Source organism: Daucus carota, chromosome 7 (genome assembly GCF_001625215.2).
Source record: "Daucus carota subsp. sativus chromosome 7, DH1 v3.0, whole genome shotgun sequence".
Taxonomy (NCBI): Eukaryota; Viridiplantae; Streptophyta; class Magnoliopsida; order Apiales; family Apiaceae; genus Daucus; species Daucus carota.
In genome coordinates, this window is record NC_030387.2 from 4,093,638 (window position 1) to 4,237,816 (window position 144,179).

At 34.9% G+C, this 144,179-nt stretch overlaps 8 protein-coding genes, 1 long non-coding RNA gene, 1 other non-coding gene and 1 pseudogene across 14 annotated transcripts; 6 read left to right on the forward strand and 5 right to left on the reverse strand.

Annotated features, from left to right (window-relative positions):
• Positions 1-5,918: 5,918 nt before the first annotated feature.
• On the reverse strand, positions 5,919-11,116 carry LOC108193269 (SUPPRESSOR OF GAMMA RESPONSE 1). The gene is made up of 6 exons (XM_017359858.2): positions 10,981-11,116; positions 9,276-9,417; positions 8,141-8,327; positions 7,564-8,066; positions 6,342-6,929; positions 5,919-6,239 (listed from the first exon to the last, which is right to left on the reverse strand). Exons 1-6 carry the CDS (start codon positions 10,986-10,988, stop codon positions 6,207-6,209), a joined length of 1,461 nt encoding a protein of 486 aa, XP_017215347.1. The 5' UTR covers positions 10,989-11,116; the 3' UTR covers positions 5,919-6,206.
• LOC135147797 (ribulose bisphosphate carboxylase large chain-like) lies at positions 10,987-12,642 on the forward strand (annotated as a pseudogene).
• Positions 12,643-34,525: 21,883 nt separating this feature from the next.
• Positions 34,526-35,936, forward strand: LOC108194453 (transcription factor TCP12). The gene has a single exon (XM_017361393.2). It carries the CDS (start codon positions 34,579-34,581, stop codon positions 35,740-35,742), a length of 1,164 nt encoding a protein of 387 aa, XP_017216882.1. The 5' UTR covers positions 34,526-34,578; the 3' UTR covers positions 35,743-35,936.
• A 15,766-nt stretch (positions 35,937-51,702) lies between these two features.
• LOC108196111 (protein CHUP1, chloroplastic) lies at positions 51,703-58,725 on the reverse strand. Its single transcript, XM_017363223.2, has 10 exons — positions 58,227-58,725; positions 57,954-58,006; positions 57,089-57,853; positions 55,502-56,854; positions 55,274-55,405; positions 54,817-54,998; positions 54,605-54,716; positions 54,146-54,289; positions 53,879-53,982; positions 51,703-52,225 (listed from the first exon to the last, which is right to left on the reverse strand). Exons 1-9 carry the CDS (start codon positions 58,333-58,335, stop codon positions 53,884-53,886), a joined length of 2,949 nt encoding a protein of 982 aa, XP_017218712.1. The 5' UTR covers positions 58,336-58,725; the 3' UTR covers positions 51,703-52,225; positions 53,879-53,883.
• Positions 58,726-61,327: 2,602 nt separating this feature from the next.
• Positions 61,328-68,823, reverse strand: LOC108196541 (uncharacterized). Its single transcript, XM_017363862.2, has 11 exons — positions 68,422-68,823; positions 68,266-68,337; positions 67,911-68,075; positions 64,354-64,460; positions 63,594-63,682; positions 63,396-63,499; positions 63,232-63,316; positions 63,053-63,128; positions 62,844-62,958; positions 62,157-62,688; positions 61,328-61,631 (listed from the first exon to the last, which is right to left on the reverse strand). Exons 1-11 carry the CDS (start codon positions 68,672-68,674, stop codon positions 61,538-61,540), a joined length of 1,692 nt encoding a protein of 563 aa, XP_017219351.1. The 5' UTR covers positions 68,675-68,823; the 3' UTR covers positions 61,328-61,537.
• LOC108196542 (uncharacterized) lies at positions 66,068-67,705 on the forward strand. Of its 2 annotated transcripts, XM_064081619.1 has the most exons (3): positions 66,068-66,746; positions 66,834-66,952; positions 67,078-67,705. In XM_064081619.1, the coding sequence occupies exons 1-3, from the start codon at positions 66,098-66,100 to the stop codon at positions 67,543-67,545; spliced, it is 1,236 nt and encodes a 411-aa protein (XP_063937689.1). In that variant the 5' UTR covers positions 66,068-66,097; the 3' UTR covers positions 67,546-67,705. The 2 variants fall into 2 exon arrangements, with proteins under 2 accessions (XP_063937689.1, XP_063937688.1); XM_064081618.1 differs by having other exon boundaries at positions 66,068-66,952.
• Positions 68,824-72,464: 3,641 nt separating the features above from the next.
• On the forward strand, positions 72,465-73,968 carry LOC108195681 (clavaminate synthase-like protein At3g21360). The gene is made up of 3 exons (XM_017362659.2): positions 72,465-72,899; positions 72,985-73,238; positions 73,322-73,968. Exons 1-3 carry the CDS (start codon positions 72,534-72,536, stop codon positions 73,665-73,667), a joined length of 966 nt encoding a protein of 321 aa, XP_017218148.1. The 5' UTR covers positions 72,465-72,533; the 3' UTR covers positions 73,668-73,968.
• A 33-nt stretch (positions 73,969-74,001) lies between these two features.
• Positions 74,002-81,566, reverse strand: LOC108196578 (protein decapping 5). Of its 3 annotated transcripts, none has more exons than XM_017363918.2 (8): positions 81,091-81,566; positions 79,829-79,929; positions 78,352-78,435; positions 77,296-78,249; positions 75,685-75,753; positions 74,853-75,053; positions 74,559-74,669; positions 74,002-74,488 (listed from the first exon to the last, which is right to left on the reverse strand). In XM_017363918.2, exons 1-8 carry the CDS (start codon positions 81,233-81,235, stop codon positions 74,345-74,347), a joined length of 1,809 nt encoding a protein of 602 aa, XP_017219407.1. In that variant the 5' UTR covers positions 81,236-81,566; the 3' UTR covers positions 74,002-74,344. The 3 variants fall into 3 exon arrangements, with proteins under 3 accessions (XP_017219407.1, XP_063937387.1, XP_063937388.1); XM_064081317.1 differs by having other exon boundaries at positions 74,077-74,488; positions 75,685-75,723; positions 81,091-81,510; XM_064081318.1 differs by lacking the exon at positions 75,685-75,753 and having other exon boundaries at positions 74,077-74,488; positions 81,091-81,510.
• A 10,866-nt stretch (positions 81,567-92,432) lies between these two features.
• Positions 92,433-106,479, forward strand: LOC108193806 (uncharacterized). 2 transcript variants are annotated; one of them, XR_001801271.2, is made up of 4 exons: positions 92,433-92,743; positions 94,520-94,611; positions 102,582-102,926; positions 106,186-106,479. It is a non-coding gene; the product is annotated as an uncharacterized LOC108193806 (long non-coding RNA). The 2 variants fall into 2 exon arrangements; XR_001801269.2 differs by lacking the exon at positions 102,582-102,926 and having other exon boundaries at positions 92,448-92,743.
• An 18,992-nt stretch (positions 106,480-125,471) lies between these two features.
• Positions 125,472-126,569, reverse strand: LOC135147798 (uncharacterized). Its single transcript, XM_064081385.1, has 2 exons — positions 126,334-126,569; positions 125,472-126,084 (listed from the first exon to the last, which is right to left on the reverse strand). Exons 1-2 carry the CDS (start codon positions 126,567-126,569, stop codon positions 125,472-125,474), a joined length of 849 nt encoding a protein of 282 aa, XP_063937455.1.
• Positions 126,570-126,819: 250 nt separating this feature from the next.
• LOC135148165 (small nucleolar RNA R71) lies at positions 126,820-126,926 on the forward strand. Its single transcript, XR_010286057.1, has one exon. It is a non-coding gene; the product is annotated as a small nucleolar RNA R71 (small nucleolar RNA).
• The last annotated feature ends 17,253 nt before the right edge of the window (positions 126,927-144,179 follow it).

The following is a 144,179-nucleotide window of genomic DNA, read 5'->3' on the forward strand; positions in this document are numbered from 1 at the left end:
TGTTCCAGCTCCAGTCATCATTCTCCATGAAGCTTACATTTTTTCTTATAATAATCTTTTTAGTATCGGGCTGAAAAACTCTATAAGATTTGGATATCAAGCTATATCCAATAAATACACCAGCCTCGGCTTTCTTGTCCAACTTGTCTCTTTTGATTTGTGGCACATGAGTAAAACACAAACATCAAAACACCTTAAGATTTTTAATTAATGGCTTATAACTATATCATGCCTCATAAGGAGTCTTCCCATTTACGGCTTTTGTCGGGAGTCTATTTAGCAAAAACACAGATGTGTTGGTAGCCACCGCCGAATATTCCTTAGGCAAATTCTTCTCATGAAGCATGCACCTGGACATCTCCATTATTGTTCTGGTCTCCCTCTCGCTGACTCCATTTTGTTGTGGACTGTATGAAGCCGTAATATGGTGCTCAATGCCTGAATCCTCACAAAATTTGTTGAATTCACTAGAGGTATACTCTTTGCCATTATCAGGCCTTAAAACTTGAATCTTGCAGCCACTTCGATTCTCGATCCATTGCTTGAATTTGAAGAACACGCTTGCAACTTCTGACTTGAACCTGAGAAAACAGATCCAACACATTCTCGTGAAATCATCAATAAAAATGATGTAGTGTCTACTGCCATTAAGAGAAGGAGTTCTTTGAGGTCCGCACAAATCTGTATGAATCAACTGCAACTTTGAGGTGGCTCTCCATGTTGCTTGTTGGAAAGGAATTCTGGCATGTTTACCATATTGACGTGGTAATTCAGTCTCTATATGCGGCAAACCGATAGCCAAATCTTTTCGTTGCATATTTAGTAATGCGGCATGATGAAAATGACCCATATTTTTGTGCCATAATTCTGCAGTAGTTGTGTTAGCTGAATATACAGCTTGTTCCTTCTCCATTGGATTAAATGAAATAGGTTTTTCCTTTCATCTTGATTCTAAAAACATCAAGGTTATTGGCATCCTTGATCAAACATTGTTCATTCTCAAATGTAACCTTAAATCCCTTTCTAGTCAGTTGTCGAACAATTAAGAGATTTTGATCAATTTCAGGTACAAACAACACATCAGAAATTAGTTTTGTACCTCTATAACTTTCAATGACGATTGTTCCCTTTCCTTTTACAGAAATATATGCACCGTTGCCAATTCTGACCGTCAAAACTTATGATCTGTCCAGCTTTCTAAAAAGTTCTTCATCTCCAGTCATGTGGTTGGTATATCCACTATCAATTAGCCAACAATCACTAGAGATGCTGCTTGTAAAACAAGATGCAACGAACAACTGCTCCTCCTCTTGCTCGTTTGCCATTTGAGCATTTTCTTTTCGATAATACTCGCTTCTGCATATCTATTCATCATGCCCCATCTTGTTGCACTTTCCACATTTTACATCAGGTCTTTTCCAACACTTGAAAGGAAGATGACCTTTTTTTCCGCAATGTTTACATGGAGGAAATTCTTTGTATCTTTCTCCTTTAGTGGTTGTTGCATTTTTAAAAGAATCTCGCGGATGAAAATGCCATTTTTGGAATTTCTTTTTTCTTATCTTTGTCACCGTGATTGATTTGTAACTTGGCTTTAAGAGCTCCTTCCACAGAACCTTCTTCCCTCGTCAATCTTCTATGTTCTTGAGCCTGCAAAGCATTATTTAGCTCTGCCAATGTGATTTTTGACAGATCTTTGGTACTTTCCAAAGATGAAATAGTAGCATCAAATTTTTCTGGAAGCGTAACAAGAATTTTCTGTACTATTCTAGAATCTGAAAAATCGGAGCCAAGTATCCTTATTTTATTTGCTATGTTAACAAGTTTACCTGTGTACTCCTTTATTGTTTCTGACCCATTCATTTTCTACATCTCGAATTCTTTGATCAAATTCAAGACTTGCATTCCTTTAACTCTTTCGTCTCCTTCATATTCAGTTTTGAGGAAATTCCAGATCTCAAATTTTGATTTTTTTTGTCAGAACCCTTGTAAAAATTTCTGCAGATACCGCGGGAAGTAACGTACCCCTAGCCCTTGACTTCTTTGCTTTTCTCTCTCGTACATACCTAGCCTGAGACATGGTGGAAGCATCTGTTACTTGAGGAACTTCATAGTCTTCTTCAACAAATTCCCAGAGATCATTCGCCTCTAGATGTGCCTCCATTCTCGCTGCCCAGAGTTGATAATTCTCACCATTGAACACTGGTGGTGCTAGAGATGTAAATGGTTTTTCGAGATCCATAGAAAAAATTAGAAGTAAGGTGTGTGAGCCTTTTCTAATTTAGTCAGAGGTCCCTCAAGAAGAGGTGCTCTGATACCAATTTGTTGGTTAAAGTTTTATAAAACACTGCTTATACTTGAAACATAGAGAAGTAGAGAAGATAGGCTAAAGATTGATATATCTTATTGATCCAGACTTAGGCATTTAAATAGGCTACAAATCAAAAACTGAAATACAAACTTAAATAAAAAATAATAATGCTCAGCATGAAATCAGTGCTGAACTTATTCCTAGAGTGATTTAGGCCACAAGATCAGCCTTTGCAACATATATAGACGTGGAACACTTGTTACATGTATTTTTTTATTACAATTTTGCGTCTCAATATTGGCTTTTGGCAGTTTTGGTGTTCAACATGTGGGAAGTTGAGTAATCTCCAAAGTGGCTTTTAGAGAGGATATCAGTCGAAGATCATGATCGTGCATCCAAGATAACAATGCTTTTATAGGTATCTGGCTCTTTCGTAATAAGGTGGTCTGGTAGAATAAAGTACTTAACCCCCAGTTTGCGGTGGAATGGAGTGTGAAATAACTTCAGGACTGGAAAACAATATTGTCTAAGCTAAGCCAGACTAATCCATTTGTTGCTAATCTGTAAGGTGATGCTCAAAGGTGGGTTTTGCCAGTGTTTGCAAATAAAAAATACTCTTAATTAGGGATCGACAAACTTTGCTGTAGGCATGGTATTGAGAGACCATGAAGGTGCAATTGTAGGGGGGAGAACGAAAAAATTCAATACATCAATGAATGTGCTGAAACCGTTAGTCATGGGCATACATTGAAGAAGCGTTGTCTTGGATTATAGAAAGAGGTGATAGAGAGGTGTGCATCGAATCAAATTCACTCCTAGCAGTGCGAGCTATCAATGATGATATAGACTCTAGACTGAAAGTTGGTCATGTAATTGATTCTTGCATGTCAATGCTAGTCTCCAGGAATGATATTTGTGTTCGATATGTTTAGAGATTAGCTAATAGGTCGGTCCATTCGCTGGCTCGAATCTCTTATCAGCTAAATTGCTATGTAAATTTTATGATTCCTCAACATTCTATGTTGAATTCAGTGATGAATGATGTGAGTTTTTAATGAAAGCGTTCATTTTTCTTAAGAAAATGACTTGTCCAACTTGTCAAACTTACGAATTAAATTGTTTGACAGACTCATCTCATCTCGTCTCGTCTTGCAAACTATAGACGAGCTGTTTACCGTTAAGCCAGTAGCGAGCTCGATTCGTCTATAAGACCTTCTCCGACGCTGAGCCCATCTCCAACTTTATTAGGTCCCATTAACGTGCCACCTAGACAAAATCTCAGTTTTATATATAAAGAGGATGAGTTGCTCCAGTGCAAATGAAAAACTAGTAACTAGCCCGGCCCCACTTTTTAATTACAATATATTTTTACTGCTGATCAGTACTGGACATATCAGGTTATACAACAAAAATAATAATAAAACTGAGAGAGTTGGCTGAGCCCGCCAACTTGGGATCTAGCCTAGCCACTTTTTTCATCCAACGCAATTATCATACTCCCTCTGTCCCAGTCAATTGTATACGTTTCTTTTTCACTGCTCGACACGCTTTTTAAGGTTCTTATAAAACATAGTTCCACAACTTATTTTTAATATTTTCTTTTTTTGTATAAAAATATAAATGTTATACTTTTATAAAAAAAAGAAAATCTTAAAAATAATTTACAAAACTATACTATATTGAAGCATTAAAGTCCGTGCCGCGCCCCCGTCCCCCAATGTATACTATTAACTGGGACGGAGGGAGTATCACGGATCCGTTTCACAGTCTCCTATGAAACATTCAGGCCTGCACCGGAGATGGTCTAACTCACCTATTTTATCCCGGAGGTTTGGCCACCTCTACCTGCCACATGAGAAAGGTCGTGCACGAACAAGAAATTGAAAGTACTGTTGGCAGCAGTAAAGGAGGTGGGCCAATATGTCAGGGTGTGAAGAAGCTGAAAGCCCATAAAAATCCATAATCTTATATTCTGTTGTCGGCCATAAACATCTTAATTATTGTTCGTGTATTTGGACTATCCCAAGCACATAGCGTGATAGATCGGTCAATATAGTGAAAATCGATGCTTTCTGGGCCAGCCCATTTCAATCTTCCACACTCATATCATTATTACCCTCTCACCCCCACGTGCACCTTCTAATCTTCAACCCCACCTTCAAATCCATTGGGCCCGCTTTCATTATTCTTTCAAACAACTCCTCTCAGCGACACAACTATCCTTAGGAACTCGGCAACTCTTATAATTATATTTTAATTTATTTATTTTTGGTTTTTTGAATTTTAAAATTTTAAAAATAGACTTAAAAACAATTAATAAAACCTACTCCCTATGTCCTTTCCATTTCTTTACACTTTCCTTTTTGAGTGTCCAATCCAATTCTTTATATTTCAAAACTTACCAAAAATAATCAATAGATCCTACCACTCCACCCGCTTTTCTTTCTCTTTTCCACTACTTTATACCTATTTCTTAACCTCCGTGTCCAACCCATTTGATAAGAAATACCTCCGTGCCCAACCCATTGGGAGGGACGGAGGGAATAATATTTTATTATAATCACATATTTATTTCATTCGATTTCAGATGAACGAATCGAGTACACCAAAAATGGACTCATTTTATAGTAGCTTTCAATAAAACTGATATTTAAAGTCCGAAGATGGTGTGGAAAATTGGTAGACAAATTTTCACCCTAAGAGCATCTCCAAGGGTTGAGAACTGTTAGCTAAAAATCTGATGTGTCATCCTATGTGTCATCTAGTTGGCCCTTTTAGATAACATGTAAAAAAAGTTGCACTCCAACCATCACCCTTTAGCAAAAAAATTATAGATAACAAAGTATCATTCAATAAATTTGTTGATCCAAAAATGCTATTAGGTATAATTTTAGCTTATAGTAATTATAGATAACACCATTGGAGTGAAAACCTTTACTGTTAGCAAAAAATTTGTATAATCCATTTAGATAAGCATTATAGCTAATGAGTTTAGATATTACCCTTGGAGATGCTCTAAACATATAAATATCTGCATTACTTTCCAAGAAGACATCATGGCCCAGATAGATGGACTGCTTGGCCTAGCTAACCACATTAGTAGGGTTTTAATACAGCTCCCCTACAACTATCATGCTTCCGGTCCATGACCTTGTTCCTAAAAAACAAGGAACCAACCCAGTGTCCTGACCAGCCATTTTCAAGACAACCTAAATGACCTGTGAGGCTGCTAAGATTCAAGAATTTCCACTTGTCTCAGATATTTCTGCAGCACTACAAGGGCCTCAGTGGCATAAGCCAACAAAAGTCTAGGACACCTTGAGGACCTCATTCCACAAGCCAACAAATGTTTAATGTTAACCATCTAGAAACACCCTATTGAAGTATACTCACATAAAGAAAACTGGGGGGAGCCTCTCATCCTAGACATGTTTCACCCCATGAAGCAGAATGGGTCAAGAGTCTGGAGAATCTGAAAGCATGTATCATCAACTTCCACACAAGTGAAATAAAGAACACAAAATTTGCTCTCGCAAATACGCAAACTTGAGTGTGCTTTGCTGAGTTCTACATTAAGTTTATCATAAAACCAAATCTAGAAACAAGCTCACAAAATAAGAACATAATTACATGAAATGCAGTTGATCAACAAAACACATAATATGTTTTTACATTGAAAGTCACATTTGGTCCTTGCCAAGACGTCAAAATAACAGCCCTTGTCTGAACATATCCAGATAACATGGATGGGAACTGCACCATCAGATTTGTTGTTTTTATACAATTACCCAAAAATTACATCACCGGACAATGTGCCAAAAGCTGGTAGTGATCAATAGCAGTCATTTTAAGGTTAGGTTATGTTCGGTCACGCCCGGTCGCACGTCCTTGTACTTCAAAGAACAAAACTGTCCTGCGATCCAAACTCCTGGAGGCATTTTATGCAATAAATGTTCAATTTCTGAAAATAAAGGCAGCAAATTAATCTGGCAAGTAGAAAACAAAAGCGAAATGAGATTGCATAACTTACAAGCTGGCTCAATCGAAAATCAGGAGCTGAGTCCACATCTATATTTGCTGGATCAAGGGCTAAAGCTTGGCAATCCTCTAAATCCCTCTTCAAAGTTTCTGATCCTAGGTAAGCATAATCAGACAGACTAGGTTTACCATCAAATTTCCGAATACCAGACCCATTCCTATCTGGAGACTGGCTCTGAAGAAGTTCATCACACAAAGTCATTGCTTCCACCATTTGTTGGGAATCTAACAGATATTGTGACTCGCTATCCCCCCAACCAATCATGTCTTCTCCAGCATGATTCTCGTCATCTGTATGAGATGATTTGCTCTTACCATTAATTTCTTCTTTTATATTTACATTCTTATTGGAAGTCTGGCTCTGAAGAAGTTCATCACGTAAAGTCATTGCTTCAGCTAGTTCTTCGGAATCTAACAGATACTGAGAACCATTGTCACACCCATTCATGGTATCACCATCTTTCTTCTCATCGTCAACTCCCATTTGATGATCATTACTCTCAGCCACAAAGTGATCTTGATCATTATGCTTTTCAGATACAGTGATCACTACATCTTCATGACACTCCAACTCAATATGCTGAGAAGTTAAACATATATATAAATATGTGCAGGGAGCGTGAAGTGACACATTCAAAGAGTTTTGTGCTGTAGGTAAAGACATAAACGTCTAATGGAACAACAGGTAGAAGACGTGTTCTATTTCTCTTATGAGAATGGTTATCTACAGATTATTAATTTACCCTTAAAATATATTACCACTGTTTAAAACATGGTAAAAATGACTCGGTAAGTGGCACATCCAGGAAACCGAAACCCAAGCCTGTGGCTTCAGCTTTTCATTACAAAAAAAAAAAAAAAAAAAGTTCCTATCCAGTTGGCATCCTTACCCCCATGCTATTACTGACAATGATTTACGCACACTACTTTGATATTTTAGAATTTTCAGGTAGAAGTAGAACAGTAGATGATCGTCATCAAACTTTAATGAGTTGGGAGAAGCCACTAAATAAATAGTATAACATAAAAAATTGCTCATATTAATACACCCTGGAGCATATAAATATGTGGCAAGTAATACAAATACAAGCAGCACCACTTAATTTGTCAAAGACTGGAGATCTCAAGCCAGAGATATAATGTTCTCCATAATAAGATTCTACTTTGAATAAAAATGAAATGCATGGTGACGATAAGAGCGAAGATTGGTGCACCTTAGCAGGGATAACAACTGAAGTAGGAGCCAAGTCTTTTTCCTCGTCATAATCAGGAAAACACCTTTCAGGACGTGATGTTTCAGGAGTGACAGACTTGGGGGATATCTGATGTATATCTGTAACTAGTGCATCATCAATTCCGTCAGATAAAGGGGCTTCACCTTTCTCACTCTGCTTGACTTGCTGTTGCTGATAGAACACTTTGGAAATAACATAATCTCCTTCCATTTCATCTTCCCCCGTACCTAGGTGATATTGATGCATGACCCAATTAGTTTTCTCTGCTTTACCACCCTTGAGCACATTCACATAAAGAACCATGATCTTCTTGCACCCTTTTTGCACCCCATCCAAGATAACAGGTTTGGTCCTTCCAGTCTTGTGCCAACGAACATCTCCCAGATCATCACCATGTATCTTTCGACGTTTCCGAGTGCCAGTGTTATAGGCTTTTATTGCTCTATGGAAGAAGTGAGATACACTGCCATCTTGCTTAACACCTAAGAACTATTGCAATTAGAGCTAGAATCATCTGAATGTTAATAGAAGAAAGTGTGAGATTTGTGGCAAGTACCAGGCAAATTCTGAGGATGCGTATAGCAGATACCGTCATCTTTATCAACAGTTGTAATAAACTCGTCTATAAAAGGATGAGGTTTCAAATTCTCACAACCAGCTTTGGCAAGTAGATGGCCTAAAATTTCTTGATCAGTTGGGTCAAATTTCACCCCTCTTGGTAATCCTGGCCACTGCTCTGTAACCTGAATATATGTGTACATAAATATACATAAATACATATATATCACTTAAATATGCTTCAAACCTGTACAAAGCGTACTAAGAACTAGAAAAGCCAAACCAGCACCTTAAGACTCACCATTAACTGATCAATCTTTTATTATGATTCATATTTTATTATGGCTATACTTCAAATTTACCAGAGTCAATCAATGAAGAGATTCAGTCCTACCATAGCCACCCTTCAGGTTTTACATTATAATACATATATGAAATAAAGGGCATTATTGAACTATTGACATGTGATTAAGAGCTGTCAAATTCTTGAGCTGCATGTTACTAAACTAGGAATCTAGGATAGTTAATTTGGAACAGAAGGTGCATAATTTAATACACACTTTAACACTCCAGGTCTTTCTGTTTGTCTGATACAAAAATAAAGGCAACACAAGCAACCACAAGTTTTAATAACACCAATAAGAAATGCTAAAAGGCTTATCACTTAATAAAAGCTTTGCGGATTACATAAGATAGCCATAACTATCATTCACAGGCTGACAATTTGAATAAAGGAAATTTAAGATGATTAACAAAAACCAGCCAAATGACTACTCATGCTATTTTTATTGGAGATTAATGTCAAGGACCAAGAGAGGATAACAATTATCTTGTAATATAACTCAAACACTCAACAAGGATTGGTATCTGTTTTAGGAATGACAAAATATAAATGATCACAAAGTGTCAACAGTAAATCCAAAAAATAAATAACCTCGATATTTATAACAAGGTTCAAGTAGTTTGACCACAAGACCCTGTAATCTCGGAATGGTTGTGATGTACTAAATATAGACTATATAGTTAAACATGTAAATACACGAACTGTGTCATAGAAAAGGTATATATACATGGATGTCTATTCTACTTTTCATACTAAATTAGATTAAGGGAAAAGGCATGAGTATACATACATCACTATTGTCGACAATATGATTGCAATTTGGGCATGCCTTAGTAGGGTTGCTCTTCCAGCTGACTCTCTCAAGATCATATGCACCAGAAGCACTTTTGATTTTTGTAGCAATTCTATGACCATCCACCAACCACGAAGATCTGCAGAGTGTAAAGAATATTACATTATTACTTATACTGCATTACAACAGAAATATAATATGAATAAAACTGAATGTGCGCATTTTTCAAAACCAAGACAAATTTATGCTATTAAGCAGTTGTTGCTTAGTATATTCATCTGCCTTGGTGGGAATTGTCAAGGGAGTACAGGGTCTTTGTAAGTTACAGGACATCTAGTCTGTTAGACTGACCACCTACAGATAGTTATCTTGCTTTAAACGCGAATTAAGTCTATAACATCTCTTTCATTGCCTCAGTATGTGTCTTTTGCGAGAGGGCATTTAGGATAAATCAATTAATGGATCTAAATCTGCAAGAAATAGATTATGTTTTATTTTCACTCTGAAAATATAGGTCGACTATTTGCTCCAATCCAGAAGCATTCTTGCATCTCAAGGGACAAATATGTTTGTAGAGTGTTACTGGTGTGTTACAATATCAGATTGTAAACTCCAATGCATCTGGAAAATCAATATTTAAGCACAACATTAAGGCCAGGGTACTGGTACATGTCTAATATACCGCAAGAGCGAATCTACATAAACCAGAAAATGGCAACTGGATATAAGTGGTTCATTTAAAATCCAGCTTCTTAAGCTTAAAGTACCAAAAATGAAAAATCTATGCATAATCAAGATCTTTAAGCACGCCAAAAAAACCACAAGACCATGTTGCAAGTCTACAATAGCACAACTACAATTCAGAGGCACCAATGCAGCAATGAGATATAAACTAGACAGTGGCAAATGGATAAAAGCGTGTCATCAAGATCCCAGCTTCTCAAGCAATGCAACAAAGAATCTGTTTTAAATTTATTCGCAGCATTCATCTCAACAAATTTAACAAGACAAATAATATTTCAACTCGAACAAACAAGAGGAATTATATTTTAACCCAAATTTGCAAGTGACTAGCCACAGAATTTTTTGAATCAGTTCATCATAGAGCAACCTTTTATAACACCAATACTTAGGATCAGTCCAAGGGTTAAATAACATTACTTGTTTAAGCTCTTAACATCAATTAGGGCTTAAACAGTCAACCAAATAACTCACGATATTAATTCAGACATGTAAAATCAACTGTATGTCAGCAAGATCGGATCTTTACCATCGATATATCTACAATCAAAATATTCGAGCACAAAATCATCAAAACACATACAATGACACCGAATTAAACGCGCATCACCAAAATCTCATCTTTTTAAGCTCGACGCAAGAAAGATTCTTTATCGAACATCACCGTAACATTTATCTCAACAAAATTTCACTTAGGCACTACAAAACCATCAAGATTAATACTAACCACTTAAAATCAGCCCAACAATCAAATAATACAACTAGAGTAAGTATCAAACAACGAAAAGGCATTGAACACTTGATCAAACAACTCAACATAGTAATCCAAACATGTATAATCAAAAGTGTCATAAAGATCTAATCTTTATCATAAAAAACTGATCTTTACCATCTATACATACATTACACACAGTGTACATAAACTTGCAATATTAACATTGTGTGTGAAAAAAGAGATTACCCAGCCATGGATGATCAAGATTGTGAAGTGGGTGCTGCTTAAGTTGTTTGAGTTCTTCCCCAAATCAGTGTTCAAGTCTTTGAGTAGTCTCCTTTGTACTGAGTTGAACTTTGCAACTCCAAACACTACTTAATTGTTTTATTTGTTAAGGAATAATTAATTATTTAATTCTTTTGATAATGATACTTCCTATTCTCAACACATAAATAGATCTTTATTCAATTAATTAATCAAGATTTTTTTTTTTTTCCAGAATCAAGATTTCTTATGTTATGCAATATTTGGAGGTATTTACATACTTTTATACACTTGGGTGATGTACCCTAAATTATAGGGGGAATACTTTTCGTTCCGGTTCAAAGACTTGGTTTGATTCAACGTTGACTTAATTATTTATTGTTGCCTTCTTTACTTTTTTTTTCCATACATATCAGAATCAATTTAAAATTTTCATTTTTGTTGTAGTGTGGTAAATTATTCCATCAGACGAGGAACTAGTTTTGTTGTAGTGTAGTATCTAATAATTATCGATGAACTTAATAGTTTCGATAAGTTCATAATTTTTAAATTTAAATATGATAAATATCATGAAATTTTATAAATTTACTTGAAGTTTTGATTCCAAAACTATTACTTATTAGTTAGTTTTGTATAAATGCTATAATATTTGGTTTGATAATATTAACAAGTCTAAAGCTAAAAAAAATCAGCATTGTAAACATATAAAACCTTCGAAAGTAAATTATATAAATCACAGAAATGCCATGTAAAAAAAAAGACCGAACAAAAAATGTCATTACATTTATATAGGCTGTAAGCGCTGGCCCATTCTCTAAGTTGGGCCAACCAGATCCTTAGTTTGAGAAATTAAGAACGGGCCAATTACTTGAATCTCATCATCTAACCGGGCCTTAAGTATGCAAATTGTTTTTGTGTTGCCTAGTTTTTTTTATTTTCTTTGGCTTATTGGTTTTTCTAAAGTATATAAATAAAAATGTTAGTTTATATTTGCGAGAGAATTGCGAGTTACTATCGTAATGCATGATCACAAGAGGTTCATTGCAAATACTAGCTTAGCCCATTATTGCCGAGATGATGGTCTACTTCTTCACATCCACCGCGCAATGCATGCAGTTATTGATAGACAGGAAAATCATGGTATACCATTTCGTGTACTAGCCAAAGCGCTACGTATGTCTGGTGGAGATCATATTCACCATTGTACCGTATTAGGTAAACTTGAAGGGGAAAGAGACATCACTCTGGGCCATGTCGATCAACTGCCTGATGATTTCATTAAAAGAGATCGAAGTCGCGGATCTTATTTCACCCAAGATTGGGTCTCTCTACTGGGTGTCCTACCCGGGGCTTCGGGGGTATTCACGTTCGGCATATGCCTGCTCTGACCGAGAACTTTGGGGATGATTCCGTACTACCGTTCGGTGGAGGAACTTTAGGACACCCTTGGAGAAATGTACCCGGTGTCGTAGCTAATCGAGTAGCTCTAGAAGCATGCGTACAAGCTCGTAACGAGGGGCGTGATCTTGCTCGTCAAGGGAATGAAATTATCCGTGAGGCTTCAAAATGGAGCCCTGAACCAGCTGCTGCTTGTGAAGTATGGAAGGAGATCAATATGAAGTTGAAGCAATGGATACTTTGTAATGCACTAATTTTGATTACTTTGAATTGCAATTAAACTCGGCCCAACCTTATACTAAAAGGATTGAGCCGAAAACAAATAAATTATTATATCTATTTTGATTTTAGATAATATAGAATAATATATAAAATATAAGACTAAACAAATTAAATGTTTTTATTGGTGTGTTGGATCCACAATTTATTCTGACAGGAAAAAGATATTAAAATACAAAATTTTTAATCGAATGACTATTCATCTATTGTATTTTCATGCAAAGCAAATAGGGGGCAATAAAACTCTATGAAAAGATGGTGGTTCGATTCAATACTGTTTAAGAAAAAGTTCAAACACAGGTGTGGTCTAAGTAAATCATTGGGCTGTCTTATTTATATTGAAAATACCAGTGAAAGTGAAGATCCGAATAGAAATGATATGAAAAAAATAGTCATAGCTGGGGCAATCGTGACAATTCTAGTTACAGCAATGTTGATTATTTATTCGGCGTCAAGGACATTTGGAATTTCATCTCTGATGAAACTTTTTTAGTTATGGATAGGAATGAGAACAATTATTCTATATATTTGGATATTTTAAAGCATATTTTCAGGATTGATAGTGGTCATTTTCTTCAGAGTGGACTAGAAAGTTCTTTTTATAGTTATTGGAATTTGAGTTATCTAAATAATGGATCTAAGAGCAACTCCAATAACTTCCCTATTTGGAGTCTTAAACCAAAATATGAGGAATATAGGAAAATAATCCACTCCAACAGTATCCTAGTGATTCCCTAAATCACTAAGATCCATTAGCCATGCCTTATCTTTAGCTAACCTCTCTCCTCTCCTAGATCTTATTTTATCATAAATTTTGAAAACAAACATGTTCTCTCTCTTCACCTATTGTAATAATAGTAACTTTTAATAATAAAATAGTATATAAGGAATGAATATAAGGAATATTGTTGGAGGTGAGAATATCTATTATTATCTTAAGTCACTAGGATCCAATATTTTATAATATATTTAAGGAATGTGCTAAGATGCTGTTGGAGATGCTTAAAGACTGACGATCCTCACGATGATCATTACATGGATGATACTCAATATAGTTCAAATAATCACATTTGTATTGACATTTATCTTGGGAATCAAATCTTTATTGATACTTACATTGTAAGTGGTAGTGATAATTACAATAACAGTTACATTTCTCGTTCCGTTTGTGGTGAAAGTGAAAGTAAGGGGTCCAATATAAGTACCAGCACGAATGGTAGCACTATAATAGAAAGTTCCAATGATCTGGATATAACTCAAAAATACAGACATGTGTGGGTTCAATGTGAAAATTGTTATGGATTAAATTATAAGAAAATTTTAAAATAAAAAATGAATCTTTGTGAACAATGTGGATATCATTTGAAAATGAGTAGTTCAAATAGAATCGAACTTTCGAAGGATCCGGATACTTGGGATGCTATATATGGATGAAGACATGGTTTCTTTAGATCCCATTGAATTTCATTCGGAAGAGGAGCCTTATAAAGATCATATCGATTCTTATCAACGGAAGAAAGGATTAATGGAAGCCGTTCAAACAGGCATAGGTCAATTAAATGGTATTCCCATAGCACTTCGGGTTATGGATTTTCAGTTTATGGGGGTAGTATGGTATCCGTGGTTGGAGAGAAAATAATCCGTTTGATTGAGTATGCTACTAACCAATTGCTCCCTCTTATTATAATATGTGCTTCTGGGGGGCGCGTATGAGAGAAGGAAGTTTGAGTTCAATGCAAATGGCTAAAATATCTTTTGCTCTATATGATTACCAATCAAATAAAAAGTATTCTATGTACCAATTCTTACATCTCCTAATACAGGGGGGTGACTGTGACATCCTTCAAATCCGGGGGTCTGGATTTGGTGTCACTATCATAAAAATCTTTTAAAAACCTATATTTGCGAAAAAGGTAAAACAGATATCTTAAAATCTGTACATTTTAAAAGAGATTTAAATCAAAATCACTTTGACCCCCTAAAAACAGGATCGCTAATAGGTTACAGCACTGAAATCAGAAACCAAAACTATAAAATTTTATTACAACTCAAACTACGTTATCAGCTAAACTTCGGTAAGAAGGATAACTGATAACCAATAAATAAAAACTATCTACAACTGAATTGAAATAATTCAACTCTGGCCATAACCAGTCTCGCAGCCACCTCCCTGGCAGTCTCGCCTAGCATTACTCTTACGCGCAGCTTATCCAAGTGACCATCCTAATCCTTAGCTGAAAGGGTTAGAAATAATAGCAAGAGTGAGCAATAATGCTCAGCAAGTATAACATTATATTTGTAACAGTGCAATATTATATGAATTAAACCAAATATTTGTAACAGAGATTCAGTTCTAGGTTCCCCTCAAAATAATCGAAGTTCAATTACATACTGCCACCCATTTTATAAAAATTTCGATTCCAATGGGTCCAAACTATTCTTTTATCAGAATATAGTCCATTTATAAGAATATTTAATTATTAACTTCCTTTCAACTCATTTGACAATACAGGTGATCAGCCACATAAAGTCCTCCGTCCCGAGCACTGAACATAAGTCCCATCGGCAACGGATCGTCCCAAGCACCGGATATAAGTCCCATTGGTGACGAATATTGTGGTACCCATTAGGCATCTAATTGGCCTTCGACTGGGCTAGGTTCGCTAGCCTCTTACGCCACACTATTATGGAACTTTCAACTCCATCTCCTTAAATTGTCCATTTATTTAGACGCTATTTTCATAATAATGTTTATTTAGAAAGGAAATGAACTTCCACAGTTCCCAAGACAATATATTCATGTCCCGGGCCACGGACGTAAAGTCCTCCCGGTGACAACATCGGTGCCCCGGGCCCCGGACGTATAGTCCTCCCGGTGACAACATAGGTGCCCCGGGCCCCGGACATAAAGTCCTCCCGGTGACAATAATTGGTGTCCCGAGCCCCGGACATAAAGTCCTCCCGGTGACAATAATTTGTGTACACAATAGGCATCTTGCTGGCCTTTCTGGTTGGCTATTCACTAGCCCCCGGCTATTCACTAGCCCCTCACAATATATATAATATATCCTAAAACTCTTCTTTTCTTATTTCAAATCACCACCATGTAACTCAATGTAACCAAGTAGCTATCTCAGCTATCAAGAACAAGATATATTTCTAGCAATGTTGTCAACTGTAGATATAACAATCGAGATATTTAACTTATTTTTAATCACACGAGAAAGATAACAATGCTTGCCCTTTCAATATAAATGCAGAATAGAATTACTAGCAGTAATTACAAGTTAAGAATAGAAATACTTGCTAACTGCAAGAGAAAGATAGATAGAAGTACTTGCCTTAAATCCTGCTTCTCGGATTTCTATTAATACTATCTACTGACAATTGTTCCCTTCTGCTTAGTTTCTGACAGATTTTAGTAGAATATCCATAGCACAGCTTCACTTTATGGGTGTATGTAAGCCTCGCACTGCAACACTATTCAACTACTCCTAAACCTCTCGGTCGACTCTGTACAGCAGTAAGACAATACTTCAATCGTCGGATCAGACGAAACTAAGTACTTCCAAATACTATTTAAATCCGCAACTAACTACCCTTCGCATATCCACATATAACAAACGTGAATATATATAGATATCGATATAACAATATATACAAGTTGGATCAGTCTGACAATTAACAACATTAGCATGAAACAATTAATATATATTCCACTCCTACTATAATATAATGTTGTTAATCGTCAAATATTCATTAATAAATAAACTATTTAATTTCTAACAAAAATTCGACAGCATCTACTCTGTTTATTGGACTATCCACCTGTTTTAAATTAATACCAACAACCAACTAACCAACTCCTAAATCAAATACATTTACAATTACTGACTAGCTCCAACTAATACACAATTATAATCCAACAATTCACATATCTCAATTTAAACATTTATTGAAATCTAATTCTAGATGCAAATCCTTAAAACAATGCATATAATAAACTCGTAATGTCACACCATATCATTTATTGACAATAAATCCAATTTAATAAATTAATAAACAAAACACAATCTCATTTGATTATTATATATTAGATAGTTTATTGAATACGTATATTAACGCAACAAACATATGCCTACTCCCGACACATAAACTAACTATTGAAATTAAGAATCAGATTAGACCAGTTAGAAAGAGGGACATATTGTGATATAAAGATAAATTCAAATGAAAAAGTGTAAAGCATAAAAATTGTGGGAAATTCCAAGACCTTTCCAGAATGGTAAGGCTCATTAAAAATGAGAAAGTAATGAATTCAGAAACTTTAAAACAAGCAGCTGCATAAGCAATCTCAGCCGTGTTTTCACAAGTAACTTGACAATTGAGACTCTAAAATCATAGAATTGGTGTTTGGAAAGTAAACAACAATTGTAGAGCTCGAAAATAGCTTTTCAAATCACTAAACCTCATGAGCATATCATAAAAATTGAATTTACTATGATTTTTCAAATAACAGGGCAGTGCTTTTGAAAATCAGTACGTGCTTGATAAAACTCACATAAAACTTGAATTTCAAATTCAAATTAAACAAAACACAGTGAATAAACATTGTGGAAAATTTCAAGACCGTTCTAACAGAAGTGGAATCACTAGTTTTAGATAATCGAAGAATTATCTATGATTTTTACAAAATCACAGACCTGCATGACAAAACTGGATTTCAAACCCATTACACACAACATACAAAAATGAGCAAATCTCTTAGCTCACTAATCGAAAGTCTATGATTCCTTTTCGTACTTAAACTAGACACTAAGTTAAATCTTTTCATAGCAAAAATCATTACTTAATATGCCTTTGAATTATTCTAAACCGTGCTCAAAACAAAGGCAACATAGCAGAAATTAATCAACCAAAATCAAGCAAGACCCGACATACGCAAGACTCGAAACTAACAAAATCAGCTAAAACAATCACAGCCAACAGTGGTATAAACACATATATACACACAAAAAGTACACATACTCAGCCACCACAAAATAGCTCCACCACTACTAGCCTCCATCATCTCTCTCCCGGCCATATTTCTCTCTCTATCCCTCTCTCTCTTCTCGTAGTTGCTGCTGCGGTTTCCTTCGGCCAAACACGGTGCTACCACATCGCAGGCCACCACCGAGCCGCCCAAACACAGCCCCCTTCCTTATCCCTCCGTTCCAGTACGCGGCGTCACCGCTGCCTTAAGGCCACCCGCTGCAACAATTCCGACCCACCGCCACCAAGAACCACAGCAACCCCAAGCATATACACACATAGGTCTTAACATATATTCAATCAAAAACACATAAATCTCACCTTCAGATATGATTTGTGCGGTAATTGAATTGATCCCCCAAGATGAACCCTAATCCCCCAAAACAAAAGAAGACCCGATGCTGCGTGTCTGCTTGTTTTTTTTTTAAAACAAATTTTTAAAAATCTATTTATATTAACTAGAAATCACACCCCCATTTTAAATAAAAAGCTTTTTGACAATTTGGGGGTCCAAATATATTCCCCAAATTTAAAAGTAAAATTGTACAAAAATTCTAAATACCCCGAATACACAATAGTTGCAAATATAATATTTTTTTTTTTACAACCTTTCCCTACTTTTACAAATAATGCTCAAAATCATTGTTAATTAACAAATAATTAAAACAAACATTGTCAACTTTCAAATATTTCTGAATCCGACACAAATATAGAAATACTAGTGTTTGAATATTTTAGTAATTTAAATCGGATAAAATCATTAGGCTCAAATAAAACAAACTTTGATTTCGACATCAAAAGATAAATTTGATTTATTAAAAAGTTTATAATAAATCAAAATTCTAAACAAACTGCTCACACAAATAAAATAACCAAATAAGAAACACATTTAACATGACCACAGTTAAATCACATAACTGCAATAGCTTTTCAAACTACACCTGAAAATATTATCCACATAATATTTTAAATAATAAAATTCTCGATATTTCACTGGACTGAGAATAAAATATAAACTTTTTATTCCTCTACTTCGAGAAAATCATAAATAAACTATTTTGAAAAAAACCAGATTATCACAATCTACCCCCCTTAAAGGGATTCCGTCCTCGGAATCAACGAAGAGAAGACTAAAACGTAATGTTCTTTTACTCTTTAATACCGTTACCTTCTGATATAAAAATCTATCGATCATGTTCATATACCAGCCTCGTCATCCGCTTTGGTTTATAGCATTTTGAAATACAAAGTCGTCATTCATATTGGCTCCTCTTCCAAATTATTATGAATGACAAGAATTTAGGAATATTAAGATTGGGCGTTGGGAGATCAGTAGGATCCAAAGAACTTAATGTTGCGTATCTAAATGAAGATAATACTAAAGATAATTAGCCTTCTTGTAATGCACAACACACAAGTCATGGCGTCCCATCCAACTCCTATCACCCAAACAGGGAGTCCTTGTGTCCCCTATAATTAGGGTTGTTCATCTCAGTTAGAGTAGAAAAATATAAAAGGGTTCATAATTAACTTAACAGTGGTTGCCATTTAAGGAATAAATGCCTGATGCGCACCTTGGGTTCAAAAAAAGGAATAGATTCCAAGGGTGCTGAATTCGACAAAAAGAATGATCAGAAATGATACCACAAGCACTGGCATCATTCTATAATTTCACGAGTGAAAAATATACTCTTAAAGAGAAATATACTCTTTAATGAACGTCTCGATAAAATATATGTTACAATCACTGATAAAGAAATAATCAATATAATCAATCAATTGTGGAAGATATTGCCAAGATTCCCACAAGTATCTTATTACTTGATTCCTCTGATGGCTCATTTCAATTTTAAGAATTCTTCCCAACATTCTTGGTGATCGCTTGCATATATTATCGTTGACTTATAATAGTCTCTGTAGATTCCGTCATTGATATCCATGTTAGTAGGTCCTATCGAGCTTGGTATTGTCAGAAGTCATGTCCAGCTTTATACAATCGGCCTTGTAGAGCGTTGACGCTCAAACCTACTTATAGGTACTATATCAAATAATCTAACATGGATTCTACATAGATTCTCAAATTGAGAACTACACTCCTGACTTCTCGTCACCAAATCTCATACTCATCTACCCAAATCCATATATGTCTCTATAAGCAACAATAGATAACTCTCTATCCAATACTCTAGAAATGGTAGAGATGATAAGGAGCATTCTAGGTTAAACAGGTCAATCCACGAGTCTAGCTGGCACTGATTACTCCGAAAGTCAACCTCAAGCTCTGGAAGATCAGAAACTAAAGGTACGCTACCATGTCTCTCCTGAGATCCAACTCATTAGTTCTAGAATTAGGAACTATGATATACCGATGATTACTCAGAATCAATAGTTTAACTCCATCTCAGTTCTATAGACAAAGACTATATCCAATAGTCTCAACAAACCTCTATATGAGGTTCCACTAAACAAAACTCTATAATATCTACATTCTGATTTCAATAACTTATAACCTACAGCTCTGATACCAACTGTGACATCCTTCAAATCCGGGGGTCTGGATTTGGTGTCACTATCATAAAAATCTTTTAAAAACCTATATTTGCGAAAAAGGTAAAACAGATATCTTAAAATCTGTACATTTTAAAAGAGATTTAAATCAAAATCACTTTGACCCCCTAAAAACAGGATCGCTAATAGGTTACAGCACTGAAATCAGAAACCAAAACTATAAAATTTTATTACAACTCAAACTACGTTATCAGCTAAACTTCGGTAAGAAGGATAACTGATAACCAATAAATAAAAACTATCTACAACTGAATTGAAATAATTCAACTCTGGCCATAACCAGTCTCGCAGCCACCTCCCTGGCAGTCTCGCCTAGCATTACTCTTACGCGCAGCTTATCCAAGTGACCATCCTAATCCTTAGCTGAAAGGGTTAGAAATAATAGCAAGAGTGAGCAATAATGCTCAGCAAGTATAACATTATATTTTTAACAGTGCAATATTATATGAATTAAACCAAATATTTGTAACAGAGATTCAGTTCTAGGTTCCCCTCAAAATAATCGAAGTTCAATTACATACTGCCACCCATTTTATAAAAATTTCGATTCCAATGGGTCCAAACTATTCTTTTATCAGAATATAGTCCATTTATAAGAATATTTAATTATTAACTTCCTTTCAACTCATTTGACAATACAGGTGATCAGCCACATAAAGTCCTCCGTCCCGAGCACTGAACATAAGTCCCATCGGCAACGGATCGTCCCAAGCACCGGATATAAGTCCCATTGGTGACGAATATTGTGGTACCCATTAGGCATCTAATTGGCCTTCGACTGGGCTAGGTTCGCTAGCCTCTTACGCCACACTATTATGGAACTTTCAACTCCATCTCCTTAAATTGTCCATTTATTTAGACGCTATTTTCATAATAATGTTTATTTAGAAAGGAAATGAACTTCCACAGTTCCCAAGACAATATATTCATGTCCCGGGCCACGGACGTAAAGTCCTCCCGGTGACAACATCGGTGCCCCGGGCCCCGGACGTATAGTCCTCCCGGTGACAACATAGGTGCCCCGGGCCCCGGACATAAAGTCCTCCCGGTGACAATAATTGGTGTCCCGAGCCCCGGACATAAAGTCCTCCCGGTGACAATAATTTGTGTACACAATAGGCATCTTGCTGGCCTTTCTGGTTGGCTATTCACTAGCCCCCGGCTATTCACTAGCCCCTCACAATATATATAATATATCCTAAAACTCTTCTTTTCTTATTTCAAATCACCACCATGTAACTCAATGTAACCAAGTAGCTATCTCAGCTATCAAGAACAAGATATATTTCTAGCAATGTTGTCAACTGTAGATATAACAATCGAGATATTTAACTTATCTTTAATCACACGAGAAAGATAACAATGCTTGCCCTTTCAATATAAATGCAGAATAGAATTACTAGCAGTAATTACAAGTTAAGAATAGAAATACTTGCTAACTGCAAGAGAAAGATAGATAGAAGTACTTGCCTTAAATCCTGCTTCTCGGATTTCTATTAATACTATCTACTGACAATTGTTCCCTTCTGCTTAGTTTCTGACAGATTTTAGTAGAATATCCATAGCACAGCTTCACTTTATGGGTGTATGTAAGCCTCGCACTGCAACACTATTCAACTACTCCTAAACCTCTCGGTCGACTCTGTACAGCAGTAAGACAATACTTCAATCGTCGGATCAGACGAAACTAAGTACTTCCAAATACTATTTAAATCCGCAACTAACTACCCTTCGCATATCCACATATAACAAACGTGAATATATATAGATATCGATATAACAATATATACAAGTTGGATCAGTCTGACAATTAACAACATTAGCATGAAACAATTAATATATATTCCACTCCTACTATAATATAATGTTGTTAATCGTCAAATATTCATTAATAAATAAACTATTTAATTTCTAACAAAAATTCGACAGCATCTACTCTGTTTATTGGACTATCCACCTGTTTTAAATTAATACCAACAACCAACTAACCAACTCCTAAATCAAATACATTTACAATTACTGACTAGCTCCAACTAATACACAATTATAATCCAACAATTCACATATCTCAATTTAAACATTTATTGAAATCTAATTCTAGATGCAAATCCTTAAAACAATGCATATAATAAACTCGTAATGTCACACCATATCATTTATTGACAATAAATCCAATTTAATAAATTAATAAACAAAACACAATCTCATTTGATTATTATATATTAGATAGTTTATTGAATACGTATATTAACGCAACAAACATATGCCTACTCCCGACACATAAACTAACTATTGAAATTAAGAATCAGATTAGACCAGTTAGAAAGAGGGACATATTGTGATATAAAGATAAATTCAAATGAAAAAGTGTAAAGCATAAAAATTGTGGGAAATTCCAAGACCTTTCCAGAATGGTAAGGCTCATTAAAAATGAGAAAGTAATGAATTCAGAAACTTTAAAACAAGCAGCTGCATAAGCAATCTCAGCCGTGTTTTCACAAGTAACTTGACAATTGAGACTCTAAAATCATAGAATTGGTGTTTGGAAAGTAAACAACAATTGTAGAGCTCGAAAATAGCTTTTCAAATCACTAAACCTCATGAGCATATCATAAAAATTGAATTTACTATGATTTCTCAAATAACAGGGCAGTGCTTTTGAAAATCAGTACGTGCTTGATAAAACTCACATAAAACTTGAATTTCAAATTCAAATTAAACAAAACACAGTGAATAAACATTGTGGAAAATTTCAAGACCGTTCTAACAGAAGTGGAATCACTAGTTTTAGATAATCGAAGAATTATCTATGATTTTTACAAAATCACAGACCTGCATGACAAAACTGGATTTCAAACCCATTACACACAACATACAAAAATGAGCAAATCTCTTAGCTCACTAATCGAAAGTCTATGATTCCTTTTCGTACTTAAACTAGACACTAAGCTAAATCTTTTCATAGCAAAAATCATTACTTAATATGCCTTTGAATTATTCTAAACCGTGCTCAAAACAAAGGCAACATAGCAGAAATTAATCAACCAAAATCAAGCAAGACCCGACATACGCAAGACTCGAAACTAACAAAATCAGCTAAAACAATCACAGCCAACAGTGGTATAAACACATATATACACACAAAAAGTACACATACTCAGCCACCACAAAATAGCTCCACCACTACTAGCCTCCATCATCTCTCTCCCGGCCATATTTCTCTCTCTATCCCTCTCTCTCTTCTCGTAGTTGCTGCTGCGGTTTCCTTCGGCCAAACACGGTGCTACCACATCGCAGGCCACCACCGAGCCGCCCAAACACAGCCCCCTTCCTTATCCCTCCGTTCCAGTACGCGGCGTCACCGCTGCCTTAAGGCCACCCGCTGCAACAATTCCGACCCACCGCCACCAAGAACCACAGCAACCCCAAGCATATACACACATAGGTCTTATACATATATTCAATCAAAAACACATAAATCTCACCTTCAGATATGATTTGTGCGGTAATTGAATTGATCCCCCAAGATGAACCCTAATCCCCCAAAACAAAAGAAGACCCGATGCTGCGTGTCTGCTTGTTTTTTTTTTTTAAAACAAATTTTTAAAAATCTATTTATATTAACTAGAAATCACACCCCCATTTTAAATAAAAAGCTTTTTGACAATTTGGGGGTCCAAATATATTCCCCAAATTTAAAAGTAAAATTGTACAAAAATTCTAAATACCCCGAATACACAATAGTTGCAAATATAATATTTTTTTTTTACAACCTTTCCCTACTTTTACAAATAATGCTCAAAATCATTGTTAATTAACAAATAATTAAAACAAACATTGTCAACTTTCAAATATTTCTGAATCCGACACAAATATAGAAATACTAGTGTTTGAATATTTTAGTAATTTAAATCGGATAAAATCATTAGGCTCAAATAAAACAAACTTTGATTTCGACATCAAAAGATAAATTTGATTTATTAAAAAGGTTATAATAAATCAAAATTCTAAACAAACTGCTCACACAAATAAAATAACCAAATAAGAAACACATTTAACATGACCACAGTTAAATCACATAACTGCAATAGCTTTTCAAACTACACCTGAAAATATTATCCACATAATATTTTAAATAATAAAATTCTCGATATTTCACTGGACTGAGAATAAAATATAAACTTTTTATTCCTCTACTTCGAGAAAATCATAAATAAACTATTTTGAAAAAAACCAGATTATCACAGTGACTGCTAGTTTTGGTATGTTGGGAGATATCATTATTGCCGAACCCAACGCTTAATATTACATTCGCAGGTAAAAGAGTAACTGAACAAACATTGAATAAAACAGTACCTGAAGGTTCACGCGCGACTGATTATTTATTCCTCTTGGGATCCACGCCTTCTTTCCTTTAAATATAAATTCAATAGAGCATTTGTACGTACGAAGATTCATCTATGCATCTGGAGATCATCATAATGAAGCGACAAGGAACAATACAGTGCACATAAACTGATGGCCGCATCACAAATTGATGGAACCTCATCCGTATGCGGATACTTGATCAGTATCTGGAGTTTGAGTTTGACAAGGAAAGAAAGAAAATTGATACAAAACAGCCTAAGGTAGCTGTGTAGTATATAAATACAGAACATTAGGTCTTACAAAAATACAAGTAAGGAGCACAACACGAGTAATATTTTGTATAACCTAGAAGCTCTTGAGAACGTTGTTTTTCTTGAGAGAGTTTTGTAACAGTTCTTAAGTAATCAATAAGAGCTGAATTGATATATATCCTGATTGGCTGTTAATCTTAGATAATTCGACATTCAATTTAACAATAGATAAATTCTGATTAAGTATATTGAATTAAATTGTGACCTAACAGCATTAAGTTCCATTTTATTTGTAGCAAACAAGAAATTCGTTTATCAGAATCCATAGTTCACAAGATTGAGATGCGTAAATTTCGAGATTTATGTTAAAATGAGGGGGAGACATGATATTAAATTATGAACAACACATTTTTTTTTATTTTTATCTTCTTTTTTTTTTCTTCCAGCATATTATTATTATTATTATTATTATTATTATTATTATTATTATTATTATTATTATTATTATTAGTATTGTTATATTATAATAGACATATATATTAAAAAAAGATATTCATTGAGGAGAATGAACCACTTAAGTGTGGGAAGGGATTTTCACCATAATATATATATATATATATATATATATATATATATATATATATATATATATATATATATATATATATATATATAGGGCTATTCCACTACAAACCACACTACCATACAAACCTAAAAACCACTATTTCCACTCCCATTTTTGCTATGAGCACTCCAATTTATTTATTTTTTATTTTTTTTAATTTTCTGGGGGGGCCCACGCTGACGTGGCAGCAGCCCTGCTGCTGGAGTGGCAGGCCTGATGCCACGTCACCATGCCATGTCAGCACCTGTTGACGTGGCACCGCCATGTCATCTGCCACATCAGCACAGGTGCCCCACTGCTGATGTGGGAGATGATGTGGCAGTGCCACGTCAGCGGGAGCTGGCGTGGCGGGTTGACGTGACAGTGTCACGTCAGTAGTGGGGGCCCCAGTGCTAACGTGGTAGGGTGACGTGGCAGTGTGAGGTGGACCCCAGTGCTGACGTGGCAGGGGTAGAATGTGTAAGTTTTTGGAAGTTGATGGCAAAGCTAGGGGGGTGATATTGTTAGTTTTTAAAAGTTTGAGGGGATATTTGTTTAATTTTGAAACTAGTTTTTAGGTTTGTATGATAAGGTTGGTTTGTATTTGAACAAATGCCTATATATATATATATAGGGTAGCACTCCATAGCATACCATCTTATATGGAGTTACGTAGCACACCATTATAAATATATACATAATATATATTCTATTATATTTTTTATGGAATATAATTGCAAATTTTGATTATTAAACCAAAAACGAAGTTATACAATTTTTTTATTCCAAAGATCATCTAAACTTATGCAATATCTCAACATGATTCTCTAACAGAATAATAATCATCCAGAATTATTCTGTTGTAGAATCAGTTTCGAAAATATACTTTTTTTCAATAAATTTTAAGTGTTAAATTACTTAAAATAGATATATTTTATAGGGATCTTTTTAAAAATACCCATCTGTAAAATTATTTTTTTAAAAATACTACCATCTTTTTCATTGTTTTTAAAAATACCTTTTCATAAATTTTTTTTTCAAAAATACGATTTGCAACTTTTGCAACCTCATTTGCAACCTTGGGCGGCGCAGCCGTAAAAGTTGCAAATGAGGTTGCAAAAGTTGCAAATGAGTTTGCAAAAGTTGCAAATGAGGTTGCAAAAGTTGCAAATAAAAATGGAAAGTTGCAACTGTTGCAACTGCAATTGCAACTAGTTCAACTGAAAACTGTAAGTTGCAAAAGTTGCAAATGAGGTTGCAAATGAAGTTGCAACTGCAGTTGCAACTTTTGCAACCGCAGTTGCAACTTCATTTGCAACCTCAGTTGCAACTAAATGCAACTGAAAACTATATATAGTTGTAAATGAGGTTGCAAAAGTTGCAACTGCAGTTGCAACTTTTGCAACTTCATTTGCAACCTCAGTTGCAACTAAATGCAACTGAAAACTGTAAGTAACAACAGATGTATGGTGTGCCCCTGGCGGGGCCATTAGATTACAATATAATCAACTGAATACAACCATATGCAACTGAATACAACCGTATGCTATATATATATATATATATATATATATATATATATATATATATATATATATATATATATATATATATATCGATTCCGAAAATGAGGTCGAAAATGACATTTGAAAACTGGAACTTGAAATCAGGAATTCAGCTGCATATGAAGTTGCAAAAGAGGTTGCAACACGGCTGGCGCCGCCTGTAGTTGCAAATGAGGTTGCAAAAGTTGCAAACAGTATTTTTGAAATTTTTTTTTTATGAAAAGGTATTTTTAAAAATAATTCTGGAAGGTAGTATTTTTGAAAACAATAAAAGAAAAGGTAGGTAGTTTTGTAGATTTCCCTATTTTATAATATTCTATTTTAGAATCACGTTTTATATGTATTCGATAATAGATTTTTTAATAAAATTGATGATTTATAATGGGGGAGTAACTCTATGGAATGTTGGCCTATATATATATATATTGGGTTGCACTCCACATAGAACATTTTAAAAAAAGAACAACACAGAACACTATCATAACACTTTATTTTTCACGAAAAAATGATTTGTTAAGACTATAATTACATAGCTAGACACCATTTAAACTTAATATATGAAATCTAACATCCAAATTCATCCACATTATTAATATGAAATATTATAGAATCCTGGACAGAATCCATAATAGAATCCGGAATAGAATCCGGAATATGAAATATTTTTAAACATGACGGATTCTATTATTATTCATAATAAATAGTTAATCAACTTAAAATTTGAAAGTAATTCAAGTTTTAGATGAGATTCTATATTTTATTCTGAAGTGTTCTGTGTTGTTTTTTGATAAATGAGTTAATTCAATAATAAAAAGCCATACGGCATCTACATAAACAGTCGCGTCGAACAAACAAAATACAGAAACAATCACTGATTAATCCATTCATCTTGGAGATAAAATCACGTGATTTGTTGAAGATGATATCTACACAAACTTCGCCACTTTCGCTTCCGTCACAAACAGTTTGAGCTATCGACTGAGAATGCAATCCCTTGACAATTTCTATTACTAAATCAAACATCATACTCACACAAACGGTGAGAAAATAACAAAACTCACACAAACGGTGAGACAACAAAAAACCAAACCAAACGTGATAACCTAACAACCAAATGCGTAAATGAAATATTGGCTAAACCAAGTCAATCTTAGATCTGGGGAACAAAACTCACGGAAACATGATAACTCGGGCCACTTTCAAGGATAAAAGCACCGGGAAGAACGAGAAATCCGTAGTTCCGTGGAATTGAGATCTAAGAAAAGAAGGCCAAATCGGAAAAGGTTTTGAATCCTTAGATCCGGAAAAACAAATGCCAAAGAAGTTTTATTGGAAGAAAAAAGCAAACACAAAAGAAGAGAAATAAAAAATTTTGGGGCTTTCCACCGGTAGAGATCCGGTGGAAGCCCCCGCTGCTATTAAGCAAAGAAAGGGACAGAGGAGGGGAAATTAGGGTTTGCGCCCGCACCTAACTGACTTGCTGAGATTTATAACTCCAAAACCAATCTTAGTGTTTATAGGCCATTGCTCAAAAAAGAACACTCTTAAAAGAAGAACAACACAGAACACTTCAGAATAAAATATAGAATCTCATCTAAAACTTGAATTACTTTCAAATTTTAAGTTGATTAACTATTTATTATGAATAATAATAGAATCCGTCATGTTTAACAATAAATTTGGGTTAACATAATATAATTCTATGTAAAATTTATCGTGCAAAAAACATATACATATGATTCTATTCCGGATTCTATTATGGATTCTGTTCAGGATTCTATAATATTTCATATTAATAATGTGGATGAATTTGGATGTTAGATTTCATATATTAAGTTTAAATGGTGTTTAACTATATAAATATAATCTTAGCAAATCATTCTTTGTGAAAATCAAAGTGTTATGATAGTGTTCTGTGTTGTTCTTTTTTTAAAGTGTTCTGTGTGGAGTGCAACCCTATATATATATATAGGGGTGGGTTCTGGTACAAACTTACAAACTTACAAATTTATACGTTCAACACATATATAATTCGAGTTCAACATTTTTTTAACATATTTTGTTGAACATCGACTAAAATTGTGTTGGAGAAGTACATAAACTAATTTTTCAACGTAAAAACTAAGTTAAACGTATTATATAACTAATATTTATGTTTCTAGACCCTACCCAAACTCTAGAGGTATAGTTTAAGCATCTTTATGCATATATTAAACACAATGATAATTAGTGTTCAACACCCGATGTCGAACCCCAGTTACAAATTTGTTGAATGCACGATTTATTTATGCGTTTTTTTAAAAAATTGTGATGTTTTTTCAAGAATTTTCAACATGGTAGTTTTGATAACTAAGGATAAACAGGATGGGAGAATAAAAAAAAGTTTGTAAGTTTGTAACTTAAAAAAAAATTTATTTGATCCTATCCCTATATATATATTAGTTACATATTTCTTTTTTGAATATTAATTTTTATTGCTATTAATAAAAAAAATTATATATTGCTTTGTCTCATCATTAGAAAATTCATATTAACTGCATAATTATGTAGATATGTAATTTGTATGCATGTTTTATTTAGTAGAACATTTTTTTTTCATTTTATTTAGGTGCGTTTTCATAATTCCATAAATGTTTGTTATAACATGTCGACATCCCATGATAATTTATTTTGCATAATGTCTTAGTTAGTAATCTTGATTATATGTGATGTTTTGCATGATTAGAAGTTGTGCGGAAATTCTAAAGATACTATATAATGCTCTAGAGATAAGATTTTAGATCAACTTAATTCTTGAGTTTTAGTTATGAGTCGGTGCAGAATTTTTGACCATTCCATTTTGAATTTAGAGTCTGTAATTCTTAAGTGAGGGGGAGCTTTGGGGTATACATGTCTTACTAAAAAAAAGAGATAACAAAGACAAAAAGGAAAAATATATATAAAAAAATATATGTGGTAGCAGTAAAGTTCACGAAAAAAATAGTGATAAATTGACTACGTTGGGCTCATTAATACTCGAGTAATTAAGTCTGAGGGGACTTTGTGCCTAGTAACCTAAAACCTTTTATGGTTTGGGACTCGCTAAATGGGTATTAGTGCATAAATCTTTAGGGATGTCAACCATTGCACGGTTAAATACGCCACCTAAATCGCACGTGTGAACAATTTCGTTGGTAAAGTCTTATGGTGGTCGTGACTCACTTATCTTGAGAAGCGTCCCGACCTTAGACCGAACATGTATAAACCAAATAATGGGTATTGAAAAGAAAATATAAGAGAGGCATGAAAGTTTTTTGGTGACCCTAAGCAAGAGTTGACTCTAATGTAACGGAATGTTTAAGCATTATCTGATTAACGACTTGTGATTAAGATTATGTTGAAGTTTGTTGGTCGCTATTTATTTCACTAAAGAGCTTTTTGAACACACACAATGCATTCCGTACTTGCAATGAAAGAGTAGCATGAATAACATGTGAGATAGATGAAATCTTTGACTATTACATTTTTTGAGGATTGTGTGTTAACAAGGTTGATACTCACATGATTGAAATTGTGACATGTTCATTTATCTTGCATTCATGTATGTTACATATTTGGGACTTGGGAGAAAAAATTGGATTTTGTGGGGTTATTCACTATAAACTTCACGATACCTTACTCGCCCACTAGAACTGTCAGTTTAAAGGGTTTGTTGCATATGCCAAATGCAATCGTGATCACATACGGAAGTGGTACTAGTTAGTTTAGACATAGTTTTTTTTTGTTTTTCTCTGCCCGAGGACGTGCAAAATGCGAATTATGGGGATGTGATAAACATGCATTTTTTCTTGATATTGTCCCTGTATTTAGTTACTTTGTACTTAATTGGATTTTAATTTTAATATATGTTAATGTTTTATTGTAGGATTCAAGGAATTCTAGTTTAATATGGATTGAAGTTTAAATAGCAAGGATTGGAGATTAATTTGAATAAAACTCGGATTCTTAGGCTAGTTGCGCAATATTCACTGTTTGGGTCATATATGGAGTTTTAGAAGTCCAAATCAGGTGATTCAAGAGTCCACACAAAGCTTAGGAGAAAAGCTTTAATTCAGAAGTTATCTTACAGTTATAATATAGTCACATCAGCCCATAAACATAGTCCAAAATACAGCTACGAATTTTCTCAATTTGGAATTCTATTCTGATTTGGAAATATCCTTGTATTAGCAATCATCCATAAACAAATACTTCTATTAGAGATTAGTATTCAGACCTAATCAACATTAAAAGAGATTTAAAGACAGAGATGCGAAGCAAGAGACAAGAAGCCGCACAAGGGAGGAGGAGAAACCATCTACGAAGAAGAATTCAGCCATTGAAGACATTCAATTGTCTTTGTTTTGCCTTATCTTTTATTTATCTCTTCTTATGAACATGTGTTGGTTATCTTGGGATTGTTTGATTCTTTGATTATGAACTAACTTTTATGAGTTAGGATTTTTATGGAACCCTAATTTGGGGTTGTTGGTATTTAGATAAGAAGTATTATATGCAGTTTGTAGTTTATTCATCAAGTGGATTCATGTTTAATATATGCTATTGGTTTGCCAACTCCTAGTGAGTTTTTGAGTTAATTATAATACGGAGAGGGTTATAGTTAATTGACACAGTATACTAGAATAGTACATGATTAAATCAGTTATATTAATTTTGTAACAGTATAGACATATATTGTTATCTTGTATAGCCGTGTGAAATTGTGGCTTTTATTTGTATTCTGAAATTTAAATTTGGCATAGATATATGTTAGTTTAAATACATATTCTAAATTATGGTGATTTCGAGAGAAACCTATGACCATTAAATTTCATGTTAGTAAACTGTGATTGTTATAATATTATACTACTTTGTTGCCAGAATGAACGTATTAGGGGAAGTAATTATCCTGATTTAACTTTTAGTATCTAAATTTCTCCAGATCTCTTTGCTAGTAGATTTTTAGTTAGTTAATTTACTTGCTAAATAATTAGTTTAATTAGAAATATTAAAACTCAATTGTGTTCTCTAACTAAATTGTTTATAGTCCTTAAGGAACGATATCTGGTATTCACTACTATATTACGTGCTTGTGATTGTATATACTTGCACATCTATATTTTACGCAACAATTTAATATATTCACTTAAAATGTGTGTCAAAAAAATTATAAATAAATAAAGGTTGGAGATTAGTTAATTAAAAACACTAAACACTATAACGTATATTACACAAAAATTTATGATTATTTATTTATATTTTTTATTCTAAAAGAAATTATATATACCCATGTCTAGCTGGCCATCATCCTACTGCTACTCACAAAGGTGCCATGACTCATGATAGATTTTAAACACATATAATAAGCAGATATCAGCCATGGTTCAAGTTTAGAGATCAGCCGGTATTTTCTTACTATCTAAATTGTGTTTCGTCGAGGAGAACATAATGAAATGGAAAGATGACTAAAAATAAATGAAAGTAGTAGAGACAGGAGGAAAATTTTATAAAAATATTGAGTTAGTGCAAAATTGTTATGATGAGATTTAAGAAGAAAATGATTATAGCTAGGAAGGAATGGAGGATTCTTTCTCAAATTGGGATGGTGATCTCTAATATATGGCGTAAGAAATGGAATGGAACGGAGGAAGGAATGAAATTTGTATACATTTGCTCATAACATAGCCTAAATTTCATTCCATTCCTCTCATATTCATCCACTCCAACCAAACACAATATAAATATTGCAGACAATGGTTTAAAATAACAAGTGTGCTTATTCGTTTATTCGTTTAACCATTATGCATTAATATTTATTTAACATTTATTATACCCCTGGACGGCTTATTTTAAACCCAAATGAATTAATATTGGCCAATTTATAAAATAGAACATATTTTTTTTTTGTTTAATTAGTTAAATAATCGGTTCGGTCGGATTTTTTCGGTTCAATTTTAACTAATAACCGGAACCAAACCCATAACATCGGTTTTTTTTCAATTTTTCGATTTTGATTTGGGTTCGATTATTTTCGGGTCGGGTTTTATCGATTTTTACCGATATTTTTCTATGTTTTTTTCAGCGTAACAGACGTCACATTGGCTTCTAGAACACCAGCTGTTTTCTGTTAAAACTTCTAGAATAGTATTGTTTACTAAAACAAAGTGTATATAATATGAGAAAAAAGGCATCTTAGTTCAAAGACGTGACTAAGCTCTTCAAGATCGATATGAACTAGGGGTGTGCACATAAGTGTATGATAGCTCCAGATATAAATGTAATTACTTCGTTGAAAATACTTTTGGAGGTGAACGAGACATGGAAAGCTAGGTCACGATCTCATCTGGGTCAAGGTGAAAAAGAGATCGAGGAAGATAAAAGAAAATAAGGTGAAAGATACATGTGGGTTGAAAAGCCCAGAAATAAATAATTAAATCTGGTATATATATTCATCGCTGTCCTCTTAAGTCTTATCTTGGTCTTCTAGGGTTGTAGATCGACTTGGCACATTTACTAGACTTCTGCTACGACAAACCAAATGATCTTGTTTCAACTCTCCACCTCTTTCTTATCCTTCGTCTTTCTCGTCAAATGCTTCACATGCTTCCGCAGCTCCCACGTGAAATGTGTCATATATCATTTACATGTATCTTCCTCGTTCTTTCTTTAATTATGATCGATATATGTCTCTCTCAGCGTTGCCCTAACGAATAATAGAAAATTAAACATTTCATAATTCTGCAGTTAGAAGAAGAAAATGTATGTATTGTTTAAAAACAGGTCCCGGGTTCGAGCCCTTTGATCACTCCATCTATATAATTCAATTATTTGCTTGTTTGTCTATGCAATTGTACGATTGATTTGAAGTAATGTTTGTCTATTCACACAGTCGTACGGGTTATGATTGAGGAAAGTGTTGAATAATTTCTTTGGACGTCTTAAATTTTTTGATGGACGGGTTTAACATGTACTTGGATATATATGAGAAGTATATATTTTACTATTATTTCCAAAGTTAGTAACAAGATCAGGTACATATCTCTTGAGCTAGTTCGCATTATTGTTTGTAAAGCTAACACCGTTTTGTATAGTACTTGTACAGATTGTATTTGTGTAGTTGGAAGCTAGCTAAATTGTGGGGTCGTTTGGATAACCTTAAAAAAAGTGCTTCTTCCGTAAAGTAAAGAAGTAGACTAAAAGTGAGAAGTAAATTAAGACTTATAAGTGATTAAACTATTTGGGAAAGAAGTAGAAGTCCCGAAACAAAAGTTAGCATTCTTAGTTTTTTATAAATGCTTCTTGTTTTTTACACAAACGGTTAAAGAAAAAGCAGAAGCCTACTTTTTAGAAAAAGAAGCTGGAAGTAGTACGTGGTAGCCAAACATGAACCGTATAAGTCTCTTCAAATTTTATAGAAACATCTAACTTGAGAACCCTTTCTACACAAATTAGTAAAAGTCTTCTAGGCAAATTGTTCAAAAACTAAAACCGAAATATGTCAGGTATAAGCTATTCACATGATGTTGATTTAGAACTCCACAATCAAAACCCTAATTCTACGAATTCGCAAGAAGTAGAAGAGCTTCCACCTTTTCCCCAAACTTTCCCCTCTCCCATTTTTTATGAAAACCAACTATTTTTCGATACCATGGCAGCTGAGTATACTCAACGAACAAATTTGGAGCCGATCTGGAACGAGCCTTTGCCTAGAGTTAACATGAATACAGCACATTGGATTTCTACAAACAGTTCTACTGGAGGGATTCATCTTCACTCAGAGCCTAGTGACCATTCTTCGAAAATGAAGAAAAGTACTACTTCCAGCAAAGGCTCAACGGCAAGGAAAAGTGGGAAGAAAGATAGGCACAGCAAGATTAACACTGCACAAGGTGTTAGAGACAGGAGAATGAGATTATCCCTACAGATTGCTCGCCAGTTCTTCGATCTTCAAGATGCACTGGGCTTCGATAAAGCTAGCAAAACTATAGATTGGCTTTTTTCCGCGTCCAAGAAAGCCATCAAACAGCTTGATTGTAGCTCTAGCCTCGTTTCAGAAATGAACAATAACAATACCTATCAAAAATCAGAACAGAAAAGGAAGGTCGACGTAGCAACGTCTGAAGGTGAGGATATTATTGGCCTAAAAACAGCTGAGAAACCGGTTGCAAGTGGAAATACTAAAAGCACTGCCAAGGAACTGAGAAACAAGGCAAGAGAAAGAGCAAGGGAGAGGACAAGGGAAAAATTGATGATCAGAAGCCTTGAAAAATCAAATTCTAACATCTGCGGCGAATCTTACAACTTGGCTCAATTAGGGCCTGCTGAATACCCTAATTTCACAGGTCAAGAATTGATGAGCAATCCCAGGAGTCAAGACACTACATGGACTTCTCAGTCATCACTTCATAGTCAATTGGCAAACATGGCCCTTTTGGGCGCTACTGCTAGTTCATCTGGATCAGTATCTTCATCCATGTTCAATTACGATGAGAAAAAAGATTTATTCACTGGTACTGGATTAGATTCCATTAGCAACAACCTCTGTTATACTGGAAACTGGGACTTCTCTTCTGAATATTTAAACCCTAACTCGATTAGCTTCCAAGAGAACCGCGGCTACCATTTCCAGTATTATTCTGATCAAAATCAAGCTGAGTAGTCAGTACTCTGCTGCAAGTATCAGCTAGATCGTCGAATATTAGAAAGGTTAGTTCTTCAGATCTCTTAACATAAATCAAGTCTAGTTTACATCTTATTGTAAAGAAATAAATTATGCATTTTCGTTTGTCTGTGTATATAATGTTCATAATAGGGGATTCGGTGGTTTGTGGTTGCTCAGTTTAATTTCTTCAATTAAACATGCACTTTCTCTGAATATGTTTTATCAACAGAGATATTTTACCATTCTAAATTACTTAGTGCTAAGCCTAAACATTCTAAACTTACAAATTAAAAAAAAAAAGAAGAGAAAATCTAACTCTAATATTATACCATTTTTGCTAGTGAGGACATATGATTCATCGTTGTGCAATGCACTAATATGATGCCATTATTTTTGTGAGAGCATTGTTATATAAAGCCTAGAGTTTTTGCTCAAACAGGGGGTGATTGATTAATTAGATTACATGGTTTAGTATGTTGGATGTGTTTTATTTCGTCCACATCTATCTGATTGATCAGTAGGGTTATCACACATAAGTAGGATTTATCATGTCAAATTGTTGAAAATACCAGAGCTTGTACCTGAGGTACAACAGCTTCATAACTCTTTGTTGGGCCAACTAAGCGAGCCTAACTCCACAATGGTACGATATTGTCCGTTTTGGCCAGAACCCGCACGGTTTTGTTTTCGTTTTTGGGCATCTCCCATAAGGTCTCCTGCTATATATATATATTCTACTATTGTCCGTTTCAGCCAGAACCCGCACTAGTTATGAATATTAAAGTATATATGTGTGTGTGTATGGGGTTGAGACTATTTAAAGAATTGAGCGAACCCTGACAAAAGAAAAAAGGAAGGAATTGAGCGAACAACTAGGTAGCAACTGGCGACAAACCCTTGTGCATTTGAGAATTGTTTGGTTAATGTCACTAGCCCTAAAGCATAAATGATACATATGCTGTTTCGGATAACAATGTACAGGACACTTACGCATGACCCACACAATTCTTAAATCAGAATTTCAACATTTAATTACTATTTATATCGAGTTCAAACTTCTATAAGAGGTTCATAGTATTTGTATCTTCTAAAAAATGCTACTACTTTTTTACACAAACGGATAAAGAAAAATAGAAGTCAACTTTTTTGGAAGTACTTCTCCTACCTTGCCAAACAGGTACTTAAACTCTCTTATCTTTCTTTCTTTCTGGATCATAAATTATTAAGACACTTCTGCAGACTGATATAATTAACCTATATAATATCGATCACTATGGTTTGGTTTGGGACAGTTTTTAAGTTTCTAGGTCAAGGCAAGATCTTATCTGGCAGAAGGACAGCTAGAAGAATTACACCAAAGATCTCAACTTTTTTCTTAACAGTACCTGCAGATCACGAAAGCATCTGAAAGAAAACCCAACCATGTGATACATGATCATTTCAACAGGAAATCTGAACGTTCACATTTAATATATAAAGCTCAATCTCGTATAACTATCTCTCCACTGCAAAAAAAAAAAAAAACAGCCAAACTACTCATAGCCACCAATGTATATTGTGACATGGAACCTCTTCCTAAATTGAGTTCTGAAATTATATATAATAAATAATAAGTACATCTAAGATGTTGTTACAGAAATGTCCTACCGTTATCTTATGACATGATCTAATTATGAACAATTTGGAAACTTGGACTTCATTTAAAATCCCCAGATTTGAGCAAATGATCATGTTTGGATATATAAAAAAATTGAATTTCATTTGAAATTCAAGACATTAAATACCAGTATAAAGTTTGGAATTCGAAATAAGATCTCAAATCATGTCATTTGAAATAAAAAAATTGAAATGAAATACATATACCAAACAAAATCTTATATTATTTCAAATCACAATATTTCATTTACATTTAACCACCTTGTAAAAGAGTCTTGTCCAAGACCTAGACCAACCCTCTTTATTCTACCTCCATCTTTAATTAATTTTTGAATTTGATAATTTATTTAAGTCAAATTGGAACCCAAGTCTCAAAAACTGTGGAATACATCGTTTCTTTTTCCTCTTTCCTCCTTAAGGAAAATAATTAGTCAAAAATATTGAATTTTATCTCTGATTTTCATTATTTAGTATTGTATCAATAATTACAATAATAAAAGAAAATAATAATTATTATTTAGTAATTATTTTTTTATTTTTTATTTTTTATTTTTTTTCCTTTCAAAAAAATATAAAAAAAGAAAATGTTAACGCATGAGGGAAAAATAATTACTCTCTATACTCTCAATATTAATATGCATATGCTAAAAATCTATGATTGAATCATAGAGTATTTTTTTTTTTTTTTTTGACAAAAATCATAGAGTATTTAATATCGTTATCACCACAAGAAATGTGTTTAGATATCTTATTAAAAAATCTCCTTTTTTAATTGTAATCTAAAATAAAAATACATACATCAGAGGCATATTCAGTGAAGAATCTTGAACACGAAATCCCTTGTTCAAATTCAAATATACACAACTTTCGTTTTTACTTTGTCGACACCAAGGAAAGAATTGAAATTTTTGGTAGAACACATGCCTGCAAAATCCTTGAAACTACTTTGTTTTCGTTTACATGTTTTCAACAAGAACAGGCGCAACCCTAAGGCAGTCAAAAGGAAACGCGGGCAATAAGAGCAAAAACGACAAAAGAGATATGAAAAAGATCCTGGCACTGCAGTAGATAAGGGTACCAGCATTTCAACGGGACCACAAGAAGAGATAGACTTGACGTGCTTTACCCTATCTAAACACAGTGTGAACCAACTACAACTACAAATACATATTTCCTTGTTTAGTAATACGTAGGGTTACACTAAATGATCAAGCTTTTTTTTTTTTTTTTTTTTGACGGATAATGATCAAGCTACACTATATAGACAAAATGATAAATCATACTCATTGGTCTCGCTCAGTTATTTATAGTGAGAACGGTACTCGACACGCATTTTAATATTTTTATAAAATATAAAATATAGATTAATAAATTATTTTTGAACTCTTCGTCTAAATAAAAATTTGATATATAAATTCTTATAGAAAAAAATATAAAAAATAAGTTGTGAAACTATGTTTTATATACGTCTTAAAATGCATGTCAATAAATGCAAAAAGATTATAAATAATGAGAGTGACAAAGGAAGTAAAACAAACTAAAATTTTACGATTCTCTTTATTAGTAGTCGTAATTGTTCACGGAAATATCAAATAGACCGGTAATGTAATAAAGTAAAAAGACATTATATTTTTAATAAATAATGAATTACATTTTTATTTAAATTTTGTGTTTGGAAAGGTTCATAAGCTAAGTATATACTAAAATTTACACGCAGAAATACAATATTTCGCTTAAATACAATATTTCGCTTCGGATTATAACACTCTGGTCTCACATCGATAAAAATGAAAGACGAGTTAAGTTTATAAACATAAACACTATCAATTGCACTTAAAAAATTTTTTGATTTCTCTGAACAAGTGTTGAGCTTGTAAATTATTCGATTGTTGTATTTGAATCAATGCATTTCAACTCATTTTGAGATTCAGAACTTGGGACACGTGATTTTTAAAAAGATTTAGAATTTAACCGAGGCATATGACATATGATATTAATCTATCTTTCAATTTTTTTTGTCAAAAATAGAGACATGAAGAATATATGATGATCCATATTATATATCTTATTATAGGGACACGAAGTCAGCGGATATTATTTTATGATGATCAGAGAGTTATGATATGAACATCTGTGAGCTAGAATTTAAATTGAAGTGTTTATCTTCACTCCGACCTCAAAGAGTGTGAATACTTTATTTTATAGAAATTACGTCCGGGTAACAGTTGCACGAACAAATCGTTAGTTTAAAATTGTGACTTATGAATTACCGTGATTTAATGTGATAAATTAAAATTTTAAAATGTTTTTTCAAATAATTTTGACTTGTTAATGACTTAATTATGAGTTATTTACAAATAATTTATGTCATATGGATAATTTTTATTAAAAATATTTAGAAAAATTAAGTTACTAAAAATTATTTCAAGATAATTTTTGATGTTAAGTCAGTTTCACATTTATTTTTAACTTAAACCTGTATTACACAAATAGAATTGTTCGAAAACCCAGCTTTATGCTAAGCAATCATGTAGTTTGCAGGCTATTGCGTGAGCTCGTGGGTTTAGCCAGTGCGCACCGAAGGTAGCGGCTGCGGGTTCCTACGTTAAAAAAAAAAAAAAAAAGCCTCTTAGGGCATCTCCAACTGTAATCCAAAAATCTAAATTTGGGGCAGTTCTGCTCCAAACCACTCTAACCGTGGACTAAAAAGACAAAAGTGATCCAATAACATTAAAATATTATTACTTTTATTATTTGATGATTTTGTTAATGTAATTAAAAATAGGTTACTTAATATTAGAATATAATTAAAATAACGATTAATTATAAATTAAATTTTCAAAATAAATAAAATTTTAAAATACATAAAATTCCACCAATTTATCAATTGCTACAAAAAATTCAAAGATAAATATTGCTCATCTTGAACTTCGAAATGCACGAATTGAGGATTTGTGGGAAAAATATACTAATTCTGAGAATTAGTATTTTCATGTACTATTTTAATGCATATAATTTATTTTTATGTACTATTTTAACTTTTTTGAATTATTCTGTAATATTTTATCTTTGTTTAGTCGTTAATTGTATTATTATAATCAATGATGAAATTATTTAATCATTTTTTAAAATATTTAAAATCAAAGTATATGAATATTATAATAACGAGTGAATTTGAATCTATATTTGGATCAAATGGTTCGAATATGATTTGGATCCCGCCCTAAATTTGGATCACTGTGATCCAAATTGGATCCATAGTTGGAGTAGACTTGAAAGTTGGTCGATTTGAAACAATAGAATAATTAGCGCATGTTTTATAATGGCGAGAAAAATGTTCTTTTAAAAATAGTTGGCCCCTGCGACGCTGCGTCCAGAATCCAGATTACATCGATCGTCACCTTTTTCCAAGAAAAACTGGGTGTAATTAACAGTGTACTGTTTGATTCAATGAGCAGCCAGAGGCAGAGAGACAAAGAAAAGCCGGACACACATTAATTCTCCATCGACCCTCATGATCACATCAATCAGTTTAAACTAATGTTAACAATCCCTGAAAATAAGAAAAAGAAACTACGATCTTATCTCCATGCAGTACAGATAAATTGTTAAAGAACGAATCTCATTAATGTTTTACGATAGATAAGTTGCGTGCCGAGATATGCGAAAGACTAGTACACAACTGCAAGAAGATCTCGTTGTATTTGTATATGAATAAACGAGTCTGCAACATGATGATAACGCTTTGAATTAATTAAAGGGTGTCCCTAGAACTAGGAAACCTGGCCGGGATTTAAGCTTCTTTTGCTTTGATATTTACCTGCTCCAGGTCGGTCCCTAGTCTATGTGCTACGACAACTTCTCTGCTCATGGTGAAGCAGATCAACACGGTGAATATTTCAGTGTCAGGTGGCTTTGGATAGTAGACATGTAGTAAGTTTTTTACGGAGTATAATGTAGTAGGAGATTTTATTCTCGAATGTCATGGCGCTTTACTGTTGAGATTATTGGGGCATGGAGGACAGGAATGGAAATGAGAGATATGGAAATCAGTCATGAACTCGTGGGAATAAGTATCCTTTAGAAAATGAAAAGTTTGAGTTTATTCCTATCTCCGTCATTACGGCATCTGATTATTTTGTATACGACCTTCGTGTTTGTTATATTAATTTGGTTTCGTTGGCATGTTCTTATTTATAGAATATAAATGCTCTGTACATTATTTCTGTGATTTTCACACTGTTTTTCGAGTGTCCAACATATCCCATCGGACAGATAAAGAATTTATCTATCAAGTGATGAGATCCTCATTCCATATAAAAAATTTATTAATCCAATCCCTGACCCATGAATTTGAGATTCCAATTTTTATTAAATGACTGCCTTAATTAACCATAATTCAAATATCTCGTGTATAAAATTTGAAATCCTCAATATTTAAACGTAGAGAAATATACATGTATATGTGTTTTGTTTCAGCTCGACTGGAATGATGATCTATGTGCAGTGACCGGGTTTCATTTTCTACCAATTTCATGGATAGGTTTATAACCGATGAATTTTAGTTGTTTTTCTTGTAACGGGTGCAATATTGTATTAAGCAAGACATTGCTAGCTTAACTGTACATTTCGTACTAACAAGTAACAACACACTGATCTTTCAGCAAGTGAAGCTGTTTCTTGTACTGAACTTTGGGCCACCATATAATCAAACGAAAAGAAAGGTTAATAGAAAAGCATATATAGTATGGGCTTTAACTCAAGCTTCTATTGGTCCGATCCACTTGTTATTTCTAGACAAATACTATATCATGGACCAAGAGAAAGATATATAACGCAATCTAACCATTTGTTTTTCAACTGTTACGTTTACTCGTAGTTTTTCAATAAAAGTTTTGTTCAGACATGAGAAGACGTGAGCTTCCAATTATTTATAATAAGATAGTATAACGTATTAATAATAAAATATTCTAAGAATTAAGTTTAAATAAGAGCTCACTGATCATTGGTAATCAGATATAACATAATAATAAAAAGAATATAAGAGTTTAGGTTAACACTGTGAACTTGAGTTTGAACTCGCAAAATAATCTGAACACAAATTTGAGATTAAATAATTGAACACAAATTTCATTGAATTTTAATTACAAATTAAAAAATTGGTTCAAAATTCAAATCGATGTTATTAAATATTGGAAATTTCGAATATGATTAAGCTCTACTTTTGTTTAGCTCGATTAAATATATAAAATATATACGACAGATATTTAAATAATACAAAATTACAAGCTTAGTTGTGCTCCTAAAATGAGCAAGTCGAAAGATTGAACTCAACTCGATAAACTATTGAAATAGCTCAAGCGAACTCCGTTCTTTTATCATCACTATTAGTTCTAATTTCTTATGAACCAAATGCCAATACTTCACTAATAATATTTTTTATTTATATTGACAATTCTTAACCTTTTCTATTGCTAAGTTGATTGGAAGAAACCTATATTAAATTATACCTAATTAAATTATACCTAATCGTGGGCGACTACAATTCTTGATGGGAAGAACATAAAAATGTAAGCTGCAAATTACCTTTAAAATTACTTTACTCCAATTGGGAATTGTTAAAAACTTTAAGAAAAAGAAAGTCAACAAGTATGTGGTCTTCAAGTCACTGCTTGAGTTTATCAAACAGGATCAAAAAGAAGAAACTTTTATTAATACGGATTCGTTAGTTGCATTTGTGGGGAGCAAAATACTTATTTGCAATCATCTACCTTTTTACTTTAATGATATCACATAATAGCTGTTATAGGCGTTTTTGTACATAATATAAAGGGGAGGACGTGCCCTCCTCCGGACATGTTCCGGGGGTGCGGTCTCCTGTCGAGTAATCAAAGATGAAGATAGAAGTGTGTGAGGGCGCGCCTCCTCTGCCAGGACGCGTCCCTTGACTTAGAAGAATTACAAATATGAATAAATGGTAAGAGGGAGGATGAGTGAGTCTCCATGACGACCCTTCCGAGGGATATGAAGACTAGTTACCAAGCTCATTTGGTAGTTATCAGGCTCATCTGATAGTTCCCGGGCTCATCCAGGCATGATCTACAATCCTCAATCCTGCTATCTGCCGAGTTAACCTTCGTGTGGGGGCTTGAGGTGATCATGACTCTTGAAGGCCCTCCGGGGTAACATGAAGGCCGATCATATGTCTGGATCCTGTATTCTGGTGAGTTAGCCCTCATCGGGAGATTGAGACGATCGTGTAATTTGACTCCTTATTTACCTTACTTGAAGATGAAGACCTCACCGGGAGGTGAGGACATGTCCCTGCACCTCGTGGGGTTGGTCATGGCTTTCCCAGATAACTTCTCCATAAGAGTCGTGGTAGATGCTATCTCTCATAGTGGAGATATTGTCGAATCCGTGATTAATTTGGATTAGGAGTCTGGGGTGGTCAGCCTCAAGACTAATTCTAACTGGGGTAGGACTCCCCGAGATAAGCCACCGGCTTAAGATCGACCTTATCGCCAAGAGGCCTAGTCCTGATCAAACTAGGACTCCTGGTTCAATAGAACTACGTACGGCTTGATCCCCTATATAAAGGGGTACGTAGGCACATTGAGGGGATATATCGAGAGTTGTGAGAACGAGAGCAGAAATATATTCCCTTGATCTCAGCCACCCTCAAACACTTGAAACCACCACCCACGGCGGACTTCCATCATATAATCATCGTGAAACACCAGATTCCGGCAACGAACCTCACGTTTGTTGATTCACCAAATTCCTCTATCAACAATAGCTATTTTGTTTCTCTCCCAGACCAACGAATTTTAGTATTATAATTTCACTAATATATTCATCCCCTCCGTTATTTGATTGCTGGATGGGCAGAGCTCGTACAAAAATATATTTATAGCATAAAATGTTCGGTACCTAAACTTACTATGAAAAGTATATTTAACGAAGAAGAACATCCACGTTAGATGCTACGTCGGTCAATAACAGTTTTGATGACCGATATTTCGGTCATTATTTAGGTATCCGTTTCTCAGACAATTCTGAATATTTTTGTCATATTTTCTTGGTTGGTGTTATCCAATAGCATGAAATAATAATGACTGAAAATTCTAATCAATGTCCTCGTGGTATCGACATGTCATCGTGGTCTCACACACGTGACACTCACATGTGAGTATTGTGAGTCAAGTCATGTGGACTAAGATTTCAAACTTATGAACGCAGATAACGACCGAATTAACTAACAACAATATTCTGGTTTTATAAGGCCGACAAAAATCGATAATTATTAACCAATTATGATAATTTTATGTGAATAACAACTGAATTTTGAGATGTAAAAGAACCTGTTTCTTGCGGTAAGAGATCAATAATATGATGTCTTAATTTATAATTTGAGAAATATAATATTATTCTCTCTGTCCCATTTTACATTTCTCTTTCAGAAAAAAAAATTGTCTCAAAATACTTGTCCCTCTTTAAAAGTAATGTTTTGAATGATTTTTCTTTAAATGCTCTTGAAATATAATTTAAATGTTTAACTAGTATACATATACAAACAACACAATTTAATCTAGTACAATTATCAAAAAATATACAAGAAAATTAAATGCCCAACTAACATTTACTTAAGATACACAATCTTTTCAAAAGGGACATGTGCATCTGGATGGAGGGAGCATATCATAATTATTCTCTAGAAGTTTAGGATATATACTTATGTACATGCTTTGCTGAATAAACAAGTAATAGAATTAGAGTTTAATAAGTTAAAATCAGCTATAACCACATTATTGTTTTCCCCTTGTGAAATAACACAAGTTGCTGGTGTAAATTTGACATTAAACCATTTGTCACAAAGTCGACTGATGTTAAGCAAGTTGTGCTTAAGACCAGACAATAAGGCAATTTCATCAATGATGACATTATCTTTTATAATCAAGCCATATCTCTTAGTATATCCTTTGCCATCATCCCCAAAAGTAATAGTAGGGTCAGTTATTTCCACCAACTGAGTGAGTAGGGAAGAATCTCCAGTCATGTGTCTAGAGCAACCACTATCCAAATACCACAGATTTTTCTTCCAATTTTCCTACACATATTTTCAAACAAATCAAGTCGATTTTGGTACCCAAATTTCTTAAGGTCCTTGTTTGTTATGCTTAGGGTCAGTTATTTCCACCAACTGAGTGAGTAGGGACGAATCTCCAGTCATGTGTCTAGAGCAATCACTATCCAAATACCACGGATTTTTCTTCTTATTTTCCGACACACATTTTCAAAAAAATCAAGTCGATTTTGTTACCCAAATTTCTTAAGTTCCTTGTTTGTTATGCTTAGCAACTTTCTCTTCATTCTCCGCTTTTCCCTTAAAAAGATTTGAATCAAATCTTGTTTTATGTGGAGATTTCTGAGCATCATTTTTCTCAACATGCTTTTGTGTATGTGCCAAATTTTGCATTTGTGGTGCATACATGTTGTTCATACCAACAATTTCATAATGCAATTGAGACATGTTAAAAGCATTAAAGCATGGGTTGAATAGAAAAGGCATTCTAACATGAGAGTATGGATTCTGAGGAATTAAACCAGACATCATATCCATTCCAGGCATTTGCATAGAGGAAACAGGAAATAGAGGCATAGGCATGGAAAAAGATCGAATTTGCACAGTCTTGCAATTACTATACAAATGATTAACACGACCACATTTACTACAAGTTTTTATAGGTACATTAGCATTAGGGGCATAGTTGTTGTGCTTGTTAATTCCTATCTTACCAATTCTTATTGTTCTTTCTATTTTTCTTCTCAACTGTTATGTCCTCCATTAGATCTGGCCTTTCTTTAAGTTTCTTTTCAGAAAGATGTCATATGTTCACTCTCTCATTTGCCACGGAAGGAGTGCTCTCTTTCTTAACAATTTTTTTATGGGTCCATATTTCTTATTGAGATTCTTGAGAGTTTTTATGTCAACATTTGAGTTGGATTTCAACGGATAACTCTATCCGTTGAGCATTTGGATTTCAAAGGATGATCAATATCCGTTGACTCATCGGTTGAGCTAGCACATCAGAAATAATGTCAAACACTCTCTTGTCTCTTTTCCATTCGTTTTCAGCAAATGTTTCCCTTCCTAGAATATCTATGATGTTAGTAGTAACATCTCTTCCATAATTCCATTTAGAAATGATCTCTTGTTCTTTTTCTAATTTCAAAATTTCTTCCCTTTTTAGAAAAGTTAACAGATCATCCTTGGCAGTTTGACATTCATTCTTCAATTTCTCAAACTCAATAAATTGAGCCTCCAACAAACTGTTTCTATTACTAAGAAAATTGTTAGCCTCCTTGATTCCAGCATTTTCTTTAGTTAAAGATTGTAAAGACACATGCAAATGATACAATTTAGCAGACATATCATTTTTCGTAGCATTGCATTCATCTTCAGATAAATCAACAATGTTTGTAATCATCTTGATCTGTAGAGTTGGTCATGAAAACAAGATTGACATATTCGCACTCATCATCAGAATCATCCTCGACAGCCCAGTCCTCTTTTGCAATGAATGCCTTTTCTTTTTGTTTGAGAATTTCAAAATTGATATTTGTAATCAACATTCTCAAATGATTTCTTTTCAGACTTTGCCTTTCTGCATTCATTTGGAAAGTGACCATCCAATCCACAATTAAAGCACTTAAATTTAGATCTGTCCGTCATGCTTCTGACTTAAGATTGCTTTTGAATGGCTTTGCTGCATTGGGATGCTTCTTGAATTTCATCTTGGAGAATCTTTTGGATAAGAAAGCCAAGTGCTCATCAATCTCATCCATATCCTCATCAGATCCATTATCTTTAATAATCTTTCTTTTCTCTTTTCTGGATTCTGAGCTCTCTTCTCTAACCAACTTGTTTGAAACTTCAACAGGAGCATTACCCTTTTCCTTCACACTTTTTTCAATTGAAGCAACAAGAGTCGCATATGAGTTTCCTTTCTTTTTACCCTTTTCAATTTCCTCATCTTGTTCCATCTCAAGCTCATAAGTGTTCAGAGTGCCATACAGTCTCTCCAAGGTATGATCTTTGAATTCTTGAGTGTTTCTTAGGGAAATTGTCATGGGCTTCCATTCTTTAGGAAGAGCTCTTAAGAATTTCAAGTTTGAATCCTTAGTCTGATAGATCCTTTCATAGAGCTTTAAACCATTTAATAATTTTAAAAATCTGTTAAATGTATCATTCAAATTTTCACTAGCCTTGAAGTGGAAGTGATCATATTGTTGTATCATCAACTGCATTTTGTTCTCTCTAACTTGATCATTTCCTTTACAGAGAGTTCTAGTTGTGTCCCACACTTCTTTTGAGGTAGTACAGTTAATGACATTGTCAAACATTTCTTGTCTAGACCATTAAACAGAATGTTCATGATCTTTTTGTCCTTGTTTACCTCCTCAGTGTCTTCAAGAGAATATTCACTAACAGGCTTTGGAATCATCTTGCCTACATTCTCTTCACCATCAGCTTCAACTCATGTGCACACCTTCATAGGAACATGAGGTCCTTTTTCTATGCAGTTCACATGGCCTTGAATAAGAGACATCATATGAAGATGCATTTTTACTCTCTAGTGAAAGTAATTATCTTTGTCTAGAAAAAGTATCTTCACTCCAGTATCCTTCCTTCCCATCTTTGCTAGCTGTGTTGATCTTTCTCCCTGTATGTTAGGATCCTCGCTCTGATACCAATTATTATTTTACACAGACTAAAGAAAGATTGTAGAGGGGGGGTTAAATACAATCTTTAAAAAATTTATAGATGTAAGATGAATAAGCACACACAATTTAAACATTCAATCAAACAACACAAGATGTTTAAAAATACGGGTGGATTGATTTTTCCACCCGAGATAATATTATAGAAGAAATAATTTGTGGTATCTTACAAATACACAGCCGCTAGATTCAACACTAGAACTGATCAAAATTCTAAACTTTGCTAATATTTTCACACATTCTAATGTTGCTACTACTTGGTTATATATCCCAATTTTACAAGACTTAACTAGAATACAAATAGCACTCTATTCTAAATCTTTCTTTTTCATACTTTGTCTTATGCATGTGTTCTGGATAGTCATTGTCTTTGACTGATCTTCTTGATTTAATCCAGGTTGCTTTGCATAGGATAAGAATGTTTCTACTTCTTCTTTATTTTTCCAAATAGGCTTCCATGTTCAAAGTAGTGTATTCAACCCATATGATTTGTCAGGCTTAGCATAAGTCACTTTCAACGGATGTTGACGTAACCGTTGATTGATTTACAGACTGCATCCGTTGGAAGAATTACAAACTTCATTCGTTGATGGATTTACATGATTCGTCCGTTTATAAGTTTACAACCTTCATTCGGGGAGATTTGTTAGCTACTCATCCGTCCATCATCCTTCACTTAGATATAACTTCATGGCATAGAGTATTTACAATTGACCATCCTACTCAAATAAATATCCGTTGATGGATCATTGAAATAAAGACTAACAAAATATACAAAAATTTATTGATAAGTATCTAATTTGAACATGCTATTAAGTGTTATGTTATCATCAAAATCAAGTGAATTCTAACAATAATATATAAACGAATTAAATAAATGGGTTAAATGGCGTTTTGGTCACTTAACTAACTATGAATTTTCACTTATGTCATCAAACTTAAAAAACTTTCAGTTAAATCACTTAACATCATAAATGTTTCACACGAATCATTAAACACACTAAAAATTTCAAGACCGTTAAGTGGGGTGGACTATAAACGGTCGACCGTTCAATTGTGTCACATCATGTGACACATCAAATTTTGAACTCGTAAGTCTTTTAACCTGATCCAACACAAACTCGATAAGTACATACAACCCACCCTCAATTTTATATCCCTTTTTGATAAACTCCACCTCCAAATCATACAGCATTGGTCTATGTCGATGGTCTATATATTGTTGATGGCGGTAAATTGAAGGAGGCAACGATAATTAGTGTCTCGATGGCAGATCGACTTAGTTTCGTAATGGGTACAACGTCGGTGTGGGTCGATGGTGTTATTATGTCTTTGAATCATTTGTTGGGTTTATTGGATGCTTGGACGGCAGCAACAGCGATGCGGACGGTGGCGAGGATAGAGGGCGTGGTGAGAGAAGTGTGTGGTTGGGCGGTGGAGAATTGTAGAAGGTGAGTGGGTAACTGCGATGTGAGAGATTGGGAATAAGAGCGGAAGTTGAATCGGTGGGCGAAACAGAGAATAAAACAGCGATGTTGAGTTTGATTGATGGTATTGGCCTGGCTGTTTGAGTGCCATTAGAGAGGGGTGGTAATTGGTAAGATGGTTGCCTAGTGATGGTAGAAATTTGATTAATGAGGTCGGGGTTCAAGTAATGGTGTGTGTAGAGTGGGTTAGGTTAGATGACGAGTTTTTTAAAGAAACGGACATGAAAGAATGGTGAAAAAGGAAGATGAAGAAAGAGACCGGAAATGAGGAAGAGAAAGGCCGGAAATGGATTATGGTAACTGGAGCAGGTTAGGGCGGGTGTAGGGGTGGCAATTTCGGGTAACGGGTCGTGTTCGTGTTAGTAATCGGGTCGATTTCGGGTCAAGCTAAAATCACTTAAAATTGAATAAAACTGAAAATTGAAGTTACTAGAAATGAAATTCTGATTTCGGGTCATTTCGAGTCCATTTCGGGTCGATCGGGTGATTTTCGGGTCACTTTCGGGTTTCTGTCTCAGTAAATCGTGTTTCGGGTTGGGTCGGGTTCGTGTCGGGTTTCGGGTCGTGTCTGAGATTGCCACCCCTAGGCGGGTGTATGTATTTATTGAATATGGTTGAATGAACTATTGTCTATAGCAGCCACGTTGGTTGCCAATCTACTCAATTTTCCATCCAAAAGTTAACGTTATTAACGGCAAGTAACTTGATTAAATATTTTTATTAGTACAATTATTTGACTGAAAACTTTCTGAGTTTGATGGCCCAAGTGAATTTTGTAGTCAGTTGAGTGACCAAAATGTCATTTAACCCTTAAATAAATAAATGCATCAGGAAAGATAATGCAAATATTAATTATTAGTGAATCGGATTAATATTTAATGATATGGGGCCCCAGATGTCATTAGAAGACATGACATACTTACACAATATCCATGTTATATCTTCAGTATTTTTATTCTCTAAAAACTCAAGTTCTTGGAAAAAAGTTAGAGTTTTTGGAACAACCGTCCAAAAAGACAATCAAAAATTAGGATTTTAGAAATTTCGAATCTTGAAGGAAAAGTAAAACTTAGAAGATTAGAGGTCGTACTACGCTCAAGGTGAATAAGAGAATATAATTAAAGACGTGGATTGAATCGTTTGCGTTTAGATCAAGATAAATTCTCTTTCATACTTTAACTTAATAATATCATAAAACGTAGTTCCCCGATCCGTTGTCCCAACATATACCCTTATTAAAATAACAATAATAATGTTTAAAAAGAAAAATCTATATCATAAATTAATGTTGTAATATTTTTTATAGATAAATATTTAATATAATTTTCTTATGAATTACGTGATCCGTAGACCTAATTTATTTTGGACACCTATACTAAGACTTATTGATCACATAATTTATAAGAAAATTGTATTAAAAATTTATCCATCAAAAATATTACAAAATTAATTTACAAAATTATAAGATAAATACACTTTAACATACATGATCACGTCAACAAATCCATGTGACTTGGTATTTCATACAAGGGTCTGTCTAGTGTATGCCTATGGGCACATGGTAACCGCGAAAATTTTTATATTTAGATCATTTTGATTGGTGTGGTTGGTATATTTGCTGGAGGGTCCACCATTATTAAAAAGTTTGAGCCAATCAAAATGATCTAAACACACAAGTTTCCGTGCTAGGCATATGCCCATGTGCACACCATAGAAAAAACGTTCATATAAACCAAATATTACCCCAAGACAAAACAATGCAAAAATATTCCGATGTAATTCATACTTTACAAAAGATTGCCTAAAACCAATATACTACCAAGCTTGACTAATGGATCCACCTGATAAGTTTGACAATGGAGTAATTTACTCTTTTCATGACTTGATTTCTAAGAAACGTTCATTGGAAAAGGGGTCTACCGCACTCCCAATCTCCATTTTTTACAAGTCCCGATCTCCATCTTTAATTACCACACACCATTACATATAAACAAGTCCATAATGTAAGCAAGCAAGCAATCACCAAGAATTTAACTCTCAACTCCACTATAAACGCATGTACACAACATACTACAATTACATTCTCATCATCCATTACATTCTTCTTAACCTTCAAAAACTACAATTTAAACCACAATATTAATTCTTTTATAGCATTTCAATCAATATCAATATTATTGCTCCATGCTTCCTCTTTGCATCCTCAATTCTACTTCTCCAACATGGTCCTCAAAATATCTCACAAATTATATTCCATCTTTTGCCTCTCTATCCTTTTCTTCCTTTTGTTTCATATCTTACATTATACATTTGATTCAAATATCAATACTACTCCTGCACTTAGAAGAAATTCCATGTCACGTCCTCTGATCCGAAAAGCTTTAGCTACGAAATTTGATTTCACCCCGTTTTACAGAAACAAGAATCATCACCGCAAGCATCATCACCGGAAAAACTCACCAGGGCACATGCACAGAGAGCCAGCAGCTGAGAGTGAGATTGATCCGCGTTATGGTGTCGACAAACGGCTTGTCCCCACGGGTCCAAACCCTCTGCACCATTAATGTTGTAAAGTGCAATGCATAACGGTATGAATATTGTTCAAGTGCTCAATTCTCGAATCATATGAGTGTGTAAAAATGTAAGATGAGATTGTTTGAGTATTATTTTGAAGTTTTGTGTTTTTCTAGCAGATTTGATCTAGTCATGAAGACAGTGACTGTATTTAGAATATGCAGTTATTTTTGTAAGTTTGATAATGCATATTGATTGTTAATGAAATTTCAAAGGAACATATGAGTAACTGGGAAGGCACGGCAGTGGACTGGTGGAGAGAAATATGATAAGCTAAGTAGCTAAATTTATAATGCTATTATTATACATTTTCGAGCTGGTTACTCAATCCTATGCTACTAATTCGGGTCGAATATAATACTCCCTCTGTTTCAATCTGATCGTTCAGTTTTGACTTACGAACGTGTTTTAAAGTGTATTGACCGGACTGTTTCATAAATTATTTTTCAAATCGAACGACTTACATTAGCTATGAATGCATTTCAGGCACTCATCATTGTCGCAAGAAAAAAATTATATCATGAGAAAATATCTATAAAAGAAAATTACATCTTAAGACATCGTTTTCCTGCACTTTGTTTTCCACAGAGCCCTAAAGAGTAGGAATGGTAAATTTGTGAGCATTTGATGTAACGTAAACTGAACGGTGAAATATTGTTTTGATGGGATGCATGATTCCATAGCATAATAAGGTTTAACTTTTGTCTGTCTCTTGGTTGGTGTGGAAGTTTAACTCGAAAATTATGCTAAAACTTGATCTTAGTGGAGCCCTTTGGATTTGATTTACCTTTCAGAGCTAACATTCTTCCTACTTCCACATTCCCTGCACACGTCTCAATCTTTCCTCATCTAGAATACAACTCTCACACTCCCTGACAATGGAGGGTACCACCAAGAACCTGATTCGATTTTCGTCTACCTCACCCGACTCTAATGACAAAGTCCACAAATAACGTAACTCAATTAAGCGATGATAGTATGGCAACTAGCTATGATGGGGGTGGGAGGACTCAAATCCGAGACCCCTCCACAAACCATCTTAAGTAACCAGTCCATCTTAAGATTTTAAGGTGTCCCTTAAAATCTCAAGGAAGGTTTTAGATGAACTAGTTAATTAAAAGTATACAAGCTAAAACATCACACCAGAATGTTCTGATAGAGATGGGAGGATTTGCCGACAAACATTTTAACTTAAAAATAATGTGATGAGAACTGATGTGTACATAAGCTACGGTATAATGAAGCAAGGTCTTCACATATGATTTTGATTTATCACCTGATATACATACGAAGTAAGAACAGCAAAGATTTTTCTCAGTTACAAGATGAAGTATGATGAAGATGTTGCCTACTGGTACTGGGCTACCACATTATTAAAGCCAAATATATTTTTTCCCTTGCTAGAGATGTACAAAAGAATGTTTAGGTTCATTTGCTCCATAAGTACATTAAACTTAAGTGCTGCACAACAAATAGTAACTCATCTAATTCATTGAGGTATATGATTTCTTTATTTCATTTAAATTCATAAATTTTTTTCTCTTTTGACTACATCTCATTGAGTCATACTCATATTGCTAAAACATTTGTAGGTAATAACATATACAAGTAAAAAGGTAAGGGAAAAATACACTATCTATGCTTCTTGCTCCTTTGATTCGCTTGCTTGTGCTTGCATTCGGTTTCTTAGTTCTTCAAATGCTTTCATGCTCTCTGCATCAAAGCCTCCTGCAAACTGAAATTTCCAAGACAAATTTATATCAGCGACTAGGAAATACTGAAAATAGAGTTGTTAGCCTCCATGTACATGCAGTTTGCGAATCGTTTTTGTACTAGTATTGTTAAATGTGAGAACTGGTGATTTTCAAATTGAATACAAGTGGACTAGGGGAGTTTACCTGATGCACACGGAAAGCAAATCGGACTCCTTGCAGAACCAAAAATTCTCTGTTTGGTTCCTTCTCAGGTCCATCTAATGCATCAAGTTCTGATGCAACACGCTTCATGTACTTTCGTGCCAATTGTACAGAAGAGAGCTTAATCTGTGAGGAAAAATACTATGATTATAGCAAGCTCTGGTCAGGTTTCAACATGGGTTTTATTTTATTATCTTAATTCTCCCTTCACTTTTCCCATTAAGATGCTTAAATTCTTGCTAAATGTAACATAGTATCATGAACAATATTGTGTCATAGCCCTCGCGATGCAAGTCACTATATAGGCGTTTGGGGTGGGGGGTGGGGCGGCATAATTAGGTGGCAGATCTCCAGCTAAGAATTGGAACATGTCGACAAGTGCAAAATTGTCGCTGTAAGAGTCGTTCAATGTAGATGTAGTTCAGACTTTCAGAAGCATACCTTGCCAACAACTCCTGAATCTTGTAACCAATTAACAGGAATGCCAAATTCTTTATAACGTGAAACAGCCATATCTCGTGTACGCAATAATGCATAAACACTCTGCTCCAATCTGCAAATTGTAACAAATGACCACATGTTAGATCAAACTCAAGCTAATAATTTATTTACATAATGTACTGAATGAATATATACAGACAAGGATGACATACTTTTCAAGCAACTTGTACATTTTCTTCAAAGCAGCTTCACAAGGGACATTAGGATCATCAACAAAAGAAGTTACTTGCTTCTCTAATTTCATGAGGTCCTGATACTCGAAAGACGCCTCTCTGAATGCATCTGCTTTACCTTCCGGCCAATCAAAGTGCTTCAGAACTGCTCGCTCATCAACCTTTCAAAAGCACAAGATCCTTTTCCATTATTACACATATAACTAATGGTAAAAGCATACGGAAAAATGAAAGTTAGGCATCCACAAGTATGAGATGTATCCATCAAGCACTTTGAGCTGCAACTTTACAGCAGTACCAGAAATAGGAAAAAGAATTGAATGACAACTCAAATAGGCCCTATTGCTTTGTGAAATACTGAGATCCATGTAAACAGACATATCCAGACTTCTTTTTACAAAGAAATAAGAGTAGTAGAGTTTTATTATCATCATACCAAAAAGGAGAGTTCTTCATCTAGCCAATTTACAAATACCACCAAATCTTCAATGTCGGTAAAGGTAGCTGCTCGGACTTCAGCTGCCAAGGACTGGACAAAATCACCTTGAGTTTCCACATCAGCTTTCACCTGAACCCGGACCATTAAAAATTAAAAATGACAAGCAACAAAGAGATTCATTCTGTTGAAACATGGCAGAGAAGTCACAGTTAGTATTATTCTTACAGCTAAGAGGAAAGTTGATCTGTTTTCTATTTCCCCGATCATGTTACTCCTGGCATTTGCAGTGTTGGATGTAGAAGTAATTAAAGATGTTGTATCTTTCTTCGCCTCACGCTTCATCAAACTCTGGTAGAACTCAACCACTTCAGGAGCCCGGTGAACTTTTTCACCACCAGCTGTTCTTGACAGACTTCCAGGTGGAGGAGGTGGTCGAGGTGGCCCACCAGGTACTGGTGGTGGAGGCGGAGCACCTGGTGGAGGTGGTGGTGGGGGTGGACCACCTGAAAGACCACTCGAAGGTGCAGCATTTGACACAGCAGAAGCCCCTCTGGTTGGTTTAGGAGGAGGTCGAAGGACCCTGGGTGGTCTCTTCTCAATATCAGCGAATTTCATTCTGCTCACTGCTTGAGAATCAACCATCTTGCCATCACCAGATTGGTCACTTGAGTCACCTGTAAAAACCACTTTCTCCTTCACTTGAGCAAGTTTTGGAGGCAAGGATGCAGATTTAAGAGGCTTGAAAGTAGAAGGATCGCCAAATTTCACTGCTCTTGCTTGGTCAGCTTTTTCCTTAATGTGTTTCTCCCTCTCCAAGGCAAGCTTATGCCTGTCCTTGTATACTGGATACTTCCCATCTATTGCTCCATCAACCGATCTAGACATCAAGCCAAATGAAGAGGCAACATTATTCAGTGAATCAGCAGAAGCCTGCGTTCTAATAGGTGGGAGCCTTGGTGTTTGAGGAGCGCTACTATCATCCTGCTCTTGCATCCCAAAGGTAGTGATGGCAACACTATCACTCGCATTCCTTAACATTAAGGATTCCAGGGGGCCCCTTGGTCTATTGCTCGTAATACTCCTGCTTGGCGACCCGCCTGCAAAAGATCTTGCTGGTGATGAAAGAGCACTAGAATCATCTTTCACTTTTCCCCATTTCTTCAGTTTCTGGATTATGCTAGGTTTTTTACTCACAGAACTGAATCTACTTGTGGAACTATCAATGGAAGTATTATCAAAATCATCACTTCCTGGAGATGAAGGGTGAGAATAGTTGCTCTCAAGATCTGTATCCCCTTGGCCACGTTCTGATCCTGCATATTCTAACATCAACTGTTTAGCCCTTTCCTGTGATCGCGGGCTTAAATTTTTATTAAGATCACGAGCTGACATCTTCCCTGCAGGTGTTTGGTAGTTCTTGAGCTCAAATCTTAAGCATGCATTAACCCATCGTAGGTATACCAGCTCCTCGACTTCACTGAACCTGTTCATCTGAAGTCCCTCTACTTGTTTTGAAAGATCTTCATTAGTATGCTTCAAGTTATTGACCTCCTCTCTTACACTGGCAACCAACTCACTCTGCAATAGAAACATAAGAAAAATGTTGCAAATATAAGGTACAACCTACATGCTTGGCCATGATTGACTAAAATGATTGATGGATAATAATGAAAACTTGAAAAGGGCACAGGCATTGAAAAAAGTAGCTTGCTGATTATAGAATGTTTTACAAAATATTAAATGTTGTTTAACACCAAAAAAACATTGAACACACGAGAAATCATATCATGCATAGACACGGTAGAGCTATACCTCTGTCATATTGGAGAGGGAAGTTATTTTAGCTTCAGCTACGTCTAGTTTAACAGCCAACTCCCTCTTCTCATGTTGAAGTTCTCTGTTCTTCCTTTTCAGTTCTGCAACCTCCATTTCTAATGTCTTGAGAGATTTAAGCATCTTCTCAACCTCAGTATCTTTCTTAAAAGCTTCTTCTTCCTTTACCTGAAGACCAATAACTTGCTGCTTGAGCAATAATAATTGGCCTTTTGTCTGGGTAGCCTCCATTTGCATCTGCCTCTGAAGCTCCTTAATTTTCTTTCTAGCCACCTCAAGATCTTTCTTGGCAGAAGCTCCCAAAGAGACTTCTTCTTGAAGCCTTTTTCTCTCTGCTTGAAAGGAATTAATAGTAATATTTAGCATATCTATTTCTACGGTCTTTATTTTTAGCTGTCTTTGTAATTCAACAACATCTGACTCTTGTTCCTTCAAACCATAGTACTCCAGCAATTCACCTTCAAGCTTCACTTCCCTCTCCTCCAACTCTTTTACTAGGTTGCGCATCCGTTCCAACTCACTCGCATTATTGGCCATTTCAGTCTCATATAATTTATCCTTCTCAGCCTGAATATTGTTCGACATGTCATACTTTTCTGTTGGTAGTGGAAAATCAATCTCTCCTGATAAAAGACTTTCTAATTCTGGATAAATCTCATCTTCAAAATCAGAAGGATTATTCAGAGCTGCATTTATTTCACCGCTAATCAATTTAACCTCTTCCTTTTCTTCTTCCTCCTCATTCTGTGGCAAACATGCAATTTGAAATTCCACTAAGACATAGATATCGCTAAAGGAGAATCCGATTAAAATTACAAAAACCAATCAGTCGATTAGTACTTACCTCCAACTCTTGAAGGCTATCAATAAGATATGTAAATTGGTCTGAATCTTTTTCTGGGTGCCAAAATTAAGTAGACTGTATTAACATTTTGAGCAAGGGAAAATCAAGACAGAGTAAAACTTTCGAGGAACAGCTGTATTACACAAAAATAGAAGCTTGTAAAGGTAGATTAGTTAGTGTTCACAAATCAAAAGTATAACTTTCTACTAACATGTTGAATTTAGACAAAACATGAATGTATCTACTACGCATAAAACATAAAGAAAAAAGTACCTGAAGGCTTGGTTACTGGTTTTGATGAACCCGAGCGCTTAACATTAACCTGCTTAACTGCATAGGCTGCAATTGAAGCAGCAACCAGGAATCCTAACCTAGGTAACATCTAGGTACCGTCAAAACCAAAATTCCTAGCCCTCCACTCATCTACAAAAATAAACCGATTTTGAAACAGCCTCCCACACATTTCTACTGAATCCCATGGCGTAGTTCTCAAATCATCTGGCCCTTTAATATAACAGAAGCAAGAAACAATATGTTATTGCACGAAAAGCTTACTCAGCAAATCTTGGTTGCGAAACTTTAGGGAAGCAGGTACTGTTGCATTATCATAAAAAGTCTAGCTTAGGAAACTGGTTGTAAGTACTTATGCATATTGAGTAACACTACAATCGTTTCCACATTATCTACTTATCACGTATGTAGACCCTTCACAGGAAAAATGAAACTTGATCACAACTGTCATGCTACATGATAAATATTACAAGAGCCACCTAATTTTAGTGGACAGTCTGACTCCATTTGGAATAAAAACTACAGATAGGTGGGTCTGAAATGTAATTTCTTCTTTAAGAAAATAGGCAGTTACAACCCGAATATACAGAATGAAAACGACGACATAACTGTAAATTCAAAACCCAACTGCAAAAATCTTTCTTCCTTCTTCCTCAAAGTCCAATAGAGGGAAGTTAACAGAGAATAACAGTAAAGAAGAAAACAAAATGTGTGGCATTTTAATTGCCAGATGGACAACCTTTACTTTGCTGTCATGGTCATGGGAACCAACTGGTAGGCCTTAGCTTTATATGCAACCCAACTTATGCAAATATTGATTAATACCCAGCAGAACAACTATGATAATCTTGTTTTTTTATGCAGTCTTCAATTTTAAAGCTGTTTATATTAATGCTAGACAGGCAACCTTTGATAAACCTATCGTCTAGGTTGAATATTAAGACTAAGAGCACCAGCATGTGGGTCAGCACTTTACTAAGAAGCAGCATGTTCTTATTTCCCAGTTCTTGTTGTCCACAACATATCAGAGGGAGTAGATAATAAGTTTGCCAAGAAAAATACAGGTGAGAGTTCTAGAACTCTCCTTTTGTTAATGAATTGAAGCATATGGAAGTTGGACAAAAGCAAGCAAATTAAATCAAGCTTTTTAAGTTGGTACAAAAGGAGGTCACCTACTCCTGCAAGATAGACTCTTTGGCTTTTCTATGGTCACTGTTTGTTCTCTTAAATTTTGGTATACTAGAAACACCAAGCAAATTATAAGTGGAAACTAGTGAGCTGGCATGAAAGCCCTAGATGTCTAAGTTAAAAGCTGGGTCCCTGGTAGAGATTTTGTTTTGTATATAACTTGTCAAATTGATGGATAGATACAAAAATTTGGAAAAATAATTAGACCAATAAACATTATCTGGATTAAAAGGTTGTGGTTCTGATACATGCATAGCAGCCAAGGAACTATCCAACATACTTGTGGACTAGGGACCAAGATAAAGAGTCTATTTACATAATTATCTGTTTACACTGGAAGGTCATCACCCAAAAAAACATGGAGGAAATCTTCAAATGTGTTATTAAAAAGATTCCAACTGTAAATTCCAATTCTCTGCCACAAACATGGCAGGAAACTCAATATATTAAAACTTTTTAGCAAATTTTGATTGAAGTACCACAATATAGAAAGACCCATAACAGCAAAATCATGCATCTCCTAGATACAAACCTGGGTAATGTGAATTGTGGCATTTAGGCAACTTTACAACTAAATATCAAATTTTTAAACAAATTTGCTCAAAATATAATAATGGGCAAACTTACACATATATATATGGGTCCAGGTCCACAACTAACGTTAATTGTGGTCTATTATCGGTACTCGTTGTGCACAAAAACAAACCTACAATAAGTGCTGATAATTGTACGAGTCCATCATCTTTTTTATCAGAAAGCTATATAATTATGAATTTTGCCGGAAAATACAGCTATTAAAAAATTTAAAATAACATTCAAATAATTCAATCTTCTTTTATACACCTACCCAGTAATATCCCTAAAGCTCAAATCTTTAATATAATGAACTTCAGTATTTTTCATATGTTTGGAAACAAACATCAAAGAACAAACATACTGCTAACAAATGTAACATACAAGCAATACAGTTTTAAATTTAAAGTAACAAACACCGTAAATATCCAAGCTCATAGGTCTCAGTCTCTCAATTAATGACAAGAGAAAAGGATTTGAAAAATCTGGGTGTGATAAAAACATCGTTTTGAACAAAGGGTAAGCAAAGAAACATCATATTGTTGTTGCTGTAGGTGCAAACAAGCTATATAAAGTCAAAGTATATATGAACAAGAAGACATGAAGTGAGTGTACCTTGCAAGAACCGGAGAAGGGAACTGAAGGGGTGTTGAGATTAGAAGTACATTGAGTTTGTGGTAAGAAAAAGTGTCTGAAAGTCGCAGATTCTGGTTAACAATAATTAAAAAAAGTTGAATGATTTTGGCGGGAATGAGGAACAATGGGGGGATTTGGAGGGAACGAGGTACAAAACCAAAGTAATTTGACTATAAGACTTCTGGGTTTAATAAACAAATCTAATCCACTGCTAATGTTGAATTCATCTGATTCATATTGTTATCCAATGAGTGTCTGATTCATATCGGGTGTTTGATTCATATTCGATTATCCAACGAGTGTCTGATTCATGTCGGGTTATCCGGGTGTTTGATTCATATTCGATTCTCCAACGAGTGTCTGATTCATGTCGGGTTATCCAACCAATTCATGTCGGATTCATACCGGGTTACCCAATTGGATCTGATTTTCCCTCCCATTGATGGGAGTGATATATTTGTTCACACAGATTTAACTTAATTCAGATAAAAAAAAATTATGTATATTATATAAACTACAGCTGATGTTGGAGGGAGATGTATATAATAAGACATTTATTTTCCAAAGGCTTTTAATTACAATACAATGACAAGGAGGAGAAATAATACCGGAACATTTAGACAATTTGCAATACAGTCAGCTAGTATGTCCAAATGAAACTAAGCATACCAAAAGACAAAACAGGATGGAGTAATGTAGCTTCATACCTTCGTTATAACTTACATTATTTATCACTGTATAATTTTGAAAATTAGGGAGTCTAGTTTCAATGATTCATTTAACAAAAAGAATAACAGGATACAATATTGGTGTGCGCTAATGCCTGGTCCAACAAAATGCATTTAAGAAAGTGCTCTCGAACTAACTATTAAGAATTTATTTATTAAGCAATTTCTTTAAGGCTGTTGACTCCATCTCCACCTCTTTGCTGCCTCCTCCAACACCTTAGCACGCGCTTGACTTTTCCTCGCTTCATCTTCAATCCAAGACCTGCAACATAGATAACATCAGCATTCAGCAATATATATAATTATATATACTCTCAAAATATCATTAATTTCTCTGACAACTCAAATGGAACTGTTACAAAAGTTTCACATCCAGATTACTAGAATAAGAGAGCAAACCTACTTGCTACTTATTAGCGATATGTATGGTTTTCTGGAAGGGAGTGGTTTTTAATCTTACTATAGTCTAGATTATAAACCAATTCCAAAATCCATGTATAAAACAGATAAATCTGCATTAGGGCTGAGAGATTGCTTATCTCAGTATTAATCAGTCTTATCTCTCTATTAATCAGTTTGTCTGCAACAAAAGAATCTACAGACGGAAATGTTCAAATTTCTTTACAGAATCTACGGAACCAAATAAATAAGATGCGACTCACTCAGCTTTTAACTTTTATACTTTTTAATGCATAAAGATATCGAGTATTCTAGACATGACAGTTTTTAATGCATAAGCTTCTTCACTAAAATATGTAAGAAATACTAGTAAATATTTAAAGCTTACCTAAGTATCCGGACAGCTTCTATTTCTGCCTCTAGTATTGATTTCTGTTCAAGCAGCCCGTCATACTTCGCCTGTAAATCCCCACGCATATTCTGAACGCTCTGCTGCTCATCAATATATTTAGCCCTCTCTATTTCAAGCCTCTCATACATGTCGTCAATCTCTTCTTTTAAACTAGAAAGCAGCTGCTTCTGACAGTCGATGGCTGCTTTCTCTTTCATATACTCAGTTATAATATTCTCTTGAACAGTCTTCTCCTGATCAAGATCCTGCACTGCCACAACATAACTCCTCTCAACCTCAACACCACGATGCTTTTCTTCTTCGAATTTTTTATCCCAGTACCTTTGTATGTCTCCTCTTTCTTGAAGCTCAGACCTTATCTCAACCATTGCCATTTGCTGCGTAGAGAACTCAGCTTCTAGTCTCAATAGCTCAGAGTGGATTGCTCCCTCCATTCTTCCACTCGTCAGTGCTACTGCGGCTTGTGCTGTTGTGCAAGGCTTATTGGGTTGGAATCGCTTGGCCTGTCCTGTATTGTTCAATATGTCATCAACTTTCAGATGACCCACAGTTTAGACTTTATGTTACTGAGCTTTACATAGCTCTAATTTACTAATATGAGAGAGAGAGAGAGAGAGAGAGAGAGAGAGAGAGAGAGAGAGAGAGAGAGAGAGAGAGAGAGACCAAAAACTGTTCTGTATATGCTCTTGTCACCAGCAAGCAAGTCCTTGAAAAGTACAACTATTGCATCTGAATTGATCTCCCTTACATCCATATAACCCAAGCTGTTCCTTGATATCTGGACTGTACATTAGTCAGCTTTTAACAGAAAAGCATAACTAATTGTGTGACTACGTAGATGCATGCCCACAAAGTCTATTCATTTTTCCTACCTCTTCACTTAATCCTGGCATGACTTCATAATCTAGCTTGGCTTTCCAACTTATGAGATCCTGGCGAGATATAAATCTACAGAAGAATTAAGTTTTTTAATGTGAAGACTAAAGCCGAAGTCATCGAGAAGGTAAAAGACGGTATATAGCTACCTAAACACAAATATTATCTGCATTACCTATCAGGGAAAAATTTTACACCTTTTTGCCAACTGGAATCATCCACAGACAGCTTACTTAAAACAATGCCAGCCTCAGCAAGAGCTGAAAAGTCCAAGAACTTGTTATACACTTCATCACTTCTCATATCAAATTTAATAGCTAAAGGCAGTTTACCCCTTACATTGTATGTACAGAAAATCAGGGTCTTCAACACTCACGTCGTCAAATGCAGAGATTGTAGATCCGGAAAGTGCAATAGATGGAACAACCTTATGCTTATTTTTCCTACAACCCATACACCAAATCTCTGGTAAATGTGAGACAATTGATTATAATATTAATAGATTAAAAATTGGATTCCATGCAAGTCATTTACTACCTCTCCAGTAGCAAGTTTGTCCGTGCTAACCATCGTCCATATTCCCTCCTCGTGCACAATTCATCGGCCTTGACAAAATCTTCAACAATCTGTGTACCTTAATTGAAGATGTATTAACAATGCTTAGAGATAAACCTACTGGTCAAATTGATTTTAGGCTTTTAGCACACCGTTTGTTATGGACTATGATTAATAAAATACTCGATGATTGGTTGGTCCTTTAGAAGTAAAATGTTTGTGACTTAATTGTATAGGAAATATACAACTACTTAGTAAAAAAGATTATGACACATGCTGGATCTGAATTCGTAAGAGGGCCCCATAAGTCCATAACCAAACATCAATCAACAAATAATCATGTTTTTTGCCAGGATGGTAATCCACTTATAATACTCATTTTACTAAATTTTGTCCCCATAATAATTTCATGAACATATTTAATTACTTTCTACATCATTTGGGGGGTTACCATATACCACCGTCTCACTAGTTCCATAATCCTAAAGAAAGGAAGTACAAAATTTAAGGATTTCTAAGTCCATAGAATAGTTTAAGAGTGAAATATGATGTAAATTAGAGTAGATTAACTGCTAGTCTGGGATCAAACTTTAATAAAACAAGCACGGCCAATGTGCATTGTATACAGAACATGAACATCACATCAATATCTAAAAAGAAACAAAAGCTATTATTAATCTACAACAAGGTGCATACACGTTTGTGCCTTTAAATGAATAAACACAAAAAAATCAAAACATACCTTCAGTTTCTTTAACATAGATAGAGCTTCCTGTTGTATTGAATCCACCGCAACAGGAACTGTGATTCGACCAACATATCCTTCTTCCCTTTTATCATGACTTGTTACTGTAATGTAAAAGAAAACAGGAATGATTTTAGAACAGGAGCATGTACCAAGAGTCAAAGATGTACATTACCAAATTGCTGAGCCTGCTCATATTCAAATTCTAAATAATTTATCTAGTGAATGTTTACAGAAATCTGCCGAGGGTAATGGCAACTGAAAACCAGAGTGATACAAACAGACAAAAAGTTCATACACACACACTCCGTATGGAGTTTCAAACAGTTTATTTTAGGCTTTGGTTGTAATCAGCCCAACATGAGGTTTAGAATCAAAACCTAGCAGCCTATATGTAGCTAGTTCCAGAGATGTCAAGATGACGGTTTTCTCCCTGATTCCAGATTGTTCATGCATGAAAACTGTGGAACTAAAGAATCATGGGGGTATACTGAGTCATACATGATGAAGATGCAGCTTCATAACAACTTATCTAACCGCCATGAAAGAAGAGCTATGTAGTGCCATATCTTTATCATCTAAAACAATATATCAGCTAAATATGCAGAATGTTGACACTTGACAGGGGAGGGGCCCTAATTAACAAAATGATAAAGTACTATTAAATAAATCTGATCATCAATGTTCCTGCAGTGAAGTCATGATCTGCTAACATAATTGACTGATTAATAAAGGGACACATCAAAAAACCTTCAGCACCAACCATGCTTATTGAGTCGACGACTAGTCGACGACTAGTCGTCGACTAGTCGGCGAGTCGGTGTTTTGTATTACACGTTGGGCGACTGAGAAGAAAAAGTCGATCGTGGGTCAAACCCGACCCGACCCGGTACTGACCCGGCCCAATAAGAGTTAACCCGACCCATTTTTAACCTACTTACCTTGAGTTTTGAAGCACGCCTCCTCTTGTTTCCTGTTGTTTGAAAAAATCAGCTGCTAATTATCTGGGAGCTCATCAGCGAGGCTGCGAATCCGGTAAGCCATATCTCTCTCCTCTCTCTCTTCTCTCTCTCTCTCCTCTCCTCTCCTCTCCTCTCCTCTCTCCTCGTCTCTCCTCGTCTTCTCCTCCCTCTTTTCTGTCTGTTTTAATTTTTAGTATTCACGTTGTATATACACACGCGACCGTGTGTATATAACGTGTGCAGTACAGTTGTACTGTACAAGTAGTACATGTGTTTTTATTTTATATTTTATTTTACAAAATTAATTCTGTTTTCTTGATTTTATTTTATCTTTTATTTTACAAAATTAATTCTAAATTCTGTTTTTATTTAAAAACTTTTATTTAAAACGTTTTAATATTTTTTTTTAATTCCTTTTTTTTCGTGAAAAAGGTATATATTTTTTATCCAGTTTTATTAATTACTATTATATCAAAAAAAACGTTTTAATAATTATTTTTTATTTAATATTAATTAATTTTTATTCATATTTTTTTCATCTTTAATTTGAAAAATTAAATTCTAATTTTATTATACTTATAACATTTTATTTATTTCGTAAATCCAGTTTTAATTATTTTTTTTAATTATTTTTTTAATTATTTTTAATTATTTTTTATTCATATTTAATGAAAAAAATTTATCGCTTTTTTTTTTATTCTGATCTTTTGTACATGATCATGAAGCTTGCCCCTTTAATATTAACCTTTATCTATAGACATGGGCGTGTTCTTCAAGCAATGAGGGAGCACACTAATGGGATGGATTTAGTGAGAACTGGAGCTACAAGGTTTGCCACTGCTTTTCTTACATTACAACGCTTGCACAAGCTTAGGCCGGCCTTGCGCAAATTGTTTGGGTCAGAATATTGGATTGTGTCAAAGCTATCAAAAACAGAAAATGGGAAGAGAGTTTATGAGATTGTATTCTCAATAGCCTTTTGGGAAGGTTTAGAGGATTGCTTGAATGCATCACAACCACTTCTTCAAGTTTTGCGAATTGCTGATGGTGATGAAAGGCCTGCTCTCGCAGAGGTTGCAGCTGCTATGGATTATGCAAGAGTCCAATTTACAAAGGCATTTGTTGGTCCAAAAACACAACTTCGAAACAAAGTATTGAAAATTATTGATGACCGTTGGAATACACAAATGGGGAAACCTTTGTATGGGGCGGCCTTGTTTCTTAATCCCGGGAAGTACTTTGACATAGTTGAAAGGAATCCTTCATGTGCCTCCCGGATAAGAGAAGACTTTAATGATGTACTTGAGAAGATGGTTAAGGATCGGACTACAAGGAACCTTATAAGTAACTCCGCGGATGACTACAAAAATACAAGAGGAGGATTCGCTAGAGAGATGGCAATTGAGCACCGAAAGGAAAAAAGTCCTCGTAAGCTCACTTGTGTTAGTCTTACTTCCGTATTAGCTATTTATATATTCTTATTACTTATTAGTATTATTTTTATTTTTATATTAGTTGATTGGTGGGATGCTTATGGAGGTCGTGCAATTGAGCTTCAATCATTTGCAAAGCGTATTGTTGGTTTATGTTGTTCATCTTCCGGTTGTGAACGGAATTGGAGTACATTTGAATTCGTACGTGCCTACACTTTTATTATTATTATTATTATTATTATTATTATTATTATTATTATTATTATTATTATTATTATTATTATTCTTATTGTCATCTAATTAATTTTTATATTTGATTAATTTAGATACATACAAAGAAGAGGAATAGGTTGGAACATCAACGTTTAAATGATTTGGTGTATGTTCAATACAACCGGAAGATTGATTCCCGATTCAAAAAGATGCGTGAACTTGGAGAAAAATATAATCCACTAATATTTGAAGACTTGGAGTGGACTAATGATTGGATGAATGATATTGAGGATAGGTTTTGGAGTGCGGTGGATATAGCTTCGGGTGCCTCACAAGGACTTGAGGGACGCACTTTACCAAGAAAAGCTAAAGGTGGTTCAACTAGTGATATGCGTACCTACACTCGACGTGGCACTAGTTCGACACTACATGATGATGATGATGATGATGATGATGGATGGGGGGAAGATGAAGACCATACTCCTATTGATGATATGGAAGTGGAAGATGACTATGGTGTTCCTCCCGATCCATCCTTGAAGAATACTCAAGAGGGAGATGAAGATTTCATGCTTGATTAGTTTATTTCACTCATCTATTATGTTTTTATTTGCTTAGGGATGCTTAACTTTTGGTATTTGAACTTATTGTCTCTTTCCTATTTCAAATATTGAATGATGTGTTTTTATCTATATTATATAATCTTTACTATATATATATATATATATATATATTTATTTATTTATTTATGTATATCACGACTTGTCGACTTATTTCGACTAGTCGGGCGACTTGTCGACTAGTCGATTCCAAGGTGTCCGGGCGCCGAGGCTCGACTTGTCGACTTAATAAGCATGGCACCAACCTGGCAACCTCCTAGGTACATTATCAGCTTACTTTACAAAAATTGGGATTAAAATTTAATCAAATTGACATTTGAGTGTACCTGAAGGCACAGCTTCATCAACTATATCAGACGAACTCTCTGAGCTTGCTTGTGTTACCACATCCACAGATGATGCATCAACTGCTTTACTATCACTGTCAATACTTTCATCGTTTTCAGACGACAGAATAACACCACGCAAAGCTTGACTTCTGAATTGGAACCCTGCATAAATAGTACACTACATTTCAATCGTTGATAGCAAATCACATAACTGCAAACCAGTCATTACATATATACATAACCTTCAAGCACTCTCAAGTCGAATCAACCCCAACAAATTCATTAACACTCAAAACCCTATTCAAGCAATGAAAACTGAGCACAAGAAATATCCAAAAATCAAACATCTGACCTTTTCGAGATAACGAGAAAACAAGCAGCAAAGCCAAAATGGAGGCCCCAACACTCACCAACACAAATGTACCTACAAAACACAAACATTACAATCAAAACCACTCAAATTGCATCAACACTAAACAATTCTTGAAATTCTAAACAAAATTCCCACCTTTATTTTTCTTGTTTTGAACTGGGTTTTCACTGACAGCCCACCCATTATACTCATCTTTATGATCTGGGTCATTTGACACCCAAGAAACCTCAAGATTTTGCAATTGAGAGGCAAATAAATTAGGGTTTCTGGGTCTAAAGCAAGTAATGAGAGATGGGTATGGAGAATTGAACCCAAATCTTTGATTTAAAAACGGGGTTTTGCTGGGTATGAAAAGAGGGGAAGATTGTAATATTAAACAAGATCTCATTTTGTAAGTATATATAATTAGAGACGCAGATTTTTGTGATTGGAATTAGGGTTTTAAGGGGAACATAGGGACATTGATTTTGGGGTTCTGAGAGCTAGTTCAGTTTTTTAGAGAAATGTGTTCGGTTGTTTTGCTGTTCTTTTTCGTTCTTTTTGCTGTTGAGTGTGTAATATTTATTTATTATTTTTTTCCTAATTTCAGCCAGTATAATATGGAGATTTTTCAATTTTCTATTTTGAAGAAATAACATTGTAGATTTGCTAAAATGCACAAGTTATTTATGCAATTCTTAGAATTTGAAGATTATATAAAACGTAGTACATAAAAAACACATTTTAGTATTAGAACAATACTATTTTGACATAAAAATATTAATACTGAAAATATGAAAAATATGTGAAATTTTTGTTTTTATAAATTATTTATATTCAAATTATTGTTTGCGTGTATTGAATTTATGTAATTATATATTATTGATATATATTTGCCAACAAGGTCGTAGAATATTGAGCAAGCAAATTTTTTTATCGTGAAAATAATTTTAGATCGTGTGATAATTTACATTGACAATAATAAGTTGTTCATAATGATATTGGCGGTTCAACAGCAAAACTTCTGCACCAAATGACACAGCCAGATGCTGAAGATATACATCCTGCGGTTGATTTTAAAATAAATGCTTCTTATTTAAAGTTACAAAAGTAAAATAGATATTAAAAACAAGTTAAGACTTATAACTTATAAGTGATTAAAGTGTAAGTAAAAAAAATAGAATTTAGAAGCATGTTAGAGACTTATAAGTGGTTAAATTGTTTGGAAAAAAGGTAGAAATCATGAAACAAAAGTTGGTATTCTCATATTGTTATAAGTGTTTTTTGACTTTTTACGCAAACACAAAAAAAAGTGCTTATAACTTATAAAATCAGAAGACAATTGTTTAAACCCCGGCCAAACACCCCCATCATAATGTATTCACACTTTCAAATTCAGCAGTTAAAGCGCTATGTAGTCTATTTGCATAGAAATCCTTTGGTTTGTCTGAGGATTGTGCTTTGGTGAGGCTGCAACTAATGTAACACAGATAAGCAGTCAAGCAAAGGAAAGAAAGTGCAAAAACATCTAACAACCATCAACCATGGACTCTGTAACTTTCTTCAGTGCGCATCCTTTTCTTTGCAAGAACTATAACTTCTCCGAAAGTCTTGCATTTAGACCTTGGAAAGACACCAAGGTAAATTCTTTGTTGCCAAGGAAAGAATATTGATAATCACTGCAGCAAGTAGTTGAATACTTATTATCATGATCGTCCTTTGGCTTTGGCCTAGCGGATACCTCTTTTTTTTTTAATAGTAAAAGTTAAAGGCACCAGATCGAGGAATACATAAGCATACAATTTGTGCAGTTGATCAGTTGAAATAAAATACATGATGTTTTTTATGGGATTTGGCAATTGAAATATAAGAAAGCGGTCTGTGATGTCTTCTGCTTAGTGCCTACAACCTGTAACTTACAGGCGCAAACTATTTTGCCTCTCCATCATTACTGACTCCTGCTGAATTTTAGTATAGAAGGCAGGTCTACGATTATGAGATAAGACAGATCGGATCCTTTGCTGAGCCGTGTCGAAACTTGGGAATATATTTAGACCTGAAGGCTGCGGACAATTCCACTGATTTCTTCTATTTCTAGTACCTGGTAAACCATCAATGGACTTATAAAAAGCTTTGGGGAAAGCAAAAACAAAAAGGACCTGCATGAAACTAATATTCCATTTATTGATATTTTGCTCCAAGATGAGGAATTTATAAAACATCTACAAAGGATGAGAATAAAGGCAAAAGATGAGATAGCAATTAAGCACTTGTCATAAATTAAGACACAAGATGAGAGTTCATTATGCTGAAGATGAGAAAATTGCCAAGGGCATAAGCCGGTTATCCTTAAGAGGAGGGGCTATGTCGGAGACCCCTGGCCTTGAAGTGTGAACCACAAATAAGGACAAAAATTGCATCTAAAAGAGCACCAGGTCCACCACAAAGGATTAAGGAGTAGAGACCATAGTGAAGACAAGACTTTAAATTTGGCCATGGTTTGTTTTTCAATCTGCATCCAGTTTTCAAGATTATACGTTTTACTTTTCCTAAGTGATTACACTCATTCTCACCTCAATGCTGCAGAATGTCCGAGGACAATTGATCAATACACCACACTTAAGAATAAATCAAGGAACTTAGCAAGAAGAAGGGATGAACCAAGCAACTATAAGGAACCGGTACCTTAAGTTACGCCAACAAAAGAATATCAAAGCCATAATCTAAACCAAAATAATAGTTTAACTACCTCTGTGTACTTGTTATCAATGACTGGAATCATGTAGTCAGTGGTTGTACTTCAAAAGCTTAAGTGTTATAATCTATCCGACAGCAGAGACCAAATTCATACTATCTTGATATTTTAAGCTTAATTTCAGAGGAATAAAAATACACAGACTTTCTGTTTCCTTTATTCTTCCATAACTACAATTCTACGTGGAAAGTTAAAATCCTTAACCTCATACAAGGCTAACTAAAAAATGACCAAACCAAATCCATTTTTCTGGCCATCACATATTCCAGCACCTGTTAATTTCTCAGGTGGCATTCATCCTTCGACCAAGTGATAGTATGACTCAACTTAAACGCTAACTCAACGATCACGAAAAATTGCTAAAAGCCTGTTACAGATACAGAACAGCCACAATGTCTCTAAAAGTCTAGTAGTTACAATTCAACATTAAAACTGATTAGCACATAACAACTGAGAAACAGATTATAATTTTTTACTGAAGAATCATATGTGAAGCTGCATGCGACTATCCAGACAGATATATGAAATGCAGATCTCAGCCGACTAATTATTCACTAAAGTTATGTCTGACACATCAGTACCCAAAGTTAAGTTATTAGCTATTTTTTATTTTCTTCTTGTTAAACAGTTTAGAGCTAATTTGGTTTCAGTTTCTACTTACAATAATCACATGAAAGTTGTTTAGATATAATCGACGATAGTAAAAGGGAATCTCTCCGTATGAAATCTTGTTTTTTATCCTAAACGATACAATTGTCACAGAATGAGTTATATATGATACTCTGTTGTCTTCAAGTTGAGTGTATTTATGTGTACATTGTTACCCTAGAGATAAGTTCATTTGGCTTATATTGAGATGGAATTTTGTAGACAACTGCATTAGAATTTTCATCTGGCAAATCAAAGTTAACACATATTTTGTTACTAACCAATAAAAATGCTCTGTCATAGCCAGGGAGTTCGAAAATTTAGATGAAATCAAGATTCTGTGCCTGATTCACTACCTAAATGTAACTGCAACAGGACAAGAGTTTAACTTACTATAGACACCAAACATATATGCTTTGGCCTGCTGTCCCCATGTTTACTTCATATTTTTAGGTCTCTATCAGTTATTTTCTGCAGAAAAAAACAAAGGTCTTTATTTATGAAGGATATAACTAAATTAATGTGCCTGTTCTTGACTCTTTAGCTGAGGCATTTTGATTCGGAACGTACAGGTAAGAAGACAAGGCACTATGATTATACCGCCTTAACAAAGTCATATGCAACATACCAACAAGCATTTCTCAGATGACCATTTGTCGTTGATTCCTCTGTAACATCATAGAATAATATGTTTTCATGTAATTACAAATATTTTTGTATCTAAGTGAAGTTAGCTATCGTTTTATGATACCAAATCCTGCTTGTTCCTACGTATATAAAAACCCGATCATGGCTATCTTTCGTATACAATTATAAACCACAGGTAGACAAGTCGCAGAATATCTCTTGATCAAGAATTTGAGATATGGAGTACACTTGCAAAGATTTCAAGGTCGGGAAATGTGAAGGCGAGAAGATGGTGGATGGTGAGACATTGCCATTAGTACTACAACCGTCGGACCTTAACAAGAAAGACATGAAGACACTTCTTCTGTCCCTGGAAAACAACAAGGAGTGGTTTGAGAAGATGCTCATTAAGAATAGTGCTGTTCTCATCCGAGGATTTGACGTTGAAAATGCTGTGGAGTTCAACGACATTGTTGAAACATTTGGCTGGGAAGACATTAGGTACGTTGGACCGGCCCCCAGAACTCATATTCATAAGAGAATTTGGACTGCAAATGAAGGACCCCTTTCTGAGTTTATCTACTATCACCATGAAATGGTTCTGGTAAGTTCTCATGATCATTTACTTTATTCTTCGATCAAGTCAAACATAACCTTCAATCTTAGTCTGGGACAATCGTTGTTTGCAGATCAAGGAATATCCGAAGAAATTGATGTTGTTCTGTGAGATACCACCCCAAGAAGGTGGAGAGACACCGTTTGTTCCTAGCTTTCGAGTAGCAGAGCGTATGCTAGAAGAGTTTCCTGAGGTTGTCGAAGAAATGGAGAAAAAGGGATTGAGGTACACTTTCACAGCTCTCAGCAGCGATAATACAGGTTCGATGAGAGGTAGAGGTTGGGAGGATGCTTTTGCAACAAATGACCGTGCTATAGCCGAGGAAAGGTATATATTACACATACAATAGACTTGTAAACGCAAAAAAGAAAATGTAGTTGCTTCTTATTCGGTCTGCGTTTCTTGGACAGGGCCAAGGCACTAGGAATGGACATGGAATGGCTTCCAAATGGAGGAGTGAAGACGATACTGTGTCCGCATCGTCCAACACAAGTTTTTGAGGGAAGAAAAGGGAGAAGAATGTGGTTCAATACTATAGTGGGTATGCACGGGAAGGAACTGAGCTCTGCAACCATGGCTGATGGAAGTGAGATCCCCGAGCATGTGGTGAAGAGATGTGGAGAAATCATTGAAGAAGAGAGTATACAGTTCAAGTGGCAGAAGGGTGATGTGCTCTTCCTCGACAACTTGGCTACGCTCCATGGGCGAAGGCCTTCGTCTGCTCCAAGAAGAGTCTTAGTTGCGACTTGCAAGTGATCAACTCATCTCAAACATATCAGGCTGGGAATTCAATAAACTGTTTGCCTTGTCGAGTCCGACGACATTGTCTGTACTTGACCTTATACTACATATATAGTTTCTGTTGCTGCTGCTACTAGAATAAATGGGAACATTTACCTTCTGTTTCATTACACACAAGGGGGCGAACAGAAAGAGGAATAGGGACAATAGTCACCATATGTGTTGTTGTTGAACTGTTTCCTCAATATTTATGATGTTAACCACCATCCAGTGTAACAAGAGTTTGATCTATATAATTGTCTATTAACTTGTATAATGGAGTTTGCCACCTGTGTAAAAGCTCAAGAAATGGAACAAATTGAATCATTCCAGGAGGAATATATTAGCATGATATGCAGAAATGCAGATAGGAAACACGGGCACAGAGTTTAAACAATACACTTGAAATTTACATCGAACATTCAAGATGTAAGACCTTCTGGTTTAAGGTTAGTCCTATTGCTTAAGACCTACTATGCTGCGGAGCTTTATAACAGTCACTTCCAACAGAGATATCACAATATCATACAAGATATTTTTGAAATGGACAGAGAACTGCAAAAGTACATGAAGGCTAAATGATTATGCTGGGAGTCCAAAGGAGCTCAACGCTATTCTAGAAATCTAGAAATCAATAGACATGTTTTTAGTTATCACTGACTCGACATATTCTGACCACGTCCCCTCCCAGCATTGCCGCCGTTTCTTCCATAATAACCTCCTCGCGAACGGCCACCTCGATTGGGACCCCGCCCACCACGCCAGCCACGGTACCTTGAAGAATATTCTCCAAATGTCTGCACCCATAAAAAAAGGTATGAATTAAACGAACGCACAAAAGTTAATGTGCTAACCAGGAAATCATACCTCAGTGTCCAACTTGATCTGTTCAGAGAACCTAGTACGGCCATTGTTTGATTGATTATCAAGAGCTTTGCAAGAGAGGGTGTCAAAAAAATCGTCCTTGTTATAAACAGGCTGAAAAATGAAGGCAGATTGGTGTCAGAAGTTGAGAGTACCAAATAATTATTTTAAACAGGGATAAAAAATTAAATAAATGATATCTTTATCTTAACACGAACTACAATTTAGAGAATCAGAATTACGAAAAGAACATATTAATAAGGGAAAGAGGACACGAATGAGATATATTTATTCTACCTTCACATCTGACTTGGGTAATTCAGTATCATCTTCATCTTTAAAGTGACTTTCCTCCCCAGCATTTCCATCCCCTTCTTTTTCCGTCAAATTGGATTTGCTGCTTTCACCAAGATGACCCCATACTTCATCCTTGTTAAATTTTTCATTCATCGCCATGAAGTCAAATTCCTCATTAAATTTCATCACCGGCCTTGAAACCTGCACGTCCAGGTGTTGGATATATATTACATATATAATAGACACCGACAGAAATATATAGGATACATTCTATTCACTGCATCGAGTCAACTAAGCATGCAATGACAAATTAACTGACTGCTTTTTGACAAGACCCTAAACTGGGAAAATGGATATAATAAACAGGAGATCAATTCAATAAAGTAAAAGTATTTGCAAATTTGTTTATAATAGTAACTTACAGAAGGACACAGTTCAACACAAGATACATAAGAGGCACTAACAAGGGACTGACAACAAACAATCAACTGGAAAAAGCAAATATGTTTTTTAGTCCTACCCATTAGATCTGGAAAGTTTGCCCTTCATCTTTTTGCTTGCTTTTACTAAGAATACATTTCTGGGTTTTTTCCCCCAAACTCTCAGGGATTTATAAAACTAACTCTTCTTGAACAATTGATGCACACTCAGCTCAAGTCAACTAGGAAATCTTAGTGCCATAATAAATTAATCCAATAAAATAAATGTCTTGACAAGAGTACAAGCAATTTTGCAAATTTTACAAGGACCTGGGTATTTGAAACAAAGGCACTACTCTTAGATCGTCAATATAGGTACAATCAAATATATATACAAATGAAATTCAACATACCCTCGTTCCTCTTCCTCTTTCACGCCCTCTGTAGTTGGTCTGACGATTTTGATAAGTAGCTCCATTAGGCTAAAACATCATAAATCTTATCACATTTCACATTATAATATGAAATTGAATGATCATGCAAGTCATGTATGTAAGAAAAACAGTAAAATTGATAATTTTTTGAAAAGAATCAAAACAGCACAAGAGTGTACTACTGCAGGACAGCGCATTCAGAAAAAATGAGGGGCAAAACTTTTTAATAATGGAGAAGGTAAAGAGATCATATTCAATGCAAAGTTTTTAGGAGATACATTAATGATTATGATGCCCACAAAAGAAGCTCTAAATATAAGAGCACAACAGTTAGGAAATCGTGATTTTACCAAACTGAACAACCTCGCAAGTACAACAAAATGTTCAGGAATCACCAGCACAAATCAATTATTTCTCAAAATATTATTCTTTACCTGGTAACTATGTTTAATATGTTTGATATGAAATTGATGACCAGTCTTATCTTGTCAAGATATTTACTTGATAAGGAAATCTGCTCATAATTATTCGGGACACCTCAATATGTAACTTATACGTACAAAGTACAACCTAATCTGAGAAATACATTTTAACAACTTTTAGCTTATGTGGCTAATCAATTCTTTTAGAAATTTAAAGATGGAGCTAGGCTGTTGAGGGGAAAGAAATGTTCTCTTAGAGTTTTTAATCATTTGACCCCTCCATCCCACCAAAATACTTGTCCGCTTGACTTTTGCAGACAGATTTAGAAAAATGGTTATCATAGCTTTTCCACTAACTTTACTCATTCAAGCTAGTAATATGAATATTGGATTTGTGTAGCAACATGTGTGAACGACGAAACAAAGAGACCATTCAATGTACTCTAGATATGGAAATAATCTATTAAAACTTATTTTATTAAATAAATAACTTAGAAGTGTAGAGCGAAACCTAGCCATATTTTTAGTACTAATCAAATAAAATTAAAATTTATTCAGAAAGAACTAAAATTTTAATGGGACAGGAAGAGGAATGGAAACCTTATGTATCCACTATCGTGTTATTTTCCCAAAATATTTTACTAAATCTTTCATACAAAGAGGGTATACTGTGTACATAAAGCTACTAAGCTAGCGTAGAACTTGCTCCCGGGTTTTTTGGTCTGGTTGTGCAGCAATATAAAGCATAAAATGACAAGCATTATTAATAAAGAAAACCTTCAAAGGCATAACAAATTCATTCAGCACTGTAAAGTTGGAGGTCCTTCATATATTGACTCTATGTTGGCGAAAGCCAAACTACATCAAAATGATGGCTTGTACAGGAAATTGGCAGAATTTTTTATTAAAAAACTATTTTGCATACCATCAGACCTTTCTAAATAATGATTTTATTTTGTGCCAAAGCCATCCTCTAATGAACATTATTTTTCTAATTAGCCCCTGCCAAAGATTTACACTCCACCTTCAATTTTAAAACCTTTGATATAAGACATTTTCTTAATAATAATGCAAATAAGTGAAGCTAGGAACCCATATATGTGACATTGACAAAAATAACACAAGATCACATCAAATTTGTTAAAATAATAATGAAGTGATTGAACACCTTTTGGGTAGTGCGATGGGGTTGCGGTAATGGCAAAAGCGGTGGCTGAGCTTCATTTGAAGCTGGAACCGGTAACTCTAAGGATGCTCGAGGTGATGGTTGAACCACTTCAACATCTTTATGAGCTACTTGAGACGAATGAGATGAAGGGACTGGGTTATGAGCAGTTTGCAAAAACTGAGATGAAGAGACGCCAGTTCCGCTGTGGTGCAACAATTGTCCCGGGGTTACGAGTGACGGCTTTTCTGTTTGAACTGAACTGGCAGATATTCCAATAGATGCCATGGGCTGAGAAATTGTTTGATATGGCAACTCTGGACTTTCTATAGGCTTGTCAGAGATCGGAGGTGCAACAGCACTCGAATCTAATTTCAAAGAAGTTAATGGAGGTGCTGACGGCAAGCTGTCACTTACTGACCCTAATGGAATTGCAGCGCCAGGGACCTTATTTTGCATAAAGCTGGGTAGGGGTTCGGATGATAAATTCAAGGGTGGAAAAGGAGATAAGCCAGAAGGTAAAGATGCAGAGTTCAAATTTAGCAAACTATTGCTGGCAGGAAGTAAAGTCGAAGGATACTCTGGCAAGGTTAAACCTCCAGCTGGCATAGAAGGGTTGAAACCAGTGAACTGCATCGGCTGCTGCATTGAAGGAGGCACAGAAAGCCCAGGTGGTGGTCGGAGCAAAGATTGTTGGTGCATTTGGGGAAGCCCGTTTGGTGGGGCATAATATCCTGGCCAATACATTGGCATTGCAAGTCCACCACCAGTTGAACTCGGAAGAGGGGGTGAATTTCCCCAGGGCATATTCCCTCCTGGTTGGTATAGAGGCAGATTACCTTGGTAATTTGGGCCAGGCTGTCCTGTTTGGAGTGTGTGCGAACCAGGATCTGTTAAAGACATGGTACTAGCAGGTGGCAAGTTTGAAGATGTCGGCAACTGGTGCGGATAGTGAGACTGCGTAGAGAGGAAATGATAAAATATACTTCAGTGACATCTGCAACAATTTGAGTTGTATACATATGCATATAATTTTATTATTTAGGTCTAAAGTGATACCTGAATTATTGCAGGGTCGCCGTTTATGGGAGGTACAGTTTGAATAGGTTGCTGAACAGGTGGAGATGATTTAACCTGTAAATCCTGCAAAACAAACAGAAAAATTTACACATGTTACACATAAGAACCAACAGGCACACAGTATGTAGAGAAGTGAAAACATTATTTGCCACGGAAGATACAAGACTGAATGAATGATATGTCATTCAAAAGGAAAGAGATAAGTGAAATTATAAAACAAAAGATAATACCTTATATGCTAATTTAATAATACAGCTCACCATTATTTGGACCATTACAGAAAGGATGGGGAACGTGAAACTGCCCAGTGCAATATTAGATACTGGATTCACAGTCAGCGAAATCCTAAGTCTAGAAAAGGTATCCGCACATGTTTACAATGTATGCTAACCCTCCAAACATTAAAAAAAAGGTATACCGTAGATGCTAGGGGTGTACACGGTTCGGGTTGGGCGGGTTAAAGAAATTTAACGACCCAACCCAATTAAATCGGGTTTTCAAATTCTCAACCCAAACCATAAAAATTAAATTCATAACCCAAACCAATTTGTATTACTTCGGTTCGGATTGGTTCGGATCGGTTTGATCGGGTTATGATATATAAAATAATTTCTTTTCCATAAATTAACACCCAAATTTCGACACATCAAAAGATAAAATTTTAACTGAATGTATTACAACAAGCAAGTGAAATAAGTGAAATACCTAGTATATACAAAATGAGTTAAGCACTATAACATCTTAAAAAACATGCACTACTGACCAAAACAATTAAAGCTCGATACCAAGTTAAACTGGATACCAGAAGCTTCAGAATTACAGTAATAAATTTAAAAATTAAGTTGAACAGAAACAATTAGTAAAGCACAACAAATCAATAATTAGCAAAGCACAACAAATCAACAATTAGTTAAATCGACTAGGCTAACATATTATGGGTTACTGGGGTGGGGTGAATAATTTTTACGTGTAATTTAATATTTTTTAATCGGGTTGGGTTGGATCGGTTAAAAAAAACCGAAACCCATGTCCAACCCAATTAAATCGGGTTACTCATTTTTTAATCCAATTATCAATCGGGCCAAAAAAGTTCGGATTGGTTCGGGTGAAATATGGTCGGTTTGGGTTGGTTCGGTCGGTTTCGCCGACCCGTGTACACCCCTAGTAGATGCCTATACACTTTTTTCCTCTCAATAAATTTTGGGTACTGATGGATACACGAGAAGGTTTCCCCCAGCTCCCTGAAAATGAACTACCTTTTTTTTTTGTGCTTTTGAATTCAATGACAGTTGTATGTTACGCTTATCATCTTATTTTGCAACATTATGTTTAGCCTAAAAAATACTAAAGATGTATGACATATAAACAAATTTTTATGTAATTCCAAATTTCAAAGAGTAAAAACAGCAAGTACAAGTATTCATCATTCAAGGTACATTAATTAGCTGTATAGTACCTTGATATCACTCCCACGAAACAAAATGTATTCATAAACTTTATCACTAGGCATCACTTGTGGGCCATCTTTTTTACGCCCTTCTGTTCCAAATGATCTTACTGCAATTCATGAATGAGAATTAGTTAGCCTGGTCTATATATTCACCATTGACAATTCAACATATCAAAATAAATATGTAGATACTTCAGTATATAGCCATAGGAAAACAGACTGCATTAAACAGTAATCTACAAATAATATTAGCAGATAGCTTATAAAAATAGGACTAGCCTTCTATATTTCCCGTTTACGTATTGAGGTGCTTATTTACATCCTTTTAGCTTTAAAATGTTTCAATAAATAACTACCGCTTACCCGACATTTATTAAAAATCATTTCTCAACTTGACCTAAACAATGCTACTATTTCAAGCTATTTCCAAGATTAATCCACCTCCCAAAACACGAAACCGAGTAACCATAAATCCCATTGCCGAGAACAGCAACCAAACAAGAAATCATGAACTCGTACTTGATTAAATCCTTTCATGAACCTAATAACTATTCCGAATTACCCAATAAATTTTTTTGTCCATTTCTCAAACTTACAATGATACTATTTCAAGCTCATTCCAATATAAATTACTTCCAAAACACGAAACCTAGTAACAGCCAATCACATATTTAATTAAATCCTTTCATGAACCTAATAAATATTCCGAATTACCAAATAATAATTTTTGACCATTTCTCAAGCTTACAATGATACTATGTCAAGCTCATTCCAATATAAATTACTTCCAAAACACGAAACCTAGTAACAGCCAATCACATTACCAAGATCAGCAAACAAAACATAACCTAAATTTTTTATCCCCAATCACCCAACATTAATATTAAATAGTTTCCCCAACTAATTCAATATTGATACTATTTCAAGAAAACACACACACATTACATAAACCAAGTCCTTAATCAAGTCAATACAGGAACCCAATAACTAATCCCAATCACCCCTCATCAATTCTTATCCATTTCTCAGATTTAACCTACCGCCACAAAATTAATCACTTCCACCACACGAAACCAAATAACCATCAATCACATTACCACAAACCCACTAACAATTTCAATTATCCCTCCAACTAAACTCAAAATTATCACTAATTTAAGAAATTGCACACACATACATACATACACACATAAAAAACAGCATCAAATAAAAGCATATTAAGCCATAAAACCGCAACCGAAACCCGAAAAAAGGAAAGAAATGACTACCATTTCGCAACCCAATACTGGACTCATCAGTGTTGATGTTATAGAGAATGCCCTCATATCTAATTTCACTTTTGGAAGTCAAGCTAATCAAGCTGCCCACATACGAATCGGCCGCCGAATTGGATCGGGAACTCTCCGCCGCCATTGTTACCGGCCAAATCAGAAGAGCCAGCAACGCCTGAGTGTGTGTATAGGCGCTTGTGAGTGTCTATGTATGGAGATTTTGGTGAATTGATTAGTTTGATAGTAGTAGTAGTGGTAGGGGTGGCAGTTTCGGGTAACAAATTTGGTGGGAGTTTCGGGTAGCCTGAGTGTGGGTGTTTGTAGGGTTTCAATTTGGGGTTTTTTTCCTGAATTGGTGTGTTTTTAGGGATTTTTATGGTGGGAGTTTGGGTTTTTGGTCTTTTTGGGCAACAAATTGTTTGAGTGACAATGCAAATCATTCATGTATGTTCAAGCACAATTAACTCTTCTAAGTTCTATCCGTCAAAAAAAATTAATTCATGAAATAGGTTAATTTTTGGAAAAAAATATGTATTATATTTGGGAATTTTTGATTATTATACATTAAAAAGTAGATTTTTGCAGATTTTTTAAAAAATGAAAATTACAAATATACTTTTTAAATTTTAAAAATTATAAATATACTACCTTCTTGTGAGGTGATTATTTTTGGTGGTTGTGCGACAAAACAATTAGACAACTTTCAATTTGTTCAAGTATTTTTCATCTGCATCTCTTCAACGCGCAGTAAAAACTCGCCAAATTTACAATCAAATTTACAACTCATTACACAGGTATAACAATTGTCAACTCGATTTAAGATCTGTTTGTTTTGTGTGATTAGGTATCGTTGCAGCTTGTTTTTCTTTTGCTTTAGATTAAAACAGAGATCTGGATCAAAGTTGTTCATAACTTGAGCTTCATGTTATATTTAAATCGATTTCAGTGTATTTTCTTTATAATTGAACTATAAATCATGTATTCATAGTCGCTTTTCAATTTAAATTAGTTTTGATTAGCGGATCTTTTCATCTCCTGTTTAGAATTGGTTGAGGTGATAGTTTTTTACATATCGAAGAATCTTCTGAATGATTTTGTGGTGATTCCATTCCATGTATTTGCACTAGTTTCATTTGAGTTTAATTTTAGTTGCATTTATTGAACCTTACATGTCCTGCTAGAGCTCGTAGAAGTAAAAGTTTTTTGCATATCGGAGAAACTTCATTTGATTTTAATTTAGTTGCATTTCATTCAACCTACAAGTCCTGCCAGAGCTTTTAGAAGTGACAATCTTTTACATTTTGGAGAAACTACTAGATCATTTTGGGTGATTAGAATCTATGTATTCATACTGGTTTCATTTGAGTTTAATATAATTGCATTTCATTTAACCTTACAAATCTTTTTTTTTGTAAGGTATATATACACGTAGATGAATTGTATCGAAATACAATAAACCGCATCAAGGATTTTTTTCTTTCAAAAAAGTTTATCATCTAACCGAAAGTCATGCAAGTATAACTCCGGACGCTTAGACAATAAAGCTTAAATGAATAAGAAAAGAAAACCCATAAATCCCGTAACTTCCAGAGTATCCTGAAAAAAAACAAATCAAACAAAACATAAATCAACATACAAGATCACACACATATAAATTTAATTAAAGTAAAATAGAAAATCTAATAAAAAGCAAAACAAAAAATATATATATATTAAAAATAGATAGAAAATAAAATAATATAGAAATATTAATTAATTTCTAACCAAAGGAAAATCCTTTGGTTAGACACATAAAAGTTAATATTTTTTTGGCACAATAAAAATTAAAATTTAAGTGAGGAGTAAAGGATAATATATAATTAAATATAATGATCATCAAAATGGTCAATAAGCCATAAAAGTGGCATCCATAATTGGAACAAAAAGCCATAAAAGGCACGATAAAGCCATTAAAGGCACGATAAAGTTATCATTAATGACACCCATAAATGGTTTTTAGATTTTGAATCTTTAAAAATTAATAAAAGTAATCAATTTCCAAATTAGGATGGTAATTGATTATAACTTAAGAAAAGTTGACCAATTTTCCATAAAATATAGACAACACATTTAAGGAGCATTAAAACACATTTAAGACATATAAATCAAAAACCAATTTCAAATTTAAATTTATCAATTTATCAATTTAAGATAATTCATTTGTATAATAACGGTCAATTAATTATTCAAATTAAAGCACAATGTACTCAAATTATAACATAAAAATTCAAATTAATGCATGTAGTGAAAAGTCAAATTCCAAAGATAAACAAATTTAAAAGGAGTCAACTAGCCATTAAAAAATAACTAATTTTAAGATATGCAATTACTACTATTAAAACCAAATAATATCCAAAATTACAAAGGTAAAACTAGAATCACGCAATAAAATTAGTCAGTCAGGCTAATCTGATATTGCAACACGCACTAATTAAGTCACCAGTGCACCAGCTCCACCGTCACCATCCAAGAACCGCAAAACAATCATCATGAACACTAGCAAAAAACTAAAAATCGAACATGAAGATACATAACACCAAACGTAACTGATCCTATATATAATATAAGATCGATAACATCTATCCAATCTTTTCAAATTCGGACAAAATAGATTAAAAAAAAAATCACAGTAAAAGAACCCATACAATAATAAATTTAAGCACACAATTATACCTAATCATGAAATATGAACCACCTCACAATAATATATACAGTAAAACAAAAACCAATCACATAATCATAATCATGTAGGTTTATGTTTTGAAAAGATCACACCTATTTTTTTAAAGTATTTCCACAGATCTCCAAGGCAAGTTGCTGAGAAAGGAGGTGTTGACACCGTAGATGGCGTTGCGACTACAGGAAGGGGCTTGGGTGAAGGGGAAGTTCTTAATGCTCCTTAGCAACCGTAGAGAGATCTTTTTTCACCCAACACTTTTAACTTTGCAGATGTAGTTGATAACATATTCTTCAACAAAAATATGATCACATGGCAGGTGTATGGCACTGAAAAGCACTAAAAAGAGAAAGTCACCCACACTGAAAACCACTGACAAGACGTTATTAGCTATAGCTCGTAGAGGTTACAGTTTTTTACATTTTGGAGAAACTACTGGACATTTTAGGGTGATTGGAATCCATGTTCTTGCACTGGTTTTATTTAATTTTAATTTAGTTGCATTTTATTTAACCTTACATGTCCTGCTAGAGCTCGTAGAGGTGACAGTTTTTTACATTTTCGAGAAATTACTAGATCATTTTGGGGTGATTGAAATCCATGTATTTGAAGTGGTTTCATTTGAGTTTAATTTAGTTGCACTTAATCGATCCTTACAATCCATGCTAGAGTTAGATTAGGTGAGAACTTACTATAATTTGGAGAAACTTGTTATTTTACACTGACTATAAGAAAGATTGTAGAATGGGGGTTGAATACAATCTTTTACAAAATTAAAAGATTCAAGAACAATTAACACTTTATAATAACAGAAAAGATAAACACCAAATATTAAAAATATGGGTGGATTAAATGATCCACCCGTGAGATTTTATATTGAAGAATCTGTGGATTGATTACAATTCTCACAGCTGCAGGTTCAACACTTGAACTGTTTCTAACACTCAGATTTTCTCACAAGTAATTTGAACAAGTTCAACTGATGCTACTAACTTGGTTATATACTCCAAGTTTACAAAGCTTAACTAGAATACAAGATTTGCACTCTACCCTAAACTAAGCTGCACATCTTTGTCTTATGCATGCCTTCTGTGATGTCTTCATCTTTGATAATCTTCTTGATTTGATCCAGATTGCATTGCATGAGATAAGGATGTTTCTTTATTGTCCTAAACAGGCTTCCATGTCTATTTTATTGTAATTCGATCCATGTGACTTGTCAGAATTAAGCTCTAGTCATTTTCAGTGGCTGTTTGCTTCATCCATCGAACGAATTACAAACTTCATCGATCGAGCACTGTTCCAGTCTCATCAGTTGAAAACTTCAGCTTCATCAGTTGAACACTTTGTCTTCATCAGTTGAATGCTTGGTCTTCATCAGTTGAAACATTGTGCATTCTTCATCAGTTGAATTGTTACAACTCATCAGTTGAATATCATTCACTTAGACAAAATTACATGGCATTGGATATTTACAATTAGCCATCCTATTCTATCCATCCGTTGATATTCCAAAGATAAGTAATATAACAATTACAACTGAATTTTGACAAAGATTCTAATTAAAACATATTACAAGATGTTTATGCTATCATCAAACTTATTGATTCCTAACAATCTCCCCCAATTTATGACTGGAGAAGATGCAGACATAAATTCTACACTTGATGATAACAAAACACAAATAAAAAAAGTGCAAAATTTAAATACAAGGGACAGAAAATTTACAGATTATTTTGCTCCTCTAGACTGAGCAGTTCACTTATTCCTAGAAGATCTTCTTCTGGACTTAAGCTTTTCTTCATGAATTTCAATTTGTTTTTGAAAGATCCTGTAGAACCATTCTTCTTCACTATCTTGTCTGTTGAGCTTGGATTGGAGAGTTTTCAGAGTTTTGATACTAGCAGTTTTGAGGTAATCTTTAGGTCTGAAGAATCTCCTAACACCCTGGTTGTCCCTAAACTCCATAACAGGGGTTGGCTCATGATGAATTTTCTTTCCAGTGTAGGGAATCTTCAGTTTTCTGGGCAAGCTACTATCAGAACTCCACTCATTCCAGATTTCTTGAATTCTCTTTAACACCATCTGCTTGGCTGGAGGTGTGTATCCTCCAGTTCTTTTCATTGCAGCAAAGATCTTGGTGAGAGAACTAAATCCTTCAGTACTGAGAACCCTGTGAAGAGGCCAGACAACATCTCCCTTGCTTTTGTATGAGAAAGCAAGTCTTTCAGGTAGCTTGGATGTCTGATCAATTCCTCTCACTTCTTGTAAATCATCCAAGTCCAGCTCAAGCTCTGAGATTTATTCAATATTAGTGATGAAGAGATAGTCATCCTTATTTTCAGGTTCTTTTGGAGGTTTTGGAGCATTAACCAGCTTTCTTGCCATTGTCTTTCTTTTTCTTTTTGGCTTTGTTGTTTCCTGGACAAGAAAGGCTGGTATGGGAATATCTTCAAGGTCATTTTGCTCCTCCTTTGGTATGATTGGCTCTTCATAGCAGTTGACATCTGGATATTCAACTGTGGTTACCTTGATTGGAGAAGAAGGTTTTGATGTTTGCACTGGTTCTTCTTCTTCTCAGGCATACATCTTTGTTTTGGCTTTCAGTCTTGGCTTCTTCTTTGGAGCTTGCTTAGGAGAATCTCTATTTTCATTCAATAGCTCACCCTCCAATTCTTCCATGAGCTCAATAGCATAACTTTCATCAACTTCTATTTCTTTGTTAATAGCAAGTTGTGATTCTCTTTCCTTTCTTTCACAATCTCTGGCCACCTTCTCAGCTTTTGACTTCTATTTCTTTGTTAACAGCTTCTGACGTTTTCTGTAGATGATAACAAAATGAGCTTTTAGAGCTTCATATGTACTATCTTTGTAGCTTTTAATTTCGGGTTAAATCTCAAAATGCTCACTAAAGTGAAAGGCTTATATCAAATCAGTCATCAAACTTAACGGGACATCGCTTGAATCACTAAAGTCAAAGTAAATATCAAACAGATACCTCATATATATGCTCCAGAACTAAAAATTTTATTTATGGAGTTCTATACATTTTTCTTGAATGCTACCACAACCAAATGAAAAGTTATGAATTCTAGTATTTTAGATAATATAGTGATATTTTTAAAATGTGATCTACTAATTGTTTTCATTTAAATTAAAAATAACTACAAAGTTAAAATTAAATCATAGATGAATTTTTAAAAATCTCATTGTATTATCCAAAATACTAGAATTCATAACTTTTCATTTGGTTGTAGTAGCATTCAAGAAAAATGTATAGAACTCCATAGATATAATTTTTAGTTCTCGAGCACATATTTGAGGTATATATTTGATATTTATTTTGACTTTAGTGATTCAAGTGATACCCCGTTAAGTTTGATGACTAATTTGATACCAGCCCTTCACTTCAGTGAGCACTTTGAGATTTAACCCTTTTAATTTCTTGGCCCAGAAGTTTGTACTCATTTTTGTCAGGCTTGGATGGAGGGAAATAGATAGAGCTTGAATATTTTCCAGGCTTTGAGTATCCAGAATTAATAAGAGACAGGATGGCTTTGAAATCATTCAAAATTGATGGCTCACCCTTGATGGAATCACAATCTCAGGTGTGATTAGCCTGAGAATTGTTGTGGTTGTGGGAAAAGAGACATTGGAATGGTAGTGGAAAGAGGTTGTGAAGATTGAGCTGCTCCAAGTCTTACTTTTTGTAAAAGATCAAGTCTTTCTTTTATTGAATCCCTCTCCTTTCTGACTTTTAGCTCAGTTGGAGTATAAAATGGAGGAGGGATTCTAGAAACTAAGTCTGCAGGTGAAGGAAGAGGCCGTTTCTCCCCCGTTTTGTTAGCATCAAGTGAAGGAGGCCTTGGAACAGACACCCCTGATGCAAGGAGGAGATGTTGTAGAAGATCAATTTGAACTCTTTGGTGTTGGATCATTTCAAGCATCCTGCCATCCAAATTGTTTATCCTGGTATCAATAACATCCAGTCTTTCAATCAACCTGTCATGCCTTTTGTCTGTTTCTGAGAGAAAAAGGATGAGCTTTGCAGGCAGTTTTTCATTGATGTGCTCTGAGACGGCATCCTTGACTTTGACAATTGCAGAATTTAAGCGATCCACCTCTTGCTTGAATAATAAATATTGATACGTGTGAAGCTTGAGGTTATACAGGGCTTGACTTGCTAGAGTAGCAGAAAGAGAGGTAGTGGTTGGAGCATTGCTGACAGAGATGATGTTAGAGGCTTGCCTCTTGATTTCAGCTTGAATTACAGAATCTTAGGCATGCTGGAAATTGAGCCATGAGGGTAAATTAGCAGATGAGGAGGGCCTTTCATCTTCCCCTCCTATTGAGTCCTCGGCATCATCAAGATCTTCATCATTCTCTCCATAAGAAAAATCCTCACCAGCATTTGCAGGAAGATTTGAAATAGCATCGTTGGCTCTCAACATTGACTCTGTAGTGTGAATCAAGTTGAGAGACCTTTCAGCAGCTTGGTTGTCCAGTCTTGCAAATGTCTGGTAGGTTGAGAAACCATGAGTAAAAGTCTCAGGGTCAAGTGGCACACTGTCCAAGATGGACCTGTATTTAGCTTGAATTTCTTGCTCACTTGGCCTTCATTGACACCTGCATTTCTCTCAATTTCTCTCTGTTCTTGCATCAAGGGCTCCCCTTGGCTCACCACACTCCTTACCTCTCCCTCACTTGTTCTTACTAAAGAACTTCTCAATTCCACTCCTTTTTCCTGGCTGGAAGAAATAGCCAGACTCTCCACTTGCTCTCCTTTTGCCAGCTCCCTAGGCTGCCTATCCACTCTATCACTCCCTTCCCTCAATCCTAAAAGTGTTTGTGCTATGAAATGATCAGCTACTGTGGAAGGAGGAATCTGATATGAAGTAACAGTAGCTGTCAACTGATGAGAGTCATCAGTTGAAACATTCATGGAAGCAGCTTCCAACTGATGAAGGCTGTTAAGCGCATCAGTTGAAGGGCAAACACTATTCGATGGATGAAGGAGATCCATCGAAGATGTAGAAGGGACAACCATTGAAGCTGTGACAGTTGAGTGTGTGGTGATTGATTTTAAGTGTAAATCAACAGTACGCATTGTCATGGAAGAAGAAATATTGTGAGAAAGATCCAACAAATCATCAATATGATGATGATCAATCTCAGAGAGGGGCTTCTCCATGAAATCTAAAGATGGAGAATTTACAATGATGGTGTGAATTAATTGCACATCCACATAAGAGGTGGGGGCTTGTGTTTGAGGTTGTGAGATTGTTAGGAATATGTGATGTTTGATGATACAAAATATTTTATTCTTACTTAGAATAAAATTTTATGTAGCTGATCAATTGATAGCATGCTAAGGCAGTATTAATTGATCAGATTCACCCATCGCCGGATGATGAGGTACTGTAACAAAACTGGAACATCTTAGCGATTGATGTGATAATAATGTATACTTTTAGATTTGTAGTTGATCTATCAATGGATGTATAGATAGGGTGACATAAGTGTAAATATGAGAAGTCATGTAATCTATCCAAGTGAAGTGAAGATCGATCGCTAGTCATGGAGTATCAATGGGTAATTAAGAGAGCTTATCAATTGCTACATCAACGCCATCAATCGATAATCAAGGAAGGCTATCAATCGATAATTCAGAAAGCATATCAATTGATAGTTCAATGATATTATCAATTGATAATATTATCAATTGATAGTTAGTAATTGACATCTACAGGTCAAGTAAAAGACAAAGAGCACATGGGTTGATGTGACAGATGCTGTACTAGTTTTGGAAGCTAAACCAAAAGCAGTTTAGTAAAATATTGAGAACCTCGAAGCCTACCATTTCTGGCAAAGCAACAAGAATTTCAAGCCGCCAAATGTTGTATCAAGTCCAAGAAATTCTATATTTGTAATAGCTAGAAACTGAGTAGGAAAATACTTTTACAGACTAGTTTTGTTTGTAGTAGTATATATTCACTTTGGAATTTACATTTCAAAGTATCCAAACACCAAGAACTGAAGAGCAAAGCAGTAGAGATAGTAAGCAAGAAATTGTAAGCTTCTGCTCTTCATTCTTTTGTAAGCAGCCAAGTATTTTTACTTGGAAGGTTCTTAATATAAAAATCTCTCAGGTGGATCAAACAATCCACCTGAAATTTTTAAGATCCTTGTTCTTTAAATTTCTGTTTTAGTTTTAATATCTTGTTGTACCTTGAATATAATCTGTTAAGCAACAGTTTGTTAAAATTTTTGTAGATTGTATTCAACCCCCTTCTACAATCTAACTTATTGTTTGAATAACAATTGGTATAAGAGCCAGGCTTCTAACATACAAGAAGTTCAAGACCATAAAGACAATCAATAATGGGAAGAAGAGATGAAGGAGTCAAAATTCCAATGCTGGTCAAAGAACACTACTTTCATTGGAAAATGAAGATGAGGATGCATCTTCTCTCCTTAGATCCCAGCTACATCAACTGTATTGAGAAAGGACCACATGTTCTAGTCAAAATCAACACTGGCCTGAGACTTAATGGAAGTGAAGCTGAAGATGCTGAAGTGCCTACAAATCCATTTGAATTTACTGAAGAAGATGAGAAAGAGGTGCACAAGGACAACAAGGCCATGAACATTTTGTTTAATGGTATTGATGATGATATGTTTGATAGTTTCATCAACTGTCCTACTGCAAAAGAAGTATGGGACACTATTCAGACTCTGTGTGAAGGCACTGATCAAGTTAGGGAAAACAAAATGCAGCTGTTTGTTCAACAGTATGAAAGCTTTCACTCCAAATCTGGAGAATCTCTAAATGATCAATTTAACAGATTTCAAAAACTGTTAACTGGATTAAAGTTGTATGGAAGAGTCTATATGGTCAAGGACTCTAACCTCAAATTTTTAAGAGCCTTGCCTAGAGATTGGAAGCCCATGACTGTTGCTTTAAGACAAGCTCAAAATTTTAATGAATACTCACTTGACAAACTTTATGGTATTCTTAAAACTTATGAGCTTGAAATACAGCAAGATGAAGAACTGGAAAAGAACTCCAAAAAGGAGAAAACTGTGGCACTTGTAGCTGAGAAGGAAGAAGAAGAGGAGAAGGCATTAAAGTCTGTGGTTAAAACCTCAAGCAACAATGCTTCCTACAGAGAATATTGAATACAACTTGATATAACTCTACAAAGCTCATATCAATTCAGTTAAATAAGCTCATGGTGCTGAAAATGACATTATTGTGAGTCGGTGAACCATTTAATAGCAATCTGCCTTGCCACCCGAAAGAGTGAAGCCAGCTTTGTACCTAGTGGAGGCACATATCTTACTTGTTCTTGAGCGGATTCAATCTATCCCTAAGATAATAGAGTTTGGCCCTCCTCAGTTTCTTCTTGTCCAGCACCTTTATCTCCTCTATATTAGGCGAATACAATGGAAATAGAGATTCAACTCGAATTCCTGTTATCAGCCTTCTTAGTCTAATTGCAGTGTTGAGACCTGCGTTGCACCTTGGGCCGAAAAGATATTATATATCTATATTATTATTATACTATTAAAGCCGAAATATTGAAAGTTTGATCAGTGGGTACTTGGGCCAAAATACGGGCCTATCTATATACCAATTATTTTTTTAAATTAAAATATGTCATCTTTTTTTATATTTTCTAACTAAAAAAACTCCATTATTTTAAATAACATCGATAAACATAGTAATTACCTTTTTAACCAAAACACATTATCTTTTTTATATTTTCTAACTAAAAAACGCATCTTCTACAATTAACACGAGCTACATATATAAAAATATAATGTTATTATACATAATTATTAATAAATAACCTGTGATATTTTTCAACCAAAATGCATTATTTTTAAATATACTAATGGAGTCACTTTAAAAGTAATATTATAAATATATAATATACTATTAGACTGTTAAATCCGAAACATGAAAAGTTCAGTTAGTCAGTAGGTCAGTCGAGTTCGGTGAGCTGGTTGGTATTCGACCCACGAACCTCCTTAATTTATAAAATGTTAAAATATATTTTTTTATTATCTATTAACTTAATATGTCCCATACTATATATGATGGTAGGTTAGTATGATGGGTCGGTATTTGGTTTTACGCGTCTTTTTTAACTTAATATGTTCCATACTATATTATTAATTATCAATAATGAAATATTAAAAGATTGATTGGTTGATTTATATCTGATTTTATAGATCTCCTTAAATTATAACATGAAAAAAAACGTATTTTAACATTCCATTAAAATATATATGTTCGACCTAATTTTTAATTAGTCATTTGACGAAATTAACTATTAAGAATTTATCATTTGTTAAATAAAAAATTTATTTAATCATATTATTCTATCATAATTTTATTCTCACAATAATATTAGTTTAAGTTAAAATATATAAGATAAGATAACAAATATTATAACCGCCTGTGCATTGCACGGGTTATAAGCTAGTATATATAATAAATACAATCAACAAATATTTCGTGTACTTTCGTGTACCCCGAATGAAAACCCATATTCGACACGAAATCTATCGTGTAATTTCGTGTTCGTGTACTTTCGTGTTTCGTGTATCGAAAATCAAAACCCGTATCTCAAATTGCGAGGCCTAATATTGAGTACTCTCACCTCTCATCCACGATAGCTTCACACTTGCACGTAAACTTCTCTCTCAATTCGCTCGCTGCTCGTTGGATTCGCTGGCCTCTGCTGCTGCGATAGATTCGTGTATAGATTCTTTGGCCTCTGCTGGTGCTAAATCTTCTATATCTATCTACAATTTGCTCGTTGGGTTTATACACAAGAAGAGGGGTTGCTGCCAAATCCATTGGTTCAATTCACAAGAGGGGTTTCTGTTAAATCACAAGTAGAAGGGTTTCTGCCAAATCGCTGGGTATGTAAATCGCTGGGTTTTTATTATTTTGTATTTTAATCAGAAGAAGATGGGTTTCTGCCAAATTCGTTGGTTTAAATTTGTTGGGTTCTACTAAAAGAGGGTTTTCTACTATATTTGTTGGGTATATCTTTAATTGCTATATTTGTTGGCTTCAAATTGCTTTTATTGCTCTGATTGTACAGTATAAGAGTGATTTGTACGGTTTTTGGTGAAACTGGCCACTTAGAAATGATCCTTTGCTGAGTTTAATTATACTGATCGACATACATAACATTTAAGAAGTTAGAATCTTCATACATACATAGATACATATGTAAATTGTTCTGTTTTTTCTACCCTGCAAACATGAATTTTTACCATATTTGATACCATTTCTTAGCTTAATACTTAATTATATTGATATTTTGAAACTTGTGTGTGCCCTCTGATCTGAATATGCTGTGTGGCTCAATGCTAATTGATTATGTACTCTCTATGATTATAAATGTTTTAAATCGAACATACTGTTAAAATATGTATTGTTACCCTGTACAATGTTTGATTAGTCTTCTTTCTAACTCGTGACATAACTATGGTAAGAAATTTTGTGAGATTTTTTGGGCATGTTTAGAGCATAGCTGGTTATAAAAGATTTTCCAAAAATGCTTGAATTAAAATTCTCAGTTGACTTAAGTACTATTATTTTCTCTTATCAGAACGCAATGTATGTCTAAGTGATATTTTGAAAAACTGAACTATGGTGTCTTAAATGTCTTGATATACCTGCTCTGTTACTGGTAGTAGTTACTAATTTAATATCTGATTTTAGGTGTTAATTGTTAGCTTTGGATCATGTACAAGTTAAGCTAGCTAGCTCTGCAAATTCTACTATTATTCTCAAGGCCATTACAGATTTTAGGAGAGGATATATAAGATCAGTCTCTTTCGTGTTTATGAATGTTCTTGAAATTCTCTGTTTCTAGTTTTCTTTCCGTGTTCTGAATATCGTAAACTGGAAATTCAGTAGAAATTGCAGTACTAGCAAAAATGTACAATATAGTCTGGCAGTAGGCATCTTGTTGTGTTATTTATGTCAGAAGAGGCATGAAAATAATAATACCCCGTTTCCCTTAGAGTATCGGCTTGTGCCAATTCAGGATCTAGTATATACCACATGCCTCCTTATAACTTAGTTATTGCTCGAGTCTGCTAGTTCTACAGATTCAACCTAACAGACAACTCGACTTAGACTTGTGAGTTTCAATAGGTGGTTAACTCTAGATAAAGATTAATATATAATACACTAAACAGGTAATTCTCTAGCACAACACTGAAGCTCATAATATCAAAAAGCATAACAGAGTACTGCTGTCAAAAGAAGTTATGAGCTTCTTTTCTCTTTTTCCTATTAGGTCTGCTTAGTATACATTAACATTTTCTAGAATTCAGTAACTTATGTCTGTATATATAGACACTGTTAATTTAAACTATAGAATATGCTACTTAATTCTTGTTCTCTGGATGGTCAAGCCTAGCAGTAATTAACAGAAGTTGTAAGGCGCTGCTGGGCCATTGGTCTACTTCACATACCTTCATTGTATGCGTATGATAATCTTATCAACTTGCTCATGCATATTCTCCTATTTTTTTATTTCTGTGCTAATAGGACCACTGTGAATCAATCCTTCAAGATAAATATAGATTATTACATTATACCCTTGTTACTTAATTAGTCTACTCTTTCTGGTTCTCTTGTTTCTGGTCTTATAAATGATAACTTGCTGTTGGATCCAGGTAGGTGAGTAAACTACAGGACTTCTTTCTAAAAATTTTATTGAGGAACAAAGACTTCTGCTGCTTGGTGATACTTGGATGCTAATTGCTTCGTAAGTTCTGATTGCTCTTTACAACTTTTTTTTCGTTGAAGATAGTTGAGCTATTAGTACTTGTACAACTTGCATCAACTTAAATTATATTATGACTTTTCTGTTTATTGTTTTGTTAAGGGCCTGAGAAATTATGATATTTGAAATTATCTGGTAGAATCTTCCTTGTGAAAGTACAAAACAACTAATTACAACAGAAAAAATAATTGACAAATCCAGCTACTTCACTACTTCTCAGCTGTAGCTATAGATACAAACAAATAAACCTATGTTAGCGTACGACATTAACACAGATATACCAGCACATAACAGAAGTTAACTTCAACTACAGATTATAGATGTGCCAGCTAGATTACCTTAAAATCAACCTTTACATGAAAAATGGTTTTTTTTTTTCCTGGTAAGGATTTACATGAAGAATGATTTAATACTTCAAAAATCAGTCATATAATTATTCATCTCTTTGGTATAACAATTTACAAAAATCATATTTTATTTGTTTTGAAATAATATTTTGACTTTTTATATTTAGTTTGAGCTATGAAAAAAAATCATTATTATGAAATCATTTTATTTTATTCTTTCTATATTGTTTTTAATTTTGTTATAGATAAAATTTAACATTTATATTTCAAAAAAGAATATCTGAAAGATAATATATAAAAATATATTTTCCACCTCAAATTATGTGATAAAAATCAAAAAGACTATTATTATAGAATATATTTAATATATTTAACAAGATCATATGTATCTCATATTACACATAAAATATTTTTATGATTATTAAATGAGTTTAAAGTTTATTTAACTAAACTATATATTAATTAAAAAAAATAGTCATTCAGATATTTTCAAAAACAAATCAAATGATATTATTCATTCAGATTAATCAGATATATTATTCATTCATATATTAATTGTTCAGAATATTAATTGTTCAGATTTATTAAATGACCCCTAATTGTATTGTATTGTAAGGTGATGATATATAGTATTACAGAAAACTCTAAAACATGTCGAGTTTATGCAATATAAATATTTAGCGTAGACTGCCCCATAATTCTCTAGCAAATTTGGTTTTAATGCCAAGGTTTATATAATTGTTGTGCACCCTCATATAACGAACCTCCTTCACCCAAACACCCAATTACACATTTCAAACACAAAAACACGACGAGATTAAACAGAGTTCTTGATTCACCTCAAGTAGATTATTCATGATGAATCGTATATATATATATAATAATTTAGTGTTATTCCCTTTGTGTACTTTGATTTAGATTTCTTTACATGAATTAAGGATGATGAATTAAGGATGAGCAGGTTGTTATTATATAATAATATAAATAAAATTAATTTTTTAAAAAAGGACTTTAAGCGACGACATTTTCAAAAGGAACCGACGCAGTAGGGTAAACTTTAAGCGACGGCATTTAGAAGAACAACCGACGCTAGAAGCATCCACTATAAGCTACCCAGTTGACCAACCGACGCTATAAGCGTATCCTTTAGTGTCGGTTGTTTGACTAGGTGACGCAAAAAGATAAACTTTATGCTACGGCTCTCTGACCGATCGACGCTGTAGGTGCAACCTTTAGCGTCGGCTGTTTGACTATTGAAGAAAAAAACAGCTTTTAGCGTCGGTTAATGGTTCTTTTGCGTCGCCATTGAACCGACGAATATATACTTTAAGCGTCGCCTAATTTGACCGACACAAAAAGATTAACCTCTAGCGTCGCGTGCATATACTACGCTGGAATGCCGACGCTAAAGGCCTAATTTGACCGACGCTAAAGGTCCATTTTGTACTAGTGATTGTCTACCATCACCAATTGGCACATACATTTTCCATTATAACTTATGAAAACTAATGACTACTTACCACCATCATACAACTTCTCATGCGGGTTCCCACCGCCAAGAACCTTCCTACGACTGAAATTGATCATCTATAATCGATTATGAATAGTTTAGGTAAGTAGATTATCTCAATTTTGATAATAAAAATCGCTGTTATAAAAACAACCTGAAAACCCTAAAACTAACTCAAACTTCAACCCAAACCTTTTAAACAGAATGAAAATGAACCAATTCTTTGATACTCAAACCTCTGCCTTTACTTCTTCAATTAACAAGAAACACAAACCCAACATTCAAAATGAAACATACTTAGGGCATCCTATCCATAGAAACCCTAACTCTAACTCAAACCCTAAACCAAACCAAATCCCCTTTGCTAGACCAATTGACCTCAACCAAAAACTACCCTACCCTCACTCCTCATCCCAAATTACCTTTCAACAAAAGAAAACCAACCCTCTTCGACCTAGGAAACCTAAGTTAGTTAACCTATCCAATGTACGAAAGCTAAGAAAGATGCTTATGTCTTGTCAACCTGGTTTAATGGTGTCTCTCCCTCAACAAGGTCTTGTTCATTGCTTGATTATGAATGCTAAGTGGGATAACCTTGTGTTTTATAGGGGTCAGAATTTTCACACTTATATCATGGGTGAGTTTTATGGTAATCTGATCACTACTTCTAATAAGGGAATATTTCAGATAGACACCTGAGTTCATGATAGGCATATACATGTTGATGTGAATGTGTTGTGCAAGGCTTTAAGAATTGACCCAAAATTTTTTCCACAACCTTGCACCAATGTGTATGAAACCTTTAAGTTCAATAAGGATGAGTTTGAAAAGTTTCTTAAGATGTTCTGTGGTTCTGAGGTTCCCCCCGGCTTGTGTGATTAAAATTGTGGTATTAGTTTCAACCATTTCATGCCTAAGTATCAACAACTTGCCTACATCGTTAAAGCCAACATCTTGCCTAAGCCTTTAATGGATAAATACTTTGATTTTGTTGATATGAAAATCATGTATCAAATGGTCACTAACACTGTTGAGTTTAATATCATTTATGTGATCATCTTGCACATGTTTTTAGCCTATCAACTTGGTTTTATGCCATTTGGTTTGCTCCTAACTTCTGTATTTGAGATGTACTACATATCTATGCCTAGGAGCTTTGTAGAAAAGGCTGGATATTGCTATGTTGAGGACCTGGTGGTTCCCCAAATTCTCTTAAGTGAATTCAAACCCTTCAAATCCACTTCCTTAGGAAAAGCAAAGGTAGAAAAATCATATGATTTTTGTAAGGAAAATGAAGTCTTAAGGAAGGTTATCAAGGATTTGAATGTTAAAATTAATGATAACAATACTAAAATTAGGGGTTTGGAGGATGATGACATATAAATTAACTCTAGGCTTGCTATAATTGAAAACAAGTTGGGATTGCCTAAAGAGAGTGAATCTACTGAGTTTGATGAAAAAGTTGTTGATTTGAATCAAGTTGTTAATGAGAAATAACTTGTTGATGTGGATGTTAATGCTGGTTTTGACAACTTGCCTGGATTAACTGATTTTGATCCTAGTTTGGGATTTGCGGCTGCTGATGAAAAGGTTGTCAATGAATGACTATGTGTGGCTGATCGATTGTTGGTTTGCTGGCTGTGATACTTGAAATTCTGGTTGTGGTTTTGATTTTTTTCTTATGGCTCTACTGTTTTGTGGTTGTTAGGGATGGCAATTTGTACCGAACCGATGGATACCCGATCCGTACCGACCCGATTGGGTTTATCGAACCCGAATATTTCGGGTTTGGGTTTGAATTTTAAACCCAAATTATTTTTGGGTCGGGTTTGGGTTTATGGCTTACCGTTCCGAACCCGACCGAAAACCCGAAACCTATTTTGTTCCGACCCGAAGCCAAACCCGACCCGAAACCCGTTTTAATATATTAATAATATTATATATATATATATATATGTAATGTCTCATAATTTAATGTAGTATTAATATAACATATAATATATTATGTTACTAATACTAGTATTAAAAAGTACTATAATTTGTACGAACTGTTGCATTAAAGTCTAACATTACTTAACTATTATTAATAAACATATTATCAGCAGTTTGGTTCAATATAAATATATTATAGGCCGAGATTTTGACTGAGATTAACAAATTCTTATTCAACTCTCCCGTAGTTCTTATCATGATATTCCTCCATACTGATTATTTTGAGTGAGTATTTCTTTTCGATGTTCTTAATTAATCAACAATTCCATGCTTAAAAGGCTGATCCATTGTCTTCTCTGATTTCTAATTCAATCTCAATAACGTCAAGCCCAGGGGCCCTTTTACTCGAATCAGTTCTTTGACTCGAATCAGATGTTAATAATTCCTTATTAGAGTATGTGAAAACCCGAACCTGAACCGAACCCGAACAAATCCGATGGGTTCGGGTTCAGGTTTAGTGATTCGGGTTTTTTCGGGTTCGGGTTCGGGTTTGGGTTTGGTAAAAAAATTCGGGTTCGGGTTTGGTTTTTGCTAAACCTGTTTCGACCGACCCGATTGCCATCTCTAGTGGTTGTGACTATGCTGTGTTCTTTGTGAATCTGCTGGCTATTTTGATAATTCTGAGTGTGTATGCTCGGTTTTAGTATTTACTCGGAGTTTGGATGTGATGTTGCTGTTGTGTTATGATGCTACTGTGGTTCTGAGAAGATGCAATTGTGCTTTGGCTCTGCGCTTGATAAGTTCATGTGACTCTGCTGGTTTTATGTGACTCGGTTGGGTGGCTGATAGTGAGGTGCTTGCACTGCTGTATATTCCAGAAGTTGGAACATAAAAATGTTTGTTTTTGCTTGCTTGTTTATTTTGTTTCAGGTACTTTATTCGAAGGTGCAGAAGCTTGAAGGAAGCTTTGTCTTATTTTTATGTTTAAATAAGATTGTATGTTGGATATTGATTCCAACTAGTTATATAGCTAACTAAATTTTAAACAAGTTATATAGCTAACTAATATCCAACTAGTTATATAGCTAACTAGATTTTATTTAAACAAGTTGATAGCTAACTAGTTGGAATCAATATCCAACTTACAATCTTATTTAAACATAAAAATAAGACAAAGCTTCCTTCAAGCTTCTGCACCTTCAAGTAAAGTATCTGAAACAAAATAAACAAGCAAGCAAAAACAAACATTTTTATGTTCCAACTTCTAGAATATACAGCAGTACAAGCACCTCACTATCAGCCACCCAACCGAGTCACATAAAACCAGCAGAGTCACATGAACTTATCAACCGCAGAGCCAAAACACAATTGCATCTTCCCAGAACCACAGTAGCTTCACAACACAACAGCAACAACATCACATCCAAACTCCGAGTAAATACCAAAACCAAGCATACACACTTAGAATTATCAAAACGGCCAGCAGATTCACAAAGAACACAACACAGTCACAACCACAAAACAGTAGAGCCATAGAACAAAATCAAAACCACAACCAGAATTTCAAGTATCACAGCCAGCAAACCAACAATCGATCAGCCACACATAGTCATTTATTGACAACCTTTTTAACAGCAGCCGCAAATCCCAAACTAGGATCAAAATCAGTTAATCCAGGAAAGTTGTCAAAACCAGCATTAACATCCACATCAACAAGTTGTTTCTCATTAACAACTTGATTCAAATCAACAACTTTTTCATGAAACTCAGTAGATTCACTCTCTTTAGGCAATCCCAACTTGTTTTCAATTATAGCAAGCCTAGAGTTAATTTATATGTCCTCATCCTCCAAACTCCTAATTTTAGTATTGTTATCATTAATTTTAACATTCAAATCCTTGATAACCTTCCTTAAGACTTCATTTTCCTTACTAAAATCATATGATTTTTCTACCTTTGCTTTTCCTAAGGAAGTGGATTTAAAGGGTTTGAATTCACTTAAGGGAATTTGGGGAACCACTAGGTCCTCAACATAGCAATATCCAACCTTTTCTACAAAGCTCCCAGGCATAGATATGTGGTACATCTCAAATCAGAAGTTAGGAGCAAACCAAATGGCATAAAACCAAGTTGATAGGCTAAAAACATGTGCAAGATGATCACATAAATGATACTCCCTCTGTCCCAGCAGATTCTTTACAGTTTCCTCTTTGGGATGTCCCATCCAATTCTTTACATTTCAAAACTTACCAAAAATAGTAAATGGGTCCCACCACTTCCCAACTTTTCTTCCCTTTTCACACTACTTTTACTTCCTTTTCACACTACTTTTACTCCACTAACTCTCTTTTATACATTAAAAATTAATGGGCCCCACCACTTCACCCACTTTTCTTTCTCTTTCCCACTACTTTATACATATTTCTTAACCTCCGTGCCCAAACCAAACGTAAAGAATTGGTTGGGACGGAGGGAGTATTAAACTCAACAGTGTTAGTGACCATTTGATACATGATTTTCATATCAACAAAATCAAAGTATTTATCCATTAAAGGCTTAGGCAAGATGTTGGCTCTAATGATGTAGGCAAGTTGTTGATACTTAGGCATGAAATGGTTGAAACTAATACCACAATTTTAATCACACAAGCCAGGGGGAACCTCAGAACCACAGAACATCTTAAGAAACTTTTCAAACTTATCCTTATAGAACTTAAAGGTTTCATACACATTGATGCAAGGTTGTGGAAAAAAATTAGGGTCAATTCTTAAAGCCTTGCACAACACATTCACATCAACATGTATATGCCTATCATGAACTAAGGTGTCTATCTGAAATATTCCTTTATTAGTAGTGATCAGATTACCATAAATCTCACCCATGATGAAAATTCTGACCCCTATAAAACACAAGGTTATCCCACTTAGCATTCATAATCAAGCAATGAACAAGACCTTGTTGAGGGAGAGACACCATTAAACCAGGTTGACAAGACATAAGCATCTTTCTTAGCTTTCCTACATTGGATACGTTAACTAACTTGGGTTTCTTAGGTCGAAGAGGGTTGGTTTTCTTTTGTTGAAAGGTAATTTGGGATGAGGCGTGAGGGTAGGGTAGTTTTTGGTTGAGGTCAATTGGTCTAGCAAAGGGGATTTGGTTTGGTTTAGGGTTTGAGTTAGGGTTAGGGTTTCTATGGATAGGATGCCCTAAGTATGTTTCGTTTTGAGTGTTGGGTTTGTGTTTCTTGTTAATTGAAGAAGTAAAAGCAGAGGTTTAAGTATCAAAGAATTGGTTCATTTTCATTCTGTTTAAAAGGTTTGGGTTGAAGATGGATTTCAAATGATTATAGGGTCCCACAACATGTGCAAAAGGTCTGTATGTGTACACTGCCTATAGTTTTAGTGTTACTGGAAACAAATAAGCACTCAAGTACCTACATACATATATATATCACCACATGGCATGAAAGAGAACCTAAGCATGTAGTTTCTTAAAAGATTATGACACATGGACCCCATCAAATCAACTTTTGCAGTGAATAGTTTTTAAAAGACAAATTAAATACACCATTTTTCTTTTAGAAAAAAAAAGAATTAATTATATAATAATAATATCATACAACATCTCAAAAAATAATCGAGTCGAACAAATATAGAACAGATCGTATCGCCATTAATCTAGTCTTAATCTAGTCTTTATAGAGACACAATCTAGTAATTTGTTGAAATTGATATATATACATGTATCGGTTTCACTAGAACGGGCCACTGCTTCTTATAAAGCCTTAATACCTCTAACACCTTCCATGGTCCGAACAGCATCTCGCACGTCTTCAATGATATGTTGCCTCAGTTGCTCATCCTCCCTCTCACGTCTGATGAGTGAAAAGAATATCCGGCAGCGTAGGTTTTACCAAAGAACTCATTTGCAAATACTAGACATGACAAGGCTGAAGATATTTGAAGTCAAAATGACAATTCTCAGCATATATCAAAAAAAAAATTAGGTGATGTAGAAGAAGAAATGCAAGCATTACTATTAGTTATTGGTTATTTAATTTTGAAAATATACATATAAAGATCAATAGCTGTAATTAAATCATCTAGTTTAAGTTTTAAGGTAATTTGATAATAATGAAGAATCTTTATATCTCCATATGACAGGCAGTAGAGCAATATAGCATGCCTTTGTCTAAATTGAATCAATCCAAGGTGGCTAGTCGATGATACAATCATATGGAAATACACACATGATAATCTAGCAGATCCAAGACAGAGCTTGGTTAGACCGACATTTCATTTATGGGATGCGTGTGATGCGACATGCTCGAAGAAAAAAATGTATATTAAGTTGGACTTAAGAAAATTACCAGGCCACCCCTAATTGAAGAGAACCAACTGAAGAGACGGGGCATAGAAGGAGACTGATGGTATCATCGTAGTCAAACTCTGGAGTTGGTCAAACTCCAACATATCGTTGTTCAAGTATTCCTTGTGCTGCCAATTGGGGTGAGTAATTATTGGAGTGAGATCCTCCACACAAATAATAATTCTTTCACATTAGTCACACAAGCACAAATGTTTAAGAGACATCAACTAAATAAGAATAAAAGTACATTACCTTAAAAAGAGTCATTACGCCTCAATCTTTGACGGAGCATTTTATTCATTATTTAACTACAAGTATTATTCCATAAATTGATCAGTCTATCGGGATTGCCACATGCACAAAATCGTCTCGATCCCATGTTTTTTTTTCTGAACTTGCACCAATTTGGAGTATTAAACTAACACACATTCCACAAGTCTTCTGATAATTAGTAAATCTAAAGAAGTCATTTGTCCATGATTCTCTTCTTTTAAAGTGTTAACAAGCTTTCCTATTTGTTAAACTGTAACAGCTACACATTGTCAACAATATTAATCCTGTTTAAACAGTGGTTCTCCATTTAGTTTAATGTATCATGCAAGTATAATTTTCTGTATCCACTAATGTTCGGTCATTGATTTTTATGCACTTACAACATAAACACGTGGATTCAATAAATACTACTAATTATAACTGCATAACTAATTTGTGAGCTAAAATTCATTTATCATATTTTTCCTCTAAAAAAGAAACACATTTTCTCTAAAAAAGAAACACATTTTCACTTAGGGTTCATGAAGAGGGGGAAAGTTGACCTAATCTATGTGGTTCATGAAACATAGTGTTAAACAAATGATAAAATTTAATTTTATTAATTTCTAAATTATATATTCATATTTCATTGTACCATCATTCAATATTTAGATATGAAGTTTAAATTAATTAAGTGTGATTTCAAAGGAGACACAGATTAAACAATTCTGAACTCTGAATTGCATATGCTTCGAATCAAAATCATCAAAAGCATATGATCCAAAAATATATTGCTAAAACTACTGAGTGTTCACATATTCGCCCAAAGTACTCACTCTTTGGCTTATCAAATTTCTGATGAACCATGATATAAAGAATATAATTTTTAAGACTTCATCAGTGGTCTTGTATGCCTACCAAAACTATACAAACAACCAACACAGAAAATGAATGTATAATATTCCTTAAATTCTGAGTTTGAGACTGATCATGATGATGATGAAGATCGGTTTACCTGTGGACGCCACCGGTTTTTTCCACATTTCATTCTGTCCCGTGACCATTTTGCAGATGGCAATCGATCTTGTCTAATTAGTGTAGCGGAGACGGTAGCCTGATTATGATAATTTGATGCAACCGCCCTTTCAGGTTTAACAGGCTACTCAAAAAGATCCTCAACCTAAGAAAAAAAATTATAAAGTAGAAAAGGTGAAATCTTGAGGTAGAAATGCATTTATTAGGGCTATGACCCATTAAGGACTCCCTTAACGAGAAGCATCCCTCCCTCCCTCTGTGTATGAAGGTGTGGGGCGGGAAGGTGGGAGGGGGTGATTACATCTCTTTCTCTCTCTCTCTTACCCATGCTAGTTCTAGTCGTACAAAATATCTGCCTTAAAGAAAATAAACTGAACGCAGGCTATTAGTAGAGTTCAGTGGAAAAAATGTAGAAATACCTTTGCAAAGAATGAAATGAGCAGGCCAGATAAAGAACTTCGGTTTGTCCTCCAGGAGCTCTTCATTTGGAATCTGTTTAAGTTCACAGCACATGTTTCATCAATTTGTCTTACAGCATCAGCTCTTGCACCTGTATGGAAATGAAGAAATTATTATGCAGAGCAATTCATTTAGGATTATGAACGAGATTTCTAAATGTAGTACATTCTATATGGTTAATATTAATTAGAACCTTATTCAACTATTATATAGTTCTAAACCGCATACACGAAACAATAACATGCAATCTTCAAGATATGCACGAAGTTTGCATCATCACCGTACCATCTTGAAGATCTGTATACATTTTAAGAAATTGTCTTCTACGATAATTCTCCTCAACTTGTGTAGCAAATGAGAGATCAAACATTAGCCACTTTAACTCGTGTACCTTTCCATAATGGATTAATTTGCAATTTGGTTAATGCTCTATTTCGTCACTGTACTGGACCAAAATTTTCAGTTAGCCTACCGAGTCAAAGAAGTTTTCATTTAAATAATAAATCATCTAAACACTTACAATCACGAGATTAAGCTTAAAAAAGATTTCAGGGTCGTTAAATGGTCTTTGACTTTAACGGATAGACGTTAAAGTGATGGAATTGCATATTTTTAACAAATTCCTACTCCCCAAAAATCCTTTCCTACCTTGAAAACCTCGTCATTCATCCTGCTGCCCTGGCAACACATCTCCAGTGCCACATGAGCGAGGCCTCTGCATATATTCTGTGTTTCTGGAGCCCTCAAATGACCTGAACGATCTCCAGTGCCAAGTCGGCCGCTGCATAAATTCTGTGTTTCTGGAGTCTTCAAATGATCCTGAACGAGAAAGTGGTCTTTCGAAAAAGGTAGAACTCCTCCCTGATCCAGATCCCGGCCTTTCTATGGGTTTCTGAACAAAACGAACTCTGTCATCTAGTTCACCGGAAATCTGCTCCAACTCTCTCTCTTTCTGAAGTAGCCTATCATGCATATTTGTTTGCTCCTGGCCAGATACTTGTTGAAAATCCCTGTGAACATTTGAAGTGGATTCTTTTTCAATTTCCTTTCTCAGATGGTGTAATTCAATTTTCAAATTCACTTCCATCTCTGTCTCAGGCCTGTAACAGATTGTTCAAGTTAAAGACCATAGATATATACTCAACTTAATTAACAAACTCAACAAAGCATCAAAACTAAAGATATATACTCATCTGCAAATACCAAAACGGTCTAAATACCACCAGACAAGACTAAAGATATCTTAATGATAAGAAGAACATTCTTTGCTTATATCTAAAAACAAGAATTGAATTATGCGCAGATAGAATTGCAAATATTATCATATAATTGATAATCAATCTAAAGTGGCCAAGCATACAAAATAACCACACTAACCGTGCTATCCTGACATTCATAAGTTGTACATCAAATGAAAAGCAGTCTCATACCTCTCCGCACTAAATCACCATATCAATTTTGCTCGATAAAAATTACCAACTAATTCTTAGTCTCCATAGTAAGCACCATAGCACTGTTTAAGAGACGTCAATTAAATGACAAAAAAAAATTACCTTAAAAGGAGTCATTACGGCTCGAATCTCAATATTTATTGGAGCATTTTCTTCATTATTTAAGAAGCTTGTTAAAGTGGAACAACTACACATGGAACAGGTGGAGAACTACCATTCATCTCCACCAAGTGTTCGACAAGATGGGCTAACGAAAATTTGATGAGGCGGCGACAAAATGACACGATCGTGGATCTTAACTAGGGTTTAACATTTCTGGAGATTCAGGCAATTGACATATTTACGGGATGTGTCAATTCAGATGGGGATAAAGATGGTTTTTTATTCACCAGGATTATATGTATTTAATTGACATTTTTAAGATTGTATTATATTTCTTTTTCCAAAAAAATAGATTGTATTATATATATGAAATATCTTCTTCTTTTTGTCGAAATATTTCTAAAATATTTGACTATAATTTTAAGATATATGATGGTATTCCAATAAGGTGCAAAATTATATTTCAAAATTTTGTGATAAAATCTCATGATATTTAAAAATTATTGAATTTAAGGGTAATGTATTATATGAAATTATTCAGTATATTTCTGTTTCGATATTTTTCTATAATATAAGAGATTTCGAAAAATTTTGTTTGAACTCCAAAGCATTTGTCTCGATTCTATAATAATTTATCTTAATTTTATATGAAATAAAAAATATCTACAATTTATTAAAACTCATAAATTATTATTCGTTAAAATTCAAATTGACACACACCTTTTACTTAGATTCTAAAAAAATATTAAATAGAATTTTAAAATATAACTACATTTTTATTGATACTTCATTAATATTTTTTTTTAATTTTGTTGAGATATAGTTAGAATAATTTAAAAAATGATATTATTCAAACATTATCTTGATTTTAATTTAATATTTTTTGTAAATAAAAGTTATTTGATGATAGTGACTAGTTATGAAATGGTCTAAAAATAGTGTACAGTACAAGTCAAATTTATCATGAAAATCGATTTTTTATGAGTCCTAAATTCAATATTACGGCACATAACCGTGCTAAACAGTTCATTTAATTATATGACACACTTTCAAATATGAAAAAAAAATCTCCCATGGATAAGAATTTATAACCGAATATAGTTAGGATTACTTACAAGTATGATATATTTAAAGTTTATATTGATTTTAATATATTTTTCTTTATAAAAGAAGGTGTTTGATGATGGTAGTTCGCTATTAAATCTTGTAAAAATTAGTGTCAGGCCCATGTCTCAATGACTTCCAATTTTTATATCTATGGGTTTTTACAAAATGATTGCAAAAATGTTACAGTCCCCATATCCACACGACACTACGCACAAACTACAAGTCTAGTAATAAAGTTGATATCCAATGACTTATTATCTATTTCATATGCTTTAAATAATGGTATAGATTACCACTATAAAGTTGAAGTCATTCTATATCAAATTCGAAAGTTATAGACCAAATTTATTGGGGAAATTGATTTTTCATGTTGATCCTAATTCTATATTGTGGTATAAAATATGGCTAAACACGTACATTATTCAATTAGATTAACTTTCAAAGATGGTAGAGATCTCCCATCCTCGTGAAATCTATAATTAAGTACATTCTAAGATACATCAAAGTTTTTATGAATTAATGCTGTCGGAATCACTAAACTTTATTAATTTATCGATATTTTTGTTAATCGAGGTTATACATGTGCTTGAGAGTTGTCACTATTATGTTCTCATCAAAAATTTGTAATCCTAATATTAATTTATAATACATTACGAATTTATCGATTATTGATTAACTGAGATTTTGTTGTACTTTGTTTATTTTAAAAGTAATCATATTAGTAAATTTGGATTCCCACAAAGCTTTTGATCAAGTTTATAACAACAATCACGCGTTTTTAATAAAAGCATTAAACAATATATCTTATTTTCTTAAGAGCAACTATACAAATAAATTTGAATCAAGAAGGACTGACGCTAGAGATTTGGGTTTTTTAGACGAATACTGAAAATGACATCCCTATTTTACAAGATCAAGATCATGAAATAAAAATTTACATACATTCAAACTATACATGACATAATCAACAACATTGTTTTAAGATTAACAAGTAATAACTCTATCAATTCAAATGCATTTAAATACACAGATACATAAATTTTTCCTTATATAATACATATCCATAGATTTTTTGGTGCGTCTTACATAATGGTACCCTAGGCGTTCGACTTGGTCCCCTTAACCAATGGACGACCTTGGAATCAAGATTACTGTATGAATGGGGAAACTAGTATTTGGAATCTGATAAATTGATTTTTTGCCCTACATAATGTGAGATATCACAAGGGGCAGCAACAAGTTCACAATAGGCGTGGAGTTCCATATCTTGAAAAAGATAGCCTTTCCTTTTAACAATATCTCCCATTAAAACTGCAAGCGAACTTTCCTTCTGCTTTCTTGTTATAAGCTTGAGATATGAAAACATGTACCTCTATAGATATATTTAAATCTCCCCATTTCTTGAATAGCTCAGCTACAAACGAGCCAAATGGTTCGACTCCACCATTGCACATGTGTACAAGAGTTAGGCAGTGATTTTTTAAGGCATCACACCATTTAATTGTAGAAAAACAGAATTACTACATTTTCTCCAATTAAGCAATGCTTAAAATAGATAAAAATTAATCATCATGGAATATCTAAACACTTGACCCAACTTTTTTCAAGTGCATGCTGGAGGCGATGAACCGCAAATCATGCACAGGCGCGAAGCGATTTGAAAAGCTTGCTTTATTTAAGCTAAGAAAAGTGCAACATAATTAATGTTATTGGGACAGTTTTAGCGCCCAAATAGTACAACCTAAAACAAAAATATGATCTATCACCCCAAATAAAAGCGTAAATCAGCTTCCAACGAAATCAAAAGGCTAGAATCCTAATTGACTCCATGTCATTGCTTGATGTTTGATGAGAGCAAATAGTCGGTTGGAAACCTAGATGGAAAATCATACGAGGATAACAATAAGATCTTCTCATATGATGATAGATTAAATTAGGCAACAATTGGAAAAGCTTCTGGAAATGGATGGCCATCAAAATCAAATTCAGCTTCCCCAAATCAGGCTGACCATCTTACCAGATCCATAAAAAAAATGTGTAATATTCTTTTTACTAGTTATAATATAATTTAATTTTATTAATTATGCTCTTCATCTTTATTTGATTATATTGTCTAATGAAATCTAATGCTATTTTTTTCTAGTGAAACTAAGTTTTAATGCAGTGTCTTGAAATTAACACGTACAAGATGTCTAAGTGTTGTAAGAAATCACTAAGATAATATTAGTGAAATACTCAATTTTTTTCAGTATTTCAAATTTGACATCATTTGAGGATATCGTTCGACTTGCATCGGGAGATACAAATCTTAGTGCTCATTTACAATGGTACATGGAAACTAACAAAAGAAAGCATTGGAATGTCAAGACATCATTTCGTTGGGCGACTTATTGTATTTTACAACATTGGTAAAAAAAAATTGGTTCAGCCCCGACAGTTTTACAAAACTGGGTCGGTCCTGATAACACCCTCATCTATACTATACTAAAGCCGAAAAATTATCTATACTACGCTATTAAAGTCGAAATATTAAAAATTTAACCGCTCGGTACTTGGGTCGAATTATAGGCCTTCTTATATAATTAATTATTCTTTTTAATTAAACCTATTATTTTTTTTATTAATTATCCTTTTCAGAAATTCAGTAAATATAATTGATTTGTATTTTAATTAAATTTAATAAATAAACGATAATATTACAAATATTATAATCAAAATACAAGAAATGCTTCATGCTGTACAACCTTACCACTATTCATAAAATACTCCATCCACATACAAGGAGTCCACATACACCACTGGCAAATTTAAGTTGCTTAATTTCACTTCTTAAACACTTATAAACATGAACACATTCATCATCACATGGAGTTGAAATAGAGTAACCTAAATCAGACAAACACCCTAAATGCATAATATCTTCAAGAGTGATAGTACCCCACCCCATGGAAAAACAAATGTGTTTGTATCACAACACCAAAACTCAGCAAGACCCATGATCAACATCTTGTCCCTTGGAACACTAAATGTTGAGGCCTTGATTGCATGATAAATCCCACTTCTCTTCCGGATTTCTTGGTACTTGGGCTCCAAAGTATTCTCACAACTTAAAGAATTTGAGTTGATTGGGAGTAAAAACAAGCCCAACAAAAGGATGGAAGCTGTTATTGTGTTTGATATTTAATGGAGCATTTTCTTCATTATTTTTATTTTTTTGCCGAAATTTGCTTCATTATTTAAGAAGCTTGTTAAAGTGAAACAACTGCACATGGAACAGGTGGAGAACCATTCATCTCCACCACGTGTTCGACAAAATGCACTAACAAAAATGCGACATTGCGGCGACAAAATGGATATGGGAAATAGATAAATACATATGTGGATCATAACTAGGGCTGAGCATTCCAGGGGATCTAGGAAATTGACATGTTCACGGGTTGGTGTCAATTCATATGGGATATTTAAAGGGGTTTTTTCATGCACCACATATATTAGGGGTATAATTAATTGAGATTTTTAAAGATGAAAACTACCACATTTATTAGAGGTATATTTAATTGAGATTTTTAAAGATTTTTGTCATCTACCACATTTATTAGGGGTATTTTTTAATGACATTTTATTTTCCAATCATGAAATTTGGGGGAATCAAATCTGATTTTCAAAAATTATCACAATCTTGGAAATTCACTTGGGATTTCTTACAAAATCTGGTGGTATTTAATTATGATTTTAAATTATACTTCAAATTTCGAAGGTATTCAATTGAGATTTTTTTAAATATATTAAAATCTGATTGTATTCAAATGGTGATGATTTTTTTTGGACTTCATAAAATGATGGATTTCGTGAGAATGTGTAGTGTATTTTAAGATGTTTGATATCCCACCAAAATCCATGAGATTTTAAAATTGGTAGTAGCGTATCTTCCTCATTCACCTTCAATAGTAGAGTATCTTGTGGGTAGTTAAGGCCCATTCTTAGTAAATATTCATATTTTGATTTATTTTTTTTAAAAATTGACTATTTCGAATTATACGCCCAAGAAATTAATTAAACTTATAATATATTCCACTGTTAGTGGAATATCACACTCATACTCCTCGACATATGGAATATCACCCTGATAGGTAACTGGTTATGACGTATGATCATGATAATCCTCTTATAGTAAAAATGTTGCAGATATTTAGGGTCCTTCTAAGCAAATATCACCTTTATATTCAACTGGTTTTGGCGTATCATCCTGATACTCCACCAATATCAGAGTATCTTGTGGGTAGTTAAGGCCCTTTCTAATTGAATTTTTATATATTGATTAAATATAGTTGAAAACTGATTATTTCCCAAAAATTTAATTAAGTTTATAAATATGTTACTCCACTCATGGTGGAAAATACATAGATACTCCTCTACTCGTGAAGTATCACTCTAATACTCAACTGGTTATGATATATCATCATGTTAATTGTGACGGACCCAACATAATTAACCGACTAAAGCATGCATAAACGATAAATAAACTAGAATTATAGAGTTATGAAATATTAGAACTAAAATCTAAATCCACAATCCCCGGATCACCAGGAATGAGTATGAACAACAACTAAAGTTATTACAACCCAAATAGAAATCCAAATTAAATCTAAGTCATTACTACAGATTTTAAATCCCAAAAGTTCAAAAGAAATTAACTAGGGAACTACGAGTTCCCAACCTGCTCCATCATACGGCGGTAAGCAATCCCATACCCTGAGGTGGATTTACGTGCGGTCTGCTTGAAACGGGCCATTCTCGGGTTTCACTGAAGGGTTATAACAACAACAATATATATATGAGCATAAAGCTCAGCAAGTGAAAACAGTATATATAACAGTTCACAATATGCAAGATAATAAGTGCAAAAGCATCAACAGATATCACAAGGTATAAACACAAGTAAAGGTGCAATGTGGGATATCAATTTATTGGAATTGGAAACACACAGCGCTACGAGCATTGAGGGGTGATCAGCCCACACCAAGCTCCGAACCACATAAAGTGATTCAACCAGGGAGGATCCTCGGCACACATTGGCCATAAACAGACATCAGGCTCCCCGCTACTGATGCTGCAATAATTGACTGGCGCCTCAGTCTAAATAAATTATTAACCAATTCCTTTTAAGGTCATTTCAAATCAAATCATTTTCAAAAAGGGTCTTGATCAAAGACAAGTTATAAGCAAGGGTGTTTTCAAAATACAAGTGATCTTTCTGAAATAGGAAATGTTATTAAGATCAGGGTTCCAAATGAGATAATTCAGGTTAATGTGGGGTATAAAGTTCTCATTATTCATCAAGGACTATTGGAGTATAATCATGTGTTTGTAAGGTGATATTACATGAAAAAGGTAATTCAAGTGTTAAGGGTATTATTGGAATCCAAAGTGATGATCATAAGGGGTGACAAGGTAATTCAATCCTAAATAAACAGTAATTCAACGTTCACAGGGTATACAATTGTAAAGCAAGTATAAAGGAAGAGTTTCACTTGCCTGGATAAAGCTTACTAAACTCCTGTATAGATGCTTCTAGGGGTTCCTTGCCTGGCCTCCTACTTGCACCTATAATTAGTAGTATCCTCGTCACTAACTACCCTTTCGCGTATAAATGTATATACATACATATATATATATATATATAAATATACACTTAAACTTAATTAAAACAAGTAACATAATCATCAAGTAATGCACATAACAAGTAAAGCATGGCACTTTATCATTTAACTATTATCACTTAAGAATCTCTAACTACACCTAAGTCACTTAAGCATTTAATCAAGTAACACATAAGGTCTAAGACCAATACCTCCTAACCATACTCTACTGACCTCAACTTAACCAATTAATAGTAAGGCACACTTGTGCCCCACCTCCCAAGACTTACAAGTGAAGTGCAACCTAAGTGACCCACTAGTATGCTTACCTTGGCAACACTTGGGTGCCTTGGTAAAAGAATGCATCTACACTAAGTGAATTGACTTAAACTAACTTGCACTCCCTAATATGACTTAAAACTAACTCATGAACTCAATATGAGGTCAAGGCCTCACTGATGACACACTAAAATGCAATGCACCCTAAGTTGGTACTAGAATGTGACTCCATGTGTGACACTTGTGTCCCTTAGTGGAAATGAGGCATCTCCACTTAAGGTATTGACTCCAAACCAATTCCTAAAGGTGGACACAACCTTAAACTAATATTATGAAGTGGTGTGACTCAAAGGTCTTGCCTATATGGGTCCTTAAAAACTAGTGTACCAAAGTGACCATTCTGCCTTGGCAGTTTGGCACCTCTTGGGGGTTTTGGCAAAAACAAGTGTTTCCACTATGTGCCTTGGTGAAATTGTGACTCTACTGGATACTTAAGACTTAAATCTAAGTTGTGCACTTGGAATGACACTAAGGCCTTGCTCAGGCCTCCTTGGGCTTCTAAACAAAGTTGGCACAGAGCACCCTGCCCTGCTGTGGGGACTGCCATGAACTTACCAACTTGAAACTCACTAATCTCACTCACTACACCAATCCAATGACTCAAATAGCTTCCTAATACTTCCCTGAGCTCAACTAAATCAAGGCCCCATGAGGGCCTCGTCATTGACAAGGTGTTAACCACTCAAGGACACAATTAATCCTAAAGTGCCCTGTTCTGGGGTGTACCCTGAAATGTGTGTGTGCATCTATGTAAATGATGGTTTTTATGACTTCTAAAGCTACTGGAGACTTGTATACATCAAGTCCTAACTCCAGGAGACTTGGGCCTATGAGGGCCTAAGCATGACACATCTATTTCTCATGGTTTCTAAGGTGCAAAAATCTGCCATGGTGTGTGTGTGTGTCTCCTTCCACCTTAACACCCTCCAAACACCACAAACCAACAAACCAAGCCACAATCCTATTCTACAATATTCATACACCTACTGACTAGTCACACAAAGCAAGATATTACCAATTTTAACCATCCAAGAGCACAAAACCGAGGCATACATAAAGGTAAAACAGAGCAGAATTTCAGGGGCATATACATATGCATAATTTCGAATATAACACATGGTAATTCTCACAAATAACTATTATTCATCATCTTAAACTATCATATATGTTAAGAACTAACCATATCTCACAAGAATCATGGCATGCATTACTCAAAAATCACATACAAAGTTCAATTTCATGATATTGCATTCGGTTTCAACATGCATCACTAGAAACATTTATACAAGCTCTAATTCATGCTATATCATCCAAATAATAGACATGCAAGGACTGAAATCACACCAAAACTTCAGCAAATCATCACACCTTTCGAATATACAAGTAACCAATCTCAAATCATGAATTTCGAAATCATCATCTCACATATATATATGTATACATTCGGCTCCTCATTGGAGTCATTGCCGAATGTGATGATTCAAGAGAATGCCTTGGCCAAATAAGGTTTTAACCTTACCAAAATCATCTCAAGATCATCTTTAGGAACCTCCAAAATGGAGACCCTAAGCTCATAAGAACTAAGGCCCCATTACGGCTCCATAATCACATGCAAGCAAAGACTAACCTTGAAATAGAAGATACAAGTGTGGGTGATGAAGTTCTTGGCAAAACAAGCTTGATTCTTGAAGAAAATGAAGAAATCGAAAATGGAGGAGGGTTTAGAGAGAGGAAGCCGAGAGGAGAGGTGAGGGAGATGAGAGAAATGAGAGAGAATGGGTGTGTGTGAGTTTGTGTGGTCAAGTGGGTATATTCAAGTACTTCCACTTTGACTTGACTAGAAAAATGTGAGTGGATTGTAGAAATGACTAGATTATCCTTCTTCCAAGTGTTAGTGTAAAATGCATGCAAGGGTAATGTAGTCTTTTGATAATTAATAAAAGTGTGATTAAAAGAGTATTAAAAGAATGAGTTTTAATAATTAAAGTACAAATCGATAAATCATGAAATTAATATCACAAATAATATGAGATTTTAGAAGTTTAATAAAATAGTTTTCACAAATTTTGGGCAAGAAATGAATTTTAAAAGAAATATTACAAGTAGAGCTCTAATAGTCACATTTCACATAAATATAAAACTCGAATATAATACACGTAAAATCTCGAGAAGAATATATATATCAAACGCTATTTTACAAGTTAAAGTTTATCGGCTACTCGCAATTAATCAAATATCACTGAATCGCATATATCTCTACTATTATTTAATCGGGTAACGGCAACGATCACATTTATTAATGTAAAGTCAAAACCGTCGCAACTAGTAATATTATTTAATCGCGTAGCGAGAATTATTCACCAAAAGTCATATAAGTACATTATAACAACATACGAAAGTCATGTAACGATAAACGAGTCAAATTCACATAGTTTGGCAATTAAAACACGAAATTTAATATATCACCAAAATGAAATACTGTAATATATATATTAGTCAAATATTACAGGCGTTACATCCTTCCCCCCTTAAAAGGATTCTGACCCCAGAATCTAAGTAAACAAATGAGGATACTTATCTAACATATCACTTTCTAATTCCCACGTTGATTCTTCAACTTTGGGATTCCTCCACAAAACTCTAACTAAAGGAACTGTCTTATTCCTTAACACCTTATCCTTTCTATCTAGAATGCTAACCGGTTGCTCGATATAAGACAAATCGGGCTCTATCTCAACTGGTTCATTCTCTATAATGCACTTGGTGTCGGGGTTGAACTTCTTAAGCAATGAGACATGGAAAACATTGTGAACGTGTTGCATTTGAGGCGGTAAGGCTAATTCGTACGCCACTTTCCCAATTCTGCTTAGAATTTCAAAAGGACCAATAAATCTTGGACTCAGTTTCCCTTTCTTTCCGAATCTTACTATTCCTTTCCAAGGTGACACTTTTAGCAAAACGGCTTCTCCAACTTCAAACTCTACATCTTTTCTGTGCGGGTCAGCATACTTTCGTTGTCTATCTTGAGCTGCAATCAATCTGCTTCGAATCACATCTACTGCTTCTTTCGTTTGCTGGATCAATTCTGGACCAATTACTTTTCTTTCTCCAACTTCATCCCAATATATCGGAGATCTACACTTTCTTCCATAAAGAGCTTCGTACGGGGGCATTCCAATGCTGGCATGATAACTGTTATTATACGAGAACTCAACCAAAGGCAAATGCTCGTCCCAATTTCCTTTGAAGTCCAAAGCACAAGACCTCAACATGTCTTCGATAGTTTGAATTGTACGCTCGCTTTGTCCGTCTGTTTGTGGATGATAGGCTGTACTCATCTTGAGTCGGGTTCCCAAATGTTCTTGAAATTGCTTCCAAAATCGCGAGTTAAAACGAGGGTCTCGATCTGACACAATAGATACTGGAACTCCATGACGAGTAACAATCTCTTTTAAATACATGTGAATCAACTTGTCCATTGAGAATCTCTCGTTAATTGGCAGAAAATGAGCCGACTTGGTCAACCGATCAATTATTACCCAAATAGCATCATGATTAGATTTCGTCCTTGGCAATCCAACTATAAAGTCCATTGCAATGTGCTCCCACTTCCATTCTGGTATCTCTAACGGCTGTATCAATCCACTTGGCTTCTGATGTTCAGCTTTTACTCTTTGACAAGTGTAGCATTTACTGATCCATTGAGCAATTTCCTTCTTCATGTCTGGCCACCAAAAGTTTTGCTTCAGATCTTGGTACATTTTTGTGCTTCCGGGGTGAATAGAAAACTCTGAATTGTGAGCATCCTTCAAGATTTCATTCTTCAATTCCTCCACGTTTGGTATCCAAATTCTTGATGAAAACCTCAAGATTCCTTGGTTGTCTTTCTGTGTGCAGATTTCTTCTCCGGTTAACTCATTCATCTTTTCATTCATCACTTCTTCTTGGCACTTCTTTATCTTCTCCATCAATTCAGGCTGAAAGGTCATGGTATGAATCATTTCTGTAGGTGCACTAGGAGCTCGAATTTCAATTCCCATCTTCTCAAATTCCTGTGATAGTTCTTGAGCCATGGTCAACATATTCAACCTTTCTTTGCGACTTAACGCATCTGCTACTACGTTCGCCTTTCCGGGATGATAGTTAATCGTGCAGTCGTAGTCTTTAATCAATTCCAACCATCTTCGCTGCCTCATGTTTAACTCTTTTTGCGTGAAAATGTACTTCAAGCTTTTGTGATCCGTGAATATTTCACACTTCTCGCCATAAAGATAGTGTCTCCAAAGCTTCAAAGCAAACACAATTGCTGCCAATTCCAAGTCATGAGTCGGATATCTTTGTTCGTGTGGCTTGAGTTGTCTTGACGCGTAGGCTATCACTTTCCCGTGTTGCATTAAGACACAACCTAATCCTTTGTACGACGCATCACTGTAGATAACAAAATCTCCTTGATCATCTGGCAACGCTAGAACTGGAGCGGTGACTAACTTCTGTTTCAACTCTTGAAAACTCTTTTCACATTTGTCGGTCCATTCAAACTTCTCATTCTTCCGAGTCAATCTTGTCAACGGCACTGCAATCTTCGAAAAATCTTTCACAAACCTTCGATAATATCCGGCCAATCCCATGAAACTTCTAACTTCGGTTGGGGTCTTCGGCCTTTCCCAATTCATCACAGCTTCTATCTTTGCTGGATCCACTCGAATACCTTCACTTCCAACAATATGCCCTAAGAACTGCACTTCTCGTAGCCAAAATTCACATTTTGAGAACTTTGCATACAACTTCTCCTTTCTTAAAGTTTCCAAAGCTATCTTCAGGTGTTCAGCATGTTCCTCTTCAGATTTCGAGTATATGAGAATATCGTCGATGAATACAATGACGAACTTGTCTAAATACTTCTTGAATACACGGTTCATCAAATCCATGAAGGCGGCTGGTGCGTTTGTCAATCCGAATGCCATAACTAGAAACTCGTAATGCCCATACCGAGTTCTAAAAGCTGTCTTTGGAATGTCTTCTGGCTTAATCTTCAATTGATGATATCCCGAACGCAAGTCAATCTTCGAAAAGTAAGTTGCTCCTTTGAGTTGATCAAATAAGTCGTCGATTCGAGGCAAAGGATACCTATTCTTGATTGTCAACTTGTTCAATTCTCTATAGTCGATGCACAATCTCATGCTTCCGTCCTTTTTCTTCACAAAAAGAACTGGAGCTCCCCACGGGGATACACTCGGCCTTATAACTCCTTTGTCTAACAATTCTTGCAATTGCTTGGCCAACTCCTTCATTTCTGCCGGTGCCATTCGATACGGTTGCTTTGAAAGTGGTTCCGTGCCGGGTGCTAAGTCAATAGAAAACTCAATTTGACGGTCGGGAGGCAATCCAGGAAGATCGTCAGGAAATACATCAAGAAATTCATTAACTATCGGAATACTTTCTATGTTCGGCGTCTCTTTAGATCTATCAATCACATGAGCCAAATAACCTTCACAACCTTGCCTTAACAACTTCTTAGCTTCAATTATTGTCAAGAATGTCTTAGCTTGTTTCTGCCCTTTAAACTCTACTTTCTTGCCTTGAGGAGACTTAAGGATTATCTTCTTCTTCTTACAGTCTATTTGAGCACCATTTTCTGCTAACCAATCCATACCTAATATAACATCAAACTCTCCTAATCGAAAAGGTATAAGGGAAGCACGAAAACTAAAGCCAGAAATCTCTATAGTACATCGGGGGCAAATACTTCTAACAGATACTTGTTCTTGATTAGCAACAATGATAGATAAGGGTTCAGCTAAAGGTTCAGTTCCACAATTCAACTTGCCAACAAAAGATTCAGATATGAAAGATCTAGTAGCTCCAGAATCAAATAGCACTTTAGCATGGATGTTGTTGACAGAAAGCGTACCTGCCACAACCTCAGAACTCTGAACAGCATCCTTGATATTCATGTTGAATGTCCTTGCTTGAGCCGGATAAGAGGGATGGAAAACAGGAGTTGCAGACTCAAAAACTTGAGTAGAAGGTAGTTGCAGAATCGGAACAGAAGATGTCATTCCTTGATTGTAAGGGGTAGCTGCCAATTGCATCAACTTGTTGGTTCCAGGAGCTTTACAATCTCTTGACATATGACCGGTCTTTCCACACTTGAAACATGTAACAGAAGGCTTCGGGTTCTGGCACTCGTTTGCATAATGACCTTTCGAGTTGCACTTGAAACAGACAATATCAGCCTTATTACAACTTCCCGTGTGTTTCTTGTTGCAGAACTTGCATTCTGAATTTGCTTGTTGACTCCTTTGACCACTCGGTCCTTGAATCTTCCTCACGTTCCTATTATCACCTTTCTTGAATCCTCGGGGACCTCCTTGATTCTGAACTCCAAACTTCTTGAAATTCTTCCCTTTTTGGCTCCCTTGAGCCGAACCTTCACCATTATTCCCAAACTTTCTCTTCTTATTGTCCTTCTCCTTCTGGTTCTGATCACTTTCTCCTTCAATTACCATTGCCTTCTGGACCACTTCAGCATATGTGGCCAATTCAAAAGCAGCCACTCTGCTTCGTAGCCAAGGCTTCAATCCTTGTTGAAATCTCTTTGCTCTTTTCTCGTCCGTGTCCACATAATCTCCCACGAACCTTGCCAATTCTGTAAATTTCTTCTCATATTCCCCAACAGTCATTCCCTCTTGCTTCAATTCAAAGAACTTCAACTCCATCTGAGTTTGCATATACCTTGGAAAATACTTGTCTAGAAATATCCTCTTGAATCTATCCCAAGCAATAACCTCACCTTCTTCTAAAGCACGGGCTGACTCCCACCAGTAGTTTGCTTCATCTTTCAGAAAATAAGAGGCATATTCAACTTTCTTATCATCGGTTACAACAGCCAAGGTGAAAGCCTTCTCCATCTCCTTTAGCCAGGATTGAGCTTCAACAGGGTCTTGAGTTCCTCGGAACTCGGGTGGTTTCACAGCTTGAAAAGATTTGAAAGTAGTAGGTGGTGGTGGTGCTTGTTGTTGTTGCTGGAGTTGTTGTTGAAGTAATTGTTGTTGTTGAGCAAGGGTAACAGATTGTTGGTGAAGAAGTTGCATAAGTTGAGCCAAGGTTGGTGGTGGTTCTTCGGTATTTTCATTGGTGGTGTTGCGGGTTCTTCGAGGAGGCATGATTCTGAATGTAGACAAGAAAAGCTTATTCACAGTTCAATATATGCATACAAGTTATATCAAAGGGAATATTGGGTACAAAGGTATTATTCAAAGGTTATTCACATGGTAACGGTCTATTATTGTTATTATGGCATCATGGTATGTGTGTGTATTATTAGAGTCTAAGGTGTCATATTGCAAAGGTACAATTATTCGGTCAAAGTCATATCATGGTATATTGGAAAAGTTTAAACATGATCAAGTTCTAAAGGTTTAACATGGCAATTTCTGTCTAAGCATGGTATATATGTAATGACAAAATGAGATAAATAGTCAAAGTGCGAGATTAAACATTAGTTCAAATGATAAGTACGGAACAGTACGAACGGAATAAAGTGCAAATAAAAGTCTTCCCGAAACAATCCGGGGGGTACAAAGTACGAATGAAAGTCAAAGTACGGATAACATGATAACGGAAATAAAATAGACTAAGGAATAGTCTAGGGGGATGGTGATGATGCTGGTGAAGCTGATGGACTGGCAACTGGCTCACGGAGACTGCTAATCACACGGCGGAGCTCGTCAGTAATGGCGGTCAAAGTGATACGGCTCTCACGCTCGCGGTAGGGTGGAATAGCTGCCAAACGGTCCTCGGCCATGCGAATGATCTCCTCGACCCTAGCAATCAAACGGGGACGGTTGCCCTCATCATCAAAGTCCTCACGGTACAGCTGGTCAATCCGGTGCTGGAGAATCGTGTTCTGGCCCTCGAGTCGGTCAGTAAGTCTCACCATCTGCTCGTAAAGCGGGAACGGAACAGTAGTCGGGAATCCGGGACTAGAAGATGACGATGCCTGCCAACACTTATATATATATATATACGCGGTTATAGTCAAAAGGGTGAGAAAACTTAAAAGATTCTAACGCCCCAAGTCCCACATGATCTAAGTTCATCTTAACCTCTAAATCCTATCTTATATTCATTTATCCTATGTTGTTCAGTGACTCAAACCTGTCGCTCTGATACCAACTATGACGGACCCAACATAATTAACCGACTAAAGCATGCATAAACGATAAATAAACTAGAATTATAGAGTTATGAAATATTAGAACTAAAATCTAAATCCACAATCCCCGGATCACCAGGAATGAGTATGAACAACAACTAAAGTTATTACAACCCAAATAGAAATCCAAATTAAATCTAAGTCATTACTACAGATTTTAAATCCCAAAAGTTCAAAAGAAATTAACTAGGGAACTACGAGTTCCCAACCTGCTCCATCATACGGCGGTAAGCAATCCCATACCCTGAGGTGGATTTACGTGCGGTCTGCTTGAAACGGGCCATTCTCGGGTTTCACTGAAGGGTTATAACAACAACAATATATATATGAGCATAAAGCTCAGCAAGTGAAAACAGTATATATAACAGTTCACAATATGCAAGATAATAAGTGCAAAAGCATCAACAGATATCACAAGGTATAAACACAAGTAAAGGTGCAATGTGGGATATCAATTTATTGGAATTGGAAACACACAGCGCTACGAGCATTGAGGGGTGATCAGCCCACACCAAGCTCCGAACCACATAAAGTGATTCAACCAGGGAGGATCCTCGGCACACATTGGCCATAAACAGACATCAGGCTCCCCGCTACTGATGCTGCAATAATTGACTGGCGCCTCAGTCTAAATAAATTATTAACCAATTCCTTTTAAGGTCATTTCAAATCAAATCATTTTCAAAAAGGGTCTTGATCAAAGACAAGTTATAAGCAAGGGTGTTTTCAAAATACAAGTGATCTTTCTGAAATAGGAAATGTTATTAAGATCAGGGTTCCAAATGAGATAATTCAGGTTAATGTGGGGTATAAAGTTCTCATTATTCATCAAGGACTATTGGAGTATAATCATGTGTTTGTAAGGTGATATTACATGAAAAAGGTAATTCAAGTGTTAAGGGTATTATTGGAATCCAAAGTGATGATCATAAGGGGTGACAAGGTAATTCAATCCTAAATAAACAGTAATTCAACGTTCACAGGGTATACAATTGTAAAGCAAGTATAAAGGAAGAGTTTCACTTGCCTGGATAAAGCTTACTAAACTCCTGTATAGATGCTTCTAGGGGTTCCTTGCCTGGCCTCCTACTTGCACCTATAATTAGTAGTATCCTCGTCACTAACTACCCTTTCGCGTATAAATGTATATACATACATATATATATATATATATAAATATACACTTAAACTTAATTAAAACAAGTAACATAATCATCAAGTAATGCACATAACAAGTAAAGCATGGCACTTTATCATTTAACTATTATCACTTAAGAATCTCTAACTACACCTAAGTCACTTAAGCATTTAATCAAGTAACACATAAGGTCTAAGACCAATACCTCCTAACCATACTCTACTGACCTCAACTTAACCAATTAATAGTAAGGCACACTTGTGCCCCACCTCCCAAGACTTACAAGTGAAGTGCAACCTAAGTGACCCACTAGTATGCTTACCTTGGCAACACTTGGGTGCCTTGGTAAAAGAATGCATCTACACTAAGTGAATTGACTTAAACTAACTTGCACTCCCTAATATGACTTAAAACTAACTCATGAACTCAATATGAGGTCAAGGCCTCACTGATGACACACTAAAATGCAATGCACCCTAAGTTGGTACTAGAATGTGACTCCATGTGTGACACTTGTGTCCCTTAGTGGAAATGAGGCATCTCCACTTAAGGTATTGACTCCAAACCAATTCCTAAAGGTGGACACAACCTTAAACTAATATTATGAAGTGGTGTGACTCAAAGGTCTTGCCTATATGGGTCCTTAAAAACTAGTGTACCAAAGTGACCATTCTGCCTTGGCAGTTTGGCACCTCTTGGGGGTTTTGGCAAAAACAAGTGTTTCCACTATGTGCCTTGGTGAAATTGTGACTCTACTGGATACTTAAGACTTAAATCTAAGTTGTGCACTTGGAATGACACTAAGGCCTTGCTCAGGCCTCCTTGGGCTTCTAAACAAAGTTGGCACAGAGCACCCTGCCCTGCTGTGGGGACTGCCATGAACTTACCAACTTGAAACTCACTAATCTCACTCACTACACCAATCCAATGACTCAAATAGCTTCCTAATACTTCCCTGAGCTCAACTAAATCAAGGCCCCATGAGGGCCTCGTCATTGACAAGGTGTTAACCACTCAAGGACACAATTAATCCTAAAGTGCCCTGTTCTGGGGTGTACCCTGAAATGTGTGTGTGCATCTATGTAAATGATGGTTTTTATGACTTCTAAAGCTACTGGAGACTTGTATACATCAAGTCCTAACTCCAGGAGACTTGGGCCTATGAGGGCCTAAGCATGACACATCTATTTCTCATGGTTTCTAAGGTGCAAAAATCTGCCATGGTGTGTGTGTGTGTCTCCTTCCACCTTAACACCCTCCAAACACCACAAACCAACAAACCAAGCCACAATCCTATTCTACAATATTCATACACCTACTGACTAGTCACACAAAGCAAGATATTACCAATTTTAACCATCCAAGAGCACAAAACCGAGGCATACATAAAGGTAAAACAGAGCAGAATTTCAGGGGCATATACATATGCATAATTTCGAATATAACACATGGTAATTCTCACAAATAACTATTATTCATCATCTTAAACTATCATATATGTTAAGAACTAACCATATCTCACAAGAATCATGGCATGCATTACTCAAAAATCACATACAAAGTTCAATTTCATGATATTGCATTCGGTTTCAACATGCATCACTAGAAACATTTATACAAGCTCTAATTCATGCTATATCATCCAAATAATAGACATGCAAGGACTGAAATCACACCAAAACTTCAGCAAATCATCACACCTTTCGAATATACAAGTAACCAATCTCAAATCATGAATTTCGAAATCATCATCTCACATATATATATGTATACATTCGGCTCCTCATTGGAGTCATTGCCGAATGTGATGATTCAAGAGAATGCCTTGGCCAAATAAGGTTTTAACCTTACCAAAATCATCTCAAGATCATCTTTAGGAACCTCCAAAATGGAGACCCTAAGCTCATAAGAACTAAGGCCCCATTACGGCTCCATAATCACATGCAAGCAAAGACTAACCTTGAAATAGAAGATACAAGTGTGGGTGATGAAGTTCTTGGCAAAACAAGCTTGATTCTTGAAGAAAATGAAGAAATCGAAAATGGAGGAGGGTTTAGAGAGAGGAAGCCGAGAGGAGAGGTGAGGGAGATGAGAGAAATGAGAGAGAATGGGTGTGTGTGAGTTTGTGTGGTCAAGTGGGTATATTCAAGTACTTCCACTTTGACTTGACTAGAAAAATGTGAGTGGATTGTAGAAATGACTAGATTATCCTTCTTCCAAGTGTTAGTGTAAAATGCATGCAAGGGTAATGTAGTCTTTTGATAATTAATAAAAGTGTGATTAAAAGAGTATTAAAAGAATGAGTTTTAATAATTAAAGTACAAATCGATAAATCATGAAATTAATATCACAAATAATATGAGATTTTAGAAGTTTAATAAAATAGTTTTCACAAATTTTGGGCAAGAAATGAATTTTAAAAGAAATATTACAAGTAGAGCTCTAATAGTCACATTTCACATAAATATAAAACTCGAATATAATACACGTAAAATCTCGAGAAGAATATATATATCAAACGCTATTTTACAAGTTAAAGTTTATCGGCTACTCGCAATTAATCAAATATCACTGAATCGCATATATCTCTACTATTATTTAATCGGGTAACGGCAACGATCACATTTATTAATGTAAAGTCAAAACCGTCGCAACTAGTAATATTATTTAATCGCGTAGCGAGAATTATTCACCAAAAGTCATATAAGTACATTATAACAACATACGAAAGTCATGTAACGATAAACGAGTCAAATTCACATAGTTTGGCAATTAAAACACGAAATTTAATATATCACCAAAATGAAATACTGTAATATATATATTAGTCAAATATTACAGGCGTTACATTAATCCTCTTATAGTCAAAACTTTTCTCGGTATTTATAGTCAAAACTTATACTTATTTCTCGGCAGACCAAGTTTCTTGAAGACAGACAACGGCATCAGATTGATACTAGCTCCCAAGTCACACAAACACTTGTCGAAAGACAATTATGCCCAATAGTACATGGGATTGTGAAACTTCTCGGATCTTTCAGCTTCAGGGACAATTTCTGTTCAAACACCGCACTGCACTCCTCTGTCAAAGCTACAGTCTCCAACTCCTCAAGCTTGAGTTTCCGAGAAAGAATACCTTTCATGAACTTGGCATAGCTCGGCATCTGTTCTAGAGCTTCCGCAAAAGGTATATTGATTTGTAACTTCTTAAAAGCCTTTAGAAATTTTTCGAATTGTTTGTCGAACTTCTGCTTTTGAAGTCTCTTCGGAAAAGGAGGGGGTAGATATACTTGCTTAACCCCATCATCAGATTTAGGACTAGACTTCTCAGTTGATTCCTGGCTTTCCTCCTCGTTGATTTCTTTCTTGTCAGCGTCAACAACAGTTTTTCTACTATCAGACTTAGATGAGAGCACAGGTGTTTCAACCTGTTTATCGCTCTCTTCCTTGTTTTGCTCTGTTGCTGATTCTTTTTCTTTCGTAAATTTTCCGGACCTCAAGGTGACAGCCTGTACCTGTTCCTTCACCTCTTTCTTACCCGGATTAGCCTCGGTATCACTAGGAAGAGTTCCTTGTGGTCTGTTTATCAACGCGTTAGCAATCTGCCCAATCTGGTTCTCCAAAGTCTTGATTGACACCGCTTGGCTTTTAACCATTAGTCTCAATTCTTCCAATTCAGATCTTTCATTGGAAAATTGTCCAGCCATCCCATGATTTTGTTGCTGGAATCCGGATGGATGGAATTGCCGCTTCGGTGCAATTTGTTGTTGAAAACCCGAAGGGTTGAAAGGTCTAGCTCCTTGCTACTGAAATTCTTGCTGCGGGTGTGGCATGAAGTTCTGATTGTTGCTCCGGCTGAAATTCGGATGATTCCGATTATTGGGATGATAAGTGGCAGGAGCTGGCTGTTGAGACCTCTGGAAGTTGCTCACAAACTGGGCGGATTCACTAGATATAGCACACTGATCAGAAGAATATGCACCCGCACAAAGCTCGCAAACAATAGGTGGTGGCTGAACTCCCAAGTTAGCTAAGTAATCCATTTTCATAGTAAGAGCCTTAATTTGAGCAGTCAAGGCTGTAGTAGCATCAACATCTAGAATTCCTGCTGCCTTGCCCTGATGAAGACGCTAAGTATGATTTTGATATTCGTTTGCAGCCATCATCTCGATCAACTCATAAGCTTCATCATAGTTCATAGCCCATAGAGCTCCACCTGATGCTGCATCTAGCATTGGTCTCGATTGAGGTCTCAAGCCATTATAGAAGCAATTAATCACCATCCAATCAGGCATCCCATGATGTGGGCACTTTCGAAGCATCTCCTTGTAGCGTTCCCACGCTTCACATAAAGTTTCACCAGATAGCTGAGAGAATTGAGTGATAGCATTCCTGATTGCAGCTATTTTGGCCATAGGGAAGAACTTAGTAAGAAATTTTTGAGCCAGATCCTCCCATGTCATAATAGATCCTGCAGGAAGAGAATGCAACCGTCCCTTAGCTTTATCCCTCAGAGAAAATGGGAACAACCTCAATTTGATGGCATTGTCAGTGACACCATTGAACTTGAAAGTGTCGCAGATCTCAATAAAATCCCGAATATGCATATTAGGATCCTTTGTCGGAGAACCCCCAAACTGCACTGAGTTCTGTACCATCCGAATAGTGCTCGGTTTGATCTCAAAAGTGGTGGCCTGGATTGCTAGCCTGACAATGCTCGACTGAATGTCATTGATTTTAGGCTCAGAGAAAGCCTTAAGAGCCTTAGTATCATTCGCCACTGGTGGTTGATCACCCATTGTAGTACTCACTATCGTTTCTGTTTTTGCCAATGCTTCTTTACGAGCCTGAGAACGTGTTCGCATACACGTCAATCAAGTACCTGAAACACACATAAACAAAATAAAAGTGATAAAAGAATCCAAGTCAGTGAACTTTAACGACCACTGATGACGAGCACATAAACTAAAATATAACACCGAGTCCCCGGCAGCGGTGCCAAAAACTTGTTCGCACAAAATCACGCAAGCGTACGTGGTCACAAGTAGTATAGAATCAAATTCAGTTCGTTCCCACAGAGACTGGTGTATTCAGAAATATGCACTTATGCAACAATGTATGGCTATTATTCAATGCTCGGACAATTAACAAGTTGGTTGGTTTTATCTAACTTACTAATTAAACTCGAATTATTGAAACTAAAAATTATACTAAGTGATTAAACTGGATTACTTATGAGAATAAAACATGGGATTCTAACTTCATTATATACTTCATTAAGAGTTAAGCCTTTATCGATATGTGATGGTTGATAACTAATCAGATAACACAAAACTGATACACGCTATCTTTCAATATACGTGCACCATACTGTTTCACATCCACAATTAAGATATAAGGTAAACAGACACCAATTATGCTTAGACCTTATATGTCTATAAGATTTGAAAACATAACGGTTGAAGAACAAGTTATCTATCAGATTACATAGGGCGATGCAAGATGGCTAAAATCACATTACAATTATGCATATCGAACACATAAACCTATGTTCGCATGGCAAGTTCTAAATAGATATATCCACTGTCGCTTCTATAAAGATTAACACACAACTTAGATGTTAGCTACGCATCCAAGAAGAATAAGCACAACCAATACAAAGAAATCAAACATTCATCACACAAATAATTAAGGCAAATCAACTACTGAAATCCATATATAAATCCTCTAGAATCCCACGATAATGATTAGTTCATAATCGAACTACTCATCATCATGGGTTGGAATGTAAACATGATAAGGATATGCCTAAAACAATATAATAGAACGAGATCAAGGTTTAGAAAACAAATCCGAAACAAGCATCCAAAAGTAACGCCTCCTTCGAAGAATACAAAGAAAATTATGTAGACTAGGTCTTCTCCTTGTAGCCGTCACGTGCTCTCCAACTTGTTCCCCTCTTCAAAACCCTCATAATCCTATTATATATATATGAACGGGCTCTTTTAAGTGTATTAAAAGATGTAGAAAAGTGTTTCGAGCCCAATTAGAAAACCCACAAAATATCAAATCCTATCAGACCTCAAGGCCTTGAGATTCCAGGTCAATCCCTTGAGTTCGCCCCTGAGCATCTTCTGTTCGAGTCAAGGCCTTGAGATTTTACATCAAGGCCTTGAGATTTCACCCTGAGTCTTCTGTTTCATTCAAGGCCTTGAGACTTCACATAAAGGCCTTGAGAGTCTTCTGTTTGAGTCAAGGCCCCTAGATTTCACATCAAGGCTTTGAGATCCTGCTCTGCTTCCTTTGCACACTTTCGCACTCTATTTTCTGAACTCCAACCACCATGTAAGCCTAGAAAAGTTCATCCTCCCTCCATCTAGGTGCTCTACACACACCAACACAAAAACACATCAAACATACCAAATACTTGAGGCCAAATCAACATTTTAAGTCGAAACAAAGGCTTCCAAGTGGATATAAAATCCACTTATCATTTATAGAAATTACATAGTAGATCCTTTCTCATATAGTGTCACGATTCCAAAAGGATGAGAAAGCTAAGAAAATTGAGTAATGATTCGATGTAAATCGAGAAGGAAATAAAGAAACGACCACGAAACTAGAAAGGAAGTGAAGATCAATGCATGACATGTAATCTAACAAATGGCAGGATAATCTCTCTCGCACAAACTCAACACCAAAATAAGCTAACCTTACAATCGTGGAATAGATAAGTGAGCGCTCAATTTGGAAAGAAAATGTAGTTAATGATTTAAATATTATAAAATTATAATTAAACTACAGCCGTTTATATATATGTGTATGTATGTATATATATATCAATGTTATCCTTTGCGGATAAATACAAGAAATAGTTAAATTTAAGATTAGAAATTAAAGAGAAATGAAATGCGTCTATTAGTTGAGATTAAAATAAACACGAAGCGGCATATATATATATATATATATATATATATATATAAGTAATTTGATTAATAAAATAAATGATTGTTTATATATTATTTAATAACATAACGATAAGATTTCGGTAAAAGTTAATAAAGAAACATTTAAAAGATTTTTATTTTTAATCTTAAAGCCATTAAACAATGAATCTCGGAGAAATTTAGTCAAGCATGATTAAACTAATTTATTTTGTGATTATAGGATATAATTAAATAATTTTTCTAGATTTAATTTTAATTTCCATATTTTAACAAACTATTTTTTTTTTGAAATCGTGACTTACAAATTAAAAAGAAGATTAGGCATGTGAATAAATTAATTTATACTAATTGTTTATATTTTCCACTATTAGAATTTAAACTTTTTTGCAACAAGGCCCAGCCCACCTAGTGGGCTACTTATAATTACCCATGACATTTGTGACCTATTTTTTCTGAAGGAAAACCTAATCTATGTAGCCGCGCTGTCCCGATCTCGGATCTCTTCTCATATCATGAGCTTCTCATCTCGTGATTCATCTCACCTTGCACATTATTTTACAGGAAAACCTTAATCTTGGTAGCCTCCCTCTCTGGATCTTTTCTCATCTCATGGGCTTCTCATCTGGTGGTTCATCTCACTTTGCACATTGTTTTACTGTATATGGTATACGTTTATATTCTTTATAATTTTAAATGTACCACATGAACATATATAACAATATATGGTCCCGGCATGCTTGGTAAACATTTGTGTGTTAGTAGTTTTCATTTCTCTAGTTCTTACTTAAATGATTGTATATTTCCCCTATACATATATAATGAATTTGTTATGAACTTTCATCTCTTGATTATATAAATTCTAATTTTAATATTTTGTATTATAATTTAATGAATTTATTATAAAATATGTTTGATTCTTGGGTATATAAAAAAACTGGGATTTAAATAGTTTTATAAAAGAATAAGATTATTGCTTCTCGGCATCATTATACAAAATCGAAAATTGTAATAGTCCTAAAGACTTTTTATTTTTATGTCCATAAGTGAATTGAGAGCATTTAATATTTTTTTCACTTATTTTTATTGTTCTTGAAACTTTGTGTGAGTGCTTTTGAATATTACACATTAATATACATGCTACCTCATATTTTAGATCAAATTAAAGACTAATTACTTGTTTACTTGTTTGTAGAAACTCTCCTCATATTGTTGATGAAAAATAATGAAGAAAATGCTCCAGTATCCTCTCCAATAATCTCCAGGTATTAGGCTTAATACAAACTTAGTAGTATATTTTTGGTATAACATTAATTTTATTTATAACATTATAATAGTACTATATTTTTTCTTCTAACATGAACTTTTAGTTATCAATTAGACCTTAATGGTATACAAACTTTGTTCTGCACAATTATTGGGGCATTATAGTTGATACATAGTATAACACTTGGATAGATATGTTAATGTGCTCAAAATTTCATTTTTAGTATTAGGATATCCTATGTTAAAGCCGATTATTGTTATGACGAACTATGTTAATAAATATTTTTTGTTTTATGCTTAAAAGGTGTTCCAAACAAAGTGATTATGACATATTTTGTAGCCGAGTTTGCTGGTTTGGCGTAATCAATGTTATTATTTTTATACATCACATATATCCCAATTTTGTAACGACTTCTCATCAACTCTAAATACAAAAAAAATATGGTGCATGCAATTGGATATCTATTCCTAGAAGTGCTCGGATATACATACGTTAAAGTTTGTAATTTTCTTTTACATTTTTAAACCATATAGCTTATTTTATTAGTTTTGTTGGTGTGTCCGTATGTGTGTGTTATTTAACCTTTTGATGAATACCGTAAGGTCTAAACAAGTGCCATAAGAGTTGTAGACTTTGGTGGAATAACTATCTTGGCTCTTATCTCAAGCGTGATAGTTTCACTGTTGAAGCATAGAAAAGGATTATCAAAATCGAGGCCACCAGTATAGAATAGGCCTTTCGAGTTGGTCAAATTAGGCATTTCGTTTCGACATTTCAACATAGTATATGAATGCGACGCTATATGTAGGCCCTATTGAGTCGTGTAAACCGCCGACACTTATAATCTATTTACGTTGGTCAAATGACGACGCATAAGAAACATTAACCGTAAGGTATGCTTATATCGTCGCCTAGTCTAAATGTTGTCGCTTAAATATGATTTTCTTGCATCGCGTAGTCAAAAGGCCGACGCTAAAGAATGAGTTTATAGCACTGTGTCAGTTGTTTTCAAAATGTCGTCGCTAAAAGTTTGACCTATAGTATTGGTTATTTTGAAAATGTCGTCGCTTAAAGTCTATTTTAAAAAAATATTATATTTGTATATATAGGCATAATTGATATATTATATTATATATATTCTTAACATGCTCATCCCTAATCCTTAATTCATGTAAAGAAATCCAAATGAAAGTACACAAAGAAGAGAACGTGAAATTAAACTTAAATAAAACAAATTTAATTAGGAATATGCATCTATTACACATCAATTAGAATATACAATATTAAAATCATATTACAACCCATAGTTCTTTTTTGAAACTATATATCAATACTGAGAAAGTCCAGGAAATCCATTAATTAGTCTATCACTTATTGTTATCAAAACTCTATCACTTATTGTTATCAAAACTCTGTAAATATGTATAAGTATACATAAACACACATACGTATACATTTATTGTTCTCTAAGTAATATAAACCCATACGAAAAGTACAGACCTTCTAATAATATTCTAAATAATAAAAATATTAAATAAATTTTAGCTTATTATTTTAACAGCTCCCCTTAAGCTAAACTTTTTCTCATGCCAAGTTCTTCTTCAACTCCTTGAAAATGTCTGGCCTTAAAGGTTTGGTAAAGATATCTCTAATTTGCTCTTGTGACTTACAATATTTAATCACAACTTCTATTTTCTTAACCAAATCTCGAATAAAATGATATTTGATTCTTATATGCCTGCTCTTCCCAGATTTTCTTTGAGTGCTATAGCAGACTTGCTATCACAATATATAATTGGACTTTCTTTCCTGGCATGCTTTAGGTCTTCGAACACCTATGTGATCCATAAAGCTAAGCAACTAGCTAGTGACAAACAAATATATTCCGCCTCCGCCGTTGAGAGAGCCACAACTTGTTGTTTCTTTGACATTCATGTAATTGCACTTGAGCCTATGAAGAAAACATTGTTTGAAGTACTTTTACTATCGTCAACACTCTCTGCCCAGTCTCTATCGCAATATCCAATCACCTTGGAGTCTTTTTTCTTTTGATAGTAAATTTCATCACCAAGTATTCCTTAAACATACCTCAAAATTCTTTTCCGGGCCTCCAAATGTGTCTTCTTTGGTTGCTCCATGAATTTACTAATCAAACTAACACCATAGGTGATACCCGGCCGAGTGGCAGTCAGGTACATCAAGCTCCCCACAAAACTTCTATAGAATGTTGGATCAACATATTTAGAGTCGTCATCCTTACTTAGCTTCAATCAAACTTCAACGGGAGTAAAAAGTGGTTTCGCATCTTCCAGTCAAAATTTCTTCATCAAATCTTCCTTTCGAAATTTCTTCATCAAATCCCTTGCATCTTTTTCCTGAGAGATAAAAATTTCATTTTCATCTTGCTTCACCTCAATACCAAGAAAGTAGTGAAGTTAGCCTAAATCGGTCATCTCAAATTCTCGCATCATATTCTTCTTGAATTCTTCGATGTCATCATGATTTTTTCCCGTAAAAATTAAATCATCCACATATAGGCCAATGATGAGAATATTATCTTTGTTCTCCTCGATGTAAAGTGTATGCTCAAATGGACACCTTTTGAAACCCATCTTCATAAAATAATTATCTATACGGCTATTCCATGCACGCGGGGCTTGCTTTAGGCCATACAAAGCCTTCTTCAACCGATAGACTTTATTCTCCTCATTCTTGTGCACATGGCCTGGCGGTTGATCTATATACACCTCTTCTTGTAAGACTCCATTCAAAAAGGCAGATTTAACATCCATTTGGTGAACTTGCCACTTGTTTTGAGCGGCCAAAGAAAGTATCAAACGAATTGTTTCAAGGCGTGCCACGGGAGCAAAGATATCTTTGTAATCAACATCATACTTTTTCGTGTAACCTTTTACCACCAATCGCGCCTTATGTTTCTCAACTTCACCTTGTGCATTTAGCTTTGTTTTGTAAATCCACTTGACTCCAATGGGTTTCTTCCCTTTAGGTGCTTCAACTAACTCCCATGTTTGATTTCTTTCAATTGCATCGACTTCTTGATCCATGGCGTGTCTCCATTCATTTTCTTCAGTGGCATCTTGAACTTTGTTTCTCTTTCTTCCATTCCCACGAAGCTTTCTCATTGAAAATTACATCATGGATAATTATAACATTCCTTGTGAGGGGATTATACAATTTGTATACCTTAAAAGCTTCACTATAGCCAACAGAGATGCATTTTTCATATTTGTCGTCAAGTTTTCCTTTCTTTTCATCGGGTACATGAGAGTAACTTTTAATAGGTGAACGATTAAGAACATAATATGCACATGCCACTGCTTTGGCCCAAAAACATCTTAGGCAAGCTATTTCTTTTCAACATACTCCGGACAAGCTCCATAATTATTCGGTTCTTCCTCTCGGCCACCCCATTTTATTGAAGGGTTGAAGGTACCGTTAGTTGGTGACAAATTCCATGCTTCCTTAAGAAACTTCCAAATTTTCGTGGGACATATATTCACCACCACGATCAGATCTTAGTGTCTTCAAAGAACACCCACTTTCTTTCTCCACAAATGCTTTAAAATCTTTAAATATTTCAAATACTTGAGACTTTTCTTTGAGAAAATAAACCCACATCTTACGACTATAGTCATCAATAAAAGTGAGGAAATAACGACTACCTCCAATAGAGTTTGTGCGCATAAGTCCATACAAATTTGAATGTACCAACTCCAAAGGTTTTTTAGCTCGCCATGCATTGCCTTTTGGAAATGTATCTCGATGATGCTTGCCAAAAACACAATCTTCACACACTTGATCTTGCCTTTGAATACTTGGGATGCCTCTCACCATATGACCTTTACACATTTTAGAGAGAGTGATAAAACTCAGGTGATTGTATTAAAGATGCCGAAGCCAAGACTTATCATTCACAATATTAGCAAAGCATGGAAGAGACTCACTTCGAATTTACAATGGAAACATTTTGGTTGATGTCATCTTTACTCTCGCAACAAGGACCCCATTTTTATCTTTGATCTCACAAAAATCATCTTTAAAATTCACATCATGCCCCTTTCTCAAAGGTTGCGCAACACTTAAAAGATTATTTTTAGGATCGGGAACATAATAAACGCTAGAGATATAATTTGTACCTTGCTTTGTTCGGATTGAAACATCACCAAAAGCTTTGACAATGAGCCTTTTGTTGTCCCCCCGTCTTTACTTCTCGTTGAACACTTTCATCAAAATTCGCAAAGCAATTTTTATTTCCGATCATGTGGTTACTACAACCACTATTGATATACCAAAAGTCTTCAAGGGATTCTTCTTGAACATTAATAACAAGAAGCATGCTTTCATCTTTCTCCTCAACATAATCATGTAGAAAATTTGAATTATCTTTTTCATCAACTCAAAAGACTATCAACTCAAAAGTCCATTCTAGAACCTTTCAATAATATTCTAAATAATAAAAATATTAAATAAAGTTTAGCTTATTATTTTAACAGTTTTTGGTATGTTACACCGTCAGGAAAACCTAGCAGAGTATAGTTAATCAACTTGGATCGGTCAGATCTTGTCATTTATGAAAACCTAAAGGGGGGACTAGTCTAGGTGTCTACAACAGAAGAAATTGTAGGAAAAACTATTTTCTCAACACCAAGATTTGACAGCTTTTGTTCCTGCACATCCATCAGTGTCTTGCACTTACCTAGTCTTCTATACTGAAATCGCAAAGCAATAATGGGTACTTCTGCCACTTTGTCTCCAAAAATTCTTACACTTGCAACTGTGACAACTTCAGTCGTTTTCTCTAAGATCACAACATAAAAGCCTCGATAATCTAATCCTTTCACCTCCGATGGCCTGCTAAAGATTACATCTTCAGCAACATCCTTCCCATTCCAAGGTTCTTTTACGGACTGGAAACATTCATGCATCACGGTAACAGCCTGATTCAGCTTTATGGTTGTCTTGACATTAATCACATTTTCCTCATTCTTTAAAATAGTCCAACTTAAATTATTGTCCCAACCATAAATGTTTTTCCCAACAATTCACCAAGGCCAGCATATATGCCCTTGCACTTTTCACTACAAAAACATTTCTTTCTCTCTGGGTGTGCAACACAATACTCACCTAGGCACATTACATGAAACTGTTGTTTGCATTGATCACACGTATTAGTTGGTTTTGAATCATCTCCTGAACACTTCTGACCACAAATTGTGCAACAACAAGTTGGGAAGTACCAAAACTCACTAGCACGAACCTCTAACAAACCAAGACATTGCGGGTGGAAAGCAGATGTGCAGTAATCACATAATATTAAATCTACTATTTCCACAAACTAAGCAAAATTCATCATGTGGACTTTGTTGCATAGTCTCACTTACTGAACCATTTTTGCTGTCATTTGCTTTCATCTTGATTCATTTCACTTTGTTGTCAAGAACTCCCATTTCCTCCTCGACTTGCATTAGAGATCTTCTGTCTTCAAGAAATATATGGGCTGCAAGTCTGTGATAAGTACTCTTCAGATGATACTTAAAAAGACTAAGATTGAAGACACCCTCACACCAAGAACAATCAACCCCTTCATTAGTCACCCTTCCTTCTCCCATCACACTACTATCCTTTTTCCTGTAATACACTTTTGCCGAAGGTTTAATCACTCCACTTCTAAGACACAGAGCCAATTTACCCCCTGACCTCCCCCTTCCACCAGCCTTAAGCTTTCTACCCCTATTCGAAACCTTAGAATCTTTCCTTCCGGGCACAAAGAAGTCATTAGAGCTATTCTCCTCCGATTCAGTACACCAGTTATATTCTCACTGTCTGATTCCCTGCACAATTCGTTGTAAAATTCTGCAAAATTTTCTTCTTGAGACAAAGTATCCTCAACGAAAGCATCATCTTTTACCTTCCCTTTCATTCAAGCCAACATCCTTTCCCCATAAACATCACCAGAACTCAGCCGTCTCTTGTTGTTTGTCGAAGCATCAACACTTACTTTTCCAGATTCTAATTCAACAGCATTATCAATTCTTTCCACACACTCTGATTCAAGAACATCATCATCATGAGTTAATTCCACATTCTTTGATCCAAGAACATTAGCACCCAACTTTGATTGGCATGTTACTAAGTTTTCCTAACAGTGTAATGTTCTTGGATCAAAGAATGTGGAAAGAACTCATGATGATAATGTTCCTGAATCAGAGTGTGTGGAAAGAATTGATAATGTTGTTGAATTAGAATCTGGTAAAGTAAGTGTTGATGCTTGGACAAGAAAGAAGAGACGGCTAAGTTCAGGTGATGTTTATTGGGAAGGGATGTTCGCTTGCATGAAAGGGAAGGTAGAAGATGATGCTTTGGTTGAGGATACTTTGTCTGAAGAAGAAAATTTTTCAGAATTTTGTAACGAATTGAGCAGGGAATCAGACAGTGAGAATATAACTGGTGTCACTAAATCAAAGGAGAATAATTTTAATGACTTATTTGTGCCCGGACGGAAGGATTCTAAGGTGTCGAATAGGGATCGAAAGAGGAAGGATGGTGGAAGGGGGAGGTCGGGGGTAAATTGGCTCTGTTTCTTAGAAGTGAAATGATTAAACCTTTGACAAAATGTATTACAGAAAAAAAGATAGTAGTGTGATGGGAGAAAGAATGGTGACTAGTGAAGGGGTTGATTGTTCTTGTTGTGAGGGTGTCTTCAATCTTAGTCTTTTTGAGTATCATGTGAAGAGTACTTATCACAGACTTGCAGCCCATATATTTCTTAAAGACGGAAGAGCTCTAATGAGAGTCGAGCAGGAAATGGGAGCTCTTGACAACAAAGTGAAAGGAATCAAGATGAAAGCGAATGACAGCAAAAATGGTTGAGTAAGTGAGACTATGCAACAAAGTCCACATGATGAATTTTTCTTAGTTTGTCGGGAAATAGGAGATTTAATATTATGTGATCAGTGCACATCTGCTTTCCACCCACAATGTCTTGGTCTGTCAGAGGTTTCTGCTATAGAGTTTTGGTACTTCCCGACTTGTAGTTGCGCAATGTGTGGCCAGAAGTGTACATGAGATGATTCAGAACCTCTAATACGGGTGATCAATGAAAACAAAAGTTTCATGTAAAGTGCCTAGGTGAATATTTTGTTGCAGACCTAGGGAGGAAGAAATGGTTTTGTAGGGAAAAGTGCAAGGGCATATATGCTCGCCTTGGTGAATTGTTGGGAAAAACATTTATGGTTGGGGGCAATAATTTAAGTTGGGCTATTTTAAACAATGACGAAAATGTATTTAATGTCAAGAAAACCACAAAGCTGAATGAGGCTCTTATTGTGATGCATGAATGTTTTCAGTCTGTAAAAGAACCTTGGAATGGGAAGGATGGTGCTGAAAATGTAATCTTTAGCAGGCCATCGAAGGTGAAACGATTAGATACCCCCTTATTGCGCGCTATGCGATTTCAGTATAGAAGACTAGGTAAGTGCAACACACTAATGGATGTGAGGGAACAAAAGCTGTCGAATCTTGGTGTTGAGAAAATAGTTTTGCCTGCAATTTCTTCTGTTGTAGACACCTGGACTAGTCCCCCGTTTAGGTTTTCATAAATGACAAGATCATGGATCCAAGTTAATTAAAATAATAAGCTAAACTTTACTTAATATTTTTATCATTTAGAATATTATTGAAAGGTTCTAGAATGGACTTTTGAGTTAATGAGATTTTGCATTTCAAAATGGTTCATGTACCTATATTAAATATGGTGCATGTACTAGAAGTATTCTACAGGTTCCATGTAGTCCTATAAATGGGACCATGTTCCAAGCTTTGTAATCATAAAAAAATTTCTTTTGAGTGTAATACATTTATGAGTTTTATATATTTTGTGTGAGAAGTTGTGTGGATTATTGAGAACAAGTTTTCTTTCTTTAATCTCCAACAAATAATTATTTATATTCCTACAAAGTGGTATGAAGAAAAAGGTTTAAAGATGGCATCCAACAACAATATGTTGAAACCTCAACTTCCTCGTTTGACGGGAAAGAATTACAACCGATAGAGCATTCAAATAAAGGTGTTATATGGCTCTCTATATCTTTGCACCGGTTTCATTATATGTTTCCACCCATTGTATTTATACCTGTTTTATTAATACTCAAAAACTGATATAGCTTAAAAATTATAAATACAAAACACTCAAAATTTAACATATCTAACAAATTATATTATAATAAATCCAAAAGATTGTTTACATTAGGAAAAAGTACAATATTAATTACAATCTCTCAACTAACTCGGTTACGTCAAACATCTTAGAGAATAAGAACCTCTCAACTAACTCGGCTTTTCTTGAAGCTCCTTATGATCTTTGTGCACTCTCATTTTCTTGCATTTCTTAGTTGCCATATGCCATGAATAAAATAGTTTATATTAGTACATATAAAGCATATAGAAAATTACTCTTCAAGAAAACATGAATTGCGAATATGAATTACCTGACAAGAGACATTCAAGAGTAAAAAATTGAGCCCAAATCTCTCGATGATTTCCTTTTTGCCATAACTCTTGAAACCAAGATCCTACAAATATAAAAGATAACGTATTGCCAGAATAAAAACTTGAGTTTGAAACTTGTAAAATAGTGTTTGAGTTGTTTCTCTTACCACTTCTCAGTTCATGTTCGAATTTTTCCAAGAAAGCATGACTATGTCATACATGTACCTCATAACAAAATATCCACATTCTGTCCTTCCTACTTGTTGAGGACACTATACATAAACAAGATTTAGTAAATAATAATTAAATAAATGAGGAAAAAAATAATGTAAACAAAAGTAAGTTATACCTGAACCTCATGCTGTGTAAAATGTTAGTGTGTGAGCCCTAGAGTCAACACTAGATTATGTTTTTCTATTTAAAAATATATAATTATTAATATTGTTCTATTGATTATAATTTTATAATTTATTATATCTTTATTTACTGCGATATAAATATTAGATTAATAAATGTCCTTGGATATAATATGAATTCTATATTTCTAAGTAGATGAGTTAGAAATGAGATTATAAGAATAGTATTGATATTCCTAAATATCCCTAGTCGAGTATTATTATTGGACGATGATAATACACTAACACTAGTGTGTTTTGTTGACTGATGATCACATCTCATTAATCATAGGTATCTCATTAATCATAGGTATAGTGATACTAAAGTTAAGAAAACAAGCACATGTATAATGTATAATATATATATATATATATATATATATATATATATATATATAGAGAGAGAGAGAGAGTTTTACCCCAATAGAAACCTTCTTATTTTACAAACTAGAAACTATCACTAAATTTCTAAGAGAATATCACTAAATTCTCAAACAACACCACTTTCTCCTTCTTCTCCCACCCACCAACCTCCACATGTCCGCTGCTCCCTCCACATTTGCCGCCTCCTGCCGCCCCGTTCATGTCCACCATCCCTCCCTTCCTCCTCCACCAACGTCCACCACACCTCCACCGCTTCCACCACATTCATCTCGACCTCTGCCATCACCTCAACCTCGACACTATTACCGCCACCACCTTCATCCGCGCGCTATCTCAGCCCCTACCTCCGCCATAACTCCACCTCGACCTCCACCTCCACCATCTCAACCCTCACCCCAGCATCCTCCATGCCCCCGCCCCCGCCCCCTTCATGTCCACCACCTCCATCTCCATCTCCATCACCGCCATCATCACCAGAATCAATAAATAAAAATAGATCTCGAAGTTTTCATTAAGTTTCGGAGATTTTACGGATATCACTAATTTTTACAGCGAATATCACTAATTTATAAAGCGAACATCACTAAAATGTATAGCTGATATCACTAAATACTATATCAGAATATTAACGGATTTTGTAAACATATCAGTAGCAGGTGGTGATGATGATGGTGAAATCGGAAATAATGACATAGGTGGCGGTATTGGTAGAAGTGTGTGGGCAGAGTTGTGGTAATAGAGGTGGAAGGAGAGGAGAGAGATGAAGTGGGGTTGATGAAAGAGATAAGGTGGAGTTATTGGAGAGTATAAATGAATTAGTTTTTACTTTTTATTTTAAGGGTGGTTTCTATTTGATCATGAGCCTATATATATATATATATATATATATATATATATATATATATATATATATATATATATATATATATATATATATATATATATATATATATATTTGTGTGTGTGTGTGTGGCGCTGTATAGACCCAATGTGAGATTCTTCATGTTTGTTGTATCATAAGTAATTTCACAGTGATAATGATGTAATGGTCCTTAGACTTAAAATCTTTATATTTCTATACGATGATTAATATACTTTGATTACATTAAAAGTTGCCTTTGACCGGATAATGATAAAAGTGTATTTCGGGTACATTGTGAATTGTATGAGAAATATGAATGATCTAGAAAGGATTTAGATATTATTGGCCTCTTGTGTGAGTTAGACTATGAAATGCATGGCCACGCTCAAATGTTGATTTGAAAAATAATCTACTCATTGATCAAGGAAACTCGGATTGAACTATGATGAGGATGACAAATTACATGCTTCTAGTTTAATCTATAATATGAGGTTAAGGGGATTATATTACATTGAACATTAGTCGAAACGTTTAATCAATCACCGATTTAATTATTATTACTTGGGTAGCTATGATATATTACTAGATGCCGCTCATTGTTTATAATTTTAATATTAGATACTAAAATTATTTCCAACGTAATAATAACCTAAAGGGTCGCACAAAGAAAGTTTGGAGGAATATTTAATTTAAATTTATATTTAAATTAAATAGATAATTCAAATTATTTATTATTAATTAAGTTACACTTTATTAAAAGGATAAATTATTTTGAATTTATTAATAATGAAATCAGAAATCTAGTAGGTATCTGATAATTAAGTGGGACTTAATTATAATAGGAATAGAATTTCAGATTTCATGAAAAAAACTCTAATTGGATTAGAGTTACGACTGTTTAGGCTTTTCCTAATAAACATCATGATGGCTAGCTAAAGTGTAACAGTTTTTATCTGATAAAAATTCTAAACCCTAGTTGCCATAGGTGTTTGTGAGAGAAAGAAGAAGAACGGTTATGGTGCTAGTACACCGCCTCCTTTGTTCAAGCTTTCGTGTGGATACGTTTGGTGCGTAGATCGTCCATTGGCGGGATACGTGGTGATTGATTAAAGCTAGGACCTCTATTAGACATCCAATTCGTAAAGCTTCTCAAGGTAAACATCCGAACTACGAATTAAATATTATTTTTCGCATGGATCCTACGGTTGGTTTCGAAAATTCTTAATATTTCACGATTAAAATTATTGATTCCGCTGTGTTATATGCCACGAAACCCAACACAAAATACGTATATCTCATCAGATCACTTATTGAACTAGAATATATATATGAGTTGGGCTCCTAGAAACCCATTCTCTTTAGAGTCCTTGGAGTCCCCTCTCAACACCGTTGGATCATATCCTAATCCTACAATCTGAAGTACACAAGCATTTAATCTATTTTAAGTTTATAAAACTCTTTAATAAACAACCGTGCATATCACAACTGCTAATAACACGGGGATTGGCTCAACGGTTTTGAGCTGATATCCTGCAGATTCTTTGATCCTGCAAATTAGAGCTCGACTTTACACTATAAAGCCCTACTTCGGTTTAGTTTCAGACGGCAAGACAACTACGCCTGCAGAACATCGACGGCTGTTAGGATTTATTGGTGATAGACTGGAGCCAACTTAACAATTTTTATGTACATTGATTTATCTAATTAAAACATACTGTCACAGCCAGAGTATGTCTTTGTAGTGTCTTGTTATCACTGTCAAGTGTAATGTTTGTATTCTTGGAAGAAGTTCAATTCACATTGTTCATGCCCCGAGACGCGAAAACCAATGACAGCAAGAATAAAAGACTTCTACTATCAAGATGTTTGACAGCAGTACTACACAAGACAGAGAGTTGCAAGGTCCTGACAGCAAGTTTGTATTTGACAGCAACATTGGCTGAAGCTCTGCAAACACCAAGTTTCCGCTCTCATGACAGCAGAACACTGGTGTTCCTACCAAAAGAGTACTCAGGAAGCCACTGTCATCACAATCTTTGTTTGACAGCAAGTTCTGGTGTCCTCATGTCACTGTCGCCGGAGATCTTGGATTAGATTTGATTCCACATCAAGTTAATCCTGTGGCAGATAAAGATGTTCAACCTTAGGAATGCTGTAGAAAAGATGTTTTGTAGCCGACCTACCAAGCCTACAGCTTGATACCCAAGAATACACAAAGTCGTGGATAACTATCTGGAAAAGAGTCAAGTCACTATTCATTCACTTCTGTTGTACTCAAAATAGTATGTTCCTAGGTTGCTTATCATAATGTAACAACTATTGATTTGCATTTTAGGAATGTCACATGGGCTGTAATCTATAAAGTAGCCGCAAAAGCGAAAGTCTACTTTATAGATCTGCAGAACCCGTGGTGCCCAAGTAAGGTTCAACTCTCATATAAGTATAGGAACCTTAACTTGAGCCGGTAAGCAATTTCAGAAAATCAAACAGAGTGAACACCCAGGGAGTGAAACACAAGTGTATTCCTTAAGATAACTGAAGCTCGAGAATTATTTTTCGAGGTTGTAGTAAAACAACAAAATAAATAAACCATTTATTTTATGAAGTTTAACTATAGTGTTCATAACTTAGTTTGTAACTTTCTCTACTAATCCATTTAAATCTATAATTAGTTGAATTGAGATTTGAATTTATCAGTATTGCATTCAACCCCTCTTCTGCAATACATTCGAGGACCAACAACGACAATGAGCGACGGTATGCCCCTTTTCTTCAATTGCAGAATAACCCCCTTTCTCGTGCTTTTAATTGTCGTGGGTTGTATGTACACGGCTTAATTTGGGTGTCTCACTGATGAAGTTGTTTGACAATGTGCTGCACCTTTTTGGGACTACTAGTAGGGCAATGTGTTGCAATTCTACGTAAACATGACTCTTAATTTTGTGTTTTTCCTATGTTGTTGATAGTTGTAGAGTATGTGTACAAATTGGGTTTGGTGATTTGAAAATATTGTTTATGATATATTATAAGTTACAGCATATTCCCCATTGAATGTACGAATAATGGACTTTTTTTTAATTAATGCAAAGCCTATATTAGTAAGTACACCCGATTTGTGAACTGCAGTAACTAGGTGTGTCCTGCATAGTGTATTGTTTGTTAACATAGTTTTATGTATAGTGGAACGTTAAATGTTTGGCTGCTTCTATTTAGTTTTAGATAGAGTGAAACCAGGGACAATGCACTATATGTTTTGCTTAACAGTGTGTTTTGTGTCCTGAATTTATGCAATT

Bases quoted from the DNA above. Each gene is read 5' to 3' on its own strand.
- LOC108193269 (XM_017359858.2), bottom strand. The intron at 8,067-8,140 runs GTACTTGCCACA...AATAGTTCTTAG, and splicing joins GCATCCTCAGAATTTGCCTG to GTGTTAAGCAAGATGGCAGT. The intron at 6,240-6,341 runs GTAAGTTATGCA...AAATGCCTCCAG, and splicing joins ATTTTCGATTGAGCCAGCTT to GAGTTTGGATCGCAGGACAG.
- LOC108194453 (XM_017361393.2), top strand. From the start codon at position 34,579: ATGTCAGGTATAAGCTATTCACATGATGTTGATTTAGAACTCCACAAT.
- LOC108196111 (XM_017363223.2), bottom strand. From the start codon at position 58,335: ATGTTACCTAGGTTAGGATTCCTGGTTGCTGCTTCAATTGCAGCCTAT. The intron at 56,855-57,088 runs GTATAGCTCTAC...TTTCTATTGCAG, and splicing joins CCCTCTCCAATATGACAGAG to AGTGAGTTGGTTGCCAGTGT. The intron at 53,983-54,145 runs GTAAACTCCCCT...TGGAAATTTCAG, and splicing joins TTGCTTTCCGTGTGCATCAG to TTTGCAGGAGGCTTTGATGC.
- LOC108196542 (XM_064081618.1), top strand. From the start codon at position 66,098: ATGAGGGAGCACACTAATGGGATGGATTTAGTGAGAACTGGAGCTACA. The intron at 66,953-67,077 runs GTACGTGCCTAC...TGATTAATTTAG, and splicing joins ATTGGAGTACATTTGAATTC to ATACATACAAAGAAGAGGAA.
- LOC108196541 (XM_017363862.2), bottom strand. From the start codon at position 68,674: ATGAGATCTTGTTTAATATTACAATCTTCCCCTCTTTTCATACCCAGC. The intron at 63,500-63,593 runs GTAGTAAATGAC...TATGGGTTGTAG, and splicing joins ACAAACTTGCTACTGGAGAG to GAAAAATAAGCATAAGGTTG. The intron at 63,129-63,231 runs GTAATGCAGATA...ATTCTTCTGTAG, and splicing joins GTAAAATTTTTCCCTGATAG to ATTTATATCTCGCCAGGATC.
- LOC108195681 (XM_017362659.2), top strand. From the start codon at position 72,534: ATGGAGTACACTTGCAAAGATTTCAAGGTCGGGAAATGTGAAGGCGAG. The intron at 72,900-72,984 runs GTAAGTTCTCAT...CGTTGTTTGCAG, and splicing joins ATCACCATGAAATGGTTCTG to ATCAAGGAATATCCGAAGAA. The intron at 73,239-73,321 runs GTATATATTACA...TTTCTTGGACAG, and splicing joins CGTGCTATAGCCGAGGAAAG to GGCCAAGGCACTAGGAATGG.
- LOC108196578 (XM_017363918.2), bottom strand. From the start codon at position 81,235: ATGGCGGCGGAGAGTTCCCGATCCAATTCGGCGGCCGATTCGTATGTG. The intron at 78,436-79,828 runs GTACTATACAGC...TTTGTTTTGCAG, and splicing joins TTCGTGGGAGTGATATCAAG to GATTTACAGGTTAAATCATC. The intron at 75,054-75,684 runs GTATGTTGAATT...CTGGACGTGCAG, and splicing joins AAAGAGGAAGAGGAACGAGG to GTTTCAAGGCCGGTGATGAA.
- LOC135147798 (XM_064081385.1), bottom strand. From the start codon at position 126,569: ATGGATTACTTAGCTAACTTGGGAGTTCAGCCACCACCTATTGTTTGC. The intron at 126,085-126,333 runs GTAGCAAGGAGC...AACTCTTCCTAG, and splicing joins CACCCGCAGCAAGAATTTCA to TGATACCGAGGCTAATCCGG.